The sequence below is a fragment of the Ursus americanus genome, chromosome X (assembly GCF_024610735.1).
Source record: "Ursus americanus isolate L20-20 chromosome X, mUrsAme1.1.p, whole genome shotgun sequence".
NCBI classification, from domain to species: domain Eukaryota; kingdom Metazoa; phylum Chordata; class Mammalia; order Carnivora; family Ursidae; genus Ursus; species Ursus americanus.
In genome coordinates this window covers 73,642,151-73,764,046 of record NC_142164.1, presented here as the reverse complement: position 1 = coordinate 73,764,046, position 121,896 = coordinate 73,642,151, and the positions used below count along the sequence as shown (strand labels likewise).

General features: G+C 40.9%; 1 protein-coding gene across 1 annotated transcript; it reads right to left on the bottom strand.

The window, feature by feature from the left end:
• Positions 1-3,313: 3,313 nt before the first annotated feature.
• Positions 3,314-89,698, bottom strand: LOC148106942 (uncharacterized). The gene is made up of 2 exons (XM_087860075.1): positions 89,208-89,698; positions 3,314-4,222 (listed from the first exon to the last, which is right to left on the bottom strand). Exon 2 carries the CDS (start codon positions 4,160-4,162, stop codon positions 3,314-3,316), a length of 849 nt encoding a protein of 282 aa, XP_087716201.1. The 5' UTR covers positions 4,163-4,222; positions 89,208-89,698.
• Between the last annotated feature and the right edge of the window lie 32,198 nt (positions 89,699-121,896).

Genomic DNA, 121,896 nt, shown 5'->3' with positions numbered 1-121,896 from the left:
GTTGGTAAATCCTTTCCTTTCTTTGGGACTCAGTATAAAATGAAACGATTGAACCAGATGGTCAATGGTGCCCCTGACCTACATCAATGCCCCCTGACATTCAGTTTTTCCACTCCATTTTACTTTTTCCCTGGACTTCAGCCCCTGTCTGTAGAGGTGTTTATAACACTCCAAGGTGTTATAACACTCCAAAGATAGTCAGCATCTCTCAGCAACCAGCAGAGGGCACAGGAAACCTGCCAATGAAAGCTATTCTGAAATAAGCCACTGGGCAGCAAGAATCTCCCCTTGGACTCAAAGAAACAATTAAAGGCTTAGCTGGGAGGAAATAACTGGAGATAGGCAGGAAAGATTTTCAGGAATTATCTGATGCAAATTCTCTGGTTCGTATGGAGAAACTGAGGTCGAGTGAGGGGAAGGATCTGTCTCAAGGTCACAAAGAAAATCAGGGGTAGAAATGAGACTAGAGGGGCGCCTGGGTGGCACAGCGGTTAAGTGTCTGCCTTCGGCTCAGGGCGTGATCCCGGCGTTACGGGATCGAGCCCCACATCAGGCTCCTCCGCTATGAGCCTGCTTCTTCCTCTCCCACTCCCCCTGCTTGTGTTCCCTCTCTCACTGGCTGTCTCTATCTCTGTCAAATAAATAAATAAAATCTTTAAAAAAAAAAAAAAAGAAATGAGACTAGAAGCCAGTGTCCTGAGCTTAGACACTGCTCCTTCAACTGCATTGACTAGCTGCTGCTATAGTACTGTCTTGAATTATTTCTCTAGCTGCATATTGTTCACCTAATAATTTATCAAATCTCAATAATGACAACAGCTACCACTCTGTGGATGCCTACAACATGTCACAAATGGTGCTAGGCTAGGCACCTTACATACTCTGGCTCATTTGAATCCCCACAGCAGCCCTCTTAGGTGTGGAGTGCTTTGTCCCATTTCACTGATTAGAAGGCAAGTCACACTTAAGACTTTGTGACTCCAAAGCCTGTGCTTTTAAAGAACCAACAAGGCATCTCTGCACCTACTCCACACAGCACCTTAGTAAGATGTACTCATCTGTGACCCTTTTTCTAGCAACTGGTAACCTTGACTTATAGTACCAAATTGCAACTATCAGTCAATGGAGTCATTAGGTGTGTTTGTTTACTTGCTTGATTGGTCTTTAAAACCACTGCAATTAAATTTACTTCCAATAATATTATTCTAATTTTTGTGTCTTTAAAGCTTACCAAGAATGATAAATATAGAAAGAGAATGCTTGTAAACATATTAATATCCTTCTCTAAAAAAAGAAGACTATTGCTTCTGTCATGATGTGGTCCAGTTTTCTGAAAGTGGGATGTAAAAGATGACAATACAAGAGGTTGATTGAGAACTATCAAGCTAGACCCCCTACCACCCCAAATAAGAATTGTAATTAACTTCTCTTAAAAATACTTTACCCTAAAATTATCTGTAGAAACTATAGCATATCCCCTTATTAAGACATTCTTGTTTTATGATCATTAGTTTTTGATATAGTGTTCAAAGATACATTAGTTGCACGTAACACCCAGTGCTCATCACAACTATTTTTTAAATAATTTTTTATTATGTTATGTTAGTCACCATACAGTACATCCCAAGTTTCTCATGTAAAGTTCCATGATTCATTACTTCATCACAACTATCAAGACATTCTTCAGTCTCAAAGCCAGAAAGTTCCTTCTATTGTTTATTCAACATTCCTCCTGCTATAGTTCTAGCACCTGCTTGTCACCCCTCAAATTGAACCCCCTGAAAAGTATAGTGAGCTAGACAAAAACACTAGAGTTGAAGTCAAAAGTGAGATCTGAATCCAAATTTTGTCACTATGTGAATGACTTTGTATGAGTCACTGAACTTCTCTGAGCTTGTTTCCTCACTGGTAAAGTGAGGATAATCACTCCCACTTTACAAGGTTATTTTAAGAATTAAATGAAAACAATGTACATGACAGCACCCTGCAAAATACTAGACATAAAGCTACCACTCAGTGAATGTTCTAAGAGGAATGTTATTGGGCTGTCCTCTGCCTACATTCTTCAGGTCAAATAACACAGAGTGCTGTTACCAGAAGATGCCTAGAGATCTCTAAGACACCAAGACAGCACCCTTCCCTCCATAAGGAAGCTGAGGTCCAGGAAGGTGAAAGGGCTTGTCTCAAAGTTATACAGACGACAGGGCACAGAGCTATGACATAAATCCAGGTCTCCTGACACTCAGCCCAGAGACTTTCCTTTTCACCAGTCTCTGGATTCATCTCCTGCTGGGGTGGGGGGAAGGTTGCAAGGCCAGGGAAATGTCCCACAACCTAAGGAAAATAGCTGTCTTAGACATCATTAAATGATCCAGGTCACTTGGCTTCCATTCCCAGAGCTTCAGTTTTGGTTCTAGGTTGAACTGAGGTGTGACTACAGGAATTCTGTCCAAGGAAGGAGCAAACATTGCACAGGATTTTAGGATCAGTCGAGTCTCAGGCACCTGACTGATAGGAGAATTCCTCCCAGGATATTCCTGGTGAAAGGTGGGGCTGTGGGGAGAGCATAGGAGTTTAGCTGGCTTTGGGGGTTCTGAATGTTTCAAATGGTACTTTGGAAGAGCCAGCTTCCACCTCACCTGAATACTGGGGACTCCAGTGTAAGCCTTGCTGGCTTTACTCTCTGCCTTCACTGCACCCATACCCAAGTTGGATTCCTGGGGCTGCCCTGCCTGGCTGTACCCCTTGGGCCCCCTGCAGGCCTTCTGCTCTTCCGTCTCGCTAGGCTTCTCCTCTAGTTTCTCCATGATAGCATCAGTGGTGACCCTCCTGACACAGGTGCCCATCCCAGGGGACTCTCCAGGACTGTCACTTTCCTTGAGGAAGCTGACCACAATCTCATTGTCTTCATTGAGCTCCTTGGAAGAAGAGTGTTCCCTGGTGAAAGCACAAGAGTAGTGGCCGCTGCAGCCATTCGGTGCCATTGGATCATCCTGGAACTCAAAGATAGCTGATGAGGCCGAAGCTGAGGCCAAGGCAGAAGTGGTGAGGGACTTGTCTGACATCTCCTCACCCTCAGTGCTCATTTTGAAGGTGTCTGAGGCCTGTGAGGCCTTGTGTTGGCAGTGCAGGCACCTCCCAACGGCACTGTCCCACAGTGCAGCCTCAGGGGGCTGGCAGGGCAGGTCAAGAGGATAGGAGCCCTGAGAAGTGGTGCCCTCCAAGATGAAGCTTTTATTGTCACTGACAAAGTAAGCCTCACGGTGGTGGCCCATCTGCGACTCTTGCCGGGAGAATACCCTCCACTTGCGGGTCACCTCAGCCACATTGCTGAAGAACTTGATAACACCACCAAAAGGCATGGCCCTGTCTTGGCGTAGGTGCCCAGGTTTCTCCTCATTGCTTCCTTCCACATGCCCTTGATGGAAGCCTTGGGTTCCTGGATTCTGGAGTGTCCAGATGTATGTGGGGCTTCATGGTCCCCAAGGAACATGCTTTTCAGGTAGCTCCTGGACCGCCTGCTGCTACTGGACTGCTCAGGATCCTCTTCCTCCCAAGAGTCTTCCTCCACTTGAATGCCAAAGTCATCAAAAGCTAGCACTTTCTGATTCACTTTCTTGGAAATGTGCACTGGCCTCTGCACACCTGAAAGGAAGGGCTCCAAGCCCTCAATGTGGCCTGCATAAGAATGGCGGAAGGGCTTTATGGCTTCCTCTGCCTTCCTCATCCAGTAGATACCTGAGGGTTTTTGGTGTTCCTGGGCCTTGCTGTTCCTAGGGGGACTATTCTTAGAGGCCCTTATTGAGGGCTTCAACCTCTTGAAAGACTTCATTCGATCCAGTAACGTGATTTTGGTTTTCAATTCTGATGGCCTGGAGTGGTCTTCCAGTAAAATCATGGACTGGGGTCGTTTCCCCTGACTGGAGGGCCTTTTTTTGCGGTTCACAAAATTCCAGATCTTGTTGGCTTTGGTTTTCTTCTTATTCTGGCCACTCTCTTCCCTGGGACTCAAGTCACCCTGGTCACAGTGTTCAGATTCCTGCAACCCTATCTCCCTAGCCAGGCCTTCTATATCAGGGTGACCTGGGAAGACCTGATCCAGGTAACCATTGGGCACCAGCTTAGAAAGAGAGGCAGTCCGGCAGCTGCTGAGAGTCTCCATGATCAGAGCAAGGGATGGGGCCACCAAGGCACAGAGTGAGCTCTGGCCAGTTATTTCCAGCTAAATGGGAGAAAGAGAGGATAGCTACATTAGACAAAGCCACAAACAGGGCTCTTTACAGATTTGTCATGATCAAATGCATAGCATATACATTGTCACCTCCGAGCCATCAAACATTAAGGACCTTTACAAAGCAAAACTTTATTAATTTAGACCCCACTAGTTTAGGATTGAAGGAGATCACAGCTTATCCTTTGTACCAAGGAAAGCTTTGATTCCTACTTAAATGCAAATGTACTTGAGAGGGACATAACTTAAAGCTATTATTATCAGATCTTGACAATTGAGATATATATATGACAGGACCAAAAAGGGTCAGAGACTTGACCTAGGTCACACATGTCAAGCCAGTGGCAGGCCAAGAATAAAAGCCTTGTCCTCCTGCCTCCCAGGCTAGGAAGAGCCTTTAATTCTGTCCCACACTGCAACTCTCATCCTCAAGTTCTATTTCCCCAAGTAGGCTGTCTGGCCAACTCGGGATGATAATAATAACAGTTAACATTTGTAAGTGTGAGGCATCACATAAGTTCTTTATTTTTTTTCTCACATCAACCCTATGAAATGAGTACTACTGTCATCCTCATTTTAAAAATGGTTCAACTGAGGTCTAGAAACCTTAAATTATTTGCCTAGGTTCTCCACAGTCACTAATGGAGTTGATGTTTGAATCCAGACAGGGTGACACCAGAAGCCATGACCTTAACCATTATACTGTACTTCCTTTCTAGATCAAGGCTTTGTATACAGAGGATGGTCCATACACAAGTCTTCCTGTTGCCCTACCTGTCTCTTGAATTTATTTGGTAGTACCAGAGCAGAACAATCTTCCTAAAAGGCATCTGGCCACATTCTTGGTGCCAGGACCCAGAGTGGGACATGGTGGGGACAGGGAAGTTGGTGGGAGATGACCACTTGTACCTGATAACCCGCCTACAGAAAGCCTTCCCAAATTAAGCAGTTCAACTAAGGACTCTCACTTTCCCTAATTTTCCATCTGGCCATAGCCCTTCCCCTTGGGATTTGCTCCAAGTATATCCTGAAAAAGAATATGCCCTAAAAAGAGCCAGTCTTAGTCTCTAAGTGCAACTTAAAATCAAAAAGAACTTTGGGATCCCTTAGTCTGCCTGATCCACCATTTCACAGGATGAAACTGAGGCACAGAAAATTCAAAGGAAAAGCATGCCAGGTGTACACTCTGTACTTGTGCACCAACCACAACAGCAGAGCTGGAAAAGATGTTGGAAACCATTTAGCTGGGCCCCTCAAGCTGCTTTGTCAAGATGATGAAGGTCAAGGGAACTTCTACCAGCACACAACTAGTGAATGAAAGAGTAGGGCCAGGCTTCCCAATATGCAGACCAGGTTACTGTGCCCCTCTGGTTCTCTCATCACTCTAGTGTTTAGAGGAAATCCACCAACAAAAAGGAAGACTACAAAGCAGAATTTCCTATGGGGAGACTTAAGGATGGACACAAGAAAAATGTATCTTTTGTTTAGAAAAATGCCATTTGGTCTGAGCATATATAAGAGTCTCAGGATATAATTAAGGTTAACAAGGGGGAAATATGAGGTGAAACCTTAATTGATAAATTTTATGTTTCACTAAACCAAAAAGACTCTTCCTAAGAGACAATTAGAGCCATTGTGACAGCACACAACAACGGGGTCCTCCTTTTCATAAAGCAAACTCCATTCATGCTGCTATAGAGCACTTATTATCCTGCATTTTGATTACTTGTTTATGTGTCTGACTTCCCCATAAACTGGGAGCTTTCCCAAGATAAATACTGGGTCTCATTTACCTTGCTCTTCCTCAGTGCTTGCTAGGTGACTGGCATATAGTTGGTGCTCAATAATGAAGATCTAAATCAGTAGTCAGCAAACCAAGGTCTGCCACCTGGTTTTGTAAAATTTTATTAGAACACAGTCACACTCATTCTTTTATTTATTTTCTGTGGTTGCTTTTTTTTTTTTTTTTTTTTTTTGGCTGCAATAGCAGAATGAGTACTTTCAATTGAAACTGCATGGCCCTCAAATATCTAAAATATTTATTATCTGGTCCTTTACAAGGAATGTTTGCTGACCTCTGCTCTAAGTAATGTTTTGCATGTATAGTCCTCTATAGTTTAATACTTTTACATTCCTATAGAGTGGCATCTACGAGTCCATTTTAGAGATAGTCACAATGGGACTCAGGAGAGCAAACTGCTTTGTATCACTCAGTATTCCACAAACAGGTAAGATTAAGCAATAGAAACATGTTTCATTTATCTAGTCAAAAGCTCCTGGCCCCATAGGCAATGAATGGGAGTGCTAGGATGAGAACACTGGGCATCTAGTGTCAAGTCCAATACCCACTGTCCTGCATCTGACTCCTTCCTTAGGAGCCTTAAGTAGGATAATGAAAGAAGATTCATTGCTAATTTCTACCTATGTAACATTCATTGCATGACACAAGAATTGTTTAGGTCGACAGACACTTATTCCCAAGTTCACTTGAAATCTGAACACAGTTCTCCTAAATATCAAACAATCTTGCAATCAGCTTTCTGTGCCATATAGGCGCTATGAATGTTAAATGAGATAATGCCTAACACAATAAGGGTGATAATGAGTAATATGTCGTTAGCACTTACTCCGAACCAAGCACTGGGTTAAGCACTATATTTATATGTCATCTCACTAATCGTCATCACATGGCTACATAGTATAATGATCTCCATTTTAAATGCAAAAAAGAAGGTTCAGAGTAGAGAGAGCTTACCCAAGGTCACAGTTAGAGCCAGGATTTGAACCAGATGCATTTGATGCCAGAGCCTATGTTCTTTAATCACCAGCCACACTGCCCCTCCAAGTATAACAATATCTGGCATATCATACCACTCAATTAGCAATTCTTAGATTATGTTTTACTTTCTATTTTTTAAGCATCTATCACCATTTATTGAATGCTTGCTATGTAGCAGACATTATACTATGTATTAATTAGTTGAACATTCAAAATTTCACAGTGAGGTTGGTAGTATTATCTCCATTTTGCAATTGAGGAAGCTGAGAGACTAAGAAACTTGGCAAAAGTAACACAGCTAGCAGATGGTTGGCACTAACAATGTGCTCAGTACTCTAGAGGAGGAGATTAGATTCAGGCCTTGAAGAAACCTGGAAAACCACCTAAAGATCATGACCCTCCTCTCTCATTCCAGACAGTGTGGTATAAAGAAAAGAGAATGGAGCTTTGGGGTAAACAAGACCTGAGGGAATAATGCTCACTTTCCCCCAAATGGTTCCAGTAGAGTATGAGCTGCTTTTCAGATTTTTCACTTTCTGTAGAAAGACAAATAGGATAATACACTTCATAAAGACAAGGCACAAGAAATAAGGCCTTTAAAGACTGCTTAAGAAGAAGGTAACAAAACTGAGGGTTACAGAAGGGAGGGGTGAGGGTATGGGGTAACCAGGTGATGGGTATTAAGGAAGGCACGTGTGGTGATGAGCACTGGGTGTTATACGCAACTAATGAATCATTGAACACTACATCAAAAACGAATGATGTACTATATGCTGGCTAATTGAACATAATAATAAAAAAATATTTAAAAAAAAACAAAAGAAGAAGGTAATAATGGTCGTGGTGGATTGCTTCCTTTGGGCTCATAGCTAATCATTCCATCTGTCTCATACCACTTACCTTTGTTCTTCCTCAGCAGAGAGAAAAAATAGGTTACTTGACTATCTTTTCCCACATTTTTTCAAGAGGGAAAGAGAGTGAGCACAAGCAGAGGGGAGGGCCGAGGGAGAGGGAGAGAGAATCTTAAGCAGGCTCCACACCCAGTGCAGAGCTGGATACAGGGCTTGATCTCACAACCCTGAGATCATCACCTGAGCTGAAATCAAGAGTCAGATGTTTAACCAACTGAGCCACCCAGGCACCCCTTCCTACATTTTAGATTTAATTTCAAATAATAGAGTAATAGGCACAAAACTTCTAACCCATCCCTATCACATCCTCACTGTGACCTTGGGCATTCCACTTCCTCTCTCCAAGTGTCAGTTTCTACATCTGCAAAATGAGGAAAAAATCCCCCTCATTGAGTTGGTATGAGAATTCAATGTGATAACATGCCAAAAGTCTTCAGTATAAAGCCTTAACTCAGCAAATATCAGGATGGAAATTCCACCTCTCATAAAGTTGCCCAAGTGGATGGTGAACCTGGACCATTTTCAGAAATACCAATTGCACTTTGATATACATTCTCTGAGGTGCTTCCTTGATAAGTGGCATCCTCATCAGCCTGTCCCTCTTGTCTTAAGGAGAAGAGACACCTGGTGTCTGAAGCCCTGGGAGCACAGAGATCCTGGCTTAGCCTGAAGGATGGATGAAAACACAAACCAGCAGGGGAAACCAGCAGAGATGTGGCCCAAGATCTCCATCAGATCCATTCCCAGAGGTTAGGGAAGGCTGAAAGGCTCTAGTTGCAGATGGCTTGCTTGCCCTTCCTGATTATTTTGCTCATCTTGCAACCTTGCTAAATTCAGGACTCTTTCAGTTTCCCTTTCCTGTAAACACCCTGCCACCCCGGGCACAAATAGCTGCATACATAGTCCTTTCTTACCTAAAACACAATAGTGCTTTGGAAACCAATAATAGAAAGGAAGAGTTAGAGCTCATCTAATCTAATCTGTCATTTAGTAGATAAGGAAGACTAGACCCAAAGAGACTAAATGTCTTAACCACATTATATCCACAAAAGTCATCAAGAATATTTGTCCTTCCAATCCATGAGCATGGACTATTTTTCCATTTCTTTGTGTCATCTTCAATTTCTTTCATCAGTATATTATAGTTTTCATACCAGAGGTCTTTGACCTCTTTGGCTAGGTTGATTCCTAGGTACCTTGTTTTTGGTGCAATTGTAAACAGGATTGATTCCTTGATTTTTCTTTCTGCTCCGTCATTATTGGTGTATGTAAATGCAACAGATTTCTGTATGTTGATTTTGTATCCTGCGACTTTACTGAATTCAGTTATCAGCTCTAGCAGTTTTTTTGGTGGAGTCCTTTAGATTTTCTATATAGAGTATAATGTCATCTGCAAAGAGTGGAGGTTTTACTTCTAACTTGACAAATTGGATGCCTTTTATTTCTTTTTGTTGTCTGACTGCTGAGGCTAAGACTTCCAGCACTATGTTAAATAACAGTTGTGAGTTTCCACGAAAAAAAATTGCTAGAACTGATACAGGAAATCAGCAAAGTAGCAGGATATAAAATCAATGCACAGAAATCAGTCCCATGCCTCTACACCAACAATAAAGCAGAATAAAGATATATCAAGTAATCAATCCTGTTTACAATTGCACCAAAACCCATAAGATACCTAGGAAGAAACCTAACCAAAGAGATAAATGATCTGTACTCTGAAAACTACAGAACATTTATGAAAGACAGTGAGGGGGCAAAATGACAGAAGAGTAGGGGACTTCGTTTCATCTGGTCCTTTGACTTTAGCTACATAACCAACAAATCATTCTGAACACCTATGAATTCAACCTAAGATGTAAGAAAAGAATTGCTGGAATTCTACAAATAGAAAAGAAATCACTTTATGCAAGGTAGGAGGTGCAGAGAAGTGAATCTGGGGGGATATATTGGAAGATATGCAGCAGGGAGAGGAAGCCTCCATAAGCTGCTACCAAGAAGTGATAAAGCCCCAGCATGCAAAATTGGAACCTTTACAATTTGCTCCAGTGAGAGACATCCCTGCCTTAAAGGTGCTCAGGTGGTGAAGCCGGGCAAAATCCTAGGTAGGACATTGTAGTCTCAGGATCCCTGGGGTCACAGAAAGAATGAGGGTGCCTGAGTTGGCAGAGTTCCTAAGCATTGGAGCAGGGAAACTAATTAGGGTCAGCAAACTGAGGAGTGGCCTCTCAGCTCCGTTTGCCATAAACAGTGAACTGTGGTACAATTGGGCAACCATTCTCTGTGTGGGGGTCTTACAAAGGGCAGAAATGCGGCGACCCTCTGCCTTCCCCCTGGAGGATGAGTGGGCATGCACAGCAGGAGTCTGCAGAGTTTGGCACACACAAAAGTGAAGACTGCTTACCCGTGAGGGTTTAGTGATGAGAGGGTACCCGGATTTTTCAGCTCTGGAGCCGGAGATCAGGTTATGGCCATTTTTATTTTCATACTCTAAAGAGGTGTGGAAAGCCTTCAGGAAACAAAAGCCACATAAAGCAACCAGAAGCAGCTTGCACTGAGCCTGCCCCCATGGCAAGGGGTGGTGCAACTCCACCCAGGCAAAGACAAATGAGAAGCAGAGCAGCAGGCCCCTTCCCCAGAAGATCAGCTGAAATGAAAGGCAAATACAAAGTTTATAGAGCACACAGGACTGCAAAACACCAGGGCTAGGGGAAAATAGTATGTAGAATTTGAGGTTTTTTCCTCATGACTCATTTATCTTTCAGTTTAAAATTTTCCTTTTTATTAAATTATGTTATGTTAGACCCCATACAGTATTTCGATTGTTTTTTATGTAGTGCTCCGTGATTCATTGTTTGCGTATAACACCCAGTGCTCTTTGCAATACCTGCCCTCATAAATACACATCAGCAGGCTAACCCATCCCCCCTCCCCTCTGAAACCCTCAGTTTGTTTCCAAGAGTCCGTAGTCTCTCATCATTCATCTCCCCCTCTGATTTACCCCCTTCAATTTTCCCTTCCTTCTCCTAATGTTCTCCCTGCTATTCTTTATGTTCCACATATAAGTGAAACCATATGATGATTGTCTTTCTATGCTTGACTTATTTCATTTAGCATAATCTCCTCCAGTTCCACCCATGTCAATGCAACTGGTGGGTATTTATTTATCCTTTCTGATGGCTGAGTAATATTGCATTATATACATGGAGCACATCCTCTTTATCCACTCAGCTGTTGAAGGGCATCTCAGCTCCTTCCACAGGTAGGCTATTGTGGACATTGCTGCTATGAATATTGGGGTGCATGTGTGCCTTCTTTTCATTACATCTGTATCTTTGAGGTAAAAACCAAATAGTGCAATTGCTGGGTCACATTGTAGCTCTATTTTTAACGTCTTAAGGAACCTTCACACTGTTTTCCAAAGCGTCTGTACCAACTTGCATTCCCACCAACAGTGTAACACAGTTCCCCTTTCTCCACATCCTCGCCAACATTTGTTGTTTCTTGCCATGTTATTTTTTGCCATTCTAACTTGTGTAAGGTGGTATCTCATTGTGCTTTTGATTTGAATTTCCCTAATGGCTAATGATGTTGAACATTTTCTCATGTGCCTGTTAGCCATTCGTGTGTCTTCATTGGAAAATTCTCTGTTCGTATCTTCTGCCCATTTTTTGATTAGATTATTTGTTTTTTGGGTGTTGAGTTTGAGAAGTTCTTTATAGATCTTGGATACTAGCCCTTTATCTGTAATGTCTTTTGCAAATATCTTCTCCCATTCCGTGGGTTGCCCCTTTGTTTTGTTGACTGTTTCCTTTGTTGTGCAGAAGCTTTTGATCTTGGTGAAGCCCCAAAAGTTCAATTTTGCTGCTTCCCTTGCCTTTGAGACATGTCATGAAAGAAGTTGCTGATGTCGGAGAGGATACTGCCTATGTTCTCCTCTAGAATATTGATGGATTCTTGACTCACATCGAGGTCTTTCATCAATTTTGAGTTTATCTTTGTGTATGGTGTGAGAGAATGGTCAAGTTTCATTCTTCTGTATGTAGCTGTCCAATTTTCCCAGCACCATTTCTTGAAGAGATTGTCCTTTTTTCCATTGGATATTCTTTCCTGATTTGTCAAAGATTAGTTGACCATAGAGTTGAGGGTCCATATGTGGGCTCTCTATTCTGTTCCATTAATCTATGTGTCTGTTTTTGTGCCAATACCATCCTGTCTTGGTGAACACAGCTTTGTAATATAGCTTGAGATCAGGCGTTGTGATGCCCCAGGCTTTGTTTTTCTTTTTCAACATTTCCTTGTTGATTCAGGGTCTTTTCTGGTTCCATAAAAATTTAAAGATTAAAGATTGTTTGCTCCAGTTTTTGAAAAATGCAATTGTATTTTTTAGCAGGATGGCATTGAAAGTATAGATTTTTGGCCGAGCTGGAAAGATACCAGACCATTATGAAAACCCATGGAATCAGCCTGAGACACAGGAAGATACATCTAGATCTCTACAAATGAACATCTCCAGCACTGAGTATTGAGGTAGGAAGCAGGGAACCATGAATCCGTGCACAGATATCGGAAGATAAAGGGAATGGGGAGGGAGCCTCCATGCTCAGGGCCAGGAAGCAGTAGCCAACTGCACTGGGGAGCGAGCCGGAGTCGCGGACCGGCACCTGACACTGTGAGCCTGGGAAGGCGTGTGCATCCAAACTGAAAGCCAGAGCTCCAGAGCGCTCGCTGGAACCAGATTAAGACCGGGAGCTCAGGAGCACGCGCGGGACCAGACTGAAAACCTACACTCGGGAGTGTGCGCGAACCTCACTGAAACAGGGAGCTCGGGAGCGTGCACGGGGGTGGCTGGTGGATGGCAGTGTTAGAAACCAAAGGACATAGTCTCTCATGCTTGACTCCTCCCTCTGATTATCCCCCTTTCTTTATCCCTTTCTTCTCCTACTGATCTTCCTAGTTCTTATATTCCATAGATGAGAGAAACCATATGATAATTGTCTTTCTCTGCTTGACTTATTTCACTTAGTATTATCTCCTCCAGTGCCGTCCATGTTGCAGCACATGTTGAGAAATCGTTCTTTTTGATAGCTGAATAATATTCCATTGTATATATGGACAACAACTTCTAAATCCAGTCATCTGTTGAAGGGCATCTCGGCTCCTTCCACGATTTAGCTATTGTGGACAGAGCTGCTATGAACATTGGGGTGCATATGGCCCTTCTCTTCACTATGTCTGTATCTTTGGGGTAAATACCCAGTAGTGCAATTGCAGGATCATAGGGTAGCTCAATTTTTAACTTTTTAAGGGACCTCCACACTGTTATCCAGAGTGGCTGTACCAACTTGCATTCCCACCAATTGAGGGCTTTGGGGGGGTGGGGGAATGGGATAGGCTGGTGATGGGTAGTAAGGAGGGCACATACTGCATGGTGCACTGGGTGTTATATGCAACTAATGAATCATCGAACTTTACATAAAAAACCAGGGATGTACCGTATGGTGATTAACATAATATAATAAAAAAATATTTAAAAAAAGAAAAGAAACACAAAGGACAGAGACATGCCAGCCCTAGAAGGCAGGGCTGGGATGCTGGCTGCAGGGTTTTTAGCAGCACTAACAGAAACAGAGTTAAAGAGGCCAGAAGAGCTCAGTGGAGAGCTGACTGTGATCTCTCTGCCCTGAGACAGAGGCTAGGATATGGCCACTGCTGCTCTGACTCTCAGAAGAGTCACAGAACACTGCCAGGAAAGTCACCAGAGAACAAAAGCCTGGAAATACCAGCTCACATTCTGCCAATCCCCACCCTCCCTTGCAGGGGACAGGGACACCTTACCCAAACAGGGTTGCCTGAACATCAGTGTGGCAGGCCCCTCCCCCAGAAGGCAGACTGAAAAATCAAGAAGCCCACATCCCTAAGGTCCCTATAAAACAAGAGCACACTGCCTGGGTCCTGGTCAATAATTTGGGCTCTGGGCAACCCCGCAAACTCTCCTCATCAGAATGACAAGGAGAAATCTTCCCCCCCCAACAAAGAAAAGATAATGAGCCTGTGGCCTCTGCCACAGAACTGATGGATATGGATATAACCAAATTATCAGAAATGGAGTTCAGAGTAACAATGGTCAAGATGATGTGTAGACTTGAAAAAAATATTAATGAAAATATTAATGAGAATATTGAATCTCTAAGGGTGGAAATGAGAGCGAATCTGGCAGAAATTAAAAATGCTATGAATCAAATGCAGTCAAAACTAGATGCTCTGACAGCCAGAGTGAATGAGGCAGAAGAACGAATTAGTGAACTGGAGGATGGGATGGTAGAAGAGAAAGCTAAAACAAAAATGTGGATCAAAAAAATCCAATCTCAAGAGTATAGGTTATGGGAGATTACTGACTCAATGAAATATTCCCATGTCAGAATTATTGGCTTCCACGAGGGGGTGGAGAAAGAGAGAGATTTAGAAGAGATAATTGAACAAATTGGAGCTGAAAAATTCCCCCAATCTAGCAAAGGAAACAAGCATTCATGTCCAAGAGGCAGAGAGGACCCCTCCTAAATTCAACCACAACAAATCTACACCATGTCACATCATAGTGCAATTTGGAAATATTGGATCCAAGGATATAGTATTGAAAGTGGCCAGGGCAAGGAAATTTCTCACGTACAAAGGGAAGAATATTAGGATTACGTCAGACCCGTCTACACAGACCTGGAATGAGAGAAAGGGATGGAGGGGGCATTTTAAAAGCTCTTTCAGAGAAAAACATGCAGCCAAGAATCCTTTATCCAGCAAGGCTGTCATTCAGAATTGATGGAGAGATAAGGACCTTCCAAGACCGACAGAAACTGAAAGACTATGTCATCGCCAAGTCAGCCTCAAAAGAAATGTTAAGGAGGGTTCTATAAAGTAAAAAGACCTCAAGAGTGATACGGAACAGAAATTTACAATCTATGGAAACAAAGACGTTACAGGCAATTTAACATCATTAAAATCATATCTCTCAATAATCACTCTCAGTGTGAATGGCCTAAATGCTCCCATAAAAAGCCACAGGGTTGCAGATTGGATAAAAAGACATGACCCATCCATTTGTTGTCTAACAGAGACTCATTTTGAACCTAAAGATACATCCAGATTGATAGTGAAGGAATTGAAAATCATTTTTCATGGCAATGGACCTCAAAAGAAAGCTGGGGTAGCAATTCTCATATCAGACAAATTGGATTTTAAACTGAAGACCAGTATCATGCTTTCTTCGTGATCAGAGCTTTGTATTATAGCTTGAAATCCGGCAATGTGATGCCCCCAGCTTTGTTTTTCCTTTTCAACAATTCTTTGGCGATTCAGGGACGTTTCTAGTTCCATACAAATTTAAGAACTATTTGTTCCAGTTCTTTGAAAAATGTCATTGGTATTTTGATCGGGATAGCATTGAAAGTGTAGATTGCTCTGGGTAGCATGGACATTTTAACTATGTCAGTTCTTCCGATCCATGAGCATGGAATATTTTTCCATCTTTTTCTGTCTTCCTCAATATCTTTCAAGAGTGATTTAGAGTTTCTAGAATATAGATCCTTTATGTTTCTGGTTAAGTTAATTCCAAGGTAATGTATGATTTTTGGTGCTATTGTAAATGGGATGGATTCCTTAATTTCTTTCTTCAGTCTCATTATTCGTGTATAGAAATGCAACTGATTTCTGAGCATTGATTTTGTATCCCGCCACATTACTGATTTGCTCTATAACTTCTAATAGTTTGGGAGTGGATTCTTTTGGATTTTCCATATAGAGAATCATGTCATCTGCGAAGAGAGACATTTTGACTTCTTCTTTGCCAATTTGGATACCTTTTATCCCTTTTTGTGGTCTGATTGCTGTTGCAAGGACTTCTAGTACTATGTGGAATAATAGAGGTGAAAGTGGGCATCCTTGTCGTGTTCCTCATCTTAAGGGAAAGGCTTCCAGCTTTTCCCCATTGAGAATGATATTTGCTGTTGGCTTTTCATAGATGGTTTTTATGAGATTGAGGAATGTATCCTCTATCCCTACACTCTGAAGGGTTTTAATCAGGAAAGGATGCTGTATTTTGTCAAATGCTTTTTCTGCACCTATTGAAAGGATCATATGGTTCCTGAGTCTTTTCTTGTTGATATGATGTATCATGCTGATCGATTTGTGAATGTTGAACCACGCTTGCTTAACAGGGATGAATCCCATTTGGTCATAATGGATAATCCTTTTAATGTACTGTTGGATTCTATTAGCCAGTATCTTGTTGAGGATTTTGGCATCCACATTCATTAGGGAAATCGGTCTGTAATTCTCCTTTTTGATGGGGTCTTTGCCTGGTTTGGGGATCAAGATAATACTGGCCTCATAGAATGAGTTTGGTAGCTTTCCTTCTGTTTCTATTTTTTGATACAGCTTCAGTATAATAGGTATTATTTCTTCTTTGAATGTTTGGTTGAATTTCCCGGGAAAACCATCGGGGCCTGGAGTTTTGATATTTGGAAGGTTGTTTATCACTGACTCAATCTCTTCATAATTAATTGGCCTGTTTAAAAAATCAATTTCTTCCTGTTTCAGTCTTGGTAGTTTATAGGTTTCCCGGAAGGCCTCCATCTCTTCCCGATTGCTTAATTTATTGGCATATAGCTGTTGATAAAAGTTTCTAACAATCCTTCCAATTTCATTGGTGTTGGTTGTGATCTCTCCCTTTTCATTCATAGTCTTATTAATTTGGGTCCTTTCTCTATTCTTTTGCATAAGTCTTGCCAGCAGTCTGTCAATTTTATTTATTCACTCAAAGATCCAGCTTCTAGTTCTGTTGATCTGCTCTACTGTACTCCTGGTTTCTAATTCATTGATTTCTGCTCTAATCTTGGTCAACTGCTTCCTTGTGCATGGATTAGGGCTGTCCCTCTGTTGCTGTTATAGCTTCTTGAGGTGAGAATATAAAAACTGCATTTTAGATTTTTCCATTCTTTGAAGTGAGGCTTGGATGGCTATGTATTTCCCCATAGGACTGCCTTTGCAGTATCCCATAGGTTTTGGACTGCTGTGTTTTCATTCTCGTTGGTCTCCATAAATTGTTTAAGTTGATTTTTGATTTCCTCGTTTATCAAGTCATTCCTGAGCAGGATGGTTCATAGTCTCCAAGTGTTTGAGTTTCTTCCAAATTTTTCCTTGTGGTTGAGTTCCAATTTCAGAGCGTTGTGGTCTGAGAATATGCAGGGGATAATTTCAGTCTTTTGGTATCGCTTGAGACCTGTTTTGTGACCCAGAACATGGTCTATTCTTGAGAATGTTCCATGGGCATTAGAATAGAATGTGTATTCTTTGGTTCTGGGGTGTAGTGTTGCATATATATCTATGAGGTCCAACTCATCGAGTATGGCATTCAAAGCTCTTGTTTCTTTGCTGATTTCTTGCTTAGGTGATCTGTCTATTGCTGATAGTGGAGTGTTGAGGTCTCCTACTATTAGGGTTTTTTTAATCTATATGTCTCTTTATTGTGCTTAAGAGTTGGCTTGTGTATCTTGCTGCTCCCCTGTTGGGGTAATATATATTGAGAATTGTCATATCCCCTTGTTGGATACATCCTTTAAGAATACTATAGTGTCCTTCTGTGTCTCTAACTATATAGTCTTTAGTTTAAAATCCAATCTGTCTGCTTTGAGAATTGCTACCTCAGCTTTCTTTTGAGGTCCATTGGTGTGAAACATGGTATTCCATCCCTTTACTTTCAGTCTGAATGTATTTTTAGGTTCAGAATGAATCTGTTGTAGACAGCAAATGGATGGGTCGTGTCTTTTTATCCAATCTGCAACCCTGTGGTGCTTTACGGGAGCATTTAGGCCATTTACATTGAGACTGATTATTGAGAGATATGATTTTAATGATGCCATGTTGCCAGTCAAGTCTTTGTTTCTATAGATTGTGACTTTCTGTTCTGTATCACTCTTGGGGCCTTTTTACTTTTATAGAACCCTCCTTAATATCTCCTGTAGGGCTGGTTTCGTGGTTACAAAATTGGTCAATGACTGGCAATTCTGGAAGGTCTTTATTTCTCCATCCATTCTGAATGACAGCCTTGCTGGATAAAGGATCCTTGGCTGCATGTTTTTCTCTGAAAGAGCTTTGAAAATACCCCCCCCCAACACTTTCTCTCATTTCAGGTCTGCGTAGACAGGTCTGACCTAATTCTGATACCTTTGCCTTGGTATGTGAGAAATTGTTTGCCCTGACTGCTTTCAATACTGTATCCTTGGATCTAATATTTGTGAATCACACTGTGACGTGACATGGTGTAGGTTTGTCATGGTTGAGCTTGGGAGGGGTCCTCTGTGCCTCCTGGACATGAATATTTGTTTCCCTTGCTAGATTAGGAAAGTTTTCAGCTACAATTTGTTCAAATATCTCTTCTAGACCTCTGGTTTTCTCCACCCCCTCGGGGATGTTGATGATTCTAACATTGGAACATTTCATTGATTCAGTAATCTCCCGTAACCTACATTCCTGAGCGTGGATTTTTTTGAGTCCAGATTCTATTTTATCTTTTTCTTCTACTAACCCATCCTCCAATTCGCTGATACGTTCTTCTGCCTCTTTCAACCTGGTTGTCAGAGCCTCTAGTTTTGCCTGCATTTAGCTCATAGAATTTTTTAATTTCTGCCAGATTTGCTCTCATTTCCACCCTTAGAGATTCTATATTCTCATTAACATTTTTGTTAATACTTTTTTCAAGTCTACACATCATCTTGACCATTGGTACTCTGAATTCTATTTCTGATAATTTGGTTACATCCATATCCATTAGTTCTTTGGCAGAGGCCACAGACTCATTGTCTTTTCTTTCCTGGGGGGGATTTCTACTTCTCATCATTCTGATGAGGAGGGGTTGCGGGGTTGTCCAGAGCCCAAATCATTGACTGGGACCCAGGCCGTGTGCCCTTGTGTTATAGGGATCTTAGGGATGTGGGCTTTTTTTTTTTTAAAAAAAAGATTTTATTTATTTATGTGACAGAGAGACAGCCAGTGAGAGAGGGAACACAAGCAGGGGAGTGGGAGAGGAAGAAGCAGGCTCCCAGCAGAGGAGCCAGATGCGGGACTCGATCACGGAACGCCGGGATCATGGCCTGAGCCGAAGGCAGACGCTTAAGGACTGCGTCACCCAGGCGCCCTGGATGTGGGCTTCTTGATTTTTCAGACTGCCTTCTAGGGGAGAGGCCCGTTGTGCCGATATTCAGGCAAACCTGTTTGGGTAAAGTCTCCGTGTCCCCTGCAAGGGTGGATGGGGATGGGCACACTGTTTGCCGGTATATCCAGGCTTTTGTTCTCTGGCGGCTTTCCCTGGCGGTTTGCTGTGCCTCTTCTGAGAGTCAGAGCAGCAGTGTCTGAATCCCAGCCTCTGTCTCAGAACAGAGGGATCGCGGACCATTCTTCACTGATGTTCTGGCCACTTTAACTCCGTTACTGTTGGTGCTGCTCAACCCTGCAGCGTCCTGGGATATGTGCCCCACACCCGGCGTCCCAGCCCTCACTTCCAGGGCCATCGCGTCTCTGTCCTTTGTGTTTCTAATACCGCCAGCCACCAGCCGCCCCTTGCACTCCGAAGCTCTGCCCCTCAGTCTGGTAGCGTGCGTTCCCCAGCTCACGGTCTCAGTCCGCTCTCTAGTGGGTGCCGGTCCGTGAGTCCGATTGCTCCCCCGGTGCAGGTGGCTACCGCTTCCCGGCACCTGAATGCGGTGGCTCCCTCCCCCTTCCGTTTACCTTCCGATATCTGTGCGCGGTTTCATGGCTCCCCGCTTCGTACCTCAATACTCAGCGCTGGAGATGTTTATTTGTAGAGATCCAAATGTATCTTCCTGCGTCTCAGGCTGATTCTGTGGATGTTCAGGCTGGTCTGGTACCTATCCAACTTGACTCAGGGGACTGGCTGAAAAAGGGGACCCTACTCCTTCGCCATCTTAACTCCTCCTCTGGTTAAGTTAATTCTGAGATAACGTATGATTTTTGGTGCTATTGTAAATGGAATATATTGCCTAATTTTATTTCTTCATTTTCATTGTTCGTGCATAGAAATGAAACTGATTTCTGAGCATTGATTTTGTATCCCGCCACATTACTGAATTGCTCTATAACTTCTAGTAGTTTGGGGGTGGAGTCTGTTGGGTTTTCCATACAGAGTATCATGTCATCTGCAAAGAGAGACAGTTTGACTTCTTTGCCAATTGGGATACATTTTATCCCTTTTTGTTCTCTGATTCCTATTGCAAGGACTTCTAGTACTATGTTGAATAATAATGGCAAGAGTCGTCATCCTTGTGTTCCTGATCTTAAGGGGAAGGCTTTCAGTTTTTCCCCTTTGAGATTCATATTTACCGTAGGCTTTTCATAGAAGGGTTTTTTTTAATTTGAGGAATGTACCCTCTATCCTTACACTCTGAAGTGTTTTAATCAGGAAAGCACGCTGTATTTTGTCAAATGCTTTTTCTGCATCAATTGAGAGCATCATATGTTTCTTGAGTCCTTTCTTGTTGATATAATCTATCACACTGATAGATTTGTGAATGTTGAACCACACTTGCATCCCAGGGATGAATTCCAATTGGTCATGATGGATAATCCTTTTAATGTACTGTTGGATCCTATTAGTTATGATCTTGTTGAGAATTTTGGTGTCATCAGGGATATTGGTCTGTAATTCTCCTTTCTGATGGGGTCTTTGCCTGGTTTGGGGATCAAGGTAATGCTGTCCTCATAGAATGAGTTTGGTAGTTTTCCTTTTGCTTCTATTTTTTTGAAACAGCTTCAGGAGAATAGGTATTTTTTCTTCTTTGAATGTTTGGTAGAATTCCCTGGGGAATCCGTCAGGCCCTGGACTCTTGGTTTTGGGAGGTTTTTAATCACTGCTTCAATCTCTTTATAATTATTTTGTCTGTTTAAATAATCAATTTCTTCCTGTTTCTGTCTTGGTAGTTTATAGGTTTAAAGAAAAGCATCCATTTCTTCAAGGTTGTTTAATTTATTGACATAAAGCTGTTGATAAAAGTTTGTAATGATCCTTCCTATTTCATTGGTGTTGGTCATGACCTCTCCCCTTTCATTCATAATTTTATTAATTTGGGTCCTTTCCCCATTGTCTTGAATAAATCTGGCCAGTGGCTTATCAATCTTATTCTTTCAAAGAACTGGTTTCTAGTTTTGTTGATCTGCTCCACTGTGCTCCTGGTTTCTAATTAATTGATCTCTGCTCCAATCTTGATCCATTGCCTTCTCATGCATGGGTTAGGCCTGTTCTTCCATTCCAGTTCCAGGTTCTTGAGGTGAGAATATAAAAACTGCATTTTAGATTTTTCTATTCTTTTGAGTGAGGCTTGGATGGCTATGTATTTTCCCCTTAGGACTGCCTTTGCAGTGTCCCATAGGTTATGGACCAATGTGTTTTCATTTTCATTCATCTACAAAAATTTTTAATCTCCTTTTTAATACCCTGGTGTACCCAATCATTCCTGAGCACGATGATTCTTAGTTTCCAAGTGTTAGAGTTTCTTCCAAATTTTTCTTGTGATTGAGTTCCAGTGTCAAAGCATTGTGGTCTGAGAATATGCAGGGAATAATCTCAGTCTTCTGGCCTCAGTTGAGACCTGTTTTGTGACCCAGTATATGGCCTATACTAGAGAATGTTCCATGTGCATTCGGAAAGAATGAATATTGTGTTTTTCTAGGGTGTAGTGTTCTGTATATATCTATGAGGTCCATCTGGTCCAGTATGTCATTCAAAGCTTTTGTTTCTTTGTTGATTTTCTGCTTCAGTGATCTATTGCTGAGAGTGGAGTGTTGACATCCCCTACTATTAAGGTATTATTATCTACATGTCTCCTTATTCTGGTTAAGTGTAGGCTTGTGTATCTGGCTGCTCCCCTTTTAGGGGCATAAATATTTATAATTGCCATATCCACTTGTTGGATACATCCTTTAAGAATTATATAGTGTCCCTCTGTATCTCTAACTACAGTCTTTAGTTTAAAATCTAATCTGTCTGATATAAGAATTGCTACCCCAGCTTACTTTTGAGATCCATTGGCATGAAAAATGGTTTTCCATCCCTTCACTTTCAATCTGGATGTATCTTTAGGTTCAGAATGAGTCTCTTTTAGACAACAAATGGATGGGTCATGTCTTTTTATCCAATCTGCAACCCTGTGGCATTTATGGGAGCTTTTAGGCCATTCACATTGTGAGTGATTATTGAGAGATATGATTTTAATGATATCATGTTGCCTGTGAAATCTTTGTGTCTATAGATTGTAAATTTCTGTTCCATATCACTCTTGAGGTCTTTTTACTTTTATAGAACCCTCCTTAATATTTCTCTTAGGGCTCACTTGGCGGTCACATAGTCTTTCAGTTTCTGCCGGTCTTGGAAGGCCTTTATCTCTCCATCAATTCTGAATGACAGCCTTGCTGCATAAAGGATCCTTGGCTGTATATTCTTCTCAGTTAGAGATCTGATAATACCTTGCCAACCTTTCCTGGCTTGCCAGGTTTCTGTAGAAAGATTATTCTGATATTCCTCCCTCTGTACGTGAGGATTCTCTTCCCCCTGACTGCTTTCAAGATTGTGTCCTTGGATCTAATATATGCGATTTCACTATTATGTGACATGGTGTAGGTCTGTTCTCATTGATCTCGGAAGGGGTCCTCTCTGCTTCTTGGACACTAATGCTTGTTTCCTCTGCAAGATTAGGGAAGTTCTCAGCTACAATTTCTTCAAATATCTCTTCTAGTCCTCTCTCTTTTTCCACCCTCTCAGGGATGCTGATGATTCTGACATTGGAACATTTCATTGAATCAGTTATCTCCCGTAATCTACATTCTTGAGATCAGATTTTTTTGAGCCAAGTTTCCATTTTTTCCTTCTTTTCTACCATCCCATCTTCCAATCCACTAATCGTCCTTCTGTCTCATTTACCCTGGCCATCATAGCATCCAGTTTATACTGCATTTGATTCATAGCATTTATAATTTGTGCCAGATTTGCTCTCATTTCCAAATTTAGGGATTCTATATTCTCATTAATATTTTCATTAGTATTTTGTTCAAGCCTAAACTTCATCTTGACCATTGTTACTCTGAACTCCATTTCTGACAATTTGGTTATATCCATATCCATTAGTTCTGTGGCCGAGGCCACAGGCTCATTATCTTTTCTTTGTTGGGGGAATTCCTCCTCTTCATCATTCTAATTAGGAGAGATTGTAGGGTTGCCCAGAGAGCAAATTATTGACCAGGACCCAAGCAATGTGCACTTGTTTTATAGGGACCTTAGGGATGTGGGCTTCGTTATTTTGCAGCCTGCCTTCTGGGGGAGGGGCCTGCTACACTGATACTCAGGCAACCCTGGTGGGGTAAAGTTGCCCTGTCCCCCGCGAGGGGGGATGGGCATGGCCACAATGTGAACTTGTATTTCCAGGCTTTTGTTCTCTTTCTTTTTATAATAATTTTTTATTATGTTATGTTAGTCACCATACAGCATATCCTTAGCTTTTGATGTTAAGTTTCAGGATTCATTGTTTGTGTATAACACCCAGTGCACTATGCAATACGTGCCCACCTTAATACCCATCACCAGTCTCTCCCATTCCCCCACCATACCCCTCTTAAGCCCCCAGTTTGTTTCCCAGAGTCCACAGTCTCTCATGGTTCATTCCCCCTTCTGTTTACCCCCTTTTCATTCTTCCCTGTCTTCTCCTACCAATCTTCCTGCTATTTCTTATGTTCCATAAATGAGTGAAACCATATGATAATTGTCTTTTTCTGCTTGACTTATGTCACTAAGCATAATCCCCTCCATGTTTTTGTGAATGGTAGGTATTCATCCTTTCTTTTTTTTTATTTTAATGTTTTTTTATTATATTATGTTAGTCACCATACAGTACATCCCTGGTTTCTGATGTAAAGGTCGATGATGCATTAGTTGCGTATAACACCCAGTGCACCATGCAATATGTGCCCTCCTTACTACCCATCACCAGCCTATCCCATTCCCCCACCCCTCTCTCTGAAGCCCTCCGTTTGTTTCTCATAGTCTATAGTCTCTCATGCTTCACTCCCCCTTCTGATTGCCCCCTTTCTTTATCCCTTCCTTCCCCTACCGATCTTCCTAGTTCTTTTTTTTTAAGATTTTATTTATTTATTCAACAGAGATAGAGACAGCCAGCGAGAGAGGGAACACAAGCAGGGGGAGTGGGAGAGGAAGAAGCAGGCTCATAGGGGAGGAGCCTGATGTGGGGCTCGATCCCAGAATGCCAGGATCACGCCCTGAGCCTAAGGCAGACGCTTAACTGCTGTGCCACCCAGGCGCCCCCGATCTTCCTAGTTCTTATGTTCCATAGATGAGAGAAATCATATGATAATTGTCTTTCTCTGCTTGACTTATTTCACTTAGCATTATCTCCTCCAGTGCCGTCCATGTTGCAGCAAATGTTGAAAAATTGTTCTTTTTGATAGCTGAGTAATATTCCATTGTATATATGGACCACAACTTCTTAATCCAGTCATCTATTGAAGGGCATCTCAGTTCCTTTCATGATTTAGCTATTGTGGACAATGCTGCTATGAACATTGGGGTGCATATGGCCCTTCTCTTCACTACATCTGTATCTTGGGGGTAAATACCCAGTAGTGCAATGGCTGGATCATAGGGTAGCTCAATTTTTAACTTTTTAAGGGACCTCCACACTGTTTTCCAGAGTGGCTGTACCAACTTGCATTCCCACCCACAATGTAAGAGGGATCCCCTTTTTCCACATCCTCTCCAGTAACTGTTGTTTCTTGCCTTGTCAATTTTTGCCATTCTAACTGGCGTCAGGTGGTATCTTAGTGTGGTTTTGATTTGAATTTCCCTGATGGCTAATGATTTTGAACATTTTTTCATGTGTCATACAGATGGCTAAGAGACCCAGGCTTTTGTTCTCTGATGGCTTTCCCTGGAGATTTTTCATGATTCTTCTGAGAGTCAGAACAGTAGTGGCTGTAACCTAGCCTCTGTCTCAGAACAGAGAGATCACAGTCTGCTGTCCACTATGCTCTCCTGGCCACTTTAACTCTGTTTCTGTTGGTTCTCCTAAAAACCCCAAAGCTTCCTGTGTTTTGTGTCCCACAGCCATTCTCCCAGCCTCTGTCCTTTGTGCTTCTAACATCGCCAGCCTCTCCCAGTTCCTGCACGCGCTCTCAAGGTCCCTGTTTCAGTCTGGTTCATGCACATGCGGAGCGCCAGTTTTCAGTCCAGTCGCAGGCACACTCCCGAGCTCTAGGTTTCTGTCTAGTTGGAGTGTGCGCTCTGGAGCTCTGGTTTTCAGTCTGGGCACACAAACGTGTGCTCCCAAGCTCCTGGTATCAGTCCAGTTGAGTGAGCTCTCCAGAGCTCAGGTTTTCAGTCTGGTCGTGTACGTGTTCCCATGCTCACAGTCTCAGTCTGCTTTCCCTTGGGTGCCAGTCTGCGAGTCTGGCCCACTCCCCTGTGCAGGTGGCTACTGCTTCCATGTGCCCAAGTGCTGGTGCTCTCTCCCCTTCCATTTATCTTCCACTACCTCTGCACGGATTCACAGCTCCGAGCTTTGTACCTCAATACTCAGCCCCGGAGATGTTCATTTGTAGAGATCCAGATGTATCTTCCTACATCTCAGGCTGATTTCATGGGTGTTCAGGATGATCTGGTAGATATTTAGCTTGATTCAGGGGACCAGCTGAAAAAGTTCCCCTATTCCTCTGCTATCTTTTTCTGACCCCGCATGAAAAGCCTAGGTATTAACTCTTCTTTAACTGGAAGAATTGGTTTGTGAAGACATTTGGCCCTGGACTTTTGTCTGTTGTGAGATTCTTGATTTTTAATTCAATTTCTTTGCTGGTTATGAATCTGTCAGGTTTTCTATTTCTTCCTGTTTCAGTTTTTGTAGTTTATATATTTCTAACAGTTTCTGCATTTCTTCTACAATGTCCAATTTCTTGGCATATTGTTTTCATAATATTCTCTTATAATTGTTTGTATTTCTGTTTTGGTTGTATTTCTTCTCTCCCATTTGTGATTTTACTTACTTTTGTTTCTTTCTTTTTCCTTTTTAATAAGTCTTGCTAGAGGTTTATCGATTTTATTAATTTTTTCAAAGAACCAGCTTCTGGTTTCATTGTTCTGTTCCATTGGGTTTTGTTGTTGTTGTTGTTGTTGTTGTTGTTGTTCTTGTTCTTGTTCTTGTTTTGCTTGCTTGTTTTTGGTTTGTTTGTTTATTTGTTTGCATGTTATTCATTTCAGCTCTAATCTTTATTATTTACTTCCTTCTGCTGACTTTAGGTTTTGTTCTTTTTCTAGCTCCTTGAGGTTGAAGATTAAGTTGCTTAGTTGAGATTTTTCTTGCTTCTTGCTGTAGGCCTTATTGCTATATACTTCCTTCTTAGGACTGCTTTTGTTGCTTTCTAAAGGTTCTGCACTATTTTGTCTTCATTTTCATTCATTTGCATGCATTTTCCCTTTGATTTTCTTGTTGACCTTCTATTGCTTAATTGCATGTTGTTTAACCTCCATATACTTGTAGTCTTTCCACATTTTTTCTTGTGGTTGACTTCTAGTATCATAGTATGGTGGTCAGAAATGTGCATGGTATAATTTCAATAATTTTCCTTTGTTGAGGTCAGTTTGTGACCTAATAATATATGATTTATTCTGGAATATGCTCCAATGTCTATACTATCCAAAGTGATCTACACATTTAATATAATCTCTATCAAAATACCAACAGCATTTTTCCCCCAGAGCATTTTTTTTTCTCAGAGCTAAAAAAAAATTCTTAAATTTCTATGTAACCACAAAATACCCTGAACAGCCAATGGAAAAGAAAAGCAAAGTTGGAGACATCACAATTCTGGACTTCAAGTGATATTACAAAGCTATAGTAATCAAGACAGTATGGTACTGGCACAAAAAACAGACACATAGATCAATGGAACAGAATAGAAAACCAATAAATGGACCTACAACTCTATGATCAACTAATCTTCAACAAAGCAGAATAGAATATCCAATGAAGGAGGAGTTAAGATGGCAGAGGAGTAGGGGTTCCCTTTTTCAGCTGGTCCCATGAGTCGAGCTGGATAGCTACCAGACCATTCTGAACACCCACGGAATCAGCCTGAGATGCAGGAAGATACATCTGGATCTCTACAAATGATCATCTCCAGCACTGAGTATTAAGGTATGAAGCGGGGAGCCGTGAATCCGCGCACAGATATTGGAAGATAAACGGAAGGGGGAGGGAGCCGCTGCATTCAGGTGCCAGGAAGCGGTAGCCACCTGCATTGGGGAGCAGTCTGACTCATGGACTGGCACCGGCAAGAGAGCAGACTGAGACAGTGAGCCGGGGAACCCATGCAACCAGTCTGAAAACTGGAGCTCCAGAGTGGGCGCGAACCACACTGAAACAGAGCCCTGGAGCACACGGGGGCAGCTGGAGGCTGGCGGTGTTAGAAACACAAAGGACAGAGACATGCCAGCCCTGGAAGTGAGGGCTGGGAGGCGGGCTGTAAGGCGCACATCCCGGGACGCTGTAGGGTTGAGCAGCACCAACAGAAACAGAGTTAAAGTGGCCAGAAGAGCTCAGAGGAGAGCAGACTCCTAACTCTCTATTCTAATACAGAGGCTGGGATTTGGCCACTGCTGCTCTGACTCTCAGAAAAGGCACAGCAAACCACCAGGGAAAGCCTCCAGAGAACAAAAGCCTGGAAATAACAGCTCACAGTGTTCCCATCCCCATCCCCCCTTGCAGGGGACAGGGAGACCTTACCAAACAGGGTCGCCTGAGTATCGGCGCAGCAGGCCCCTTCCCCAGAAGGCAGGCTGAAAAATCAAGAAGCCCACATCCCTAAGGTCCCTATAAAACAAGCTCACACTTCATGGGTCCTGGTCAATAATTTGAGCTCTGGGCAACCCCACAACCTCTCCTGATCAGAATGACGAGAAGGAGAAATGCCCCACAGCAAAGAAAAGACAATGAGTCTGTGGTCTCTGCCACAGAGTTGATGGATATTGATATAACCAAATTATCAGAAATGGAGTTCAGAGTAAGAATGGTCAAGATGATATGTAGACTTGAAAAAAATATAAATGAAAATATTAATGAGAATATAGAATCTCTAAGGGTGGAAATGAGAGCAAATCTGGCAGAAATTAAAAATGCTATGAATCAAATGCAGTCAAAACTAGGCGCTCTGATGGCCAGGGTAAATGAGGCAGAAGAATGAGTCAGTGAATTGGAGGATGGGTTGGTAGAAGTGAAAGCTAAATCAGAAACTTGGCTGAAAAAAATCCAATCTCAAGAATCTAGGTTACGGGAGATTACTGACTCAATGAAACATTCCAATGTTAGAATCATCGGCATCCCCGAGGAGGTGGAGAAAAACAGAGGTCTAGAAGAGATAGTTGAACAAATTGTAGCAGAAAACTTCCCTAATCTAGCAAAGGAAACAAGCAATCATGTCCATGAGGCAGAGAGGAGCCCTCCCAAGCTCAACCATGACAAACCTATACCACATCATGTCTTAGTGAAATTCGCAAATATTAGATCCAAGGATACAGTATTGAAAGCGGCCAGGGCAAAAATTTCTCAAGTACCAAGGCAAAGGCATCAGAATTACGTCAGACCTGTCTACACGGACCTGGAATGAGAGAAAGGGTTGGGGGGCATTTTCGAAGCTCTTTCAGAGAAAACATGCAGCCAAGGATCCTCTATCCAGCAAGGCTGTCATTCAGAATTGATGGAGAAATAAAGACCTTCCAGAATTGCCAGTCATTGACATATTCCGTAACCACGAAACCAGCCCTACAAGAGATATTAAGGAGGGTTGTATAAAGGTAAAGAGGTCCCATGAGTGATACAGAACAAAAAGTCACAATCAATAGAAACAAAGACTTTATAGGCAACATGACAGCATTAAAATCGTATCTCTTAAAAATCACCCTCAAAGTGAATGGCCTAAATGTTCCCATAAAACACCACAGGGTTGCACATTGGATAAAAAGACATGACCCATCCATTTGCTGTCTACAAGAGACTCATTTTTAACTTAAAGATGCACTCAGACTGAAAGTAAAAGGATGGAAAGCCATCTTTGATGCCAATGGACCTCAAAAGAAAGCTGGGGTAGCAATTCTCATATCAGACAGATTGGATTTTAAACTAAAGACTATAGTTAGAGACACAGAAGGGCACTATATTATTCTTAAAGGATGTATCCAACAAGTGGATATGACAATTATAAATATGTATGCCCCCAACAGGGGAGCAGCAAGATACACAAGCCAACTCTTAACTAGAATAAAGACACATATAGATAAAAATACGCTAATAGTAGGGGATCTAACACTTCATTATCAGCAATAGATAGATCACCTAAGGAGAAAATCGACAAAGAAGCAAGAGCTTTGAATGCCATAGTAGACCATATGGACCTCATAGATATTTATAGAACACTATACCCCAGAACAATAGAATACTCATTGTATTCTAATGCATATGGGACATTCTCCAGAATAGATCATGTTCTGGGTCACAAAACAGGTCTCAAACGATAAAAAAAAGACTGAAATTATTCTCTGAGTATTCACAGACCACAATGCTGACCACAATGCTTTGAAATTGGAACTCAATCACAAAGAAAAATTCAGAAGAAACTCAAACACTTATAAACTAACAACCATCCTGCTCAAGAATGATTCGGTAAACCAGGAAATCAAAAATCAATTTATACAATTTATGGAAACCAATGAGAATGAAAACACAATGGTCCAAAACCTATGGGACACTGCAAAGGAAGTCCTAAGGGGAAAATACATAGCCATCCAAGCCTCACTCAAAAGAATAGAAAAATCTAAAATGCAGTTTTTATATTCTCACTTCAAGAACCTGGAGCTGGAACAGAAGAACAGGCCTAACCCATGCATGAGAAGGCAGTGGATCAAGATTAGAGCAGAGAGCAATGAATTAGATACCAGGAGCACAGTAGAGCAGATCAACAGAACTAGAAGCTGGTTCTTTGAAAAAATAAATAAAATCGATAAGCCACTGACAAGTCTTATCCAAAAGAATAGAGAAAGGACCCACATTAATAAAATTATGAATGAAAGGGGAAAGGTCACAGCCAACACCAATGAAATAGGAAGGATCATTACAAACTTTTATCAACAGCTTTATGCCAATAAATTAAGCAACCTGGAAGAGATGGAGGCCTTCCTGGAAACTTATAAACTACCAAGACTGCAACAAGAAGAAATTAATTTTTTAAACAGACCAATTAATTATGAAGAGATTGAAGCAGTGATTAACAACCTTCCAAAAAACAAAACTCCAGGGCCTGAAGGATTCCCTGGGGAATTCTACCAAACATTCAAAGAAGAAATAATACCTATTCTCCTGAAGCTGTTTCAAAATATAGAAAGAGAAGGAAATATACCAAATGCATTCTATGAGGCCAATATTACCTTGATCCCCAGACCAGATGAAGACCCCATCAAAAAGGAGAATTACACCCCGATATCCCTGATCAATATGGATGCCGAAATTCTCAGCAAGCTCCTAGCTATTGGATCCAAAAGCACATTAAAAGGATTATCCATCATGACCAAGTGGGATTCATCCCTGGGATGCAAGGGTGGTTCAACATTCGCAAATCTATCAGTGTGATAGACTATATCAACAAGAAAAAAGTAAAAAATCATATGACCCTCTCAATAGATGCAGAAAAAGCGTTTGACAAAATACAGCATCGTTTCCTGATCAAAACACTTCATAGTGTAGGGATAGAGGGTACATTCCTCAGTCTTATAAAAACCATGTATAAAAAGCCTACAGCACATATCATTCTCAATGGGGAAAAGCTAGAAGCCTTTCCCTTACAATCAGGAACACAACAAGGATGCCCACTCTCGCCATTATTTTTCAACATAGTACTAGAAGTCCTTGCAACAGCAATCAGACAAAAAAAGGGATAAAAGGTATCCAAACTGGCAAAGAAGAAGTCAACCTCTCTCTCTTCGCAGATGACATGATACTCTATATGGAAAACCCAAAAGAATCCACCCCCAAGCTACTAGAAGTCATAGAGCAATTCAGTACTGTGTTGGGATATAAAATCAATGCTCAGAAATCAGTTGCATTTCTATACACGAACAATGAGACTGAAGAAAGAGAAATCAGGGAATCCATTCCATTTACAATAGCACCAAAAATCATACGTTATCTTTTAATTAACTTAACCAGAGACATAAAAGATCTATATTCTAGAAACTACAAATCACCTTTGAAAGACATTGAAGAAGACACAAAAGGATGGAAAAATGTTCCATGCTCATGGATCGGAAGAATTAACATAGTTAAGAAGTCCATGCTACCCAGAGCAATCTACACTTTCAATGCTATCCCAATCAAAATACCAATGACATTTTTTAAAAAACTGGAACAAACAGCCCTTAAATTTGTGTGGAACCAGGAAAGGCTCAAATCGCCAAGGAATTGTTGAAAAGGAAAAACAAACCTGGGGGCATCACAATGCCGGATTTCAAGCTGTACTACAAAGCTGTGAGCACAAAGTATGGTACTGCACAAAAACAGTCACATAGAACAATGGAACAGAATAGAGAACCCAGAAATGGACCCTCGGCTCTTTGGGCAACTAATCTTTGATAAAGCAGGAAAAAACATCCAGTGGAAAAAGGACAGTCTCTTCAATAAATGGTTCTGGGAAAATTGGACAGCTATATGCAAAAGAATGAAACTTGACCACTCTCACACCATACACAAAGATAAACTCCAAAGGGATGAAGGACCTCGATGTGAGACAGGAATCCATCAAAATCCTAGAAGATAGCATAGGCAGCAACCTCTACATCATCGGCCACAGCAAACTTTTTCATGACATCTCCAAAGGCAAGAGAAACAAAAGATAAAATGAACTTGTGGGAAATCATCAAGATCAAAAGCTTCTGCACAGCCAAGGAAACAGTCCAAAAAAACAAAAAGGCAGCCCACAGAATGGGAGAATATATTTACAAATGACACTACAGATAAAAGACTGGTATCCAAGATCTACAAAGAACTTCTCAAACTCAATACACAAGAAACAAATAAACAAATCATAAAATGGGCAGAAGATATGAACAGACACTTTTCCAATGAAGACCTACAAATGGCTAACAGACACATGAAAAAATGTTCAACATCTTTAGCCATCAGGGAAATTCAAATCAAAACCACGCTGAGATACCACCTTACGCCAGTTAGAATGGCAAAATTGACAAGGCAGGAAACAATTGTTGAAGAGAATGTGGAGAAAGGGAATCCCTCCTACATTGTTGGTAGGAATGCAGGTTGCTACAGCCACTCTGGAAAACAGTGTGAAGGTCCCTTAAAAAGTTAACAATTGAGCTACCTATGATCCAGCAATTGCACTACTGGGTATTTACCCCAAAGATACAGATGTAGTGAAGAGAAGGGCCATATGCACCCCAATGTTCATAGCAGCATTGTCCACAATAGCTAAATCGTGAAAGGTTCCGAGATGCCCTTGAACAGATGACTGAATTAAGAAGATGTGGCCCACCTCCTGTCATGACTGTTCATGGCAGAATGAATGCCCACTCTGGTTTTATAGATGAGGTGATTAAGAATCAGAGAATCTTGCCCAAGGTCACACAGAACTTTAAGAAAAGGAGCTGCCCTTTGAACCAAGTCTGAGGATTGTCTGGTCTTTGCACTGAGCCACACTGCTTTCAACACAGAGGTTATGTGTTCATTTAAGAACTAACAAATACCAGCTACCAGCTTTATCAGTCTGGGGGCAGATCAAAATCAGGAAAGAAAACTATGACAAAATTTATTGGTTTCAGGAAATTGGCTTTAATATTCTAGGTTAAAAAAAAAATTCACCCAGCTTGGGCAGGAAGTGAAATTACTTGTTTATTTCCCAAACAATTCTGAAAAGCAATGCTGAGTTTTCAGAAATAATTTAATGACCAACATGATGTAGTTGAATACAAATTTTAAATATTGTGGGGGTGAGGGTGAGGTGGGGACTACTTTTTATGATATTAAAAATAAAAATATTAATTCCCCCCCAAAAAAAGATGTGGCCCATATATACAATGGAATATTACTCAGCTATCAAAAAGAAAAATTTTTCAACATTTGCTGCAACATGGGTGGCACTGGAGGAGATAATGCTAAGTTAAATAATTCAAGCAGTGAAAGACAATTATCATATGATTGCACTCATCTATGGAACGTAAGAAGTAAGAAGATCAGTCGGAGAAGAAAGGGATAAAGAATGGGGGGTCATCAGAAAGGGGAATGAAGCGTGAGAGGCTATGGACTCTGAGAAACAAAGTGAGGGCTTCAGAGAGGAGGAGGTGGGGGAATGGACTAGGCTGGTGATGGGTAGTAAGGAGGGCACATATTGCAAGGTGCCCTGGGTGTTATACGTAACTAATGAATCATGGAACTTTACATCAGAAACCAGGGATGTACTGTATGGTGACTAACATAATGTAATAAAAAATATTATTATGATTAAAAAGTAAATAAATAAAATTCTTAAGCATATTTTTAAGGGAAAATGTGTTAATTGAAACAAGTATGACAGTAAAGGATTAAATCTGGGTGGTGGATATATGGGACCTCACTGCATGCACCTCTCTGTGTATCCTTGACATTCTTCGTAATAGAAAAATAAAAATCAATAATGCTGCTGAGGGCATCTTTGTGAAAAAAAATAAGAAAATTGCAACTTTCAGTCCCATCCCCCTGGGAGAGAGGAAAGGGGTTGTAGATTGAATCAATCACCAATGAAAAATGATTCAATCCTTCATATCTTTGTGATTTAATCTTCATCAAAACCCAAAAGACTGGGTTGGAGAGGTTGCAGATTGGTGAACATGTGGAGATTTGGGCAGAGTGGCATGCTTTGAGAGGGCACGGAAAGTCTGCACTCTTTCCCTGTACCTTTCCCTATGCATCTCTTCCATACTGCTGTTTCTGAATTATATCTTTTTATAATAATAAAACAGTAATCTAGTAAGTAAAATGTTTCTCTGAGTTCTGTGAGCTACTCCAAGTTAGTCAAAACCAAGGAGAAGGGTATCATTTGGACTTCTATAGGCAGTCAGTCAGAAGCACAAGTGATAAACTGGTCTTATGACTGGCATCTAAGGTTGCTGGGGAGGAGGCAGAGTCTTGTGGGACTGAGCCCTTAACCTGTGGGATATGATGCTTTTTCCAGGTAGATAGTGTCAGAGTTGAGTTGAATTGTAGGACTTTCAGGTGGGGGTTGCAAAATTGCTTGGATGCATGTGGAAACTCCCTCACACACACACTCACACATGCGTGCGTGCGCACGCACACACACACACACACAAATTCACACTGGAACTGAGTGATCAGTACACTATCGATCTTCTAATTATTAAAAAAAGGTTTTGTTTTCACTTATTTTCTCTAGCGTTTTTCAGTTTTCTATTTTATTGATCTCCAGTCTGGTCTTCTTTATTATTTCCTTTCTTCTGCTTACTTGGAGTTTTTTGTTTTGTTTTGTTTTTTTCTAGCTTCTTGAGGTAGAAGGTAAGGTCATTGATATGAGACCTTCCTTCTTTTATAATATAAGCATTTAGTGCTATAAATTCCCCTGCTAGTGTGCTTTAGCTGAACCCCGTAAAATTTTATATTCTAGCCATTCTTTAATTCAGTAAAAAATATCTTTATTGGGTACTTCCAATTTGTACTTCCAATCTAGTTGCTGGAGATAGAGCAGTGAACATGACAAACAAGATTCTTACCCTCATGGAGTTGATATCCCAGTGGAGAGAGACAGATGAAATAAGTAACAAAATAATTGCAGCTAGAAGAAAGTGCCTCTTGGGGCACCTGGGTGGCTCAGATCTTAAGCGTCTGTCTTTGGTTCAGGGCATGATCCTGGTGTTCTGGGATTGAGCCCCGAACCAGTCTCCTCTGCTGGGAGCTTGCTTTTTCCTCTCCCACTCCCCCTGCTTGTGTTCCCTCTCTCGCTGGCTGTCTCTCTCTGTCAAACAAATAAATAAAATCTTTAAAAAAAAGAAGTATTTGCTGCAACATGGACGGCACTGGATGAGATAATGCTAAGTGAAATAAGTCAAGCAGAGAAAGACAATTATCATATGATTTCTCTCATCTATGGAACATAAGAACTAGGAAGATCTGTAGGGGAAGAAAGGGATAAAGAAAGGGGGCGTAATCAGAAGGGGAATGAATCATGAGAGACTATGGACTATGAGAAACAAACTGAGGGCTTCAGAGGGCAGGGGGGTGGGGGAATGGGATAGACTTGTGATGGATAGTCAGGAGGGCACGAATTGCATGGTGCAATGGGTGTTAAACACCACTAATGAATCATCAAACTTTACATCAGAAACCAGGGATGTACTGTATGGTGACTAACATAATATAATAAAAAAAAAACATTAAAAAAAAAGAAGTAAGTGCCTCTGGGGATGGGAAGGATTGTAGAGGATCATGGAAAGCCTCTCAAAGGAGGTGACATTTGAGCTAAGGAGCCACCTGGGTCAGCAGGTAGGATCGTAGCATACTTCCAATGTGAGTCTACTAATGAGTAAAGGGGAAGGTATAGTAGATTCAAGGGATTTCAGGACTGATCAAGATAAATAAATAAATAAATACATATATATAGCAATAACACACTATAAAATTTGTTTGGGTAACTTTAAGGCAGACTTAAGGTTAAAGGAAACCCTTCACAGCACGATACATTCTAGAGGCAATGGTGAAGGTCCTTAAGACATAAGGGGAGGAAAGCAAGGGGGAGGGGGGTCAGAGAGGGGGCTTAACGTGTAGCTCATGTTGTTCAACAGAAGAATGGGGATTCTTGGTCCAGAGACCAAGTCTCTTGGTCAGAGAACTCTGAAGTGACTTGGAGTCTTGTATAGCTGGCAGATATTGAATGAAGTTTTGTAAGGTATGCAAAGCAGGTACACTCTAAATGACCTAAAAATATGCTATTTGGGCTATATTTAAAACAACTGGGCACGTAAAAACTTGAGTTTGATGCTAGTGGGCTCTTGGACAGCCTCAGACTTCAGTGAAGAATTAAACAACATTGGGCCAACATACGGGGGCCAACTTTAACCCAATTATATAACAAATAGTTAAGCAATTATAATCCTTTCAAGTACTTTCCTCTGGTTCTTTCTCAGGCTCATACCCAAACCATAAATGAGAGGTGAACAAGAGAAAGCTGATGGGGAGGCCTGGGCTGGCTAAACTTGCATTTTAATATGGAACACATGCAGTCCATCCTAGACATTAACAACTTTTTAAAAGATTTTATACATTTATTTAAGAGAGACAGAGAGAGCACTCACAGGAGAGTATGAGGGGGGAGGAGAAGAGGGGGAGAGAGAGAGAGAGAGAGAAGCACACTCTCTCCTGAGCAGAGAGACCTATGGAGAGGCAGGGCTTGATCCCAGGACCGTAGGATCACGACCTGAGCAGAAGGCAGATGCTTAACTGACTGAGCCAACCAGACACCCCTAGACTTTATTTTTTTTATTATGTTCAGTTAGCCAACATATAAGTATTTGATGTAGTGTTCAACAATTCATTAGTTGCATGTAACACCCAGTGCTCATCACCACACCTGCCCTCCCTAATACCCATCACCTGATTACCCCATTCCCCAAACCCCTCCCTTCTGTAACCCTCAGTTTGTTTCCCAGAGTCCAGAGTCTCTCATGCTTCATTCCCCCTTCTGATTACCCCCCCTTTGTTTATCCCTTTCTTCCCCTACCAATCTTCCTACTTCTTATGTTCCATAGATGAGAGAAATCATATGATAATTGTCTTTCTCTGCTTGACTTATTTCACTTAGAATTATCACCTTCAGTGTTGTCCATGTTGCAGCAAATGTTGAGAACTCGTTCTTTCTGAGAGCTGAGTAATATTCCATTGTATATATGGACCACAACTTCTTAATCCAGTCATCTGTTGAATGGCATCTCGGTTCCTTCCACGATTTGGCTATTGTGGACAATGCTGCTATGAACATTGGAGTGCATATGGCCCTTCTCTTCACTGCGTCTCTATCGTTGGGGTAAATACCCAGTAGTGCAATGGCTGAGTCATAGGATAGCAAAATTTTTAACTCTTTAAGGGACCTCCACACTGTTTTCCAGAGTGGCTGGACCAACTTGCAGTCCCACCAACAATGTAGGAGGAATCCCCTTTCTCCACACCCTGTCCAGCAATTGTTCTTTCTTGCCTTGTCAATTCTTGCCATTCTAACTGGCGTAAGGTGGTATCTTAGTGCGGTTTTGATTTGAATTTCCCTGATGGCTAAAGATGTTGAACATTTTTTTATGTGTCTGTTAGCCGTCTGTATGTCATAATTGGAAAAATGTCTGTTCATATCTTCTGCCAATTTTATGATTTTTTTATTGGTTTCTCACGTATTGAGTTTGAGAAGTTCTTAGTAGATTTTGGATACCAGTCTTTTATCTGTAGCATCATTTGCAAATATATTCTCTCATTCCGTGGGCTGCCTCTTAGTTTTTTTTTGGACTGTTTCCTTGGTTGTGCAGAAGCTTTTTATCTTAATGAAGTCCCACAAGCTCATTCTATCTTTTCTTTCTCTTGCCTTTGGAGATGTGTCATTAAAAAGGTTGCATTGGCCGATGTAGAGGTTGCTGCCTATGTTCTCTAGATTTTTGATGGATTCCTGTCTCACATCAAAGTACTTCATCCATTTGCAGTTTATTTTTGTGTATGGTGTGAGAGAGTGGTCAAGTTTCATTCTGTTGCATGTAGCTGTCCAATTTTCCCAGCACCATTTATTGAAGAGACTGTCTTTTTTCCACTGGATGTTTTTTCCTGCTTTATCAAAGATTAGTTGCCCAAAGAGCTGAGCGTCCATTTCTGGGTTCTCTATTCTGTTCCATTGGTCTATGTGTCTGTTTTTGTGCCAGTACCATGCTGTCTTTGTGATCACAGCTTTGTAGTACAGCTCGAAATCCGGCATTGTGATGCCTCCAGCTTTGTTTTTCCTTTTCAACAGTTCCTTGGCGATTCGGGGACTTTTCTGTTTCCATACAATTTTAAGGAATATTTGTTCCCGTTCTTTGAAAAATGTCCCCTTTATTTTGATCGGGATAGCATTGAAAGTGTAGATTGCTCTGGGTAGCATGGACATTTTAACTATGTCAATTCTTGCGATCCATGAGCATGGAATATTTTTCCACCTTTTTCTGTCTTTCTCAATGTCTTTCAAGAGTGATTTATAATTTCTAGAATATAGGTCCTTTATGTCTCTGGTTAAGTTAATTCCAAGGTAACGTATGGTTTTTGGTGCTATTGTAAATGGGATGGATTCCCTAATTTATCTTTCTTCAGTCTCATTATTCATGTATAGAAATGCAACTGATTTCTGAGCATTGATTTTGTATCCTGCCACATTACCGAATTGCTCTATAACTTCTAGGAGTTTGGGAGTGGATTCTTTTCAGTGTTCCATATAGAGTATCATGTCATCTGTGAAGAGAGACATTTTGACTTTTTCCTTGCCGATTTGGATAACTTTTATCACTTTTTGTTGTCTTATTGCTGTTGCAAGGATTTCTAGTATTATGTTAAATAATAGTGGTGAGAGTGGGCATCCTTGTCATGTTCCTGATATTAAGGGAAAGGTCTAGCTTTTCCCCATTGAGAATAATATTTACTGTAGGCTTTTCATAGATGGCTTTTATGAGATTGAGAAATGTACCCTCTATTCCTACACTCTGAAGGGTTTTAATCAGGAAAGGATGCTGTATTTTGTCAAATGCTTTTTCTGCATCAGTTGAGAGGATCATATGGTTTCTGAGTCTTTTCTTGTTGATATGATGTATCATGATGATTGATTTGCGAATGTTGAACCACGCTTGCATCCCAGGTATGAATCCAACTTGTTCATGATGGATAATCCTTTTAATGTACTGTTGGATTCTATTAGCCAGGATCTTGTTGAGGATTTTGTCGTCCATATTCATTAGGGAAATCGGTCTGTAATTCTTCTTTTTGATGGGGTCTTTGCCTGGTTTGGGGATCAAGGTAATACTGGCCTCATAGAATGTGTTTGGTAGCTTTCCTTCTGTTTCTATTTTTTCAAATAGCTTTGGGAGAATAGGAATTATTTCCTCTTTGAATCTTTGGTAGAATTCCCCAGGAAAACTGTCCTGGCCTGGAGTTTTGTTATTTGGAAAGTTGTTTATAACTAACTCAATCCCTTCATAATTAATTGGCCTGTTTAAGAAATCAATTTCTGGGGCGCCTGGGTAGCGCAGTCGTTAAAGCGTCTGCCTTCGGCTCAGGGCGTGATCCCGGCGTGCCGGGATCGAGTCCCACATCGGGCTCCTCTGCTGGGAGCCTGCTTCTTCCTCTCTCACTCCCCTGCTGTGTTCCCTCTCTCGCTGGCTGTCTCTCTGTCACATAAATAAATAAAATCTTAAAAAAAAAAAAAAAGAAATCAATTTCTTCCTGTTTCAGTCTTGGTGGTTTATAGGTTTCCAGGAAGGCCTCCATCTCTTCCAGATTGCTTAATTTATTGGCATATAGCTGTTGATAAAAGTTTCTAATAATCCTTCCAATTTCATGGCTGTTGGTCGTGACCTCTCCTTTTTCATTCATAATTTTATTAATTTGGGTCCTTTCTCTTTTCTTTTGGATAAGTCTTGCCAGTGGTCTGTCAATTTATTGACTCTCTCAAAGAACCAGCTTCTAGCCCTGTTGATCTGCTCTACTGTACTTCTTGTTTCTAATTCATTGATTTCTCCTCTAATCTTCGTCAACTACTTCCTCATGAGTGGATTAAGCCTGTCACTCTGTTGCTGTTCCAGCTTCTTGAGGTGAGAATATAAGAACTGCATTTTAGATTTTTCGATTCTTTGGAGTGAGGCTTGGATGACTATGTATTTCCCCCTTAGGACTGCCTTTGCAGTATCCCATAGGTTTTGGACCGCTGTGTTTTCATTCTCGTTGGTCTCCATAAATTGTTTAAATTGATTTTTGATTTCCTGGTTTATCGAGTCGTTCCTGAGCAGGATGGTTCTTAGTCTCCAAGTGTTAGAGTTTCTTCCAAATTATTCCTTGTGTTTGAGTTCCAATTTCAGAGCGTTGTGGTCTGAGAATATGCAGGGGATAATTCCAGTGTTTGGTATTGGGTGAGACCTGTTTTGTGTCCCAGAACATGGTCTATTCTTGAGAATGTTCCGTGGGCATTAGAATAGAATGAGTATTCTTTGGTTCTGGGGTGTAGTGTTCTATATATATATCTATGAAGTCCAACTCGTCGAGTATGGCATTCAAAGCCTTTGATTCTTTGCTTTGTTTTTTCCAGGGTGTTCTATTTCTAATAGTGGGGTGTTGAAGACCCTACTATTAACGTATTTTTATCTATATGTCTCTTTATTGTGGTTAAGAGTTGGCTTGTGTATCTTGCTGCTCCCCTGTTGGGGACATAGATATTTATAATTGTCATATCCACTTGTTGGATACATCCTATAAGAATAATATAGTGCCCTTCTGTGCCTCTAACTATAGTCTTTAGTTTAAAATCCAATCTGTCTGATATGAGAATTGCTACTCCAGCTTCCTTTTGAGGTCCATTGGCGTGAAAGATGGTATTCCATCCCTTTACTTTCAGTCTGAATGTATCTTTAGGTTCAAAATGTGTCTCTTGTAGACCGGAAATGGATGCGTCCTGTCTTATTATCCAATCTGCAACCCTGTGGTGTTTTATGGGAGCTTTTAGGCCATTCACATTGAGACTGATTATTGAGAGATATGATTTTAATGATGCCATGTTGCCAGTAAAGTCTTTGTTTCTATAAATTGTGACTTTCTGTTCTGTATCATTCTTGGGGCCTTTTTACTTTTATAGAACACCCCCCCATAATATCTCCTGTAGGGCTGGTTTCATGGTTACGAAATTGGTCAATGACTGGCAATTCTGGATGGTGTTTATTTCTCCATCCATTCTGAATGACAGCCTTGCTGGATAAAGGATCCTTGGTTGCATGTTTTTCTCTGGAAGAGTTTTAAAAATGCCCCCCCAACCCAATCTCTCATTCCAGGTCTGTGTAGACAGGTCTGATGTAATTCTGATACCTTTGCCTTGGTACGTGAGAAATTTCTTTGCCCTGGCCGCTTTCAATACTGTATCCTTGGATCTAATATTTGCGAATTGCACTATGACGTGACGTGGTGTAGGTCTGTCATGGTTGAGCTTGTGAGGGGTCCTCTCTGCCTCTTGGACACAAATGTTTGTTTCCCTTGCTAGATCAGGGACGTTTTCAGCTACAATTTGTTCAAATATCTCTTCTAGACCTCTGTTTTTCTCCACCCCCTCGGGGATGCCGATGATGCTAACATTGGAACATTTCATTGAGTCAGTAATCTCCCTTAACCTACATTACTGAGCGTGGATTTTTTAGAATCCAGATTCTGTTTTAGCTTTTTCGTCTACTAACCCATCCTCCAATTTGGTAATATGTTCTTCTGCTTCATTCACCCTGGCCGTCAGAGTCTCTCGTTTTGACTGCATTTGGCTCATAGAATTTTTAATTTCTGCCACATTTGCTCTCATTTCCACCCTTAGAGATTCTATATTCTCATTAACATTTTCATTAATTCTTTTTTCAAGTCTACATATCATCTTGATCATTGTTGTTCTGAATTCCATTTCTGGTAATTTGGTTATATTCATATCCATTAGTTCTGTGGCAGAGGCCACAGACTCTTTGTGTCTTCTTTGCTGGGGGGGATTTCTCCTTCTTGTCATTCTGATGAGGAGAGGTTGCAGGGTTGTCCAGACCCCAAATTATTGACCGGGACCCAGGCCGTGTGCCCTTGTTTTTTTTTTTAATTAATGATTTTTTATTATATTATGTTAGTCACCATACAGTACATCCCCGATTTCTGATGTAAAGCTCTATGATTCATTAGTTGCGTATAACACCCAGTGCACCATGCAATACGTGCCCTCCTTACTACCCATCACCGGTCTATCCCATTCCCCCATCACCCTTCCCTCTGAGGCCCTCAGTTTGTGTCTCATAGTCCATAGTCTCTCATGTTTCATTCCCCCTTCTGATTAACCCCCCTTTCTTTATCCCTTTCTTCCCCTACCTATCTTCCTAGTTCTTATGTTCCAAAGATGAGAGAAATCATATGATAGCTGTCTTTCTCTGCTTGACTTATTTCACTTAGCATTATCTCCTCCAGTGCCGTCCATGTTGTAGCAAATGTTGAGAACTCGTTCTTTCTGATAGCTGAGTAATATTCCATTGTATATATGGACCACAACTTCTTAATCCAGTCATCTGTTGAAGGGTATCTCGGCTCCATCCATGATTTAGCTATTGTGGACATTGCTGCTATGAACATTGGGGTGAATATGGCCCTTCTCTTCACTACGTCTGTATCTTTGGGGTAAACACCCAGTAGTGCAATGGCTGGATCATAGGGTAGCTCAATTTTTAACTTTTTAGGGGACCTCCACACTGTTTTCCAGAGTGGCTATACCAACTTGCATTCCCACCAACAATGTAGGAGGGATGCCCTTTCTCCACATTCTCCCCAACAATTGTTGTTTCTTGCCTTGTCTATTTTTGCTATTCGAACTGGCGTAAGGTGGTATCTCAGTGTGGTTTTGATTTGAATTTCCCTGATGGCTAATGATTTTCAACATTTTTCCATGTGTCTGTTAGCCATTTCTATGTCTTCATTGGAAAAGTGTCTGTTCATATCTTCTGCCCATTTTTTGATTTGTTTATTTGTTTCTCATGTTTTGAGTTTGAGAAGTTCTTTGTAGATCTTGGATACTAGTCCTTTATCTGTAGTGTCATTTACAAATATATTCTCCCATTCTGTGGGCTTCCTCTTAGTTTTTCTGACTGTTTCCTTGGCTGTGCAGAAGCTTTTGATCTTGATGAAGTCCCATAAGTTCATTTTATCTTTTGTTTCTCTTGCCTTTGGGGATGTGTCATGAAAAAGGTTGCTTTGGCCATGTCGTAGAGGTTGCTGCCTATGTTCTCCTCTAGAATTTTGATGGATTCCTGTCTCACATCGAGGTCTTTCATCCATTTGGAGTTTATTTTTGTGTATGGTGTGACAGAGTGATCAAGTTTCATTCTTTTGCATGTAGCTCTCCAATTTTCCCAGCACCATTTATTGAAGAGACTGTCTTTTTCCCACCAGATGTTTTTTCCTGCTTTATCAAATATTAGTTGCCCAAAGAGCCGAGGGTCCATTTCTGGGCTCTCTATTCTGTTCCATTGGTCTATGTGTCTGTTTTTGTGCCAGTACCTTGCTGTCTTTGTGATGACAGCTTTGAGGTACAGCTCAAAATCCGGCATTGTGATGCCCCCAGTTTTTTTTTTTTTCCTTTTCTACAGTTCCATGGACATTCGTGGCCTTTTCTGTTTCCATACAAATTTAAGGACTATTTGTTCCAGTTCTTTGAAAAATGTCCTCGGTATTTTGTTCGGGATAGCATTGAAAGTGTAGATTGCTCTGGGTAGCATGGACATTTTAACTATGTTAATTCTTCCGATCCATGAGCATGGAATATTTTTCCATCTTTTTCTGTCTTCCTCAATGTCTTCTTTTTTTTTTTTTTAAGATCCTCAATGTCTTTCAAGAGTGATTTATAGTTTCTAAAATATAGGTCCTTTACGTCTCTGGTTAAGTTAATTCCAAGGTAACGTATGGTTTTTGGTGCTATTGTAAATGGGATGGATTCCCTAATTTCTCTTTCTTCACTCTCGTTATTCGTGTATAGAAATGCAACTGATTTCTGAGTATTGATTTTGTATCCCGCCACGTTTCTGAATTGCTCTATAACTTCTAATAGTTTGGGAGTGGCTTCTTTTGGGTTTTCCATATAGAGTATCATGTCATCTGCGAAGAGAGACATTTTGACTTCTTCTCTGCCGATTTGGATACCTTTGATAACTTTTTGTTGTCTGATTGCTGTTGCAAGGACGTCTAGTAGTATGTTGAATAATAGTGGCGAGAGTGGGCATCCTTGTTGTGTTCCTGATCTTAAGGGAAAGGCTTCCAGCTTTACCCCATTGAGAATAATATTTGCTGTAGGCTTTTCATAGATGGCTTTTATGAGATTGAGAAATGTACCCTCTATTCCTACACTCTGAAGGGTTTTAATCAGGAAAGGATGCTGTGTTTTGTCAAATGCTTTCTGCATCAGTTGAGAGGATCATATGGTTCCTGAGTCTTTTCTTGTTTATATGATGTATCACGCTGATCAATTTGCGAATGTTGAACCATGCTTGCATCCCAGGTATGAATCCCACTTGGTCATGATGGATAATCCTTTTAATGTACTCTTGGATTCTATTAGCAAGGATCTTGTTGAGGATTTTGGCATCCATATTCATTAGGGAAATCGGTCTGTACCACCCAGGCGCCCCTGTGCTTCTGGTTTCTAATTCATTGATTTCTGCTCTCATCTTGGTCAACTGCTTCCTCGTGAGTGGATTACGCCTGTCCCTCTGTTGCTGTTCCAGCTTCTTGAGGTGAGAATATAAAAACTGCATTTTAGATTTTTCTATTCTTTTGAGTGAGGCTTGGATGGCTATGTATTTTCCCCTTAGGACTGCCTTTACAGTATCCCATAGGTTTTGGACTGTTGTGTTTTCATTCTCGTTGGTCTCCATAAATTGTTTAAGTTGATTTTTTATTTACTGGTTTATCAAGTCATTCCTGAATAGAATGGTTCTTAGTCTCCAAATGTTTGAGTTTCTTCCAAATTTTTCCTTGTGGTTGAGTTCCAATTTCAGAGCGTTCTGGTCTGAGAATATGCAGGGGGTAATTTCAATCTTTTGGTATCGGTTGAGACCTGTTTTGTGTCCCAGAACATGGTCAATTCTCGAGACTGTTCCATGTGCATTAGAATAGAATGAGTATTCTTTGGTTCTGGGGTGTAGTGTTCTATATATATCTATGAGGTTCAACTCGTCTAGTATGGCATTCTTTGTTTAGTCTTTGCCAGGGTGTTCTGTCTATTTCTGATAGTGGAGTGTTGAGGTCCCCTACTATTAATGTATTTTTATCTATATGTCTCTTTATTCTGGTTAAGAGTTGGCTTGTGTATCTTGCTGCTCCCCTGCTGGGGGCATATATATTTATAATTGTCATAATCACTTGTTGAATACTTCCTTTAAGAATAATATAGTGTCCTTCTGCGTCTCTAACTATAGTCTCTAATTTAAATTCCAATATATCTGATATGAGAATTGCTACCCCAGCTTTCTTTTGAGATCCATTTGCATGAAAGATGGTACTCCATCCCCTTACTCTCAGTCTGAATGCATCTTTGGGTTCGTAATGAATCTCTTGTAGACAGCAAATGGATGGGTCATTTCTTTTTATCCAACCTGCAACCCTTTGGCATTATGGGAGCATTTAAACCATTTACATTGACACTAAGAACTGAGAGATAGATTTTTAATGATGCCATGTTGCCAGTAAAGTCTTTGTTTGTATCGGTTGTGACTTTCTGTTCTGTATCACTCTTGGGGCCTTTTTACCTTTATAGAACCCCCCTTATTATCTCCTGTAGGGCTGGTTTCATGGTTACAAAATTGGTTAATGACTGGCGATTCTGGAATGTCTTTATTTCTCCACCAATTCTAAATGACAGCCTTGCTGGATAAAGGATCCTTCGCTGCATTTTTTTTTCTCTGAAAGAGCTTTAAAAATGCCCCCCCCCCAACCCTTTCTCTCATTCCAGGTCTGTGTAGACAGATCTGATATAATTTGATGCCTTTGCCTTGGTACGTGAGAAATTTCTTTGCCCTGGCCACTTTCAATACTGTATCCTTGGATCTAATATTCGCGAAATGCACTATGACGTGACGTGGCGTAGGTTTGTCTTAGTTGAGATTGGGAGGGGTCCTCTCTGCCTCTTGGACACGAATGTTTGTTTCCCTTGCTAGATTAGGGAAGTTTTCAGCTACAATTTGTTCGAATATCTCTTTTAGACCTCCGTTTTTCTCCACCCCCTCGGGGATGCTGATGATTCTGACATTGGATCGTTTCATTGAGTCAGTAATCTCCCGTTACCTACATTCGTGGGTGTGGACTTTTTTAAGAGCATCTTCTATTTTCATTTTTTCCTCTATTAACCCATCGTCCAATTCACTAACCCTTTCCTCTGCTTCGGTGACCCTGGCCGTCAGAGCCTCTAGTTTTGCCTGCATTTGGCTCATAGAATTTTTAATTTCTGTCAGATTCTTTCTCATTGCTGTCCGTAGGGATTCTATATTCTCAGTAACCTTTTTGTTAATAGTTTTTTCAATTCTACTCATCATTTTGACCACCGTTACTCTGAATTCCATTTCTGATACTTTTGTTACATCCATATCCATTATTTCTGTGGCAGAGGCCACAGACTCACTGTCTTTTCTTTGCTGGGGGGGGGGGCTTCTCCTTCTTGTCATTCTGATGAGGAGAGGTTGCAGGGTTGTCCAGAGCCCAAATTATTGACTGGGTCGCAGGCCGTGCCCCTTGTTTTATAGGGATCTTGGGGATGTGGGCTTCTTCTTTCAATATTTTATTTATTTATTTATGTGGCAGCCAACCAGAGAGAGAGGGAACAGAAGCATGGGAGTGGGAGAGGAAAAAGCAGGCTCGCAGCGGAGGAGCCTGATGAGGGACTCCTTTCCGGAATGCCGGGACCACGCCCTAAGCCGGAGACAGGCGCTCAATGACTGCGCCACCCAGGCACCCGGGGTTGTGGGCTTCTTGATTTTTCAGCCTGCCTTCTGGGGGAGGGTTTGCCGCGCCGATACTCAGGCAACCCTGTTTGGGTAGAGTCTCGCGTCTCCTGCAAGGGGGGATGGGGATGGGCACTCTCTGAGCCAGTATTTCCAGGCTTTTGTTCTCTGGCGGCTTTCCCTGGTGGTTTGCTGTGCCTCTTTTGAGAGTCAGAGCAGCAGTGGCCGATTTCAGCCTCTGTCACAGAACAGAGGGATTGCGGCCCATTCTCTACTAATGTTCTGGCCACATTAACTCTGTTACTGTTGGTGCTGCTCATCCCTGCAGTGTCCAGGGATGTGCGCCTCACACCCGGCGTCCCAGCCCTCATTTCCAGGGCCGGCGTGTCTCTGTCCTTTGTGTTCCTTTTTTTTTTTTTTTAAAGATTTTATTTATTTATTTATTTGGCAGAGATAGAGACAGCCAGCGAGAGAGGGAACACAAGCAGGGGGAGTGGGAGAGGAAGAAGCAGGCCCATAGCATAGGAGTCTGATGTGGGGCTCGATCCCATAACGCCGGGATCACGCCCTGAGCCGAAGGCAGACCCTTAACCGCTGTGCCACCCAGGCGCCCCTGTCCTTTGTGTTCCTAATGCTGCCAGCCACCAGCCACCCCGCGCGCGCTCCAGGATCTCCCGGTCTCAGTCTATTTCAGATGAGCGCACCGGGATTCCGGAGTTCCATGAGTAGCCTGGTGGCGCGCGCACCCGGCTCACGGTCTCAGTCTGCTGTTTTGTGGGTGCTGTCCGCGAGCCCGCCCACTCCCCTGTGCAGGTGTCTACCGCTTCCCGGCGCCCGAACGCGGCGTCTCCCTCCCCCTCCCGTTTATCTTCCGATATCTGTGCACGGTTTCATGGCTCCCTGCTTCATACCTCAATACTCAGCGCTGGAGATGTTCATTTGTAGAGATCCAGATGCATCTTCCTGCGTCTCAGGCTGGTTCCGTGGTTGTTTAGGCTGGTCTGGTACCTATCCAGCTCGACTCAGGGGACCGGCTGAAAAAGGTGTCTCCTACTCCTCCACCATCTTAACTCCCTCAGCCGTGCACCTTTGTTTTATAGGGATCTTAGGAATGTGGGCTTCTTGATTTTTCAGCCTGCCTTCTGGGGGAGGGGCCTGCCCCGCCTATACTCAGGCAACCCTGCTTGGGTAGAGTCTCCATATCCCCTGGGAGGGGGGATGGGGATGGGCACACTGTGAGCCGATATTTCCAGGCTTTTGTTCTCTTGCGGCTTTCCCTGGCATTTTGCTGTGCCTCTTCTGAGAGTGAGAGCAGTAGTGGTCGAATCTCAGCCTTTGTCTCAGAACAGAGGGATCATGGACCGTTCTCTACTGATGTTCTGGCCACTTTAACTCTGTTACTGTTGGTGCTGCTCAACCCTACAGTGTCCCGTGATGTGCACCCCACACCACGCGTCCCAGCCCTCACTTCCAGGGCCGGCACGTCTCTGTCCTTTGTGTTTCTAACACTGCCAGCTGCCCCGTGCGCTCCCGGAGCCCCCGGTCTCAGTCTGGTTCCAGTGAGCACACGGGAGTTCCGTGAGAAGTCTGGTGGCATGCACTCCCCGGATCATGGTCTCAGTCTGTTCTCTTGCGGGTGCCATCCGTGAGTCCGCCCACTCCCCAGTGCAGGTGGCTACTGCTTCCCGGCGCCTGAACATGGTGGTTCCCTCCCCCTTCCGTTTATCTTCTGATATCTGTTCACAGTTTAACGGCTCCCCACTTCATACCTCAATACTCTGTGCTGGAGATGTTCATTTGTAGAGATCCAGATATATCTTCCTGTGTCTCAGGCTGATTCCATGGATGTTCAGGCTGGTGTGGTACCTATCCAGCTTGACTCAGGGGCCCATCTTTAAAAGGCATCCCCGACTCCTCTGCCATCTTAACTCCTCCACCTGGACTGCTTTTAAAATACCAACAACTCTGGAGGGAGAAGAGCATTGCTTTGGTCCCTGAAGCCTCGTTGAACATCCCTAACAGGCTAGACGACGTTCTGAGGATGACAGGGCACAGAAATTGAAGTAGGCTTGACAAAGGCTAACTTTACTGCCTCTTAGTGTTTTGCCAAAGGACCCTAAAAGAAATCTGATCTAACCCTCTCCTCTACTCATTTCCCCAACCACAATTGCTAATATTTAAATATTCCCTGTGGCATTCCCATAAAACAAACTCTTATACCCCTCCAGTGATGTTTAGCCTATTACCCTTATGACAGCCATTTTATCATTAGACATTTTGTCCTTTTGTGAATTGAAATCTGTCACCTTGTAGCTTTCAGGTACCTATATATTCAGTAAATATTTATTTCCTCCCACTTTGTCTTCTGTGCATGGGTGGATCCACACAGACCCTGTCTGCTCCTTCCCCATATTAGGTCCTCTGAAGTCTTTTGTCCTTTGGTCTTTACCATAACTTGAATTTTCTCTTGAAGTTATAAAGTCCCAGCTCCTTCAACTCCTCTCCAATCTGCTCACCTAGCCAGACTCCTGGTTGGTTTGGGACTTTTTTCAAATGTAGGCCCAGACATTTTTCTTAGCTTTCATGCCCCCTGCCTTCTCCATCATAGGACACACACTGACTAATTTGCATATACATACACAGGGAGTATCTGCCCAGCCAACCCAAAATGGAACTAATAGAAACACTGTGAACCAAAAAAGGGAATAAACATTGTTTATTAAAAACCCTTCTCTCATTTGGCCAGCATCTTTCCCCTAAGATAACGTTTTTCAAAGTGTGGTATGGACCACCTTAGTCAGAATTACCTGAAACAAAATCTCTGGTAATTGGAACCAAAGAATCTGCATGTTTAACAAGCCCCCTCAGTGATTCTGAAGCACACTGGAGTTTGAAAACTAGGGCCTAAGAATAAGCAGTGTTTCACTGGTGTATTTCATTCTGTGAATATTTGTTGCTAATTAGGAAGGGAAGCTTCCTCTCCAAGCCTCACTCATCAACACCTTGAGCAGCCTGATGCACCTCCCTGGCATGAGTCCAAACAGCACTGGTGCCCCAAATGACCTTGCATCAGTTTAAGATTGTTAAAGAAAAAAGTTCTAGGGGGACATTATCTATATATCCAGATCTATTTTGAGAAGCTATTCTTTCAAACATAAAACCAGATCTGAGAGCTGCTATTACCTCTCCACATTATCAGTCCAAATGCATTCCCACTTCAATCAGAAATGTTCCTTTGTGGAAATCAAATTCTGAAACTGCAGCATGAAAGCATTAAGAAACCGACACTTTCCTCCCCTGCCTCTTCAGCTTCTCTGGTCCTGTTTTTTCTACCTACTACTTCATCTTCTTGCTTTCCTTAATAGCCTTAATTCCATACCTCAACATTTCTTATCATTCTTTTCTGCTGTCATTCTCCTGACTAAAGCTGCCTTAGTGTGCAAACGAGCCTCTAGTTGGCACATGAGTATACTTGTCATCATTCAGGTTATGTGGGTTGCATGCTTAAAGTTCTATTGTCTAACAAACTTATAAAGGGGATACCATCAGGCCATATCACCATAGAAGGACTGGGAGGAAAAAAAAATAGGGGGACCCACTCCTGTATGAATTATCCCAGAAAGCTCCAAAGGTGGGGGATCCTAAGAACTTGAGCTTCTCACAGTGAGATGAACAGAAATTGACCAGACCCTGTGAAAAGTACTGTCCAGAGCTTCTGTTGTTTAAACTCCTCAACTACTTGTCCTCTTGGGATTCAGCAAATGTCCATTTGTCTACCCATAAGTCTATTCTAAACTGGAATTGATGGATTAAGGACCTTGGGTCATTTAGGAAGTTTGAAAAGTAGAGTGGAGTTCTTTGGTATCTGTTCTTGATGATGGTAGGCCACTGTCATGTAGTAGGAGATAAGACAGTGCCTGTCTGGTGTTGCTGGGAGGGGCTTGGGAGGAAGAAGACCCAAGCAAAGTGACTGAAGGGCAAAGTCAGTCCATCGGAGACAAGAAGGGAATTAGTTAGCTTAAGAGAAGAACAAAAGAGTCTCAGGGAAACATTTCATTGGCTGTGCTTACTACATTTATAGACTCAGAAACCTGTACTTCATATTTTCCCAAGGGGCTATCATGTTGGTGGTTCCTCAGGTACGAAAAAAATGCTATTGTAATATGAAAAAAAAGGTGCATTTTGAAAACCCGAGTGTTATTATGTATGCTCTTTGCAATTTCTTCATTGATTAGTTTTTTTGTTTGCCTTTACTTAACTTTTTTATTGATGAATTTCAACAGAGAATCCCAGGGTCTGTCTGTGTCTAGGTTGAGCTGTGTTCTAGGAGAGACAGGGGAAACAACACTAGAGCACAGGCAAAAGCATTCCAAGAAGGCAGTGAGGCAAGGAGGAACTAAATTGGGACTACCACACTACATGCCCACAGGAATTTGTGAATCTAGAAGTTTCTAGCTTCTGGATATATAAGTTGTGGTATATTCAAACAGTATAATACCATATAGCAATGGAAATAAAAGAACTATAACTATGAACAACTCTAGCTTCTCACATTTGAATGTGTACATGAATAATGTGAGGATCTTGCTAAAATAAAGGTTCTGAATCACTATGTAAAGATCGGGGCTTGGGAGTCTGCATTTCTAACAAGTTACCAAATGATACAGATGTCGCTGATCAAGAAACAGTACTTTGAATAGAAAGAGGCTAAAGTACCTCTTAGCAAATGCTGGAGGGAGGGTTCTCATCCTTTTCTTCCATCAATGTGCTCATCCCTTTATTCTATTAACATGTTCTGTAGCCCTCCCAAGCCTGCTAGGTCTTTGAGATGTCTTTCCCAAGTTGTTCCTCAGATCTTCACAAAGAGTTACCACAAGTTTCAGAGAACTCCCTTTCAGGCCAGTAAGCTACAGACAGTTTTGTCTGCACAATCCATCAGTAAAGTAAGTACTTGAAAAAAATGCATCACTGAGAGTAGAATTTCAGATATGTGGGAAAGAAATTTGGGGGCAGGGAACCTTCCTGGCACCTATTAAATCACACCACAGAGTCATCAAACTCTCCTACACTACACTTGCTTGCCTCATCTACATCTTATGCTGACTGCCTCCTATTTGTACGGGGGAGAAATATAAGCCCTACTTCACCTCAGATTCCCCAGGGCATCAGTTTTGCCTCTTTTTTACTGGGCCTTGCTCCCTGTTTTCCTTCTCACATAAGGCCACATCCACTCCACGGCTAGTCTGAAATCTGTCCTTAAGATTTTGAAGAAAGGCCTTCTGTGGAGTAAGAGAAAGAACACCAGATTTGAGTTTCCACAGATTGAGTTAGAATGCTGACTTCTCAAGTCACTAGCCATGTGACTTTGATTTTTTGTTTCAGTGTATTTTTAGTGAGCACCCACTAGTTTCCGTGCCTGTTCAGAAGCTGAAATACAGGGACAAAGAAATCAGACAAGGACCTTGCCCTCATGGAGCCCTCACAGAGCTCATATTCTAGCAGGAAAAGATAGACAGTAAACAAATATGCAACATTTTGGGTGATGGCAAGTGCTCTGAAAATGAAGTGGAAAAAGAGGACAGAATGATAGGGGTTGTTATTTGAGATATCAGGGAAAACACCTCTGCCATGTGACATTGGAATAGATAAATTAATGAAATGAGGTAGTGAGCCATTAAGCTAAAGGAATAGTATTCTACGCTGGAAAAAAAAAACAGGGTGAAATCATGAAGTAGCAGCAAGTTTGTTGTGTTTGAAAGATGAGAGTGGTTCGAATCTGGCAGACTGGTAGTAGAATCAGGCACATTCTAGATATGTTTTTGACTTTACCTCCAAAACTCCTAGAAAGTGTCAGAAATATTAAGGTGATCTTGTGTTTGGCAGTGACATTTTTTTTAATTTTTATTTTTTAAAAAAGTTTTTATTTAAATTCAATTTAGTTAGTTTCATGGGTAGAATTCAGTGATTCATCATTGGTTGCATATAACACACAGTACTCATCACATCAAGTGCCCTCCTTAAAGCCCAACACCCAATTACCCCATCTCCCCATCCACTTCCCCTCCAGCAACCCTCAGTTTTTTCCTAGAGTTAAGAGTCTCATGGTTTGTCTCCCTCTCTATTTTTATTTCTTCTATTTTTCTTTCCCTTCCCCTATGTTCATCTGTTTTGTTTCTTAAATTCCACATATCAGTGAAATCATATGGTATTTGTCTTTCTCTGACTGACTTATTTCATGTAGTATAATACCTTCTAGTTCCATCCACATCCTTGCAAATGGCAAGATTCCATTCTTTTTGATGGCCAAGTAATATTCCATTATAGATATAGACAGATATATAGATATAGATGATACAGATATAGATATCTCACCTCTTCTTTATCCATTCATCTATCAATGGACATCTGGGTTCTTTCCATATTTTGGCTATTGTGGACATTGCTGCTGTAGATATTGGGGTTAATGTGCCCCCTCAGGTCACTATGTTTGTATGCTTTGGATAAATACCTTGTAGTGCAAGTGGAGGGTGATAAGGTAGTACTAATTTTTAACTTTTTTGAGGAACCTCCATACTGTTTTCCAGAGTGGCTTCACCAGTTTGCAGTCCCACCAACCATGCATGAGAGTTCCCCATTCTTCACATCATAGCCAATATCTGTTGTTTCCTGAGTTGTTCATTTTAGCCATTATGATCAGTGTGAGGTGGCATCTCATTGTAGTTTTGATTCATATTTCCCTGATGCTGAGTGATGTTGAGCTTTTTTTTTTTTTTCATGTGTCTGTTAGCCATTTGTATATCTTCTTTGGAGAAATGTCTGTTCATGTCTTCTTGGCAGTGACATCTTAGATACAAAACTAAAATCATGATCCATGAAAGAAAAAATAGAAAATTTGGACTTTATTAAAATGAAAAACATCTGCTCAGTGTAATACACTGTTAAGAGAATGAAAAGAGAAGCCACAGACTGGGAGAAAATATCTGTAAAACATATATCTGGAAAAGTCCTGGTTTCCAAAATACATAAAGAACTCTTAAAACTCAATAATAAGAAAAAACATTTTAAAAATGTGGAAAATTCTGAACAGACACCTCACCAAAGAAGATATACAGGTGACAAATAAGCATATGAAAAGATACTCAACATGATATATTATTAGGGAATTACAAATTACAACAACAATGAAATAACACTACACACCTATTAGAATGGTTAAAATACCAAATACAACGCCAAACACTAGTAAGGATATGGAGGAACAGGGACTCTCATTCATCACTGGTAGAAATACAAAATGATATAGCTAAAATGATACAAGATAGCTTGGCAGTTTATTACACAATGAAACATACTCATACACTATGATTCAGCAATCATGCTCTATGGTATTTACTCAAATGAATTGAAAAGTTATACCTACACAAAAACCCATACGCATGTATTTATCATAGATTTATTCATAGTTCCCAAAACTTGGAAGCAGCCAAGATGTCCTTCAGTAGGTGAACGAATACACAACCTGTAGCACATCCGTGCAATGGAATATTATTCTGCAGTTAACAATGAGATACAAAGCCAAAAATACATAAGTAAACGTAAATGCATATTGGTAAGTGAATTAAGCCAGTCTGAAAATGCTACGTAATGTATGATTGTGAAAATATGACATTCTGAAAAAAGGCAAAGCTAAGGAGAAAATAAAAAGATCAGTGGTTTTCAGGGCTTCAGTATGAGGAAATGAGAAGAATAGGTGGAACACTGGTGATTTTTAGGGCAGTGAAACTATTTTGTATTATACCATATATATTAGTATGTCATATATTAGTATTACAATACGTATTATACCATATACATTATAATACTATATATTACAACTCATACATTATATACTGTGTATTTGTTCAAACCTACTGAATAAGTACCAACAGTGAACCCTAATGTAAACTATAAACTTTAGTTAATAATAACCTATCCATAATGACACATCAGAAAAGCCAGAAAAATATTACATTAAAATATTATTTATCTTGGAAAAAATGATACTATTAGCCCTACTTATCTGTCTGTGTTAAAGAAAGTACTAATAAGAGGATGAGGTAGTCCTGAATTTGAATTTTGTCTCGCTGGGCTCACAGGGGAGAAATTGTTCACTCTTCTTGGAGCACACCTGTGAAAGGTGGAATTCCCAGAGACACCTCTCCAGGGACTAAAGAGCTGGTGGGCACCATTTCCCTCTGCTCTTTGGCATAGATGAAGAACCACCTGTTGAGGGTGGCTCACCCCAACACTGGCTGTCTAGCCTGCTTGCTACAAGTCCCATGACTCTGCACTCTGGCAAAACTGCCCTTTGTGCTCAAACCTTCATCGGTCCCCCAGAGGACCAGTGTGGGCCCCTGCAATAGCATGTGCCTAAGGTTTGGAGGTTTTTGTTTTTCTTGTTGTTCTTGTGGTTGTTGTTGTTGTCTGCTTCATTTGAACTTTATTTTGAGGTAAGTTCAAGACTGATTTCTTTCATGTCCAATAAGTCTAACTGTTGTTAGAGTGTTAAAAGCCCTGGTATTAAGGTTAGGATTATGGCAGAAACTAAAATCATTAAAACAAAATGACTAAAATAGTAAGATAATTTTTAAAATAAAAGTTTGATAAGAAATGATATACATTGTAGGTGTCTGTGATTCAAGCCACATGTGAAAAGTGTCAGGTTCTTCAAAAAGAGACTAGGGTAAGTGATCTAGTAGCCCTAAAAATTTGCATATGGTTAGATTAATAAAAATGGGAAGCCAGAACAAATTTCCAGGCAATGTTTGAAAACCAGTTGCAATTGAGGGGGTGGGGAGGGGCTCCCTGTTTCACCATAGCTGACTGGTCTGAAGGCATTTGAGATTGCTAGCATAGTACCTTCTAACCATCAGCAAGATGGTACATGGCAGTTGTGAGAACTTAATACACCACAAGGAAGAACTGGTGGCTGAAAGTTCGTTTTGGTACTAAAAAGGGCTTATTAGGTTAAAGCCCTTTCTATTCTATACTACTTAAAACTACTTGGGATTAATTAGTATATCCATCAAAGATGCCAAAGAGTTCCCGTCAAATCTGCCTCAGATTTTCTTTCTTTTTTCTTTTTTTTATGTTATGTTTTTTGTTCTTTTTTTTATTATGCTATGTTAGTCACCATACAGTACATCACTAGTTTTTGATGTAGTGTTCCATAATCCATTGTTTGCCTATAATACCCAGTGTTCCTCACAATACCTGCCCTGCTAAATACCCATCACTGGGCTAACCCATCCCCCCACCGCCCCCCCCCCGTTAAAATCTTGTTTGTTTCCTGTAGTCTATAGTCTCTCATGCTTCATCTCCCCCTGTTTCTCCCCCACACTTCATTTTTCCCTTCCTTCTCCTAATGTTCTCCGTGCTATTCCTTATGTTACACAAATAAGTGAAACCATAGGATAATTGTCTTTCTCTCCTTGACTTATTTCGCTCAGCATAATCTCCTCCAGTTCCATCCATGTTGATGAAAATGTTGGGTAATCATCCTTTCTGATGGCTAAGTAATATTCCATTGTATATATGGACCACATCTTCTTTATCCATTCATCTGTTGAAAGGCATCTCAGCTCCATCAACAGTTTGGCTATTGTGGATAATGCTGCTATGAACATTGGGGTGTATATGGCCCTTCTTTACACTACCTCTGTATCTTTGGGGTAAATACCCAGTAGTGCAATTGCTAGGTCGTAGGGTAGCTCTATCTTTAACTTCTTCAGGAACCTCCACACCGTTTTCCAAAGTGGCTGTACCAACTTGCATTCTCACCAACAGTGTAAGAGGGATCCCCTTTCTCCACATCATCTGCAACATTTGTTGTTTCTTGCTTTGTCAATTTTTGCCATTCTAACTGGTGTAAGTTGGTATCTCAATGTGGCATTGATTTGAATTTCCCTGATGGCTAATGACCTTGAACATTTTTTCATGTGTCTGTTAGCCATTCATATGTCTGTTTATATCTTCTGTCCATTTATTGATTTATTTGTTTCATGGGTGTCGAGCTTGAGAAGTTCATTATACATCTTGGAAACCAGCCCTTTATCTGAAGTGTCATTTGCAAGTATCTTCTTCCATTCCGAGGGTGACCTCTTTGTTTTGTTGACTGTTTCCTTTGCTGTGCAGAAGCTTTTCATCTTGATGAAGTCCCAAAGTTCATTTTTGCTTTTCTTTCCCTTGCCTTTGGAGACGTGTCATGAAAGAAGTTGCTGTGGCCGATGTCGAGGTTACTGCCTATGTTCTTCTCCAGGATTTTGATGTATTCCTATCTCACATCAAGGTCTTTCAACCATTTAGAGTTTGTCTTTGTGTATGGTGTGAGAGAATGGTCAAGTTTCATTCTTCTGTATATAGCTGTCTAATTTTCCCAGGACCATTTATTGAAGACACTGTCTTTGTTCCATTGGATGTTTTTTCCTGCTTTGTTGAAGATTAGTTGACCATAGATTTGAGGGTCCATTTCTGGAGTCTGTTTTCTGTTCCATTGATCTATGTGTCTGTTTTTGTGCCAGTACCATGCTGTCTTGGTGATCATAGCTTTGTAGTATAGCTAGAGATCAGGAAACTTGATGCCCCAGCTTTGTTTTTCTTTTTCAACATTCCCTTGGCATTTGGGGTCTTTTCTAGTTCCACATGAATTTTAGGATTGTTTATTCTAGCTCTTTGAAAAATGCCATTGGTATTTTGATCGGGAGAGCATTGAAGGTATAGATTGCTCTTGGTAGCATACACATTTTAAAAATGTTCTTCTACGAGAGACTATGGACTCTAGGACACAAACTGAGGGTTTCAGAGGGGAGGGGGCTGTGGAGATGGGCTAGCCCAGTGATGGGTATTAAGGAGGGCACATATTTTATGGAGCACTGGGTGTTACAGGCAAACAATGAATCATGGAACACTACATCAAAAACTAATGATGTACTGTATGGTGACTAACATATCATAATAATAATATAAAAAGTTTGTTCTTCTGATCCACCAACATGGAATGTTTTTCCATCTTTCTGTGTCTTCCTCAATTTCTTTCATCAGTGTTCTGTAGTTTCTAGAGTATAGACCCTTTATTTCTTTGGTTAGGTTTATTCCAAGATACCTTATGGTTTTTGGTGCTATTGTAAATGGAATTGATTCCCTAAGTTCTCTTCCTTCAGTTTCATTATTAGTGTATAGAAAAGCAACTGATTTCTGTGCATTGATTTTGTATCCTGCCACATTACTGAATTGCTGTATGAGTTCTAGTAATTTGGGGGTGGAGTCTTTTGGGTTTTCAACATAAAGTATCATGTCATTTGCGAAGAGAGACAATTTGACTTCTTCCTTGTCCATTTGAATACCTTTTTTTCCCCTTTTTGTTCTCTGATTGCTGACTAGGATTATGTTGAACAAAAATGGCAAGAATGTTGTGTTCCTGATCTTAAGGGAAAGACTTTCAGCATTTCCCCATTGAGAATGATCTTCGCTCTGGGCTTTTCATAGATTTTGGAATTGAGGAATTGAGGAATGTACCCTCTATCCCTACACTCTGAAGAGTTGTCAAATGCTTTTTCTGCATCGATTGAAAGGACCATATGATTCTTGTCTCTTCTCTTATTAATGTATCCTATCACACTTATTGATTTGTGAATGTTGAAGCACCCTTGCATCCCAGAGATGAATCCCACCTGGTCGTGATGGATAATCCTTTTAATGCACTGTTGGATACTCTTAGGTAGGATCTTGTTGATAATTTTCGTATTCATATTCACTAGGGATATGGGTCTGTAATTCTCCTTTTGGATGGAGTCCTGGTCTGGTTTTGAGGTCAAGGTAATGCTGGCTTCCTACAATGAGTTTGAAAGTTTTTCTTCTGTTTCTATTTTTTGAAACAGCTTTAGAATAGGTATTATTTCTTCTTTGAATGTTTGGTAGAATTCCCCAGGGAAACCATCAGGCTCTGGACTCTTGTTTTTTGGGAGGTTTTGATCACTTCTTTAATCTCGTTACGGTTATTGGTCTATTTGGTTTGTCTATTTCTTCCTGTTTCAGTCTTGGTAGTTTATAGGTTTCCAGGAAGGCATCCATTTCTTACAGGTTGCTTACTTTATTAGCATAAAGTTGTTGATGATAATTTCTAATAATTGTTTCTATTTCCTTGGTGTTAGTCATGATATCTCCCCTTTCATTCATAATTTTATTAATTTGGGAACTTTCTCTTTTCTTTTGGATAAGTCTGGCATGTGGTTTCTCGATCTTGTTAATTCTTTCAATGAACCAGCTTCTAGTTTCGTTGATCTGTTCTACTGTATTCCTGGTTTCTAATTCATTGATCTCTGCTCTAATCTATATAATTGTCTTCTCATGTTTGGCTTAGACCTCCTTTGTTGTTTCTTCTCCAGTTGTTTAAGGTGTAAATATAGAGTTTGTATTCTAGATTTTTTATTCTTTCAAGTGAGGCTTGGATAGCTATGTATTTCTGACTTAAGACTGCCTTTGCAGTATCCCATAGGTTTTGGACCAATGTGTTTTCATTCTCATTGGTTTTCGGAAATTGTTTAAGTTCTTCTTTGATTTCCTGGTTGACTCAAACATTCTTAAGCAGGATGGTCTTTAGCTTCCACGTGTTTGAATTCCTTCCAAATTTTTTCTTGTGATTGAGTTCCAGTTTCAATCCGTTATGGTCTGAGAATATGCAGGCAATAATCTCAATCTTTAGGTAATGGTTGAGACCTGCTTTGTGACCCAGTATGTGGTCTCTTTTAGAGAAAGTTCCATGTGTGTTTGAGAAGAATGAGTATTCTGTGGTTTTAGGGTGGAATGTTCTGTATATAGCTATGAAGTCCATCTGGTCCAGTATGTCATTCAAAGCTCTTGTTTCTTTGTTGATTTTCTGCTTAGATGATCTATTGCTGAGAGTGGGATGTTGAGGTCCCCTATTATTAATGTATTACTATCTGTACATCTCTTTATTTTGTTTAACAGTTGGCTTATGTAGTTGGCTGTTCTCATGTTGTGGGCACAGATATTTATAATTGTTAGTTCCACTTTTTGTATACACCCTTTAAGATTGATATAGTGTCCTTGTGTATCTCTAACTACAGTCTTTAGCTTAAAATCTAATTTTTCTGATATGAGAATTGCTACTCCAGCTTTCTTTTGAGGTCCATTGGTATGAAAAATGCTTATCCATCCCTTCAATTTCAGTCCGGATGTAACTTTAGGTTCAAAGTGAGTGTCTTGTAGACAGCATATGGGTGGGTCATCTTTTTTCATCAAATTTGCAACCCTGTGTCATTTTATGGGAGCATTTAGGCCATTCACTTTGAGAATAATTATTGAGAGATATGATTTTAATGTTCTCGTGTTGCCTGTGAAGTCCTGGTTTCTATAGATTGTCTCTATAAATTTCTGTTCTATATCGCTCTTGAGGTCTTTCTTCTTTTATAGAACATCCCTTAATATTTCTTGCAGAGCCGGCTTGGTGGTCACATACTCTTTCAGTTTCTGCTGGTCTTGGAAGCTCATTGTCTCTCCATCCATTCTGAATGGATAAAGTATCCTTGGCTGCATGTTCTTCTCTTTTAATACTGTGAATATATCTTGCCAGCCCTTTCTGCCTTGTCAGGTCTCTGTTGACATTATTCTTATATTCAACCCTCTGTGTGTACAAAATCTCTTTCCCTATGCCACTTTCAAGATTGTTTCATTGGATGTAAGATTTGGGAATTGTACTATTATATGTCATGTTGTAGGCCTGTTCTCATTGATCTTGGGAGGGGTCCTCTCTGCCTTTTGGACAGCAGTGCTTGTTTCCTTCCCCAGGTTAGGGAAGTTCTTGGCTAAGATTTGTTCAAATGTATTTCTAGACCTTTCTCTTTCTCCACCTCCTCAGGGATCCCAATAAATCTGATATTGGAAATTTTCATTGAGTCACTAATCTCTCATTTTCATGCCTTGAAATTTAATTTGTTTTCCCATGCCACCTCATTTCCCTTCTTTTCTATCATCTTATCCTCTAACTCATTAATTCATTCTTCTGCCTTGTTTACCCTGGCAGTCAGAGCATCCAGTTTAGAATTTATTTCATTTGTAGCATTTTTAAGTTTGGCCTGGTCAGGTCTTATTTCTGCCCTTAGAGATTCTACATTTTCTGTAATATTTTTCTGAAGCCTAACAATGGCCTTGATAATTGTTACTCTGAAATCCATTTCTGACATCTTAGTTATATTCATAATCATTATTTCTATGGCAGAGGCCACAGTCTGTTTCTTTCATTTGTTGGGGCTTCCTCCTCTTAGTCATTTTGTTGAGAGGTGGTTGTGGGAATGTACAGAGTCCAAAATATTGACCACAATCCATGCAAGATGCACCTGTTTTACAGCAAACTTAGGGTTGTGGACCTCTTGTTCTTCCAGCTTGCCTTTTTGGGGAGGGACCTATCTCGCTGTTACTCAGGCAACCCTCTTTGGGCAGAATTGTCCTGCCCCCTGTGGGAGGAGAATGGGCTCAGTGAGAACTGGTTCTGGGGGGCTTTTCTTCTCTGGCAGCTTTCCCTGGTGGCTTTCTGTGTCTCTTCTGACAGTCAGAGTACCAGTGACTGTATCTGTCTCAAAACAGAGAGATCACAGTCTGCTCTTCACTGAGCTCTCCAGGCCACACTTACTCCATTTCTGTCTGTGCTGTTAAAAACCTGCATCGTCCTGGGTTCTGTGCCCCACAGCAGCACTCCCAGTCCTCACTCCCAGGGCTGGACACGTCTCTGCTCTTTGTGCTTCTAAAACCACCAGCCACCTCTAGTTTGTGCATGTTCCCATAGCTCCAGGTTTCAGTCAGGGGGGCTGCCCTAAGTTTCTTTCCCAACTGGTCTGTGAGTCTGTGCCTGGTCCCCCAGTAGAAGGCTTTGCCTTCCTGGCACAAGGCACAGAGATTCTCTCCCCCTTCCATTTATCTTCTGGTATCTACTCTCAGAACCTTGGCTCCCTGCTTCATGCCTGGAGACCAGCCACTGGAGATGTTCTGTTTGTAGAGATCCAGATATATCTTCTTATATTTCAGGCTGATTTTGTGGGTATTCAGAATGGTCTAGTAGATATCCAGCTCAATTCAGGGACCAGTTAAAATAAGGTCCCCTATTCCTCAGCCATCTTTCCCCTTTCTCCCTCGGTAATAATGTTTGGTACTATATGGTGAGTAACATAATATAATAAAAAAATGTCAATAGGCTTGGTTGGAATAGAGCCCGAAGTGCACTGTACTTTTCCTGGCAGCCAAGCAAACTGGAGACAGACAGCATGAAAATGGCATTCTGAAAAATGCCTGAGATACAGAATATTAGCTCCTCTGGGAATGCTTCCTTGAGAACAGCAAACACAGAGATGTCTCTCCAGGGACAAAGGAGCTGTCTGGCACCATTTCCCCTCCCCAGACTCACCACGTAAAACAGATTCAATAAACAGCACAGCAATTCTCTGGCTGCCTAACCTTTTTACACCAAGTCTTACACTACTGTGCTCTGCCAGTACTGCCCTCCTTTGGCAGGTGTGCTTCAGACCTAGCTCAGCAGGCCCCTTCCCCAGGAGACCAGTGGAAACACATGCACTAAACATGTCTCCCAGCCACAGAGATCTCCAAGGTTTCAGTTCAACTGAAAGTAGTATCAGCTCTCATTTAATAAGCAGACAAGAGCACGCTTAGTTAAATATTACCACACTCTCCCCAACGCCCAAACTACATCTACTGCAAGCAAAGAGAGCCTCTTCAGATGACTGGCCTGAAGGATAGAGCAACCAAAACACACTAGTAGATCATGTGCAACACACACCACAGACACTCCCTGAAACACCAGTCCCTGGACACTATATGACCTCTTCATAAAGCCATTACTCTTGGGAACAGGAAACATAACAGACTTTTCTAACACAGAAGACAGAGACATAAGCAAAATGTCAAGATGGAGAAATTCATCCAAGATAAAATAAGGAAAGGACAGGGACACAGATCTAACTGAAACAGATATAAGTAATACAGCTGGTGGAGAATTTAAAGCAACAATCATAAGAATAATCACTGGGCTTGGGAAAAGAATGGAAGACTTCAGGGAGGCCATTACATCATAGATAAAGTAGTTAAAAAACAGTCAGAAATGAAAAATTCCATAACTGAGTTTCAGAAGACACCAAATGCAGTGACCACAAGGATGTAAGAAACAGAGGAATAAATAAGTGATATAGAAGATAAAATAATGGAAAATAATGAAGCTGAACAAAAGAGAGAAAGACGAATTATGGAACACAAGAATAAACTTAGGAAAATCAGTGACTTCATCGAACATAATAACATTCATATTATAGGAGTCCCAAAAGAAGAAGAGAGAAAAGGGGGCAGAAAGTTTATTTGAGGAAGTTATAGCTGAAAACTTCCCTAATCTGGGGAAAGAAAGAGACTTCCAAATCCAGGAGACACAGAAAACTGCCATCAAAATCAACATAAGAAGGCCACCACCAAGACATATTGTAATTGAATTTGTAACACATGGCAATAAGAAAAATATATCTTAAAGCAACAAGCCAAAAGAAGTCCCTAATTTACAAGGGAAGACACAGAAAGCTAAGTGCAGATTTCTTAATCAAATCTTGGCAAGCTATAAGGGAGCGACATGATATATTCAATGTGCTGAATGGGGAAAATATGCAGTCAAGAACACTTTATTCAGCAAGATTATCATTCAGAATAGGAGAGATAAGAATTTACCAGACACAAAAAGGAGTTTGTGATGATGAAACCAGCCCTGTGAGAAATATAAAAGGAGACTATGGGGCTCCTGGGTGGCTCAGTGAGTTAAGCATCTGCCTTTGGCTCAGGTCATGATCCCAGGATCCTGGGATGGAGCACGCACTGGGCTCCCTGTTCAGCTGTGGTCTGTTTCTCCCTCCCCTCTGCTCTCTCTCTCTCTCTCTCTCAAATAAAATAAATAAAAATAAAATAAAATCTTAGAAAAAGGAGATTTTTTGAGGGGAAAGTAAAGACCAAAACCAACAAAAACTGAAAGGCAGAGAGAAAAATCTCCAGAAACAATGACAAAAGAAGTAATACAATGACAATAAATACATATTGATCAATAGTTACTCTGAACATAAAAGCACTAAACACAACAATCAAAGGATATAGGATGCCAGAATGGATTAAAAAAAAAACAGCACCCAGCTATATGCTGTCTAAAAGAGACTTACTTTAGAACTAAAGACACTGCAGATTGAAAGTGAGGGGTTGAAGAAATATTCATTATGCTAACGGACATCAAAAAAAGCTAGGGTAGTAATACTTATATCAGACAAAATAGATTTTAAACAGAGGCTGTAACAACAGATGTAGAAGAGCATTAAAGGGGACAATCCAATAAGAAGATATATCAATTGTAAATATTTATTCCCCCAACATGGGAGAACCCACATATATAACACAATTAAAAACAAACATAAAGAAACTCATTGGTAATAATAGAATAATAGTAGGGGACTTTAACACCACACTTACATCAATGCACAGATAATCTAAGCAGAAAATCAACAAGGAAACAATGGCTTTGAATGACACATTATACCACATGGACTTAACAGATACATTCAGAATATTTCATCCTAAAACAGCAGAATACACATTCTTTTCGAGGGCACATGGGACATTCTCCAGAACAGATGACATACTAACTCACATGTCAAGTCTCAAAAAGTACAAAAAGATTGAGATTATGCCATGCACAATTTCTGACCACAATGCTATGAAATTTGAAGTTAGCCACAGAAAAAGTTTGGAAAGAATACAAATACATGGAGGTTAAACAACATACTACTAAGCAATGAATGGGTCAGTGTTTGCGATAGAAGACGACAGAGTAGTAGGGGGACCCTACACTGAATGGGTGTAGGACCCTACACTGAAGGGGACCTTATCACTGAAACACAGATAGATAAATATCAAAATACTTTGAACACCTAACAAATTAATTTGAGGACTGAGGGAACAAACAGCAAAACTAGAGGGAGGAAAGAGGACACATCATGGAAAATAGGATGTGCAAAGACACGATCTGTGGGAGAAAAGAATCATGGGTGCTATGGAGGGGAGGGAGCACTCATGATGGAAAGAAGAGAGAAAAAGAGAGAGAGGGAGAGAGAGCAGTGTGCAAAGGATTGCACTAGAAAAATACTTCCCTAAAACCATTGATAGGGAAAACGAGAGGGGTTGATTACTGCAAGATTTTATAAGCAGCAGAGCTCAAAGTCTGGACTTTTAGAAGTCCACGCCACTGCTGGTGTTGAGTCTGGCAGGTGTAGCAGTACTCCTATGGAGAAAGAAGGCAGAGGCAGGGGATATTAGTTGGGCTTGAGAAAAGCATAGAAGACAGCAGGGAGTCCCTCACCACAGTGATAAAAGACCTAAAACTAGTCAGGCCAAAATAAAAAAATTCTATAACTGAGACACAAAACCGACTGGATGTAATGACCACAAGGATGGAGGACACAGAGGAAGGAATAAGCTATATCAAAGATAAAATTATGGCAAAAGTGAAACTGAAAAGAAGGAAAGAAAAATGTAGGGTCACAAATGCAGACTTAGGGAACTCAGTGACTCTGTAAAACATAATAACATTTGTATCATAAGAGTCCCAGAAAAAGAAGGAAGGGAAAATGGGGAAGGAGGCTTATTTGGGGAACCTACAGCTGAAAACTTTCTTAATCTGGGGAAGGAAAAGACATCCAAATCCAGGGGGCACAGGGAACTCGCATCAAAATCAACAAAAGCAGACCAACACCAATACATACCATAGTAAAATTTGCAAACTACAGAGATAAGGAAAAAATCCTAAAAGCAGCAAGGGAAACAAAATCCCTAACCTAAGGGAAGACAAATAAGGTTAGCAGCAAATTCATTCACAGAAAATTGGCAAGCCAGAAGACAGTGGCACAATATATTCAACATGCTGAATGGGGAAAAAAGTATGCAGCCAAGAATACTTTATCCAGCAAAACTATCATTCACAAAAGAAGGAGAGATAGTTTCCCAAACAAAACTAAAGGAATTCATGACCATTGAATGAGCCCTCCAGGAAATATTGGAGGGGACTCTTTGAGTGGAAAAAAGAAGACCAAAAGAAATAAAGACTAGAAAGGAACAGAGAAAATCTCCAGAAACAATGACTTTACAGGTAATACAATGGCACTAAATTCATATCTATCAATAATGACTCTGAATGCAAATGGCTTAAAGTCTCCAATCAAAAGACATAGGGTATCACAATGGATGACAAAACAAGACCCATCTATATGCTGCCTACAAGAGATTCATTTTTGACCTAAAGATACCTACAAACTGAAAGTGAGGGGATGGAGAACCATTTATCGTGCTAATGGACATCAAAAGAAACACAGAGTAGCCATACTTGCATTAGACAAAGCAGATTTCAAACCAAAGGCTGTAACAAGAGATAAAGAAGGGCACTATATCATAATAAAGGAGTCTATCAAACTAGAAGATATAACAATTGTAAATAATTATGCCCCAAATTGGAAGCATGCAAATGTATAAATCAATTAATAACAAACATAAAGGAACACATTGATAGTAATACAATAACAGTAAGGGAATTCAACACCCTGCTCAAAGCAAAGGACAAATCGTCTAAGCAGAAAAACAACAAGGAAACAATGTCTTTGAATGACACACTGAACCCCACAGCTTTAACAGGTATATCCAGAACATTTCATCCTAAAGCAGCAGAATACACATTCTTTTCAAATGCACATGGAACATTCTCCAGAATAGGTCACATACTAGGTCACAAATCAGCCCTAAACAGATACAGAAAAACAGATCATACCATGCATATTTTCAGACCACAAAGCAACGAAACTTGAAGTCAACCACAACACAAAATTTGGAAAGACCACAAATGCATGGAGATTAAAGAACATCCTACTAAAGAATCAATGGGTTAACCAGGAAATTAAAGAAGGAATTTAAAAAAATACATAGAGGCAAATGGAAATGAAAACACAACAGTTCAAAATCTTTGAGATGCAGCAGAAGCAGTCAGAAGAGGGAAGTATATAGCAATGCAAGCCTACTTCAGGAAGCAAAAAAGTGTGTAATACACAAACTAATCTTACACCTAAAGGAGCTAGAAAAGGAACAGTCAATAAAGCCTAAAGCCAGCAGTAGATGGGAAATAATAAAGATTAGTGCAGAAATCAATGATATAGAAACAAAAAACCCCACAGTAGAACAGATCAATGAAACTAGGAGCTGGTTGATTGAAAAAAATAAATAAAATTGATAAACCCTTAGCCAGACTTAAAATTAAGACTAAGGACCCAAATAAATAAAATCACGAATGAAAGAGGAGAGATAATAAACAACACAACAGAAATACAAATCATTGAGAGACTATTATGAAAAATTATATGCCAGCAAACTGAGCTATCTGGAAGAAATGGACAAATTCCTAGAAACCTACAGTGTACCAAACTGAAAGAGGAAGAAGTGGAATATTTGAACAGACCCATCACCAACAAAGAAATCAAATCAGTAATCAAAAATTTCTGAACAAACAGAAGTCCAAGGCCAGATGGCTTCCCAGGAGAACTCTAACAGCCATTTAAAGAAGAGCTAATAACTATTTAACTTCAACCATTCCAAAAAATAGAAATGGAAGGACAACTACCAAACTCATTCTATGAGGCCAACATTACCTTGATTCCAAAACCAAAGACCCCACTAAAAAGAAGAATGGCAGGCCTATATCTCTGATGAACGTGGGTGCCTAAATTTTCAACAAGACACTAGCAATTCAAATCCAGCAGTACATTAATCATTCACCTCAATCAAGTGAAATTTATTCCGGGGCTGCTGGGGTGGTTCAACATCTACAATCAATCAACGTGATAAACCAGAGTAATAAACGAAAGGATAAGAACCATATGATCCTCTCAAGAAATGCAGAAAAAGCATTTGACCAAGTACAGCATCCATTCTTGATAAAAACCCTCAACAATTAGGGATAGAGGGGAGATATGTCAACATCATAAAGGACATATACAAAAGAACCCACAGATAATATCATCCTCGGTGGGGAAGAACTGAGAGTTTTCCTTTAAGGTCGGGAACAAGACAGGGATTTCTACTCTCACCATTGATATTTAACATAGTATTGGAAGTCTTACCTCAGCAAACAAACAAACAAACAAACAAACAAACAAACAAAAAAGGCATCCATTGGGCAAGGAAGAAGTCAAACATTCCCTTTTCACAGACAACATGATATTCTATGTAGAAAACCCAAAAGACTCCACCAAAATATTGCTGGAACTAATACAGGAATTCAGCAAAGTTGCAGAATACAAAATCAATGTAAAACAATGTGTTGCATTTCTATATACCTGTAATGCAACAGCAGAAAGGGAATGAAGGACTTGATCCCATTTACACCAGCACCAAAAATTATGAGATGATTAGGAAGAAACCCAACCAAAGAGGTAAAAGATTAGTATTCTGAGAACTATAGAACACTTATGAAAGAAGTTGAAGAGGACAAAAAGATTTGGAAAAACATTCCATGTGCATGGATTGGAAAAACTAATATTGTTTTTTTAAATTTTTTATTATTAAGTTGGCCACCATACAATACATCATTAGTTTTTGATATAGTGTTCAATGATTCATTAGTTGAGTATAACACCCACGGCTCATTACAACACCTTAATACCCATCACCAGGCTTCTGAATCGCCCCACCCCTTTCCCCTCTGAAACCCTCAGTTTGTTTCCCAGAGTCCATACTCTTTCATGGTTTGTCTCCTTCTCTGATTTCCACCCCTCAGTTTTCCCTTCCTTTCCCTAATGCCCTCCATGTTATTCCTTATGTTCCACATATGAGTGAAACCATATGAAAATTGTCTTTCTCTGCTTGATTTATTTCACTTAGCATAATCCCCCCAGTTACATCCATGTCAGTACAAATGGTGGGTATTCATCCTTTCTGATGACTGAGTAATATTCCATTGTATACATGAACCACATATTCTTTACCCATTCATCTGTGAAGGGCATCTTGGCTCCTTCCACAGTTTGGCTATTGTAGACATTGCTTCTATGAAAATTGGGGTTCATGTGCCCCTTCTTTTCACTACATCTGTATATTTAGGGTAAATACACAGTAGTGCAACTTCTGGGTCATAGGGTAGCTCTATTTTTAATGTCCTGAGGAACGTCCATGCTGTTTTCCAGAGTGACTGTACCAGCGTGCATTCCAACCAACAGTGTAAGAAGCTTCCCTGTTCCCCACATGTTTTTTTGAAACAGCTTCAGAATAATAGGTATTATATCTTCTTTAAATGTTTGGTGGAATTCCCTTGGGAAACCATCTGGTCCTGGACTCTTGTTTCTTCAGAGATTTTTGATTACTGCTTCAATTTCATTACTGCTTATTGGTCTGTTCAGATTGTCTATTTCTTACTGTTTCAGTCTTGGTAGTTTATAAGTTTCCATGAAGGCATCCATTTCTTCCAGGTTGCTTAGTTTGTTGTCATATAGTATTGGGTAACAATTTATAATAACTGTTTCTATTTCCTTGTTCTTAGTCATGATCTTTCCCCTTTCTTTCATGATATTATTAATTTGGGTCCTTTATCTTTTCTTTTGGTTAAGTCTGTCCAGTGGTTTATCGATCTTAATAATTCTTTCAAGAACCAATTTCTAGTTTCTTTGATCTTTTTTTTACTGTTTTCTGGTTACTATTTCATTGATCTCTACTCTAATCTTTATTATTTTTCTTCTCCTGCTTGCTTTAGGTTTTATTTGCTCTTCTTTCCCCCACCTCCTTTAGGTGTAAGGTTAGCTTGTGCATTCTGGATTTTTCTACTTTTTTGAGTGAGGCTTGGATGGCTATGTATTTCCCCTGTAGGACTGCCTTTGCTGTATACCATAGGTTTTGGAACAATGTGTTTTCCTTCTCATTGTTTTCCATGAATTGTTTAAGTTCTTTAATTTCCTGGTTGACCCAAACATTCTTTAGTAGGATGGTTTTTAGCTTCCAAGTGTTTGAATTCCTTCCAAATTGTTTCTTGTGATTGAGTTCCAGTTTCAAAGCATTGTAGTCTGAGAATATGCAGGGAATAATCTCAATCTTTTGGTATCAGTTGAGACCTGATTTGTGACCCAGTATGTGGTCTATTCTGGAGAAAGTTCCATGTGTGCTTGAGAAGAACGAGTTGTTTTAAGGTGGAATGTTCTGTATGTATCTATGAAGTCCATCTGGTCCAATGTGTCATTCAAAGCTCTTGTTTCTTTGTTGTTCTTCTGCTTAGATGATCTGTCCATTGCTGAGAGTGGAGTGTTGAGGTTTCCCACTATTAATGCATTATTATCTATATGTTTCTTTATTTTGTTTAACAGTTGACTTATGTAGTTGGCTGCTCCCATGTTGGGGGCATAGATATTTACAATTGTTAGATCTTCTTGTTGGATATACCCTTTATGTATGATATGGTGTCCCTCTACATCTCTTACTACAGTCTTTTGTTTAAAATCTATTTTGTCTGATATCAGAATTGCTACCCCAGCTGTCTTTTGAAGTCCATTGTCATGATAAATAGTTCTCCATCCCCTCGCTTTCAATCTGGAGGTATCTTTAGGATCAAAATGTGTCTCTTGAAGACAGCATGTGAATGGGTCATGTCTTTTTATCCAATCTGCAACCCTGTGATGTTTCATGGGAGCATTTAGGCCATTCACATTGAGAGTGACTATTGAAAGATATGAGTTTAGTGCCATCATATTGCCTGTGAAGTCCCTGTTTCTATAGATTGTCTCTGCAAAATTCTGGTCTATATTACTCTTGGGGTCTTTCTTCTTTTATAGAATCCCCCTTAATATTTCTTGCAGGGCTGGCTTGATGGTCACATATTCCTTCAGTTTCTGCCAGTCCTGGAAGCTCCTTGTCTGTCCATCCATTCTGAATGACAGCCTTGCTGAATAAAGTGTCCTCAGCTGCATGTTCTCATTTAGTACTGTGAATGTCTTACCAGCCCTTTCTGGCTTGCCAGGTCTCTGTGGACTGGTCTGACGTTATTCTGATGTTCCTCCCTCTGTAGGTAAAAAAATCTATTCCCCCTAGCTGCTCTCAGGATAGCTTCTTGGCTCTACGATTTGCAAGTTTTACTATTATATGCTGTGGTGTTGGTCTGTTTTTACTGATCTTGGGAAGGGTCCTTTCTGCCTCTTGGACACTAATGCTTATTTCCTTCCCCAGATTAGGGAAGTTCTCAGCCATGATTTACTCAAATATAGCTTCTAGTCTTCTCTCTCTCTCCACCCCCTCAGGGATCCAAATAATTCTGACATTGGAACATTTCATGGCATCATTGATTTCTCTAAGTCTGTTCCCATGGGCTTCTAGCTGTTTATCCCAGTCCTCCTAAGCCTCTCTCCTTTCTGTCATCTTTCTTCTAGCTCACTAATTCATTCTACTGCCTCATTTACCCTGGCTGTTAGGGTATTCAGTTTAGACTGAATCTCATTCATAGCATTTTTAAGTTTGGCCTGATTAGATCTCATTTCTGCCCTTAGGGATTCTATATTATCACTAATATTTTTCTCAAGCCTAGATATCAACTTCATAATTGCTACTGTGAAGTCAATCTGTGACATCTTGCTTATATCCATATCCATTAGGTCTGTGGGGGAGGCCATTGTCTCTTGTTGTTTTCTTTATTGGGAGCTCCTCCTCCTAGTCATTCTATTGAGAGGTGGTTGACGGAATGTCTACAGTCCAAAGTATTAACCACAACCTAACCGAGATGCACCCATTTTATGGGGAACTTAGGGTTGTCGTCCTCTTGTCCTCTCAGCCTGTCTTCTGTGGGAGGGGCCTGCCACACTGTTTCTCAGGCAACCCTGCTCAGGCAGAGTTGCTCTGCCCCCTGTTGGGGGGCTGGGTTCAGTGGTAACAGGTTTTGGGGGCTTTTGTTCCCTGGCGGCTTTCTGTGCCTCTTCTGAGTCAGAGTAAAAATGGCCGCACCTGAATCTCTTTTTTTTTTTTTTCCCTTTTGTTTTTTTTTTGTTTTTTTTTGTTTTTTTTTATTAATAATGATTTTTTATTATATTATGTTAGTCACCATACACTACATCCCCGGTTTTCGATGTAAGGCTCGATGATTCATTAGTTGTGTATAACACCCAGTGCACCATGCAATATGTGCCCTCCTTACTACCCATCACCGGTCTATCCCATTCCCTCCACCCCCCTCCCCTCTGTAGCCCTCAGTTTGTTTCTCATAGTCCATAGTCTCTCATGTTTCATTCCCCCTTCTGATTACCCCCCCTTTCTTTATCCCTTTCTTCCCCTACTGATCATTCTAGTTCTTATGTTCCATAGATGAGAGAAATCATATGATAGTTGTCTTTCTCTGCTTGACTTATTTCACTAAGCATTATCTCCTCCAGTGCTGTCCATGTTGTAGCAAATGTTGAGAACTCATTCTTTCTGATTGCTGAGTAATATTCCATTGTATATATGGACCACAACTTCTTAATCCAGTCATCTGTTGCAGGGCATCTCGGCTCCTTCCACGATTTAGCTATTGTGGACATTGCTGCTATGAACATTGGGGTGCATATGGCCCTTCTCTTCACTACGTCTGTATCTTTGGGGTAAACACCCAGTAGTGCAATGGCTGGATCATAGGGTAGCTCAATTTTTAACTTTTTAGGGGACCTCCACACGGTCTTCCAGAGTGGCTGTACCAACTTGCATTCCCACCAACAATGTAGGAGGGATCCCCTTTCTCCACATCCTCTCCAACAATTGTTGTTTCTTGCCTTGTCTATTTTTGCCATTCTAACTGGCGTAAGGTGGTATCTCAGTGTGGTTTTGATTTGAATTTCCTTGATGGCTAATGATTTTGAACATTTTTTCATGTGTCTCTTAGCCATTTGTATGTCTTCATTGGAAAAGTGTCTGTTCATATCTTCTGCCCATTTTTTGATTTGTTTATTTGTTTCTCGTGTATTGAGTTTGAGAAGTTCTTTGTAGATCTTGGATACCAGTCCTTTATCTGTAGTGTCATTTGCAAATATATTCTCCCATTCCGTGGGCTGCCTCTTAGTTTTTCTGACTGTTTCCTTGGCTGTGCAGAAACTTTTAATCTTGATGAAGTCCCATAAATTCATTTTATCTTTTGTTTCTCTTGCCTTTGGAGATGTCTCATGAAAAAGGTTGCTTTGGCCGATGTCGTAGAGGTTGCTGCCTATGTTCTCCTCTAGAATTTTGATGGATTCCTGTCTCACATCGAGGTCTTTCATCCATTTGGAGTTTATTTTTGTGTATGGTGTGAGATAGTGATCAAGTTTCATTCTTTTGCATGTAGCTGTCCAATTTTCCCAGCACCATTTATTGAAGAGACTGTCTTTTTCCCACCGGATGTTTTTTCCTGCTTTATCAAATATTAGTTGCCCAAAGAGCTGAGGGTCCATTTCTGGGCTCTCTATTCTGTTCCATTGGTCTATGTGTCTGTTTTTGTGCCAGTACCATGCTGTCTTTGTGATCACAGCTTTGTAGTACAGCTCGAAATCCGGCATTGTGGTGCCCCCAGCTTTGTTTTTCCTTTTCAACAGTTCCTTGGAGATTCGGGGTCTTTTCTGGCTCCATACAAATTTAAGGACTATTTCTTCCAGTTCTTTGAAAAACGTTCTCGGTATTTTGATCGGGATAGCATTGAAAGTGTAGATTGCTCTGGGTAGCATGGACATTTTAACTATGTTAATTCTTCCGATCCATGAGCATGGAATATCTTTCCATCTTTTTATGTCTTCCTCAATGTCTTTTAAGAGTGATTTATAGTTTCTAGAATAAAGGTCCTTTACGTCTCTGGTTAAGTTAATTCCAAGGTAACGTATGGTTTTTGGTGCTATTGTAAATGGGATGGATTCCCTGATTTCTCTTTCTTCGTTCTCTTTATTCGTGTACAGAAATGCAACTGATTTCTGAGCATTGATTTTGTATCCCGCCACGTTACTGAATTGCTCTATAACTTCTAATAGTTTGGGAGTGGCTTCTTTTGGGTTTTCCATATAGAGTATCATGTCGTCTGCGAAGAGAGACATTTTGACTTCTTCTTTGCCGATTTGAATACCTTTGATCCCTTTTTGTTGTCTGATTGCTGTTGCAAGGACTTCTAGTACTATGTTGAATAATAGTGGCGAGAGTGGGCATCCTTGTCGTGTTCCTGATCTTAAGGGAAAGGCTTCCAGCTTTTCCCCATTGAGAATAATATTTGCAGTAGGCTTTTCATAGATGGCTTTTATGAGATTGAGAAATGTACCTTCTATTCCTACACTCTGAAGGGTTTTAATCAGGAAAGGATGCTGTATTTTGTCAAATGCTTTTTCAGCATCGATTGAGAGGATCATATGGTTCTTGAGTCTTTTCTTGTTGATATGATGTATCACGCTGATTGATTTGCGAATATTGAACCACGCTTGCATCCCAGGTATGAATCCCACTTGATCGTGGTGGATAATCCTTTTAATGAACTGTTGGATTCTATTAGCAAGTATCTTGTTGAGGATTTTGGCGTCCATATTCATTAGGGAAATCGGTCTGTAATTCTCCTTTTTGAGGGGGTCATTGCCTGGTTTGGGGATCAAGGTAATATTGGCCTCATAGAATGAGTTTGGTAGCTTTCCTTCTGTTTCTATTTTTTGAAATAGCTTTAGGAGAATAGGTATTATTTCTTCTTTGAATGTTTGGTAGAATTCCCCAGGAAAACCGTCCGGGCCTGGAGTTTTGTTATTTGGAAGGTTGTTTATCACTGACTCAATTTCTTCATAATTAATTGGCCTGTTTAAGAAATCAATTTCTTCCTTTTTCAATCTTGGTAGTTTATAGGTTTCGAGGAAGGATTCCATCTCTTCCAGATTGCTTAGTTTATTGGCGTATAGCTGTTGATAAAAATTTCTAATAATCCTTCCAATTTCAATGGTGTTCGTCGTGACCTCTCCTTTTTCATTCATAATTTTAATAATCTGGGTCCTTTCTTTTTTCTTTTGGATAAGTCTTGCCAGTGGTCTGTCAATTTTATTGATTCTCTCCAAGAACCAGCTTCTAGTCCTGTTGATCTGCTCTACTGTACTTCTGGTTTCTGCTTGATTGATTTCAGCTTTAATTTTGGTCAACTGCTTCCTTGTGCGTGGATTAGGCCTGTCCCTCTGTTGCTGTTCCAGCTTCTTGAGGTGAGAATATAAAAACTGCATTTTAGATTTTTCTATTCTTTTGAGTGAGGCTTGGATGGCTATGTATTTCCCCCTTAGGACTGCCTTTGCAGTATCCCATAGGTTTTGGACTGTTGTATTTTCATTCTCATTGGTCTCCATAAATTGTTTAATTTGATTTTTGATTTCCTGGTTTATCGAGTCATTCCTGAGCAGGATGGTTCTTAGTCTCCAAGTGTTTGAGTTTCTTCCAAATTTTTCCTTGTGGTTGAGTTCCAATTTCAGAGCGTTGTGGTCTGAGAATATGCAGGGGATAATTTCAATCTTTTGGTATCGGCTGAGACCTGTTTTGTGTCCCAGAACATGGTCTATTCTTGAAAATGTTCCATGGGCATTAGAATAGAATGAGTATTCTTTGGTTCTGGGGTGCAATGTTCTATATATATCTAAGAGGTCCAACTCGTCGAGTATGGCATTCAAAGCCTTTGATTCTTTGCTTAGTTTTTGCCAGGGTGTTCTGTCTATTTCTGAGAGTGGAGTGTTGAGGTCCCCTACTATTAATGTATTTTTATCTATATGTATCTTTATTCTGGTTAAGAGTTGGCTTGTGTATCTTGCTGCTCCCCTGTTGGGGGCATATATATTTATAATTGTCATATCCACTTGTTGAATACTTCCTTTAAGAATAATATAGTGCCCTTTTGCATCTCTAACTATAGTCTGTAGTTTAAAATCCAATTTATCTGATATGAGAATTGCTACCCCAGCTTTCTTTTGAGGTCCATTTGCATGAAAGATGGTACTCCATCCCCTTACTCTCAGTCTGAATGCATCTTTGGGTTCGAAATGAGTCTCTTGTAGACAGCAAATGGATGGGTCATTTCTTTTTATCCAATCTGCAACCCTGTGGCGTTTGAAACCAGAATTTAAACCATTAATGTTCAGGCTGAGTACTGAGAGATATGCTTTTAATTCTGCCATGTTGTCAGTAAAGTCTTTGTTTGTATTGGCTGTGACTTTCTGTTTTGTATCACTCTTGGGGCCTTTTTACTTTTATAGAACCCCCCGTAATACCTCCTGTAGGGCTGGTTTTGTGGTTACGAAATTGGCTAGTGACTGTCGATTCTGAAATGTCTTTATTTCTCCATCAATTCTGAATGACAGCCTTGCTGGATAAAGGATCCTTGGCTGCATGTTTTTCTCTGAAAGAGCTTTAAAAATGCTCCCCCAACCCTTTCTCTCATTCCAGGTCTGTGTAGACAGGTCTGATGTAATTCTGATGCCTTTGCCTTGGTACGTGAGAAATTTCTTTGCCCTGGCCGCTTTCAATACTGTTTCCTTGGATCTCATATTTGCGAATTGCACTATGACGTGACGTGGCGTAGGTCTGTCATGGTTGAGCTTGGGAGGGGTCCTCTCTGCCTCTTGGACACGAATTTTTGTTTCCCTTGCTAGATTAGGGAAGTTTTCAGCTACAATTTGTTCAAATATCTCTTCTAGACCTCTGTTTTTCTCCACCCCCTCGGGGATGCCGATGATTCTAACATTGGATCGTTTCGTTGAGTCAGTAATCTCCCGTAGCCAACATTCGTGGGCGTGGATTTTTTTAAGACCATCTTCTATTTTTATTTTTTCCTCTATTAACCCATCCTCCAATTCACTAACCCTTTCCTCCGCTTCCGTGACCCTGGCCGTCAGAGCCTCTAGTTTTGCCTGCATTTGGCTCATAGAATTTTTAATTTCTGTCAAATTCACTCTCATTTCCGCCCTTAGGGATTCTATATTCTCAGTAATATTTTCCTGAATACTTTTTTCAAGTCTACTCATTATCTTGACCATTGTTACTCTGAATTCCATTTCTGATAATTTGGTTACATCCATATCCGTTACTTCTGTGGCAGAGGCCACTGATTCACTGTCTTTTCTTTGCTGGGGGGGGCTTCTCCTTCTTGTCATTCTGATGAAGAGAGGTTGCGGGCTTTCCAGAGCCCAAAATTATTGACTGGGTCCCAGGCCGTGCCCCTTGTTTTATAGGGATCTTAGAGATGTGGGCTTCTTCTTTAAAGATTTTATTTATTTACTTATCTGAGAGAGGGAAACAGACAGTCAGCAAGAAGGAAACAGAAGCAGGGGAGTGAGAGAGGAAGAAGCAGGCTCCCAGCGGAGGAGCCCGATGAGGGACTCCTTTCCGGAACGCTGGGATCACGCCCTAAGCCGGAGACAGGAGCTCAATGACTGCGCCACCCAAGCGCCTCCGGTTGTGGGCTTCTTGATTTTTCAGCCTGCCTTCTGTGTTCTGGGGGAGGGGCCTGCCGCGCCAATACTCAGGCAACCCTGTTTGGTTCGAGTCTCCGTGTCCCCTGCGAGGGAGGATGGGGATGGGCACTCTCTGAGCCGGTATTTCCAGGCTTTTGTTCTCTGGTGGCTTTCCCTGGCGGCCGGCTATGCCTCTTCTGAGGGTCAGAGCAGCAGAGGCTGCATTGTCACAGAACAGAGGGATTGCGGCCCGTTCTCCACTGATGTTCTGGCCACTTTAACTCTGTTACTGTTGGTGCTGCTCAACCCTGCGGCCGTCCCGGGATGTGCGCAGCAACTCGGCGACCCTGCCCTCACTTCCAGGGCCGGCGCGTCTCTGTCCTTTGTGTTTCTAATGCCGCCAGCCACTGGCCGCCCCGCGCGCTCCCGGGTCTCCCGGTCTCAGTCTATGCCCGGTGAGCACACCTGGATTCCGGAGTTTCGTGAGAAGCCTGGTGGCGCGCACACCCGGTTCAGGGTCTCAGTCTGCTGTTTCGCGGGTGCCGACCGCGAGTCCGCCCGCTCCCCCGTGCAGGTGGCCCGCCAGCCGCCAGCCGCCCCGCGCGCGCTCCGGGAGTTCCGGGTCTCAGTCTGGATCCTGTGAGCACACCGGGATTCCGGTGTTCCGGGAGATGCCTGGTGGCGCGCGCGTTCACGGCTCACCGGTCTCAGTCCGCTCTCTCGCGGGTGCCCTCTGTGTGTCCGCCCACTCCCCCGTGCAGGTGGCTGCCGCTTCCCGGCGCCCAAACACGGCGGCTCCCTCCCCCTTCCGTTTATCTTCTGATATCCGTGCACGGTTTACAGCTCCCCTCTTGGTACCTCAATACTCAGCGCTGGAGATGTTCATTTGTAGAGATCCAGATGCATCATCCTGCGTCTCAGGCTGATTCCGTGGTTATATAGGCTGGTCTGGTACCTATCCAGCTCGACTCAGGGGACCGGCTGAAAAAGGGGTCCCCTATTCCTCCGCCATCTTAACTCCGCACCTGAATCTCTGTCCCAGAGGAAAGAAATTGCCATCTGCTCTTCACTGAGACCTCCAGAACACAGTCTCCATTTCTGTATGTGCTGCTGAAAACCACAGTGTTTTGCAGTGGTGTGTGCCCATAGCAACTCTCTCAGAGGTCAACTCCATGTCCAGGGTGTGTCTCTGCTGCTTCTAAAACTGTGAGCCACCCCGGGTTCACCCTTGCACCCCTGCAGCTTCTGGATCCTCTCTGGGCCCTGCTCTAAAGCCCTTCCCAGCTCCTACTGCTCTGTGAGTTTTTGCCTGGCCCCCGGCTCAGGAAGCTTTTGAGCTCTGGTGTTATATCACTTTCCAGGCTCCAGCTTACAGATGCTCCCTTCCCGTTCTGTTTATCTTCCAATATCTGCCCAAAGACTCACAACCCCACCCTTCCTACTTCACGACCATCAGTTTTTCTGCTTGTAGAAAACCAGATATATATTCTTACATCTCAGGCTGAATTAGTGGGTGTTCAGAATGGCTTGGTAGATATCCACCTAAATGCAGGGGACCAGTTGAAACACGGTCTCCTACTCCTCCAACATCTTGCCTATTCCCTCCTAATATCATTAAAAATATCTATAGTATGAAAGAAATTTACACATTTAATGCAATCCTTATCAAAATACCACCAGCATTTTTCACCAAGTTAAAAACTAACAACCATAAATGTGTATGGAATCACAAAAGATCCTGAATAGCCAAAGCAATCTTGAAACAGAAAACCAAAGCTGTAGGAATCACAATTCCAGACCTCAAGCTATATTACATAACTGTAGTGATCAAGATAGTATGGTACTGGCACAAACACAGAAACATAGATCAATGGAACAGAATAGAAAACCTAGAAATAGACACACAACTGTATGCACAGCCAATCTTCAACAAAGCAGGAAAGAATACCCAATAGAAGAAGGACAATGTCTTCAACAAATGGTGTTTGGAAAAAAGACAGCAACATTCAATAGAATGAAACTGGACCACTTTCTTACATCATACACAGAAATAAATTCAAAATAGATGAAAGATTTAAATATGTGTTAGGAAACCATCAAAATCCTAGGGGATAACACAAGCAGCAACCTCTTTGACCTTGGCCATAGCAAATTCTTACTAGACATGTCACCAGAGGCAAGGGAAACAAAGCAAAAATTAATTATTAGGACTTCATCAAGATAAAAACTTTCTCACAGAAAAGGAAACAACAAAACCAGAAGGCAACCTTTGGAATGGGATTAGATATTTGCAAATGACACAGCTGATAAAGTGTTAGTACCCCAAATCTATAAAATACTTATAAAACTGGACACCCCCCAAAATAAATAATCCAGTTAAGAAATGGGCAGAAGGCATGAATAGAAATTTTTCTGAAGAAGACATCCAGATGGCTGACAGACAAATTAGAAGATGTTCAACACTCATCATCAGGAAATAAAAATCAAAACCATAATGAATACCACTTCACACCTGCCAGAATGGCTAAAATTAACAACACAGGAAACAAAAGGTGTTGGTGAGGATATGGAGATAGGGGAACCCTCTCATATTGTTGTTGGGAATGCAAACTAGTACAGTCACTGTGGGAAACAGTATAGAGTTTCCTCAAAAAGTTAAAAATAGAACTGCTCTTTGACCCAGGAATTGCACTGCTCCTTATTTACTGAGGACACAAGATACAGAAATACTGATTCCAATTGGCACATGCTTCTTGATATTTATAGCAATATTATTAGCAATAGCCAAGTCATGGATATAGCCCAAATGCCCATTGACCAATTAATAGATAAAGAAGAGGTGGTATATATGTATACAATGGAATATTACTCAGCCATCAAAAGAATGAAATCTTGCTGCATGTAATGATGTGGCTGGATCTAGAGTGTATTATGCTAAGTGAAATAAGTCAGTCAGATAAGAACAAATACCATATGATTTCGCTCAATGGGGAATTTAAGAAACAAAGTGGATGAACATAGGGGATGGAAAAAAAAGGGAGGGAGGGAAACCATAAGGGACTCTTAACTATAAAGAAGGAACTGAGGGTTGCTAGAGTGGAGGTGGACAGGGGATGAGATAAATGGGTGGTGGGTATTAAGGAGGGCACTTCCTGTGATGAGCACTGGGTGTTATATGTAAGTTGCTGGATCATGAAATTTTACTCCTGAAACTAATATTACACTATCTGTTAACTGACTAGAATTTAAACAAACAAACAAAAAAACTTGCATCAGAAACCAGGGATGTACTGTATGGTGACTAACATAATGTAATAAAAAAAACATTAAAAAATAAAATTTAAAAAAAAGAAAAAAAAAGAACAAGGAATTAAAAAAGGAAAGTAGACCAAGTCATCAGGGATGGGGGATGGGAAGAGAAGAAATCCCATATCACAGGGCCTAGTACTTTCCCATCAGCCCTTTGCCTTCTCTTGCAGGCTGACGAGGCCACAGACACCTGTCCTACATGTTCAGAGAAAAATCAATACACCCTTGCTACCTTCTCAGGAATCTATCAGGAACCAGGAGAGATGGACAGAGAACCTCTGCCTACCAGCCCCTGCACTGCTCCAGGAACCCTTTTATTCCCTCTGTCCTGATGGCCAGCTGTCCTCTGAAACTCCAGCTGTCTCTTTGTTCACCCTACCCCACTCCCAGATCTTTCCCTTCCCCATCTCTTCCTCATTTTGTTCCATAGGAGTAAAATGGGAAGTGTAGAGAAGCCAAATGTACCTTCATCACTGTTTTGGGACTGGGGAAAAAATGGAGGCTCTTAGGGAAACCAAGCTTTAGGATTATTTGAGTTGGACATTGATCATGACCTAAGCTCTGTAACCTACATTCTTTGGTTGTCCAGCTCTATCCCCAACTCCCAACATCCTCCCATTACCAAGGCCATGAAGAACAAAGAACTGACTATACAAACTCATACTTTTGGCTTCAATGTCCTCAAACTGAGGATCATTCCTTCCCTATCCATCCTTATCTTTTAACAGCCCAGTCCCTGACCCCCTGAACCCTAGCCTAGTTTGCAGAATAATATCAATGAAAGCACCAAAGTAGCAACAATCAGGTTGTGTATGGGGTGGTGGGGAATGTGAGGAAGAAGAGAAGAAATGGCTTGTTGGTGGGGGCCTACTTATGGGAGACAAAAGACACTGGGTAATGACTCTAATCACTGCCTCTGATGAGTTGTTATGAGCAGTTTCTCTCTCATTCAGAGGGGAGCTCTGAAAGCTCAAGGATAAAGAGCAATTTAAGAGTTCCATCATTTTCCCTTTTGTGAGTACCTGTGTCACTCACTGACTTTCATCCCACTTCCCCTCACCCCATCTTTCTTCCTCCTTTTCCCTCCCCTTTGTTTCTCTCCTCAGCCCTTAACTGGCCATTATATGGATTGAAGCATAGTTGAGGGGAATTTAAACACGTTGAATACAGTTTTCCCTTTCTGTTTTTTTTTTAAACCAGGAAAGTTTCTTTCTAGAATGGACCAGATTGTGTTGTTTTATTTGAATGTGGTCCTTAATAAGGCTATCTAGAGTTCAGCTACATTTTACTTGAATTTGATCTTCAATTAGTTTTTCTAGGATTCAGTTGCCCTAATAAAAGAATGAAGAAATGGGAGAGATAGGACAATTTAGAAGGGTGCCTTAAAGGTTAGACTGAGAGTTTGGTTTCAGGTACTAGGCAAGGACTGGCACCATCTGCTAATGAGTCCCCCAAACCAGGAATGACTTCAGATAGTAACTGTAAGCTAGTTATAAACTCTGAGGATCAAACTCAGAGAATGTTTAGCAAATCTCTGTGGGCCACTTATGCCACTAATGATACCCCACCCCCCTTATAACCCAGTAGGTCCTGGCCTGTGAGCTTCCGTAAAAGACTATGGGAAGTCAGGTTGTGCCTCCTTTCCTCACCCATTGGTCCCTGCTATCACGGCCCTCAACTGGGGTTGCTGAAGGAGAGAGGTTAGTCTGCAGGCATTATCAATGACCTTGGTATCTGTGCACAAGATCCAAAAATAGCCGGTCCCAGGAGGCAGGCCACAGACCCTGGATGAAAAGTGGAGGGAACACAGGGGCTGGGAAAGAAGTGTGATGCAGGACCTACAAATAGGTAGGAAGGAAGGAAGAGCCACGTTTTGTGCATCTATCTTGGCTTTCACCAAGAAAACAGTGGTAGTGATATAGTTACCTAGAGGGATAGATTCATAGAACTAGAAGGACCCTTGGAGATTATTTAACTTATTCTAGACCATCCCATGGGCACCAACCCAGTAGCTGATCTCAGAGGAGTTCCACTGTTAGCATACTGGGCTTTCATGGAAGTTGTCCTTGTTGAAAATCACAAATCTAGGGATGCCTGGGTGGCTCAGTCAGTTAAGCATCTGCCTTCAGCTCAGGTCATGATCCCAGGAACCTGGGATTGAGTCCCGCATCAGGCTCCTTGCTCAGTGAGGAGCCTGCTTCTCCCTCTCCCTCTGCCTGCGACTCTGCCTACTTGTGTTCTCTCTCTCTCCAACAAAAAAATAAAATCTTAAAAAAAGAAAACCACAAACTTAGTCCAACCCAGTGTTACAGATAGCAAAGGAAGGCCCAGAAAGAACTCAAATCGCAGAGTGCACAGGAAGCTTGTCCAAGGTGACATAACAAAGTAACTTCACCCATATTACATTCAGAATGACTCTGGCAAATCAGCAGCCCTTGAAGCATTAATTACACAACAATAGCTCTGTGGGTCCCAACCATAGACACCTCCTTGCCTCCCTCAATAAGCTATAATCTGCATATCACCTCTCTCAGAGAAAGTATATCTGTCAGCACTAAACACATCCCAGGTTGTTCCACACTTCTCCCTGTGTCTATTGATTGCACTCCACCACGAAATCGTCAGATAAACCAGGGATCCCAAGACAGATAAGGAAATTCCATTATTTAAGTGTGTGTATCTGTGCTTATTTTCAGCTTATTTCTATTTCCTCATTTCCTAAGCAGTAAAGGTTAAGCCAAGCAGGAGAAGAGAAATAATAAAGATCAGAGCAGAGATCAATGAATTAGAAAGCAGAAATATAATAGAGCATATCAATGAAACAAGAAGCTGAATCTTGAACGAATGAATAAGATCAATAAACCACTGGCCAGACATATCTAAAAAAAGAGAAAGGACCCAAATTAATTAAATTATGAATGAAAAGGGAGAGATCACAACAAACACCAAGGAAATAGAAACAGTTATTAGAAATTATTAGCAACAACTATATGCCAAAAAATAAAGCGAACTGGAAGAAATGGATGCCTTCCTGGAAATGTATAAACTACCATGACTGAAACAAGAAGAAATTAACAATCTGAACAGATCAATAATCAGTAACAAAATTGAAGCAGTGATCAAAAACGTCCCAAAAAACAAGAGTCTAGTGTCTGATGGATTCCCAGGGGAATTCTAAAAAACATTTAAAGAAGAAATAATACTTATTCCCATGAGGCTGTTTCAAAAAAAAAGAACAAAAAATAGAAACTCGTTCTATGAGGCCAGCATTACCCTGGTCCCAAAACCAGGCAAAGACCCCATCAAAAAAGAGAATTGCAGACCAATATCCCTGATGAACATGGATGCCAAAATATTCAGAAAGATCCTAGACAATAGGAACTGACAGTAGATTAAAAGGATTATCCATCCAGAGCAGGTGGGATTTCTCCTTGGAATGAAAGTGTACTTCAACATTCACAAATCAATCGATGTGATAGAACACTTTAATAAGAAAAGAGATAAGAAACTTAACGATCCTCTCATGTGATGCAGAAAAAGCATTTGACAAAATACAGCATCCATTCCTGATTGAAACCCTTCAGAGTGTAGGGATAGAGGGTACATTCCTCAAATTCATAAAAGCCATCTATGAAAAGCAAACAGCAAATATCGTTCTCAATGGGGGAAAGAAAAGGAACATCACAGGCCCACTCTCACCATTGTTGTTCAATAGACTACTAGAAGTCCTAGCAACAGCAATCAGAAAACAAAAAGAAATAAAATGTATTCAAATTGGCAAAGAAGAAGTCAAACTCTCTTCACAGACGACATGATACTTTATGTGGAAAACCCAAAAGACTTCACCTCCAACTTACTAGAACTCATACAGCAATTCAGTAATGTGGCAGGATACAAAATCCATGCACAAAAATCAGGTCCATTTCTATACACTAGCAATGAGACTGAAGAAAGGGAAATTAAGGAATCAATTCCATTCACAATAGCACCAAAAATCATAAGATATTTTGGAATAAACCTAACCAAAGAGGTAAAGGATCTATACTCTAGAAACTACAGAACACTGGTGAAAGACATTGAAGAAGACACAAAAACACGGGAAAACTTTCCATGCTCATGGAGCGGAAGATTAAACATAGCTAAAATGTCTATGCTACTCAGAGCAATCTATACTTTCAATGTCATCCCGATCAAAACTCCAATGTCATTTTTCAAAGTGCTAGAGCAAACAATCCTAAAATTTCTGTGGAACCAGAAAAGACCCCGAAGAGCCAAGGAAAAGTTGAAAAAGAAAAACAAAGGTGGGGGTTTCACGTTGCCTGTTCTCAATCTATACTACAAAGCTGTGATCACCAAGACAGAATGGTACTGGCACAAAAAAAGACACATAGATCAATGGAACACAATACAGACTCCAGAAATGGACCCTCAAATCTATGGTCAACTCATCTTTGACAAAGCAGGAAAAAACATCCAATGGAACAAAGACAGTCTCTTCAATAAATGGTGCTGGGAAAATTAGACAGCTATATACAGAAGAATGAAACTCAACCATTCTCTTACACCATACACAAAGATAAACTCTAAATGGTTGAAAGACCTCGATGTGAAACAGGAATCCATCACAATAATATATGAGAATATAGGCAGTCTCCTCTTCGACATAGGCCACAGCAACTTCTTCATGACTCGTCTCCAAAGGCAAGGGAAACAAAAGCAAAAATGAACTTTTGGGACTTCATCAAGATGAAAAGCCTCTGCACAGCAAAGGAGTCAGTCAACAAAACAAAGAGGCAACTCACAGAATGGGTGAAGATATTTGCAAAAGACACTACAGATAAAGGGCTGATACCCAGAATCTATAAAGCACTTCTCAAACTCAACACCCAAAAAACAAATAATCAAATCAAAAAATAAGCAGATGATATGAACAGACACTTTTACAATGAAGACATATGAATGGGTAACAGACACATGAAAAAATGTTCAACATCATTAGCCATCAGGAATTCAAATCAAAACCACATTGAGAGACTATGGACTCTGGGAAACAAACTGAGGGCTTCGGCGGGGGGGGGGAGGTACTGGGATAGGCCAGTGATGGGTATTAAGGAGGGCGCATATTGGATGGTGCACTGGGTATTACACGCAATTAATGAATCATGGAACATTACATCAAAAACTAAGGATATACTGTATGGTGACTAACATAATAAAAAATTATTATAACAAACAAACAAACAAACAAACAAACAAAAAACCACATTGAGATACCACCTTACACCAGTTAGAATGACAAAAATTGACAAGGCAGGAAACAACAAATGTTGGAGAGGATGTGGAGAAAAGGGATCCCTCCTACCATTGTTGGTGGGAATGCAAGTTGGTACAGACACTTTGGAAAACAGTGTGGAGGTTCCGCAAGAAGTTAAAAATAGAGCTACACATGACCCAGCAATTGCACTACTAGGTGTTTACCCCAAAGATACAGACGTTGTGAAAAGAAGGGGCACATGCACCCCAATGTTCATAGCAGCATTGTCCACAATAGCCAAACTGTGGAAGGAGCCGAGATGCCCTTCAACAGATGACTGGATTAAGAAGATGTGGTCCAGGGGCTCCTGGGTGGCACAGCGGTTAAGCGTCAGCCTTCAGCTCAGGGTGTGATCCCGGCGTTATGGGATCGGGCCCCACATCAGGCTCCTCTGCTATGAGCCTGCTTCTTTCTCTCCCACTCCCCCTGCTTGTGTTCCCTCTCTCGCTGGCTGTCTCTATCTCTGTCAAATAAATAAATAAAATCTTTTAAAAAAATGTGGTCCGTATATACAATGGAATATTACTCAGCCATCAGAAAGGATGATTACTCAACATTTGCATCAACATAGATGGAACTGGAGGAGATTATGCTAAGTGAAATAAGTCAAGCAGAGAAAGACAATTTTCATATGGTTTTACTTATTTGTGGAGCATAAGGAATAGCAGGGAGATCATTAAGAGAAGGAAGAGAGAAATGAAGGTGGCGGAAACAGAGGGGGAGACGAACCATGAGAGCCTATGGACTCTGGGTAACAAACTAAGGGTTTTAGAGGATATTGGGGTGTGGAGATGGGCTAGCCTGGTGATGGGTATTAAGGAGGGCACATACTGCATGGAGCACTGGGTGTTATATGCAAAGAATGAATCATGGATCACTACATCAAAAGCTAATGATGTACTATTTGGTAACTAACATATCATAATAAAAATTTTAAAAAACCACAAAACAGAAAAACCCAAGGGTCCCAAACTTCTTGTCCTGTGTATTTTTTATTGTTTCACATGACTTCTGCCTTCTCTGTTCCTCCTTTCCCCCCCGTGAAAGGAAATTTCTGTCTTGTAATTTCTTTCAACAGACTTACAGATTCCTAAGTGCAGGAGCCTACATTAATCAGTCCTCTCTGGTCTCATCTCCAGTTGCTTAGCACAATGCATCACACCAGCAGATTCTTCGCAGTAAGCCAGGGTAAATGCCTTGGCATTAACTAGAAAGCAACACAGCTGCCATAGGAAAATCCAAGTGACATCAAAGAGGTCCCTGAGTTTTTAACCCTTCAGAGACCTTGACTGTCTAGAAACACTGCAGCCATTGAAAGCCTATTTTTGTTGAATGGACTTCAGTCATATCTTAGCCAATGAAAGAAAAGGAGTAGAGTGGCATTTTAGTTCCCCTGTAGCGGCCCATTTTCAAGATGTTATAAAACTCTGATTCTACAACTCTCATAAATACAAATGTGCAAGAAACCACAGCCTAGTTTGTTTTAATTTTTATTTTCACTGGTCTAATGGGTCTTTTGAGATACCCAGTGAAGTCCAACTTTCTGGTTTTACAGATGGGGAACTTGAGGCTCAGAGAGATGCTGGGACTTCCCTAAGGATACAACATAAATGGGTTACAGAATCTCTCAATTCCTTGTGCAAACTTCTTTCAATTCCACAAAATCAACAGGTGGTTGTCATCAACCTCATCTTAACCTGGGATCAGAAAGAGCTCAGCGTAGATTAGCACAGTGTCTCCTTTCACATGGAAGGGGCATATTTTGTTTGTTTGTTTGATAGGAACATCCTGTCTTTGACTATCAGGCACACACACACACACACACACACACACACACACACACACCCTTCTTGTCAAAGGAAGGTGTCTCCAGCTGTGCACACTGAACCAATCTAGACTTTCAAGAGCTCAGACTTCCCTCAAGGTGTCCAGCTGGAACAATTATCCTGGAGTTAACCGCACATTTTTTTCCAACCTATTAGTTACCCAGAGAGGCTGCTTTTGCAGGCTTCCTGTGTAACCATTTCTTGCTAATCCTGAGCCTTCAACCCAGGGAATCACAGAGTGGTATAGTGAAGAGTCTGGACATGAGATCCTCCGGGGTGTCAGATTCTTTCTGTTCTTTAAAAAACAAACAACAACAACAACAAAAACCAAAACAAAAAAGCAAAAAAAGCAAAACCTGATGCCTTAATTTAGGACTCTGAATGCTCAACATCTGAAAATGCCTATTAGCTTTATAGTATAAGTTCCCACATGAAGTTTGATTATCCCTCACAATATAGCAATCAAGTGGTTCTTTGACCTTTTTTGTGCTTAGGGGCTTCTAGTGACCCCCCACTACTTCCAGGCTATTCCATTTTATCATTGAATACATCCAAGCCTTGCTAAATGTTAAGTGGGATAATTTGTGTAAAATACTTAGTGAAATGACTGATACACAGTAAAAGCACTCCTTCCTCCCTATTAAAAAGGGATTCCTTATAGTAAGCTTAATTCTGCCTCCTGGTGGCTTCCAGCCTGTTGAATTCAGACCTATCCTGGTTTCTCCTTTCTGGGCCACACAAGACAAATGTAATTCTTTTTCACATGACAGCTTTGTAGACATTTGAAGAGAGTACCCCTGCCCTGCTTTCCTTCATCCACCATAATTCACTGTAAGACTACTCTCCATCCATCCAGATTTCATCTTCCTGCTGTGGCTTAAGGTTGGCCTCACTTTCCACAAAATCATGGCATTTTCACCAGAGGTTGTCACCAAGTCTCGGCCTGGAGAGTTGGGCCTACAGAAGTGCTCTTACCCTGTGGCCTCCAGCCCCTTATGCCACAAGCAAAGAGTGATAGGAGCTCAACACCTCAAGGCAGCCAAATGGTGAAATGTCATGAGATTGGGGCCCTTATGGTAGCCAACAACTTTCTTCAGCCATTGGCAGCTTCCGCATCCCCTGCCCTTGGCTGGGCAATATCCCCACCTCCTCTCTTCCCCATTCCCCTATCCCATCCCCAAGGGAGGACTCTTCAGGAGTGGGTAAGATTTTACACCACATCCTTAAATCCATTAACCTCCCTTGGTGAACCATGCAAACTGGTTTTTGGCCCATAACTCGCACCAGGTGGGCATCCCTGCTCAACTCTCTACTCTGGCATGCCCCAGGGTATCTCCAGTCTCTGCCACTTTCTCCAAACTGGTGGCATAATTTGGCTATTCCCTTAGGGGCACTAGCATTGGTTTGGTTAGGAGCAGGCAGCAGGATTTACCTTGTGAGCAGGAGTGGCAGAGCTCGGTGGGAAGACTGGATCTGCAAGTGGAGGGGCTCTGCACCTAGGCTGCACTTTCTCAGAAAAACTGTGCCACGATTAGGTCCCACGTCCCGCGCAGAGTGGGGCCGGATGGCCACACTGACTGGAGACCAGCAGCTGGCACGGAGGTGGCTTCGGAGGGAGTACGCCTGCGGCTGAGCTCTGGTGGGCGCCTCTTTGCCACCCCAAGCAAGAGAGCTGCAGTGTTGATGTGATCCCCCTCTGTCCCGCAGCCACACTTCCTGGGGCCACGGCAGCACCAGCAGAGATGCACTCGGAGCCAGCTAGAGGTTAAAGAGATCTTTACTCAAAGGAGCCTCCCCCAGCCGCTGCCTCTGGCCAGCTACTTGCCATAGGGGCAGCGTTCCTAGGGTCACAATTGACGGAAGATGGAGCCTAAGAGGCAAGCGAAGGGAGGGGTGGGGCTTGGGGAGGGGGAAGGGCCCCAACCCTGAAGTTCAGATCTGAAATCTGTGGCCAGGCTGGAGGAGGCTGGCCAAAGGCCAATGCAAACTCCTTCTAGTGCTCCCCAGAAGAGGTCTTGGAAACCTCGCTATTCCAGGGGTGTAGTCTGGCGCGTCCCAGCAAAGGTGAGCGCCAGGGCAAGGGCGTGTCAAACCGGGCTGCTCTGGAGGGAGCTAATTCCTTGCCCACTACGCCCCCCTCCCCCAACCCCGTACTGTGACTGCCTGTTCTCTTCAGGCAGTTCTGTCTGTTTGGCCAAACTACAATTTTTAACCCAAACATTCCATAGGCCAAATTACAGAGCTCCCAGAAACAAATGGCTGGGATGGCGGGTTAAGGGGTACTACCATTTGCAGGTCAAGCTGAGGGGCCAGCACCCCCCACCCAAGGGCCACACGGACCGCCACACTGTCGCCTGGGGCCCCTGCCTCCAGTCCCTGGGAGGCCTGGAAGACTTGAGGGGAAGAGGAGGTGGAGTGGGAGGGTGCTACCAACTGTAGACAACCGTTTTCCTGGATCCATTCAATCCACTCTTAGCTGTTTCCCAGGTTTCCATATCCCCAGGAGGGCAGATTTCCCCCTTGTTAGTCACAATGCGCATTTACCCCACCCCACCCCCACTCCTTTTTTATTAGCTCTGTAATCACAAGCTTCCAACCAACAAGCCTGGGCAGTTGAGAAAAAACAGGGCTGGAATGCAGTGGGCCCAGGAACTTGGATGGTGCTTTCCCTCAGCTCTCACCAGGTGTGTACTAAGACAAAGGATCTTGCCTCCTGGCTGGGGAAATCTGTACATGAGCCCTTGCTTGTTAGGTGGGAGGGACTGACATTAGAATTTGGCAGGAGGGTTTAATGGACACACCTCTGTTTTTAAATAGAGAAATTAGGCTAATTTACCTGGCATTTATACTAATAAATCTGTATAATATCCCACAGGGAAAAAAATTTCCCACATATCACTTCGGCCCTCTGAAAATGTCATTGTACAATGGAAGCAGTTATGTGAGGCAACATCCCCTTGATTCCCTTGAAATTCTGCCAGAAGACAGAAAAACAGCCATCTGTGACAAATGAATAAATCAAACAAATTTATCCTAGAAGTTGCCATGGAGATACCATGTTGGTGTTGGCTTCCAAGATAGCCTGTCAGCTCTGCAGGGAAGCCAGATCTGGGGCTTCCCTCACATCTCACTTCACGGACTCCTTTCCTACCTCTCACTGCCCACCTCCTGATCCTAGTCTTCCTGCCAGGATATGTAAGTAGTTGATGGGAGACTGAAAGGACCTCACCACCTCCAAACTGAGCAGGGCACTTTACCACCTTGGAGCCTCAGTATTCTTCATCTGTCAAATGACCACAATAAGAAGACCTTCTTCACAATATTTCAGAAAGGATTCAATGCATTGGTCTATGCCTGGTCCATAATCAGAACTCTGTAAGTGCTTGATTCTGTTCCCTTTCCAAAATGAAAGATAGTGCCTCTGAGATACCCTGTTGTCATACATGTCCCATCGCTCTTGATGAAGGCAGAGCCAGATCACCAGTGGTTAACTACACTCTGAAGGAAAGGGCCTGGCCTCCTGCTTTAGAAGCAGGTCTCTTTACTCTTTTCATAGGGTCTGTCTTGATGAGCTCAGATTAGAGGCTACATGCTTCCTACATGCACTGTGTAGTGGCAAGCACACTTTTGAAAATACAGACAAGAGTATTTTGATTGCTCTATTTCTATTTATCATATTCACCTTGATAATAACAACAATAACAATAACAATAATTCCTGTGCTGAATAACAGCCTCTGCAATGGGGAAGGAGACAGAGATGGGAGTAGGAAGATTATTTTTTTTCTGAGAAAGGCTTTTCTAGATTCTGCCCATGTGGAAACGTATTTTATTCAGCTGCTTGCCGCCCAACAGGCCCTTACCATAAGAATTACTTCTGTTTCAAGATTCCTAGGGGAAAAGCCATTTGAGAAGTAAAAAGAAAAGAAAACAAAATAAAAAAAACAAAACAAAAAACAAAACAAAAACAATGGACTCCTATGCCAAGAAGCAAAACGACTATGTTCCATGGGTGACACAAAGATGGGAAAGGCCCAGATACTGCCTTTAAGGAACCTCTGTCAATCCAGGAGATAAGGTAAATAAGCAAACAACAGTTGCCACACCTAACATCTTCTGCATCTCATTTTCCACTATAGAAAACTGAACTAACATTTTGTAACCAAATTGCTACTACAGACTTTTCTTATCAAAAGTTAAGCAGTGCATATATCCTATATTCCCAAGCCTTTTGCCACAGCCTTGTTAATACTTGAAAGGGATTCATTGACTATGGTCTTCTCTGCTTATATTCAAAACAGTGCATTAGTGTTACTAATGAGTTGTTGAGTACCATACTGAACAGACCTTGGTCTTGTTTATAAATTCCATATGGGCCAGCTGGTGTTATATAGAGAAAAATCTATGCCTTACCTGTCATCTTGCCATTTTCCTCCTAGGTTCAAACCTGTGTCTTACCCCTTCCATTAGCCTTAAAATTTAAACCTTTTCTAGTAGACTGAATAATGGCTTCTCAAAGATGTCCATATCTTAATCCTGGGACTTGTGAATATGTTAATTTATGACAAAAAGATAACTAAATTAAGGATTTTGAGATGGGGAGATTATCCTGGATTATCCAGGGGGCCCCAAAATGCAATTGCATATATCCTTGTGAGAGGGAGACAGAGGGAGATTTTACACACAGAATAAAATGATACGAAAATGGAGCAGCAGAGAGAGATTTGAATATGCTGACCCTGAAGATTGGACTAATGAAGGTACAAGACAAGGAATTCCAATTGCCACCAAGAACCAGAAGAAGCAATGAATGGATTCTCCCCAGAGCCTTCGGAGGAACAACCCTGACAACACCTTTATTTTTTTTAAATTAACATTGTTTTTATTATAAAAACAAGGTATTCAATAAAACCAATTCTATGCATCTCCATTTTATTGATTATTTGGATCTCATCTAATTAGAATATAATGCCAGCACATAATTGCTTCTAAACTCTGGTCATCTCATTGGTGGGAATGAGGGTGCTGAGCTCAACCCTATTCTTTTTTTTTCTTTTTTTTATACTGATTTTTTATTTTATTATGTTAGTCACCATACAGTACATCCCCGGTTTCCGACATAAGGCTCGATGATTCATTAGTTGTGGATAACACCCAGTGCACCATGCAATACGTGCCCTCCTTACTACCCATCACCGGCCTTTCCCATTCCCCCACCCCCCTCCCCTCTGAGGCCCTTAGTTTGTTTCTCATAGTCCATAGTCTCTCATGTTTCATTCCCCCTTCTGATTACCCCCCTTTCTTTATCCCTTTCTTCCCCTACTGGGAATGGGAGAATATATTTGCAAATGACACTACAGATAAAGGACTGGTATCCAAGATCTACAAAGAACTTCTCAAACTCAACACATGAGAAACAAATAAACACATCAAAAAATGGGCAGAAGATATGAACAGACACTTTTCCAATGAAGACATACAAATGGCTAACAGACACATGAAAAAATGTTCAAAATCATTAGCCATCAAGGAAATTCAAATCAAAACCACACTGAGATACCACCCTACGCCAGTTAGAATGGCAAAAATAGACAAGGCAAGAAACAACAATTGTTGGAGAGGATGTGGAGAAAGGGGATCCCTCCTACGTTGTTGGTGGGAATGCAAGTTGGTACAGCCACTCTGGAAAACAGTGTGGAGCTCCCTTAAAAAGGTAAAAATTGGGCTACCCTATGATCCAGCCATTGCACTACTGGGTGTTTACCCCAAAGATACAGACGTAGTAAAGAGAAGGGCCATATGCACCCCAATGTTCATAGCAGCAATGTCCACAATAGCTAAATTGTGGAAGGAGCCGAGATGCCCTTCAACAGATGACTGGATTAAGAAGTTGTGGTCCATATATACAATGGAATATTACTCAGCTATCAGAAAGAACGAGTTCTCAACATTTGCTGCACCATGGACGGCACTGGAGGAGATAATGCTAAGTGAAATAAGTCAAGCAGAGAAAGACAACTATCATATGATTTTTTTCTGAGGAAAAGATCGATGATTCATTAGTTGCATATAATACCCAGTACACCATGCTATACGTGCCCTCCTTACTACCCATCACCACTCTACCCCATTGCCCCACCCCCTTCCCTCTGAAGCCCTCAGTTTGTTTCTCATAGTCCATAGTCTCTCATGCTTCATTCCCCCTTCTGATTACCCCCCCTTTCTTTATCCCTTTCTTCCCCTACCGATCTTCCTACTTCTTATGTTCCATAGATGAGAGAAATCATATGATAATTGTCTTTGTCTGCTTGACTTATTTCACTTAGCATTATCTCCTCCAGTGCCGTCCATGTTGCTACAGATAAAAGACTGGTATCCAAGATCTACAAAAACTTCTCAAACTCAATACGTGAGAAACCAATAAACAAATCATAAAATGGGCAGAAGATATGAACAGACACTTTTCCCATGATGACATACAAATGGCCAACAGACACATGAAAAAATGTTCAGAATCATTAGCCATCAGGGAAATTCAAATCAAAACCACACTGAGATACCACCTTACACCAGTTAGAATGGCAAAAATTGACAAGGCAAGAAACAGAGGAGCCTGATGTGGGGCTTGATCCCAGAACGCCAGGGTCACGCCCTGAGCCAAAGGCAGACCTTAATGACTGCGCCACCAAGGTGCCCTGAAACTGGACCATTTTCTTATACCAAACACAAAAATAAACTCAAAATGGATAAAAGACCTAAATGTGAGACCTGCAACCATGAAAATCCTAGAAGAAAACATGGGCAGTAACTTCTTTGACATCAGCCCTATCAGCTTTTTCTAGATATGTCTCCTGACGCAAGAGAAACAAAAGCAAAAATGAACTACTGGGGGGGGAAGGAGTTAAGATAGTGGAAGAGTAGGGAACCCCTTTTTCAGCCAGTCCCCTGAGTCAAGTTGGATAGGTACCAGACCAGCCTGAACATCCACGGAATCAGCCTGAGACACAGGAGGATACATCTGGATCTCTACAAATGAACATCTCCAGCACTGAGTATTGAGGTACGAAGCGGGAAGCCATGAAACCGCGCACAGACATCGAAAGATAAATGGAAGGGGGAGGGAGGCACCACGTTTTAGCGCCGGGAAGCGGTAGCCACCTGCACTGGGGGAGCGGGCGGACTCACCGACCGGCACCCGCGAGAGAGCAGACAGAGACCTTGAGCCGGGGAACGCGCGCAACCAGACTGAGGGCCAGAGAGTCAGAGCGCATGGGGGCGCCTGGCGGCTGGCAGTATTAGAAACACAAAGGAGAGAGACACGATGGCCCTGGAAGTGAGGGCCCTGGAAGTGAGGCCCTGGAAGTGATGTGTGGGGCGCACATCCCGGGACACTGCAGGGTTGAGCAGCACCAGCAGTAATGGAGTTAAAGTGGACAGAACATCAGTGGAGAATGGGCTGCAATCCTTCTGTTCTGTGACAGAGGCTGAAATTCGGCCGCTGCTGCTCTGACACTCAGAAGAGGCACAGCAGACCACCAGGGAAAGACGCCAGAGAACAAAAACCTGGAAATACCGGCTCACAGTGTGCCAATTCCCATCCCCCCTTGCAGGGGACATGGAGACTCTACCCAAACAGGGTTGCCTGAGTATTGGCAAGAGAGGCCCCTCCCCCAGAAGGCAGGCTAAAAAATCACGAAGCCCACATCCCAGGGTGCCTGGGTGGCCAGTCCTTAAGCGTCTGTCTTCAGCTCAGGGCGTGATCCCGGCATTCCGGAATCGAGTCCCTCATCGGGCTCCTCCACTGGGAGCATGCTTCTTCCTCTCCCACTCCCCTGCTTGTGTTCCCTCTCTCGCTGGCTGTCTCTCTGTCACATAAATAAATAAAATCTTAAAAAAAAAAAGAAGCCCACATTCCTAAGATCCCTATAAAACAAGGGCACACGGCCTGGGTCCTGGTCAATAATTTGGCTCTGGACAACCCCGCAACCTCTCCTCATCAGAATGACAAGAAGGAGAAATCCCCCCCAGAAAAGAAAACACAATGAGTCTGTGGCTTCTGCCACAGAACTAATGGATATGGATATAACTAAATTATCAGAAATGGAATTCAGAGTAATAATGGTCAAGATGATAAGTAGACTTGAAAAAAGTATCAACAAAAATGTTAATGAGAATATAGAATCTCTAAGGGAGGAAATGAGAGCGAATCTGGCAGAAATTAAAAATTCTATGAGCTAAATGCAGTCAAAACTAGAAGCTCTGACAGCCAGGGTGAATGAGGCAGAAGAACGTATCAGTATCAGCGAATTAGAGGATGGGTTAGTAGAAGAGAAAGCTAAAATAGAATCTGGACTCCAAAAAATCCACGCTCAGGAATGTAGGTTATGCAAGATTACTGACTCAATGAAACGTTCCAATGTCAGAATCATCGCCATCCCCAAGGGGGTGGAGAAAAACAGAGGTCTAGAAGAGATATTTGAACAAATTGTAGATGAAAACTTCCCTAATCTAGCAAAGGAAACAAACATTCATGTCCAAGAGGCAGAGTGGACCCCTCCCAAGCTCAACCACGACAAACCTACACCCCGTCACGTCACAGTGCGACTCGTAAATATTAGATCTAAGGATACAGTATTGAAAGCGGCCAGGGCAAAGAAATTTCTCACGTACCAAGGCAAAGGTATCAGAATTACGTCAGACCTGTCTGCAGGACCTGGAATGAGAGAAAGGATTGGGAGGGCATTTGTAAAGCTCTTTCAGAGAAGAATTTGCAGCCAAGGATCCTTTATCCAGCAAGGCTGTCATTCAGAATGGATGGAGGAATAAAGATCTTCCAGAATCGCCAGTCATTGACCAATTTTGTAACCACAAAACCAGCCCTACAGGAGATATTAAGGGGGGTTCTATAAAAGTAAAAAGGCCCCAAGAGTGATACAGAACAGAAAGTCACAATCTATAGAAACAAAGACATTACTGGCAACATGGAATCATTAAAACCATATCTCTCAATAATCAGTCTCAATGTAAATGGCCGAAATGCCCCCATAAAACACCACAGAGTTGCAGATTGGATAAAAAGACATGACCCATCCATTTGCTGTCTACAAGAGACTCATTTTGAACCTAAAGATACATTCAGACTGAAAGGAAAGGGATGGAATACCATCTTTCACACCAATGGACCACAAAAGAAAGCTGGGGTAGCAATTCTCAAATCAGACAGATTGGATTTTAAAGTAAAGACTATAGTTAGAGGCACAGAAGGGCACTATAGTATTCTTAAAGGATGTATCCAACAAGGGGATATGACAATTATCAATATATATGCTCCCAACAGGGGAGCAGCAAGATACACAAGCCAACTTTTAAGCACAATAAAGAGACATATAGTTAAAAATACACTAATAGTAGGAGACCTCAATACTCCACTATCAGCAATAGACAGACCACCTAAGCAAGAAATCAGCAAAGAAACAAGAGCTTTGAGTGCCATACTCGACGAGTTGAACTTAATAGATATATATAGAACACTACACCCCAGAACCAAAGAATACTCATTCTATTCTAATGCCCATGGAACATTCTCAAGAATAGACCAGGTTCTGGAACACAAAACAGGTCTCAACAGATACCAAAAGACTGAAATTATTCCCTGCATATTCTCAGACCACAATGCTCTGAAATTGGAACTCAACCACAAGGAACAATTTGGATGAAACTCAAACACTTGGAGACTATGAACCATCCTGCTCAGGAATGACTCGATAAACCAGGAAATCAAAAATCAACTTAAACAATTTATGGAGACCAACAAGAATGAAAACACAATGGTCCAAAACCTTTGGGATACTGCAAAGGCAGTCCTAAGGGGGAAATACATAGCCATCCAAGCCTCACTCAAAAGAATAGAAAAATCTAAAATGCAGTTTTTATATTCTTACCTCAAGAAGCTGGAGCAGCAACAGAGGGACAGGCCTAATCCACTCATGAGGAAGCAGTTGACCAAGATTAGAGCAGAAATCAATGAATTAGAGACCAGTTGTACAGTAGAGCAGATCAACAGAACTAGAAGCTAGTTCTTTGAGAGAATCAATAAAATTGACAGACCACTAGCAAGACTTCTCCAAAAGAATAAAGGACCTACATTAATAAAATTATGAATGAAAAGTGAGAGGTCACAACCAACAACAATGAAATTGGAAGGATTGTTAGAAACTTTTATCAACAGCTATATGGCAATAAATTAAGCAATCTGGACGAGATGGAGGCCTTCCTGGAAACCTATAAACTACTAAGTCCGAAACAGGAAGAAATTGATTTTGTAAACAGGCCAATTAATTATGAAGAAATTGAGTCAGTGATAAACAACCTTCCAAATAACAAAACTCCAGGCCCAGATGGTTTTCCTGGGGAATTCTACCAAACATTCAAAAAAGAAATAATACCTATTCTCCTAAAGCTAATTCAAAAAATAGAAACAGAAGGAAAGCTACCAAACTCATTCTATGAGGGCAATATTACCTGATCCCCACACCCTGCAAAGAGCCCATCAAAATGGAGAATTACAGACCGATTTCCCTAATGAATATGGACGCCAAAATCCTCAACAGTATACTGGCTAATAGAATCCAACAGTACATTAAAAGGTTTATCCATCATGACCAAGTGAGATTCATCCCTGAGATGCAAGTGTGGCTCGACATTCACAAATCAATCAATGTGATACATCATATCAACAAGAAAAGTCTCAGGAATATATGATCCTCTCAATTGATACCGAAAAAGAATTTGACAAAATACAGCATCGTTTCCTGATTAAAACCCTTCAGAGTGTAGGGATAGAGGGTACATTCTTCAATTTCATAAAAACCATCTATGAAAAGCCTACAGCAAATATCATTCTCAATGGGGAAAAGCTGGAAGCCTTTCCCTTAACATCAGGAACACGACAAGGATGCCCACGCTCACCACTATTATTCAACATAGTACTAGAAGTCCTTGCAACAGCAATCAGACAACAAAAAGGGATAAAAAGTATCCAAATCGGCAAAGAAGAAGTCAAAATGTCTCTCTTCGCAGGTGACATGATACTCTATATGGAAAAAACAAAAGAAGCCACTCCCAAACGATTAGAAGTTATAGAGCAATTCAGTAATGTGGCGGGATACAAAATCAATGCTCAGAAAACAGTTGCATTTCTATTCACTAACAATGTGACTGAAGGAGTAGAAATTAGGGAATCCATCCCATTTATAATAGCACCAAACACCAAACGTTACCCTGGAATTAACTTAACCAGAGATATAAATGATCTATATTCTAGAAACTATAAATCACTCTTGAAAGACATTGAGGAAGACACAAAAAGATGGAAAAATATTGAATGCTCATGGCTTGTAAGAATTAACATAGTTAAAATGTCCATGCTACGCAGAGCAATCTACACTTTCAATGCTATCCAAATCAAAATACCAATGACTTTTTTCAAAGAACTGGAACAAATAGTCCTTAAATTTGTATGGAACCAGAAAAGACCCCTAACCGCCAAGGAATTGTTGAAAAGGAAAAACAAAGCTGGGGGCATCACATAGCCAGATTTCAAGCTGTACTACAAAGCTGTGATCACCAAGACAGCATGGTACTTGTGCAAAAACAGACACATAGAACAATGGACAGAATAGAGAACCCAGAAATGGACCCTCGGCTCTTTGGGCAACTAATCTTTGATAAAGCAGGAAAAAACATCCAATGGAAAAAAAGACAGTCTCTTCAATAAATGGTGCTGGGAAAATTGTCCAGCTACATGCAAAAGAATGAAACTTGACCACTCTCACACCATACAAAAAGATAAACTCCAAATGGACAAAAGACCTTGATGTGAGACAGGAATCCATCAAAATCCTAGAGGAGAACATAGGTAGCAACCTCTATGACATCGGCCAAAGCAACCTTTTTCACGACACATCTCCAAAGGCAAGAGAAACAAAATATGAAATGAACTTGTGGGACTACAGCAAGATAAAAAGCTTCTGCACAGCCAAGGAAACCATAAAAAAAAAAAAACTAAGAGGCAGCCCACGGAATGGGAGAATATATTTGCAAATGATGCTACAGATAAAAGACTGGTATCCAAGATCTACAAAGAACTTCTCAAACTCAATACGTGAGAATCAGATAAACAAATCAAAAAATGGGCAGAAGATATGAACAGACACTTTTCCAATGATGACATACAAATGGCCAACAGACACATGAAAAAATGTTCAAAATCATTAGCCATCAGGGAAATTCAAATCAAAACCACACTAAGATACCACCTTACGCCAGTTAGAATGGCAAAAATAGACAAGGCAAGAAACAACAATTGTTGGAGAGGATGTGGAGAAAGGGGATCCCTCCTACATTGTTGGTGGGAATGCAAGTTGGTATAGCCACTCTGGAAAACAGTGTGGAGGTCCCTTAAAAAGTTAAAAATTGAGCTACCCGTTGACCCAGCCATTGCACTACTGGGTATTTACCCCAAAGATACAGACGTAGTGGAGAGAAGGGCTATATGCACCCCAATGCTCATAGCAGCATTGTCCACAATAGCCAAATTGTGGAAGGAACTGAGATGCCCTTCAACAGATGACAGGATTAAGAAGTTGTGGTCCATATATACAATGGAATATTACTCAGCTATCAGAAAGAACGAGTTCTCAACATTTGCTGCAACATGGACGGCGCTGGAGGAGATAATGCTAAGTGAAATAAGTCAAGCAGAGAATGACAATTGTCATATGATATCTCTTATCGGTGGAACATAAGAACTAGGATGATCGGTAGGGGAAGAAAGGGATAAAGAAAGCGGGGGTAATCAGAAGGGTGAATGAAGCATGAGAGACTATGGACTGAGAAAAAAACTGAGGGCTTCAGATTGGACGGGGATGTGGGAATGGGATGGACTGGTATGGGTAGTGAGGAGGGCACACGTTGCATGGTGCACTGGGCGTTATATGCAACTAATGAAGCATGGAGCTTTACATCGGAAACCAGGGATGTACTCTATGGTGACTAACATAATATAATAAAAAAACATTAAGATAAGTTAAAAATAGAGCTACTCTATGATCCAGCCATTGCACTACTGGGTATTTACCCCAACGATACAGACGTAGTGAAGAGAAGGGCCATATGCACCCCAATGTTCATAGCAGCACTGTCCACAGTAGCTAAATTGTGGAAGGAGCCGAGATGCCCTTCAACAGATGTCTGGATTAAGAAGATGTCGTCCATATATACAATAGTATATTACTCAGCCGTCAGAAAGAACGATTACACAACATTTGCAGCAACATGTACAGGACTGGAGGATATTATGCTACGTGAAATCAGTCAAGTAGAGAAAGACAATTATCATATGGTTTCACTCATTTATGGAACATAAGAAATAGGAAGACTGGTAGGGAAAGGAAGGGAAGAATGAAGGGGGGGTAAACAGAAGGGGGAATGAACCATGAGAGACTGTGGACTCTGGGAAACAAACTGAGGGCTTCAGGGGGGAGGGGAGTGGCGGATTGGGATAGGCCGGTGATGGGTATTAAGGAGAGCCCATATCGCATTGTGCACTGGGTGTTGTATGCAATAATGAATCATGGAACATTGCATCAAAAACTGGGGATGTACTGTTGGTGAATAATATAACAAAATAAAAATTATTTTAAAAAAATGAACTACTGAGACTTCATCAAAATAAAAGTCTTCTGCACAGTGAAGGAAAAGGCATCCTACAGAATGGGAGAAGATATTTGCAAATGATACATTTCATAAAAGGTTAATATCCTAAATGTATAAAGAATTTACAAAATTTAACACCCAAAACACAATCCAATTTTAAAATGGGCAAAAGACACGAGCAGATTTTTTTATTTAAATTCCATTAGCCAACATATAGTACATCATTAGTTTTAGATGTAGTATGAACAGATATTTCTCCAAAGAAGACATACAGGTGTCCAACGGACACATGAGAAGATGCTCAACATTACTTGCCATCAGAAAATGCAAAGCAGATCTACAATAGTTATTACCTCACAACTGTCAGAATGGCTAAAATCAACAACATAGGAAACAACAGGTGTTGGTGAGGATGTGGAGAAAATGGTACCCTCCTGCACTGTTGGTGCATAGTCTTTCAGGGGGCGAGGGGATGATGATGGAGAGCTGACAGGAGGAAGCACTCCACAAAAGAAGTGGTGCAATATCCTTGTCAGTCAAAGCCCAATAATCTGAAAGAGAGGGAGGGAGGAGGAAGTAGAGAAAAGGACAAACATGCCCTATCTCCCTTTGCTGTTTTGGGGTGAGCCATGGTGACTACAGTTCTTTAGACTGGGCCAAATACTTCAACCAAACTCATGCACCAAATTTAAATACCACCACGTTTTTAAAAGGTTTATTCATTTATTTGAGAGAGAGAGAGAAAGAAAGAGAGAGAGAGAGAACACAAAGAATGGGGGGAGGGGCAAAGGGAAAGAATCTTCAAGCAGACTCTTCACTGAGCATGGAACTTGATCCCATGACCCATGATATCATGACCTAAGCTGAAACCAAGAGCCAGATGTGCTTAACCTGTTGAGCCACCCAGGTGCCCCACCATCACCTTTGATAATATTAGAATGACTCCAGGAGCTACTGCCCTGTTCTCAGGCCCAAGAAGACTATGGGATTGGCACCTGGGGAACAGGGAATGTACTAGTTACCTGAGGGATAAACTTTACCTATACCTTTCCTCCCAGGCTGATCTTCATTAAAACAGACACCCGGTGTTCTGGGCTCTTTGGTTAACCCTAATTGGGTAAGAGCTCCCACTTCATGGCATTCTCATGCCTGCCTTCTATACTTAGATTCATATACCTGTAAAGTCAGGCCAAGCATTACTCCTATGTAGGTATGTAGGAAGCTGGCTTGGTTCAAGCTCTACAAAGATAATTTTTGCACAATAAGAACCTTGACTTAGGAGTCTGGGGAATTGAGTTCAAGTCTTGATTGTGTTACTGAATGGCAGTAAGATTTTGGGAACATCATTTTCTTTGTCTGGGCCTCAGTTTCCCTACCCACTGTAAAATAATGTAAAGCAAGAAATTCGCAAATGTTTCTTCCAAGTGTAAAGTTATTTGTGTCTGAGAAAAAATTACAGTAGAAAAGATGAATGTGAGATATTAACAATTACTTTCTCAAAGCCAGCTGTGAGTCCCCATTGAAAAAACTGTTTTGGGTATAGAGATGGCCGTTTTTTCTGGATCTGTTTCCACGGGAAGAGAATCAGTGACTACTCAGGGCAGTTTACAAATTTGTTGGAAAACAAATTGCTTGGTTGCATAAGCAACATCTTTGATTACCAAAATTGGAGTCAAGAAGACTTGTGTAAACGTAGTTGGTTAGGTAAGGGGTAGAGGAGGAGAGGATGACTGTATTTCAACCCTCCAGAGAGAGCCCTTATAGGGTCTATCAGCTCCTTCCCTAAAGGCTCATTCTAATAAATGGATGACAATGGAGGATTCAGGACTTACTAGATGGCCGTAGGGGCACATTAAGGGAGGCAAGAGCACAGAACTGGGGCAGTGACACACTTCATCAACTTCACATTTGGGCCCCAAACTGGCCATAAGAGAGACCTTGGCAGTTTAAAAGTCCTAGCAGTGGGTCTCTCTCTTCTTCCTTCCTTCCTTCCTTCCTTCCTTCCTTCCTTCCTTCCTTCCTTCCTTCCTTCCTTCCTTTCTTTCTTTCTTTCTTTCTTTCTTTCTTTTTTTTTCCTCTTTCTTTTTTAATGGCAAGTTCTCTAAACCAACTGTCCAGCATTAGAAAGAAAACACAAAGAAAACCAAGTCTTATTCCCCACTCCATCACACAAAGAGCAAGACTGTGGGAGTCTGTGGAAAATTGCTGCCTGGTCAGACCAGGTCTTTTTTCTCTCATGTCCTTCTCTGATGATTTCCCATCTCTGGTCTGACCAGGTCTTTCTCCATAGGGATCAAATCACACATTTCCAGTATGCTTCTGGCCATATACCTGTGACCTAGGGGAGGGGAACGGGATAATAACTTTCCCGACTGCTCTTGAGGAAGTAGGTCCTTGGTGCCTGATTTACAAGCAGTCTGGTTGTTTGGGATCATTTAGGGCTCCCAGTATGGAATCCTCAGTCCTTGTGTACCAAGGAAAGGCTGCAAGAGGGATTGTCACCCTCCCAATTTCATGGGAACCACAACTTCCTGAAGTCCTGGCCTTGGGCTTCTATCCCTAAGGTCACTAGAACACATTTCTTCATAGACTTTGGGACAGGTTTAAAGACTAGGTCACTTTATTCTTCTCCCTGTACTCACAGTCACATCCCAGGTGCTTCAGCTTTAACAGTCATTCAGCTGACAGCTTAGTCATCAGCTTCCACATAGGTCTCAGGCACTGTCTCGCCTAGACAATCACATTATCTTCCTGTTTCTCTGTCACTATGAGTTTAGCTCCTGTCTCCAAATACCTTTTTTTTCCCTCTGTGCCTAAAGTCACCACCTGGCAATTACAGTTGCGTATCAAGGCCCATAAAAGACTTTAAACACCTCTCATTTAAACAGAAGTCAGGGAAGGACTCATTCTGAATGTTTCTGAATACTAGTGTCCATATACATTATCTCATCTGAACATATTACATGGTATATAAACTGGAAAGACAAGAGAGGTTATTTCTTTACATGAATTCCTTTAGGCACAGTTCTAAAGACTTCAGGGCTGGTTAGAGCTTCTAACAGGGGAAAGGATCCCCTAGGAGAGGTGATGTCTCACACCTGAAATTTGGTTTATTATCTTTTGAGGAAGAGGCAGTCTAGAGGCTGGTCATTAACTATTAACTAACAGACCATGTCCAGATGCTTCCTCAGCCTTACCCAAAGAATTGCACTTCAGTCTTCAAATTGTAGGAACATTCAAGCTTCTGAATTTGCCTATTTCCAGCTGCATCAAGGCTAAGCCCTCATTTCTTTTTTTTAATTTAACCTTAATACATTTATTTTTTTAATTTTTTTATTATGTTCAGTTAGCCAGCATATAGTTAGCCCTCATTTCAATAGGCTTCTGCAAAAGACCTAACATCCAGCCACTCTTTAATGAAACAATTATCATAAGTATAACAATCTTAATACTGATACAGTGATAAGAGCTTGAGGAGATGCTTAGGAAGAATCCTCTGACTGGCTTTCATACCCCAGTGCGTAAATGGAAGTAAGCTTTGTGTTTCCTATTTGAATGCCTAATTCTGTGTTTCTGGAGTCTCTCAGGGAGGACTGAAGACAGAGTAAAAGAAGTTTTCTGCCGTGACAAGTTGAAGTTTTATTGCTATATGCTAATGTACACTTTTGAAGTTAGTATAAAACCTATCCCTGGCCCTCTCCTAGAAAAATTACCCAAAACACTGTGGATAGGACATCTTCAGGTCTCCTGAATTCAGGCAGATAATAATTAGGATTTATTTGGTAACAGTTGGATGGCTAGAGAGGATGCTGAGACCCAATCAATTTCCTTATCAGTAATTTCTCTGGGTCTACAGTTTTGGGAAAGAAGGAATTACACTTGAGAATTCTTTTTTTAATTAGGTTATGTTAGTCACCATAGAGTACTTCATTAGTTTTGGTGTAGTATTCCATGATTAATTGTTTGTCTATAAAACCCATTGCTCATTGCAGTAACTGCCCTCCTTATTACCCATCATCAGGCTAACCCAGACCCCACCACCTCCCCTCTGAAACGCTCAGTTTGTTTCCCAGAGTCCATAGTCTCTCATGGATCCTCAACCCTTCTGATTCCCACCCCCTTCATTTTTCCCTTCCTTCTAATGTCCTCCATGCTATTCCTTATGGTCCACAAATAAGCGATACCATAAGATAAATGTCTTTCTCTGCTTGACTTATTTCACTTAGCATAATCTCCTCCAGTTCCCTCCCTGTTAATACAAATATTGGGTGATCATTATTGCTGATGACTGAGTAATATTCCACTGTATATATGGACCACATCTTCTTTATCCATTTGTCTGTTGAAGGGCATTTTGGCTCCTTCCACAGTTTGGCTATTGTGAACATTGTTGCTATGAACATTGGGGTGCATGTTCCCCTTCATTTCACTGCATCTGTATTTTGGGGGTAAATACTCAGTAGTGTAATTGCTGGGAACATATGGTAGCTTTATTTTTAACTCTTTGAGGAACCTCTACACTGTTTTCCAAAGTGGCTGTACCAACTTGCATTCCCACCAACAGTGTAAGAGGGTTCCCCTTTCTCCACATCCTCTCCAACAATTGTTGTTTCTTCCCTTGTCAATTTTTGCCATTCTGACTGGTTTAAGGTAGTATCTCAACATAGTTTTGATTTGAATTTCCTGATGGCTACGTATGTTGAACATTTTTTCATGTGTCTGTTGGCCATTTGAATGTCTTCATTGGAAAAGTGTCTGTTCATATTGTCTGCCAATTTTTTGATTTATTTGTTTCTTGGGTGTTGAGTTTGAGAAGTTCTTTATAGATCTTGGATAGCAGCCCTTTCTCTGTAGTGTCATTTGCAAATTTATCCTCCCATTCTGTGGGTTGCGTCTATGCTTTGTTGACTGACTCCTTTGTTGTACAGAAGCTTTTCATCTTGATGAAATCCCAAAAGTTCATTTTTGCTTTTGTTTCCCTTGCCTTTGGAGACATGTCATGAAAGAAGTTGGTGTGTCTTATGTTGAGGAGATTATTGCCTATGCTCTTCTCTAGGATTTTCATGGATTCCTGTCTCACATCGAGGTCTTTCTTCCATTTAGAATTTATCTTTGTGTATGGTGTGAGAGAATGGTCTAGTTTCATCCTTCTGTATATAGCTGTCTAATTTTCCCAAACCAATTATTGAAGAAACTGTCTTTGCTCCATTGGATGTTTTTTCCTGCTTTGTCAAAGATTAGTTGACCATAGAATTGAGGGTCCATTTCTGGAGTCTCCATTCTGTTCCACTGATCTATGTGTCTGTTTTTGTGCCAGTACCATGCTATATTAGTGATCACAGGTTGAGATCAGGCAACGATGCTCCCAACTCTGTTTTTCTTTTTCAAAATTTCCTTGGTGATTCAGGGTCTTTTCTGGTTCCACACCAATTTTATGATTGCTTGTTTCAGCACTTTGAAAAATGTCATTGGTATTTTGATTGCAATGGCTTTGAAAGTATAGATTACTCTGAGTAGCATAGACATTTTAACTATGTTTATTCTTCTGTTCAATGGGCATGGGATATTTTCCCATCTTTTTGTGTCTTCCTCAATGTCTTTCATCAGTGTTCTGTAGTTTCTAGAGCATAGATCATTTACCACTTTGGTTAGGTTTATTCCAAGATACCTTACGGTTTTTGGTACTATTGTAAATGGAATCGATTCCTTAATTTCTCTTTCATCAGTCTCATTGTTAGTGTATAGAAATGCAACTGAATTTTTGTGCATTGATTTTCTATCCTGCCACATTACTGAATTGCTGTATGAGTTCTAGTAATTTGGGGGTGGAGTCTTTTGGGTTCTTCTCCACATAAAGTATCATGCCATCTGTGAAGAGAGAGAGTTTGACTTCTTCTTTGTCAATTTGAATACATTTTATTTCTTTTTGTTGTCTGATTGCTGTTGCTAGGACTTCTAGTACTATGTTGAACAATAATAGTGAGAGTGGGAATCCTTGTAGTGTTCCTGATCTTAAGGGAAAGGCTCTCAGCTTTTCCCCATTGAGAATTATATTACCTGTGGGTTTTGCATAGTTAGTTTTTATGAAGTTGAGGATTGTATCCTCTATCCCTACACTCTGAAGGGTTTTAATCAGGAAAGGATGCTGTATTTTGTCAAATGCTTTTTCTACATCAATTGAGAGGACGATATGATTCTTGTCTCTTCTCTTAATAATGTATTCTATCACATGATTGATTTGCGAATATTGAACCACCCTTGAATCCCAGGGATGAATTACACCTGATCGTGATGGATAATCCTATTAATGTACTATTGGATCTTATTAGCTAGGATCTTGTTGAGGATTTTGGCATTCATATTCATCCGTGATATCAGTCTGTACTTCTACTTTTTAATGTGGTGTTTGCCTGGTTTGGTGATCAAGGTGATTGTGGCCTCATAGAATGAGTTGGAAGTTTTTCTTCTGTTTCTATTTTTTCAAACAGCTTCAGGAGAATAGGTATTATTTCTTCTTTGAGTGTTTAGTAGAATTACCCAGGGAAGCCATCAGGCCCTGGACTTTTGTTTTTCGGGAGATTTTTGATCACTGCTTCAATCTCATTACTGGGTATTGGCCTATTTAGGATGTCAATCACTTCCAGTTTCAGTCCTGGTAGTTTATAGGTTTCCAGGAAGGCATCCATTTCTTCCAGGTTGCTTAATTTATTGGCATATAGTTGTTGATAACTGTTTCTGATGATTGCTTCTATTTCCTTGGTGTTAGTTGTGATCTCTCCCCTTTCATTCCTAATTTTAATAATTTGGGTCCTTTCTCTTTAATTTTGAATAAGTCTGGCCAATGGTTTACCCCAAAGATACAGATTTAGTGAAAAGAAGGGGCACATGTGCCCCAACATTCATAGCAGCAATGTCCACAATAACCGAACTGTAGAAGGAGCTGAGATGTCCTTCAACAGAAAAATGGAAAAAGAACATGTGGTTCATATATACAATGGAATATTACTCAACCATTAGAGATGATGCATACCTGCCATTCAGTTCAGAATGTATGGAACTTGAAGAGATTATGCTAAGTGAAATAAGTCAAGCAGGGAAATACAATTATCATATGGTTTCACTCTTATGTGGATCATAAGGAATAACATGGAGGACACTAGGAGAAGGAAGGGAAAAGTGATGACAAGGGGATCAGAGAGGGAGACAAACCATGAGAGACTGTGGACTCTGGGAAACAAACTGAGAGTTTCTGAGGAGAGGGGAAGGTGGTAGGGTAACTGGATAATGGATATTGAGGAGGGCATGTGTTGTAATGTGCATTGAGTGTTATATGAAACTAATGAATCGTTGAACACTATATCAAAAACTAATGATGTACTGTATGGTGGCTAACAACATAATAAAACCATGCAAAGAAAGAAAGAAACAACATATGAATGGTAAACCAACAGTGTCACATCCAAACCATAGAATGCAACTCAGGAATGAAATGAAACAAACTATCAATATACACACAACTTGGATGAACCTAGAGAGGATTATACTGAGGGAGAAATAAGGCAATCCTAAAAGGTACATTGTGCATGATTCCAATTCTATAACGTTTCTGACATGACAATGTTATAAAGATTAGTCATTTCCAGTGGTTAGGGAGGTGAGTGCGATCGTGGTGACTGACTATAAAAGAGTTGCATGAGGGATACTTTCTATGTAACAGTTCTATGGCATAGTTGTTGTGTTGATTACACAAATCTACACATGTGTATAATTAAATAGAACTCAATTACCACACACACACACACATTTCAGTGCATGTAAAACTGATAAAATCTGAATAAGGCTAATTGTATAAGCACTAATTCTGGTTGTGATATTGTATTATATTTATGCAAGATGTCACCATTAGGGAGACCCAGCAAGGAGTACAAAAGGTCTCTCTTCATTATTTCTTTTTGTGTGTGTGTGGGGGGGTTGGCATTTAAAAATATTGGTTGTTTATGTTTAACTACACAAGGCATTAACACAAAGACTCAGGATCCAAATTTTGACTCTTTTTGATTTGGAAGACCTATCTGGGGAGTACTTTAAATGAGGGCTCTGCCCTTAAATAGTTTAATTTGTCAGACTCAACAAGATCCTAGCCAAAAGGATCCAACAGTACATTAAAATGATTATTCATAACAACCAGGTGGGGTTTATTCCTGGGATGCAAGGGTAGTTCAACATTCAGAAATCAATCAGTGCAATAGATCACATAAACAAAAGAAGGTACAAGAACCATATGATCCTCTCAATTGAAGCAAAGAAAGCATTAGACAAAATACAGCATCCTTTCTTGATTAGAACGCTCCACAATGTAGGGATAGAGGGAACCTACCTCAATATCATAAAAACCATCTATGCAAAGCCCACAGTGAATATCATTCTCAAGGGGGAGAAGCTGAGAGCCTTTCCCTTAAGATCAGGAACACTACAAGGATGCCCACTCTCGCTATTATTGTTCAACACAGTACTAGAAGTCCTAGCAACAGCAATCAGACAACAAAAAGAAATAAAATGTATTCAAATTGGCAAAGAAGAAGTTAAACTCTCTCTTCACAGATGGCATGATACTTTATGTGGAGAACCCAGAAGACTCCACCCCCAAATTACTAGAACTCATACAGCAATTCAGTAATGTGGCAGGATAGAAAATCAATGCACAAAAAATCAGTTGCATTTCTATACACTAACAATGAGACTGATGAAAGACAAATTAAGGAATCAATCCCATTTACAGTAGCACCGAAAACCATAAGATACCTAGGAATAAACCTAACCAAAGAGATAAAAGATCTATACCCTAGAAACTACAGAACACTTATAAAAGAAGTTGAGGAAGACACAAAGAGATGGAAAAACATTCCATGCTCATGGATAGGAAGAATAAACATTGTGAAATGTCTCTTCATTATTTCTTAAATCTGCATGTGAATCTACAATTATCACAAAAAGAAGTCTGATTTTTTTTAACAAAGGGTAAGTCATGGCCATATGTAACATATGGGTTTGTCAAGGGCCTAAGTAGAAGAGATTATGTCACTTATAAGTGAATTCGATATTCAAGGAATAATTTTTTAAAAGAGCACTTATTCTGTAATACAACTATACATTCAGTTAAAAAAAGATGAAATTGACAAGCATGGTAAAAAAGAAAGATAGACTTGTACAAGATCTTGGAGAAGTAAATACATTAGCAATTCCTTTTTAAAAAATAAACCATATTTTTTTGGATTTTTTGTTTTTGTTTTATTTTTAATTTAAATTCAATTATCCAACATTATTAGTTTTTTATATAAGGTTCAATGATTTATTAGTTGCACATAACACCCAGTGCTCATCACATCACACACCCTACTTAATGACCGTCACCCAGTGCCCCATCCCCCCACCCACCTCCCTTTCTGCAGCCCTCAGTTTATTTCCTGGTGTCAAGAGTCTCATATGGTTTGTCTCCCTCTCTGACTTCTTCCCATTCAGTTTTCCTCCCCCTTCCCCAATTGTTCTCTACACTATTTCTTATATTCCACATATGAGTGAAACCATATGACAGATGTCTTTCTGTGATTGACTTATTTTACTTATCATAATTCCCTCTAGTTTCATCCATGTCAATGTAAATGGTAGGTATTCATTCTTTCTGATGGCTGAGTAATATTCCATTGTATATATATACCACATCTTCTTTATCCATTCATCTGTTGAAGGACATCTCGGCTCCTTCTACAGTTTGGCTATTGTGGACATTGATGCTATGAACATTGGGGTGTAGGTACTCCTTCTTTTCACTACATTTGTATCTTTGGGGTAAATATCCAGTAGTGCAATTGCTGGATCATAGGGTAGTTCTATCTTTTATATCCTGAGGAACCTCAAGAGTGGCTGTACCAGCTTGCATTACCACCAACGGTGTTTAGAGTGTTCCCCTTTCTCCACATCTCACCAACATTTATTGTTCCCTCTCTTGTTAATTTTTGCCATTCTAATTGGTGTAAGGTCATATCTCATTGTGGTTTTGATATGTATTTTCCTGATGATAAGTAATGTTGAGCATTTTTTTTCTTGTGTCTGCTGGACAATTGTATGGCTTCTTTGGAGAAGTGTCTGTTCATATCTTCTGCCCATTTCTTGACTGGATTCTTTGTTTTGTGTGTGTGTGTTGAGTTTGAGAAGTTCTTTATAGATCTTGGATACCAGTCCTTTAGCTGTAGTGCCATTTTCAAATATCTTCTCCCATTTTGTAGGTTTTCTTTTAGTTTTGTTGACTATTTCCTTTGCCATGCAGAAGCTTTTTATCTTCATGAAATCCCAGTAGTTCATTTTTGCTTTTGTTTCCTTTGCCTTTAGAGACATTTCTTGCAAGAAGTTGTTGCAGCCAAGGTTGAAGAATTTACTGCCATCTGTGGTTGTGTGTCCCTAGTCAAGCCAGCAAGGTACTGAATGGTGATTTGGTGTCTTGCCATCCTCTCCAAGCTAGGTTTTCCATTTCTAGTTTCCTGTGCTAAACTGCATTTGTGTGCACCTTAGAGTGTCTGTGTGTGTGTGTTTGTGTGTGTTTGTTGGGACCAGGAAGGGTTTCTCTAGTTTGCTGCTTCCTGGTTTTCCTGCCTAAAGAGGTCTTGACTAGCATATTGACAAGTTCATCTATTACAACAAAACTCAGAACTAAAAAGGTGCAGACTGCCCTGCCCAGTATTCCAACTGGAAGAACTAATAAATCTAAAATAGGAGGAAAAAATAAAGAACATATTGTTTTTTTAATTACCCAGTAGGCAGAAAGATGAGAGTAAGAAGAGGAAGGGGACTAGTTTACTGACTCCTGAGCAAAGAAAAATGACCTCAAAGGCTTTTCACGTCTTGCATTCTTCTGAGCACCACATCTTGGCATTAGGCCCAGGCTCTGTGACTCTGGGTTGTGCCCACACCATTGCTGAAGCAGTTCCTTTCTCACAACTCTGGGAGTGAGTCATATACCAAAACAAGCATCTCTTCATATAAAATAAGCCTGTAGTTCAGATGCTGTGACCCCAGTGGGCAGGCTCTCCCCTGCAGGATTTTCTGCAAAGTGGTCACTCCTTCTCAAGTTATCACAGAAACTAGCTTCAGTGGTCCTGACACTAGCCAAAGAGTGGTTAGATATTTGATATCTAAGATAAGTCCCCCCCATATTGGGGGACTTATCTATCTCTCCCCTATGTCTTCCATTCCAGAATCATGATTGGCTATGAATCCAAAGGATTCCTCCTAGAGGAGGGCCTTCTCTGGTTGTTTGAAGTTCCTTACTGCATTTCACAATGACTTCCTGGAAGAAGTGTGTCCCTAATCAGCAGAACTATCCATCCCAGTGGGCAAGTGTCTTAGAGTTGTGGAAAGTAAAGACTGTTATTAACCATGAAATGGTAAAGAAGTACACTTTAAAGGAATTAAAATGTTAGTGGATAGAGCTACGATGTTACATTATTAAACACTTTTGTTTAATCCACACCAAAAAGTCAACCAGGGAAACATTTCTCCTGCTTCTGAAAGAGCCATGTCTTGTGCAGAGAATTCTAAAGATGGTTGGCAGGGGCATTACATTGATTAAGAAATGAAAATATATTGGGGCAATAGACTTAAAGAAGAAGAAAGAAGTCTTCCCTCTCTTGAGCTCTCTTTTAGTCTTGTGTGGGGACTGTTAGTGATGATTGAGACTGTAAGAGGAAAGGGAAGTTAAGGTATATCCATTATTACTGTTGCTTCTGCACAAAGGGGATGTGGGGGTTGTCTCATTTCCTCCCCATCTGCTTTCAGCATTATGGAAGTACATAAGAAGAATGCAGAATCTTTGCTTGCTATACACACCATTTGGGCTCCCTTGGGATCTTTCTAGCTCCTAAGACTCTCAGAGGGCTAGTACGTTGCTCAACTCCAAGGGACACCATGCACATTGACATCTAGGTGACTGGCACTCCCTAGAGTTATACAGAGCACAGTCTGTGCAATCCTATACAGCAGCTCTAACTTTGTTAAGGGGCCCTTAATGATAACTAAGGGGAAAGATAGAGGTGATCATAAACTTCCAAATGATGCCAAGAGCAACAGTTGGGCTTCTAGTTGGACATCATCAAACACTTCCTGATTCTGAGATGTGATCAAAAAATGTTGCAGAACAGGTTTTTTGTGTTTTTTTTTTTGTTTTTGTTTTTACGTGGGTTAAGGAAAGGAGCAAAGATTCTCCAGCTGAATTAATTCTCGCCTTAGGCAAAAGGTAGACATGAGGCCCCTGGGAAGCCTGGCTAGTTGTAGGCTTGCAAATATCTTGAGAAGAAAACCACCTGTATATTAAACCAAGCCCCCAGGCAAGGGAAGTCTAAATACCAGTATTCAGATCAGAAGAGTTAAGGCTGGCAAAAAAAAAAAAAAAAAAAAAAGAAGCAAAAATCAAGCCAGACTGAGGACAAATGTGTGGAAATAGTACGGAAATTTTCTGAGGTTTCAGCTCTGTTACTGATGAGAGTGCGTTATATAAATCTATTGCTATTAGAGAAACTTAAGCTCCTTAACGTTAAACATAAGCATCATAGACTCTTATCTCAAAGGAAGTGCACACACACACACACACACACACACACACATATTTCAAAGAAACAGAAGCCCCAAAAACATCTTATTTAGTGAAACTTTGATTTTTTCTTGTTTATCCCACCGTAGCAAAAGATCTGTTTTATATTGACTGTGGACACATTTTCTTGCAGTTACGTATTCTAGGTTTTGATTCTACTAAGTAATAGTGGTAAAAGAGACACTGGGATGGAGTGGAAAAGAGAATAATAATAAGGATAAAAAATAATATTCTAGTTGGAAAGATTATGTATATAATATATGATACATACAGAAAAATACACACATATCCATATAAACATATATACATGATTTAATTGAGTATAAAAGTTAGATTATTGTTATTAGGAAGAGAATGCAGAAAGATTCTAATTTTGCTGTGTGACCTTGAACAAGTCCCTTTTCCTCTTTGTGTCTTGGCCTCTTCACTTCTAAAATGAAGGGGTCCAAATCTGTAGTTTCAGAGAGCCCTGACAGTCCTGCTGATCTTTGGTATTGTGACTGAAGGTGTTTTGCATTGAGCTAGCATTGCTATGACCTCTGGGATATTGCTCAGAGCATGTGCAGGCAACTCAGTGCCCTCTGATAAAATTAAGTAGGAGAAAAGGAAGCATAAAATGACAGCCAGTTCTGGATAACTCAAAACTGGTGATTTTAGGGGCTCAATGCCCTGGGCCTTGGTTACTTCTCTCCTCCCCCATTCTTTCTGTTTTTTGTTCCCATACTCACTCATTAAACACACACATATGCACAGACACACACAGCAAGACAGATATTTCCTTACTATTGGATTACTGAACTATTTAGATCAACATCTTCCAGAGACAATCAGGAAAATTAAAAAGCAGTACCCACTCTGGCCCATACATATTATCTCAGGAGATTTATTTGGCTAAGTAAGTGGCAGGGGATAGCAGCAAAACAAATTGACCTGTTGGATTTAAATGATGCACATCTTTAGAGAAATTGATGTTTGAGAATTTTAATGATGCGCATTTTAGGTGAAATTGATAAGTGGAGATTTCCATGATCTAGATTTTCGATGAAATCAATGACCTGGATTTCAAGTAAAATTGACAAGTGGGTACTTTAATGTTACAGGTATCAGTAAAATTGGTGTGCAGAGATTTCCACAATAGCAATTTGCCTATGTCTCATGGGTACAAAGGAATAAAAATACATTGAACAAGATTGAGTGTGTGTTCTATGTGTTTAGCCAGGCATGGGCTCAGGAAGACATTAAAGCTGAGCCATTGCTTCATGCTAACTTTTCTTGTTTTCAGTCAAGTCAACAAACATTGAGCAGGACTCTACTATATTCACTATAGAGTAGCAAAATCACAACAAACTGTCAGGAGAAAGGGGTTTGAATCTCTGCTCTGCTGTGTGACCTTAAGAAAGTTACCTTCCCTCTTAATATCCTTTTTAACAAAATGGATATAACTTCTCTGTTCTGTCACTTTTACAAGATTTTCTTGGGGTGCAAATAAGATCATAGAGAGCAAATTACTTTGTAAACTATAAAGTGCCATATTATTGTGAGGTTTTCCTGCCTTATGAGCAATACAAATTACCTGCTCTTAAAAAGTTTACAGTCTAGCAGAGTATATAAAACATATAAGTGAAACTGAAAAAAATATATATCAAGATAGTGAATAATCAAGTCCAAATTTATATTTACAGACTACGTGTTAGAGGAATTCAGAAATGTGAGATCTTGGGACAGAAGAGATCACAGAGGGGTTACTGGAGGAAAATATATAAAAAAACCTGTTTTTACTTATTTTGCATATTTGCTTCTGGGTCAGATTTCTTTGCAACATGGGATACCGTTACTATGAAAAAATGTAAGCCACTTATCTGGTCCAATCTTTTCATTTTGCAGATGGAAAAGCTAGGGTTAATGCTTGGGCCACAGAAGGAAATTAATATATCTTAAATTGTTAAGCCTTGGTAGAGTGGTCTAGTCTAAAGTGCTGTGGCTTTCCCCTTCCTATCATAGTGCCCACTTCTAAGGGTCAGTACCAGAATCCAGGCCATCTTTCTGACAACTCCTTATGCTTTTGATGACAGACTACTCTTTTACAACAGGGAGGCTGTGGGTTCTTGAGGGCTGAAGTGCTTGATATTAGGAGGATTTAACCTCACATTATGGGCTGGAAAGACTGAAGACAGAAAAGTATGGAATATTGTTTCATTAACCCAAACTAAAGAGTATAAAAACCTGGATCAGGGAAACAGAAAGGAATAAAAGGAATCTGACAGGACAAAAGAAGACTTGATAAGATATATTGATTGATTGTCAAAGACAGAAGAGAGAAATAGAAAGGTTTAGAGCCAGGGTAGGATGGGGAATAAGTGAAAATACCCTTAATAAGGGCATAGTGTAGCAGGTTCTGTAGAAAGAGGCAAGGAAAAATAGAGCAAGCCCATTTTAAATAGGTTGTGTTTGAGATAACAGAGTATACAAAAGACATGTCCTCCAACAATTATGAACATGAGTTTGAAATATAAATTGAAGAAAGAGATGAATATACACAAGACAACAAATTACCTGAACTAGTCCAAGGGCCAAAGACTTGAGCACCTGCATGGATAGAGGACCACCAAAAAAAATGGAATGGGGTGCCTGGGTTGCTCAATCAGTTAAGCATCTGACTCTTGATTTTGGCTCAGGTCATGATCTCAAGGTTGTGACATGGAGACCTGCATTGAGTTCCATGCTGGATGTGGAGCCTGCTTGAGATTCCCATTCTTCCTCTCCCTCTGCCCTATACCCCCTCTCTCCCTTTCTAAAACACAATAACCACAACAAAATAGAGAATTCAATGCAGGAAACACACATGCACATACAAAAACAGCAATCTATACATTACTGTTTCCTAATCATGGTTATGTATATTATTTCATTGAAATTTCACAATGGCTCTTGGAGATTCCATTCATTCCTTCATCCATATGTTCATTCAATATATACTTATTGGGCACCTATTACATGCCAGTTATTGTAGATGCCACAGGAAAAAGTAAGCTCTAGAGAGGAGAGACAGACAATAAACAAATGACAAAATATTTGTCAGATGAGGATAAATGTTATGTAGCAAAATAAACCAGGGTAAGGGTATTGAGAGATACAAGGAATGCTCTTTGAGATTAACAAGAGCCTTTCTGATAAAGTGGCATTTAAGTAGCAGCCTGAAAGAAGTGAAGGAATAAGCCATTGATTATTTGAGAGCAGAGCATTCCATGCAAGGGAGATCACAGGTTCAAGGACTAACTCAAGAGGGCACCTGTGTGCTTAAAAAAGCAAGGAAGCCAACATGCCTAGAGTGGAATGAGCAACAGGGAAAGAGTAGGAGATGAAGTTAGAGAGTATCTGATCATGTAGGGTCTCTGTAAGCCATTTTCAGGACTTCCAAAATTATTCCATGTAGGCTGAAAAGCCATTGAAAGGTTTGAACTGGAAGAAAGGTAAGCCCCTTTCCCAAAGCTACTCAACTAATAAGCAACAGTGCCAGGATCCCAAACCATGGTATCATCACTATAGGTACAAGGAGTTAGAGAGATTGGAGGAGAATAAGAAAGAATTAGTGACTACTTTGGTAATGGAGGACCCCTCTTCACCCAACTAAAAAAAATAAATGTCTTCCGCCTCATAATCCTGGCAGTCCGTGAGCCACAATCTCCCCAAAATGAACTTCCTTTTGCAAACATTTGTCTCTTTCCCTCTATCGGTCAGAAAAGGGACTTATGCCCGAATATGCAAGAGGTAGAGTATGAAGAGGTCAAAATGGAACCTGCCCTTTCAGGCCAATAAATGTGCACATTATTAACATTTGGCTGCAGGATCAAAAGGTTCCAAGAGCACAGGGCATCCATGTACCTGACAGCCTGGAAAAGAGTTTTCACTTGGTACAATGTTCCTAGAGAGAAAAAGAGAGAAACCCTAGCAGTGACCAGGTCCCTGGGATATCTCCTTACAATGCCCTGGCATCTGGCATTTAGGGAGTTTTCCTTGTTAACTTGGACACCTTTTCCCCATTAACTATCCAGGAAATGAACCTCAAGAAACTGTAGAGTATTTAATTTTTCACATGACAATTTGTATAAAGTTGGCATCATCTCCCCCTGGTAAGCTCCCCCCATTCCACATTAAAAACATAGACAATCCTCAGACCTTGGGCAAAACAATTTTCTAGAAAAGGCACACATAGGCAAACCAAATGTAAGCTGAGTCTGATGTTTCCATAAAGACAATGTCATAACTGGGACTTGCAGACTTGTCCAATTTTTCATAGTACTGACCTCAAGAACCAACTATAAACAAGGTATGGTGGAAATAACACTTCATGGGGATCAGTCCAAAATCTGAGATCACTTTTTAAATGGTCAGCCCTGCTTTTTAAATTTAGTGACATGAAAGGCTTTAATTTACCATCTTGGCTAAAGAGTAGCAAAATCTTTTTTTTTATCTTTTCTTTTTCTTGGTTTTAGTCCTGGTGCTGTCATGAATCCCCTGTATTATCTTAGACAAGTTATTTACTCTCTAGGTCTCAGTGTTTGTTTGTTTTCATTTATACAACAAAGAGGTCAGAATGACCTTTTCCAAGCAATAAAACTCTATTAATTCCACAAATCAATATTTCTATTTCATAGTCAGTATAAAGATTTCTAAAGCTTTAATATCCAAATCAATTAAACTGGACAATATTTTAATTAATTTTATTTATTTAACAATTGTCGCCCTCTTTCCTCCACCCCAGGGAGAGAAGAACACCTGTAATCTGGACCCACACAAAGATGATCTTTTTAAAAATTAGAAAACAGATTGATTGTGTCCCTTAAAAAGTTCAAAATAGAGATACTCTATGATCCAGCAATTGCACTACTAGGTATTTACCCCAAAGATACAGGTGTAGTGAAGAGAAGGGCCATATGCACCCCAATGTTCATAGCAGCATTGTCCACAGTAGGTAAATCATAGAAGGAACTGACATGCCCTTCAACGGATGACTGGATTAAGAAGCTGTGATCCATATATACAATGGAATATTACTCAGCCATCAAAAGGAACAGTTTCTCAACATTGGCTGCAACATGGACGGCACTGGAGGAGATAATGCTAAGTGAAATACGTCAAGCAGAGAAAGACAATTATCATATGGTTTCACTCATTTATGGAACATAAGAAGTAGGAAGCTCAGTAGGAGAAGAAAGGGAAGAAGAAGGGAGGGTACACAGAAGGGAGAATGAACCATGAGAGCATGAGAGTCCTTGGACTCTGGGAAACAAACTGAGGGCTTCAGAGGGGAGGGGGGTGGGGGAATGCGATAGGCTGGTGATGGGTAGTAAGGAGGGCACGTATTGCGTGGTGCACTGGGTGTTATACACAACTAATGAATCATGGAACTTTACATCAAAAACTAGGGATGATGGGGCGCCTGGGTGGCACAGCGGTTAAGCGTCTGCCTTCGGCTCAGGGCGTGATCCCAGCATTATGGGATCGAGCCGCACATCAGGCTCCTCCGCTAGGAGCCTGCTTCTTCCTCTCCCACTCCCCCTGCTTGTGTTCCCTCTCTCGCTAGCTGTCTCTATCTCTGTCGAATAAATAAATAAAATCTTTAAAAAAAAAAAAAAACTAGGGATGTTTTTCCATCTTTTTGTGTCTTCTTCAATGTTTTTCAAGAATGATTTGTAGTTTCTAGAATATAGATCCTTTTTTAAAAAAGATTTTATTTATTTATTTGACAGAGAGAGACAGCCAGCGAGAGAGGGAACACAAGCAGGGGGAGTGGGAGAGGAAGAAGCAGGCTCATAGCAGAGGAGCCTGATGTGGGGCTCGATCCCAGAACGCCGGGATCACGCCCTGAGCCGAAGGCAGATGCTTAACCGCTGTGCCACCCAGGCGCCCCTAGAATGCAGTTTTTATATTCTCACCTCAAGAGGCTGGAACAGCAACAGAGGAACAGGCCTAATCCACCCACCAGAAAGCAGTTGATCAAGATTAGAGCAGAGATCAATGAATTAGAAACCAGGAGCACAGTAGAGCAGATCAACAGAACTAGAAGCTTGTTCTTTGAAAGAATAAATAAAATTGACAAACCACTGGCAAGACTTATCCGAAAGAATAGAGAAAGGACCCAAGTTAATAAAATTATGAATGAAGGGCACCTGGGTGGCACAGTGGTTAAGCGTCTGCCTTCAGCTCAGTGCGTGATCCCAGCGTTATGGGTTCGAGCCCCACATCAGGCTCTTCCACTACGAGCCTGCTTCTTCCTCTCCCACTCCCCCTGCTTGTGTTCCCTCTCTCGCTGGCTGTCTCTATCTCTGTCGAATAAATAAATAAAATCTTTAAAAAATAATAAAAAATAAAATAAAATAAAATTATGAATGAAAAAGAAGAGGTCACAACCAACACCAATGAAATTGGAAGGATTATTAGAAACTCCTATCTAAAAGTGCTTCAACGTTCACAAATCTATCAGTGTAATTGATTTTATCAACAAGAAAAAAGCCAAAAATCATATGATCCTCTCAACTGATGCAGAAAAAGCATTTGACAAAATACAACATCTTTCCTGATTAAAACCCTTCAGAGTGTAGGGATAGAGGGTACATTCTTCAATCTCATAAAAACCATCTATGAAAACGCTACAGCAAATATCATTCTCAGTGGGGAAAAGCTGGAAGCCTTTCCCTTAAGATCATGAACACAACAAGGATGCCCACTCTCGCCATTATTATTCAACATAGTACTCAAAGTCCTTGCAACAGCAATCAAACAACAAAAAGTGATAAAAGGTATCCAAATTAGCAAAAGAAGTCAAACTGTCTCTCCTCACAGATGACATGATACTCTATATGGAAAACCCAAACGAATCCACTTCCAAACTACTAGAAGTTATAGAGCAATTCAGTAATGTGGTGGGATACAAAATCAATGCTCAGAAATCAGTTGCATTTCTATACACGAGCAATGGGACTGGAGAAAGAGAAATTAGGGAATCCATCCCATTTACAAAGCACCAAAAATCATAGGTTACCTTGGAATTAACTTAACCAGAGACCTAAAGGACCTTTATTCTAGAAACTATAAATCACTCTTAAAAGACATTGAGGAAGACATAAAAAGATGGAAAGATATTCCATGCTCATGGATCGGAAGAATTAACATAGTTAAAATGTCCATGCTACCCAGAGCAATCTACACTTTCAATGCTATCCCGATCAAAATACCGAGGACATTTTTCAAAGAACTGGAACAAATAGTCCTTAAATTTGTATGGAACCAGAAAAGACCCCGAATCTCCAAGGAACTGTTGAAAAGGAAAAACAAAGCTGGGGGCATCACAATGCCGGATTTCGAGCTGTACTACAAAGCTGTGATCACAAAGACAGCATGGTACTGGCACAAAAACAGACACATAGACCAATGGAACAGAATAGAGAGCCCAGAAATGGACCCTCAGCTCTTTGGGCAACTAATATTTGATAAAGCAGGAAAAAACATCCGGTGGGAAAAAGACAGTCTCTTCAATAAATGGTGCTGGGAAAATTGGACAGCTACATGCAAAAGAATGAAACTTGACCTCTCTCACACCATACACAAAAATAAACTCCAAATGGATGAAAGACCTCGATGTGAGACAGGAATCCATCAAAATTCTAGAGGAGAACATAGGCAGCAACCTCTACGACATGGCCAAAGCAACCTTTTTCATGATACATCCCCAAAGGCAAGAGAAACAAAAGATAAAATGAATTTAT

What these genes read in the sequence shown, in the direction of transcription:
- LOC148106942 (XM_087860075.1), bottom strand. Translation starts at nt 4,162, where the DNA reads ATGGAGACTCTCAGCAGCTGCCGGACTGCCTCTCTTTCTAAGCTGGTG.